The 134,728-nt window shown below is 39.2% G+C and overlaps 2 protein-coding genes across 4 annotated transcripts in view; one reads left to right on the top strand and one right to left on the bottom strand.

The window, feature by feature from the left end:
- The window catches only part of LOC103021107 (protein kish-A-like), a 699-nt gene extending 366 nt beyond the window's left edge, over nt 1-333 (bottom strand). The window contains exon 1 of the mRNA XM_057531172.1: nt 1-333. This exon is cut by the window's left edge and continues 366 nt beyond it. Within this exon, the coding sequence (XP_057387155.1) occupies nt 50-268 (219 nt within the window). The 5' untranslated portion in view covers nt 269-333 and the 3' untranslated portion in view covers nt 1-49.
- Nucleotides 334-60,016: 59,683 nt separating this feature from the next.
- ERO1B (endoplasmic reticulum oxidoreductase 1 beta) lies at nt 60,017-128,165 on the top strand. Of its 3 annotated transcripts, none has more exons than XM_057531129.1 (17): nt 60,017-60,348; nt 72,442-72,561; nt 79,847-79,930; nt 84,962-85,003; nt 86,586-86,668; nt 92,248-92,321; nt 98,436-98,556; nt 98,694-98,740; nt 109,812-109,823; nt 111,707-111,733; nt 115,609-115,701; nt 115,814-116,060; nt 116,880-116,949; nt 119,148-119,234; nt 120,241-120,374; nt 125,216-125,272; nt 126,865-128,165. In XM_057531129.1, the coding sequence occupies exons 1-17, from the start codon at nt 60,247-60,249 to the stop codon at nt 126,905-126,907; spliced, it is 1,443 nt and encodes a 480-aa protein (XP_057387112.1). In that variant the 5' UTR covers nt 60,017-60,246; the 3' UTR covers nt 126,908-128,165. The 3 variants fall into 3 exon arrangements, with proteins under 3 accessions (XP_057387112.1, XP_057387114.1, XP_057387113.1); XM_057531130.1 differs by having other exon boundaries at nt 60,018-60,348; nt 127,833-128,165; XM_057531131.1 differs by lacking the exons at nt 98,436-98,556; nt 98,694-98,740; nt 109,812-109,823.
- The last annotated feature ends 6,563 nt before the right edge of the window (nt 128,166-134,728 follow it).

Raw genomic sequence — 134,728 nt, 5'->3', positions numbered from 1 at the left:
TTTTTCATATTTAAATCTGACTGCAACTGAATTCTGGCATTTTCCCAAGCTACTGTATGAAGAGGATGTTGAAGGCCATCACAATACAGCATACCACAACATAAGGACTCTTCCGTTCACCAATTCTGGCACAGTTCCAAAATATACCCAACAACCCAGTTTTATTTCTGTCCAGGAGGCTGGGTACCAAGGATCGGATATAAGCACAGGTACATATAAGCAGCAAGATTACAGTCAACAGACTCTGAAAATTGAAAATGGCAGACATAGTGAGGCCGGCGAAACCCCAGCCACATCACCCTTCCAGGCCCAGGCAAATATTCTTCTTTGATACCAGATCAGAACTTGTAAAAAGAAGCCTATGTTCAGCAATTAATGTTCCAGTTCTAGTACCTTATTTTAATTGGGAATGACCTAGATATTTAATAAACTTCTACCATTTAGCTTAATTTAGTAAAACTCTTCAAGTTATCAAAATCTGGAGAGATGATTTTTTTTTGGCCACGCTGCGTGGCTTGCAGGATCTTAGTTCCCAGACCAGGGATCGAACCCAGGACCCCAGCAATGAGAGCACTGAGTCTTAACCACTGGACCACCAGGGAATTCCCTGGAAAGACTTTTTTTTTTTTTTAAATTTATTTATTTATTTATTTATTTATTTATGGCTGTGTTGGGTCTTCGTTTCTGTGCGAGGGCTTTCTCCAGTTGCGGCAAGTGGGGGCCACTCTTCATCACGGTGCGCGGGCCTCTCATTATCGCGGCCTCTCTCGTTGCGGAGCACAGGCTCCAGACGCGCAGGCTCAGTAGTTGTGGCTCACGGGCCTAGCTGCTCCGCGGCATGTGGGATCTTCCCAGACCAGGGCTCGAACCCGTGTCCCCTGCATTAGCAGGCAGACTCTCAACCACTGCGCCACCAGGGAAGCCCTGGAAAGACTATTTTTAAGTAGATATTCCTAAAACATAATTATTTGTAAAGGGTTTACCTAAAAGCTTTTATCTCATTTACATTAATTTATTTATAAAAATTTCATGATACCAAGTTATTTTTCTTGCTGACAAATTTTGCAACAGATATAATAAGATCTTATTTGACTTCTAGTAAACCTAGGTACAATAAAAGTATTATACTTAATGCTGATGACTCTAAAGACATGCCTGCATTAATTAAAGCAACAAACAAACTAACTTAAATATCGAATATTAATTTAATGTTGAATATTTCCCAGTCACATGAACCTGAAATTTATTTGGATTAGTTTCTTTTATATTTCTGAGAATTTATATATTCCTTTAAGTCAATTAAATAGTGCTCGTTTATGAATTAATTTTTGTAATACCATCTATAGGTAAAGATATATCATAACTATAATGTATACACAGACACAATAGGAGATCTCATAGCTTCATTTTTAAAACTTAGTCATGGGGCTTCCCTGGTGGCGCAGTGGTTGAGAATCTGCCTGCTAATGCAGGGGACACGGGTTCGAGCCCTGGTCTGGGAAGATCCCACATGCCACGGAGCGGCTGGGCCCGTGAGCCACAATTGCTGAGCCTGCGCGTCTGGAGCCTGTGCCCCGCAACGGGAGGGGCCGCGATGGAGAGAGGCCCGCGCACCGCGATGAAGAGCGGTCCCCGCACCGCGATGAAGAGTGGCCCCCGCTTGCCGCAGCTGGAGAAAGCCCTCGCACGAACCGAAGACCCAATACAGACAAAAATAAATAAATTAATTAATTAAAAAGAAAATCCTTAAAAAAAAAAAAAAAAAAAAAAAAAACTTTAAAAAAAAAAAAAAAAAAACTTAGTCATGAATCAGGTATTACAATATAAAACTCACTAGTTTATAAATAACTTTTAGAATAAGTTAAGTTTATTCACTTGAGTTCCAAAAGGACTCTTTTTCCTTTTTTTCCCTCAGTCTCAGGAATTGGAGATGATAAGATAAGAATTCCTGAGAGCACTGGTGAGAGCACTGGTAGAACATTTACGTCTCAAGGTGCAGGGAGAGAAATGCAAGCTCCTCTAGAAGGACTTGTTCTCTTAGGGTCAGTGTTCTGAAAAACAATGTTTTATAAAGCTAGCTGTCTCTAATCCTAACTGCATATGCAATAAACTGGCGTTGGAATGTCAAAAGAGCCCCATGTTGGCCATTTTCAGGGTGAGATTTTCTTTAATTCCTAATTAAGTAAGTACTTGTAAGTATAAGTTTCATTTATACATAAACCTGGCTGGGGTGTTAGTTGGAGGCTGGTTTTCTGATGTCCCTTGTTAATGAAAGACATTAGGCCAGACACCCACATAATCACCCACTCCACACCTCTCAGTGTCTTTCAATTGAGCAAATCCAAATCTTTCAACCAGGCTCCCCCAGTATTTTTTAACTGGGGGACACTTTTCCCCAGTGTCTTTCAACTGGGTGCCCCCAGTATCTTTCAACTGGGGGGCCAGGTACTTGTAATACACCACCAAATAAAACTCAAGATCATGAACCAATAATCGGGAGATCAGAGAACCAGGAGAGACTCACCCAAATTCATGTGAACTCGCCAAAGAGGGAGATGGACACAAGGGGCCCTGCTGGTACCAAGGCTCCAGAACCTTGTAGAGTTCAGGCAAAGGAGAGAAGTCTGCTCCAGGTCCCTTCATGGTTGCCAAAACTGTCAACTGAAATAAAAATGCACAACATGAGAGCTGTGAGTTTCAGTTTTATTTGGGGACTTACTGAGGACTATAGGCCAGGAGACAGCCTCTCAGATAGCTCTGAGGAACTGCTCCAAAGAGGTAAGGGGGTAGGTCAGTATATGTGTGATTTTGGAGAAGGGGTATGTGCAATTAAACACACATCTTGGTAGAAGGTTACTGCTAGTCATTAAGCACAAATATCTTAGTTAATCATTTTAGTACTTTGTAAGTATAGGAAGATGCAAGAAATTGGGTTTGTAACATTTTCTCTTGAAAGTATCTAACTAACTGAAGCTCTTTACTGCCAGTTTTCCCAGAGCACAGAGTGCCTCATTCCTTATCTCCCTGAACTTCTTTCAGGGTGTGTTGAAGGTCAATGACTGCACTGGCTAATGACCTAATCCCTGTAAAGCTGAACTGTGAGAGACATTCTCTAACTGGCAATATTTTATACTAAATGTATATCATATTGTTTTTCACTTAGTCCTTAAAAAAACTCTATGATTTATTATTATAATTTTATGGATGGAGGAACTAAGGCTTAGAGGGGTTAATTAATTCGTCCAAGGTCACACAGACCAACAAGTGAAGATGCCGGGATTTGACCCTAAGTATGGCCTCCAACATTCTAGCCTTTTCTCTTACTCTGACATTTTCACCTAAAAATCCCTGGGTTTCTCATGGCACTTTAATGTGTGTAAGTCATCTGTGCACAATCCAGGACTTGTTTCCTGGGTAGGCGCTGCAAAACCTACTTGGCATTTGAGGTCAGTACATTAGAGGAATAAACTGTGCTGTATCTAGGCTTTTAAGTATCTAAATGATTAAGAGTTCGTTTTCAAAGGAGAAAAATAACAGCCTTGTAAAACGGGATTACCAACGCAGTGCTTGGTATCTTAGAATCTTTAAGCCTCAGAACACAGAGAGCAGAAGAGAAAAAAAAAACATTTCTAGCTACAAGAGAACTAATGAGCTCCCAAGGAAAGAGCCTGTCTTTTTTTTTTTTTTCTCATATATTCAGAAATGTTTATTCCACAAGTTATGTGTTATGAGTGTGTTTATAAATAATACATATAAAGGTAACATTTAATGTGAACATTCACTTTGATGATGACTTAGTAGCATTGTCTTTCAACAGCTAAAACCTTTATTTTGCTAATGAACATTTATCTTAATGAAGATAGCTGATATCAGTGAGCAAAATTATCCCAGTAATAACAGGTTTACAGGGGAAACATGCTAACAAAGCCTTAGGGCTTTCTATCAGTGTGTTAGTGAGTTTATTTGGCCAAGAAGAGCCTGTCTTTTTGCTAAGCAACACCAAAAGCTGAATATCTGGTGCTTGCTCTCTGGGGAAAAGGCAGAAAAATCAAGGGATGAAAAGATACCACCTCGTTTAACAGACACTTAGAGCATTATTACACATTTCCGCAACTTTACCAAAAATAGTCTCCATTTTAAACACTAACCTTAGTCTAACATCTCTTTGTGTCAGCAAGTGTCTTGTGCATGGTGGGTGCTCAGCAGCCCCACAGTCTCAGAGTGAGAATAATTTTTACCACCACCTAACAAAGCTGTGTACAGATACACATGAGAAAGGAAGGCCAAGAGATGAACAGCTGGCCTGAGGTCACACGCTTCTTTTCAGCAGAGCTCAAACAGAGCCCAGGTCTGTGGTAGGTGGAAGGTAACCACCCTGGGCTCTGCTGCCTCAATTGAGAGCTCAACTCTAACATTTAGTGATAGAGTTACCCGGGCCAGAGAAATTGATCATGCCCAACTCACAGAGTTATAGTGAAGGGTCCTGTGATACTCTGAAGGAAAGACCGGCCATCTGGTACATGAGCGCTCTGTAAATTCACTACCCTTAGTGCCATTATTACTGACCAGCTTCTCTGAGCACCTTCTACCACACAGCCTGCCAGCTCTTTCAATAATCTCTTGAAGGTGACCAGAATAGCCACTCCAAAGTATGACTATTTGGCACATGGATTATTTTGAGCTACAGGGAATTGAGAGCCAACAGATGCAGGAAAAGTTCTTTACCTCCCCTTAACTGACTATAATAGAGTAGAAATTTCCTCTTTTGCAAAGGAAATGTACATTTACAAAGGAAATTTCTGGGACTTCCCTGGCAGTCCAGTGGTTAAGACTCCACACTTCCAATGCAGGGGGTGCAGGTTCCATCCCTGGTCGGGGAACTAAGATCCCACATGCCATGTGGCATGGCCAAAAAATAAAAAAACAAAAACAAAAACAAAAAAAAGGAAATTTCCATTTGTAAAGTTGCCTCAGTGTCAGGAAGATGGCTACACCCAGAGACAACTCTTACAATCTGAGACTATTAGCTGCACAAGACAACCTTAACATATTTCCTCCCCTCAACTTCTTCTAACCTGCCTCAACTCTCCCAGAAGTCCCAAACTTCTTTTCCTTTATTTAGCCTAAGATGATATTTAAGCCTCAATCACCTGGCCACCATCTTGAGTATATTTTCCTTGTGAAAGTCCCACACATCTTCTGTCAGTTGAATTTCCAAGGCCCTCAGCTGGAGAACCTAGTTGGGTAGAAGGAAAAGGTTTTTTTCCTCCCATACACTCTGATTAAAATAAATTATTTATTGGGCTGACACAGGAGAAAGTTCTGGTCTCTTTTTAAATACACCAGCCAAACTTGTAACCAAGCAGGACCCTACGGGGTCTTCCTGGATGAAGACCTCTGCCCCCCGTGTCCTCTGCCTGCCTCTTGTCTGTAGAGAAACTTTAGCCTCTGAGGCCTTCCCCAAGTTCCAAAGAGAAATGAGAAAATGCAGAAAGAAAGGAAAACAGTCAAACAAGACAAAATAATAATAGTTTAGCCATTAAACAAAATCAAGGACCTTTCGTTCCTCCTCAAGGGATATAGATAATATTCTGAGCCATGTCCTTTGAGCTGTTTGGCAGATACTGAACCCGCCCCCCTGCACCCCCTCGCCCGTGGAAGAAGTTAACTGTATGCTGCTCACAAGCACCTAGACCCCAGACCTGTTGGAATCAGAAGGGTGATGATGCTGACTTCCAATAACCTCACCACCAACCAATGAGAAGAATGTCCACGAACTGATCACACACCCCACAAGCCCTCTCCCTCCCCCTGTCTTTAAAAACCTTCCCCTGAAAGCCTCGGGGAGTTCGGGCCTTTTAATCACGAGCCTACCTGGACTCCTTGCTTGGCGCCTGCAATAAACGCTGCACTTCCCTTCACCACCACCAGATGTCAGTAGACTGGCTTTACTGCGCGAGCGCCAGCTAGGGACCCCAAGTTTGGTTCAGTAACAAAATCTGTAGAAAGTTGTCAGCATCCAGCACTTGGGATTGGAATACTTTACCACAACCTAAACTTGAACTGGGTTCATTCAGGGATTTTTATCAAGAGAAGGACTGGAGAAAAGGCAGGCACCTTCTGTGCCCCATCTTCGGAAAGTTCAGGCCAAATTCTGGGCCCTCAGGGCCGTGCAAGTTCAGGGCAGAAGTGCAGTCTTTAGATGCACTAACGAAGGATGTGGGAGCGCGACCAAGGCGAGAGGGATGGAAAGGCGCACCGCTCCGCGCGCCCGCACTTCCTTGTTTTGGAAGCCCGCGCGGTCCCGCCTCATTCGCTGAGGTGGCCCGGGAGGCCGGGGAGGCGGAGCGGCCCCCTCAGCTGTACGTAGTTTGCTCCGTCATCGCTCCCGCCTTCTGGCTCGAGGCGGTCTCGCGGCCACGCGGAACCACAACTCCCACAAGGCCCCGCGATCGGGGGCGCGGCCACGGCGGATGGGCGTGGCCTGAACGGCTGGGCGAGCTGTGATACAAACCGGGTCTTGGTGCTCAGCGTCTCTGCTTCCCCGCCGGGCTTCCTAGAGCTCGAGAGCTTTCTCATCCATGGATTGAGATCTGATCCTCTGACCCCTGGAGTCACTCACCGTCCGGGAGCGTCGCTTCGGACTGGCGCTCGACTGGCAGCGTGTGCCTAAGTGTAGGTTGGGGAGGCGCAGGGTGGGACAGGTTGCACTGAAGCTGCTGGTGGTCCTGGACTTCCTGGGGGAGCCTGTCTGAAGCCCAGGAAGTTACAGGTGCTGGTAGGGGAATCCCGGGGGAAAAACCGGGGCCCAAGCCAGCACTACGGGCCGGAAGCCAGCAATAACTCTGGGGAAAAGCCCAACCTGTAAGATGCTTGAATTTTGGCTATGAAGAAGAGCAGGAAAGATGACAGCCAAATCAATGGGATATCTGTGGACCGGTGCTGAAAATTTTAGATCTGTCCTCCAGATTTTTCTACCTGTCATTCATAGCTTTTATCTTTTTATCCCTTGTGTTGCGTTCTGAGAGAATTCTTTGCCTTGGTATTCCAGCTCTCTGGTTTGATTTTCAGCAGTGATCATTCTGCTATTCAGCCCATCTCTTGAAAGGTTTTATTTCAGTAGGTGTTTGTATTTCCAAGATCTCTGGTTAACTCTTTTCGTAACTGCCTGCTCTCATTTCATGATGTGATACTCTTGCTTATCCCTATGATTATTTTAATTATGCTGGTTTTAATGTCCTGATCACTAAAAGAAGTTTCCTCAGGTGCAAATTCTCTCTCTCTAAAAAAAGGAGAAAGCATATGTTAAAGTTGTTCTTCCTTTATGTTTTGATTTTCCTGAAATGTTTGTGATTGTTGGTCACTCATTTTTTTTGTACCTGAGGTTTCCTGGTTTTTACCCTCTTTGCAGAGGGAAGAGAGATAAGGAGAGGGCACTGTAGGGTTTAATTTTTTTTTTTTTTTTTTAGTGAAAGTGGGAAGAGGCAAGGTTTGTAGCCTAGTGGCTATCTGGGGGACCCCATCCTTCCTGAACCTAGTAATTATCGGGATTTTGCGTGTTTCTCTTGCTGAAGCTCCCATACTCTCTGCTCCCAGCTGGAAGCAGAGATCCCATCTTCTGCTCCCTGAAAGCTTATATTTTGGTGAAGCTTTTTGTTCTGGTATCTCAGCCAGTTACCTTTCCATTTCCCTTGGCTCCCTCTCTCCAGGTTTTCAACCCCCTTTCCTTATGTACCAGTGGGGATGGTAGAAAAGAGTGACCCAAGGAGCCCTCCCCAAATTTTTTTAGTATTTTTTTTTTTTTAGTATCTTTTTTCAGTACTTAGAAGGGAACCAAGCATCCTCAGTAGGACTCTCAAAGATGAATGAAAAACAATGCCAGTAATAACTCTGCTAAAGAAATGACATCAATTCTTTGTATTGCATATAAATATTTTTTGAATTAATGTTATGTTAAGCATAAGAATTTCCTGCAGGTAATCATTTGAAAATTGATGTCTGTACACTTTTATATCTTATTAGAGCAAGATGCTCTACTAAGTGTCAGAGTCATGCTGATCATGCATATTCTGTATAAGAACTCTTGGAGTTCTGTTAAGATAACACCATCCATTTTAAAAAAAATGGTAAAACTGGAACACTGATCAAATGTTAACTCCTATTTGTGCCCTGAAGCTCTGTTATTAGTGGGCATAATTTAAAATTTGATTATTTACCCTTTAAATTAAGAAATTTGAGTGTCTATTGTTTTCAGCACATAAGCACTTCATTGATAGAGGTGTGATTTTCAGCATTCTTTAAGCAGGTAGCAGAAGACACACAAAAAAATACAGATATTGTTTAATCTTGGTTAAAAAAAAAAAGTTAAACGACTATGGCATGTAAAACCTTTAGAGTATCTGGGATGGCATACTGCATCCCCATTTTGAATTACAGCAAATGCAGGTTGAACAAATTTTTTTGCTTCCAGAAATAACATCTTCATCATCCTCACTCTGGGCACCTCTGCATCTGCTCTCACAACAGTAGGCAGGTACCTAAGTTACCAAGCTCCACTAGACTCTGCCCAATAGAGTGTAGAATCAGACTTTATGCATTTCAAAATTTAATCCTTTTGTGCTTTCCATTTCCCCCTTCTCTTTCAACAGGTAAAAAAAACCTTGCTCAGCAAAACTTTTATTTTTGACCAGTTCATTAGAGAGACAATAAAAATACTGAAACCAAGTAATTAGCTATTATTAGTTATTAATTAATAATAATTATAATTAGCTAATACTAATAGCTAGTTATACATAATTTCAAATGTTGGTGGAGACATTGACCATGAAACTTTTTTTTTCGCAGCTAGTTACTAACAGCTAATTATACATAATTTCAAATGTTGGTGGAGACATTGACCATGAAACTTTTTTTTTCACAGCTAGTTACTAACAGCTAGTTATACATAATTTCAAATGTTGGTGGAGACATTGACCATGAAACTTTTTTTTTCACAGCTAGTTGCTAATAGCTAGTTATACATAATTTCAAATGTTGGTGGAGACATTGACCATGAAACTTTTTTTCACAGCCTGGTAGTAGAGTGAGAGCACAAACAGCTCAGCTATGACGAATTCACACACACACACACACACACACACACACACACTACAAATGAGATTAATGGCTGAATTATGTTGGTGGTTTCTTCATACCCAACCCCACCCTTGCTTGGGTACAAGAACTTCAAGCACCTTCATAAATATCAAGTAATTTAAAACCCTGTGTTCCATAGGGCCCCTCTCATCTTGTAACCTATGATGTTAGACTTTTCCAAATACTGTTTTAGGAAAGCCTGAGTTTAGGATTTCATCCTAGCAATTTATTAGCACACTTCCTAGATTGGGGAAGAAAGAAAGCACAAATGGTGATAAGAATGCCTCATCCACAGACAGATCACATTCTACTGTACAGAGGTTGGTAATATAACCCACCATGCACTCCCCCACCCCCAAGCTTCCTCGTCTCTCTAGCTCACAGATATCAAGCAGAAACCCTGATTTTAAATTTTGTTGCATTTTTATTTTCCAGATAATATATCCACATTACCATAAGTCTCAAAAAAGGTAAGATTCCCCTAACATTTCTGCAAACAAATCAAACTCTTGTTTGGGGTAATTGGTGTTTCCTTTCTATATTCCACATGCATATTATATGATTTATGTAGTTTTAATTATGGTTGAATTTGAAAACTGCCCACTAACTTATGCGCTCTTTATTTTTTCAAAAGCTTTGTTGTCAATCTAAGAGTACAAAGTACTTTGCTTTGCATATGAATGTTCTCTTGAAATTATATTACTATTTAAACTAATTACAAGGAATTTGTTCATTAATAGAAAATTAATGAACAATGGGAGAAGAGAAAATGCCATCAAATTTCCCATGCAGATGGAATTTCTTTGAGGTTAGATTATTCTCATGTGAAAGAAAGTAGGACATGAAATAAATTCACTGGAGAGAGGGGAGAGAATAAATGACCAACTTAGGATAAGTTCAAACTTAAATTGGAAAATCAAAAGCCCTTTCTAAATGCCTCTCTTATAAATAATTCTATTAAAATAGCAAAGCCAACAGAGTACAAAATTATTTGTTTCCAAATATATACCCTTGAACTTTTGTTATCATGTAGAAAATTACCCATTTGCCTCTACTGGTTGGTTGGAATTTTGAGAGGAAGCTAGTGTATAGAATAGGAGGGTTTTTAGCGTTGAGTGAAGGCAAGGAAATGGGTGTCTTAACACTGCCTGCACAGTGTAGCAGCAGCTTTTTGAGGTCACAGTCTGATTTTGGATGGCCATCCTTTGCCTCAGGGAGGGAGTGACTGTTTAGCATGAATGTGTATCTTTGAAGGGAGGACTATCCAAGCCTCTGGGGGTGTGCCTGTCTCATGCACTGGTCTGGTGACTTACTGCTTCAGATATTTGCATGATAAACTCTAGTTAAAATCCACCTCCAGCTACTTACAAATTATTACAGGCACTGGACCTTCAGAGGCCTATGCAACCAGGCACCCTGTTAAAAACATAGAACAGGGTGCTATGTAGCATACACGGTGTGAAAAGTTGACATCAGTATTCACTCAGTGGTTTCAGTAAGTTGTCCACTAGATTGTAGAGGTGAGAAACATCTGGAAGGTTCCCAGGAGGTGGTGGATTTTGGGGGGAAAGAAGATGAGGGTGGGATTCCCAGATTTAGGAGGTAACAAATAAAGCATGAGAGGTAGGCCTGGAATCATGAACTTTTGCTGTTGTCTTGGCAGGAGTCGAGGTATTGGGTTGGCCCAAAAGTTTTTTCGGGTTTCCCGTAACATCTTATACTGAGGCTGCGTTGAAGTGGGTCAACCACAGGGAGGTGGTGGTGATTCCACAGGGGAATCATCATTTGGGTTTGGGTATCAAGAAACAACCAAAGTAATTTAGCCAGAGAATCCCACTTGTAGCGTGTGTCTGCGTGTTAACTCTTCATAGCTGAGGATACTGAGCTGGGCGGTTACTGATATCCTATCCAATTCCAGCATTCCTCATGTCTGGACGTCTTTGTTCTGCTTCTAACCAGATGTGAGACCTCGGGCAATTCCTCAACCTCTAATTCTACCCCCATGTGGTGGCGTCATGTGTCCCAAGCCCCAGAGTTTGTTTTCTCCATAACCAGACGCAGGTCCTTCAGTTCCCAATCTCTTAACTGGGCTGACCATTACAGTGGAGAAGGTGCATGACAACCCTGGATGAGAAGTGATGGTTCACTTCCCCTTGAGGAGAGTGGGGAAGTGCTAAGAGAGGGCGGATCACAAGGGGAAATCCTGCCAGCGCCTGGGGGCACGGGGAAGAGGGGAAGAGTGTGCTGACGTCAGACTTCCGGAGGGGGTAGAAGGTGCTGTCACTGGTTGCAGTGCAGTCACAGAACGGGGTCGGGGGCAGGGCGAGGAGGAGTGTGGTAACGGAGCATCAGCAGATGCAGAGAATGACCCGGCTGAGTAATTAGACGGGAAAGGTCTTGTTATCGTTTTGATTTTGTGAATGTGTGTGTGTGTGTGTGTGTGTGTGAGAGAGAATGCGTTACATTTTAAACGAGGGAGATAAGTGATGTTTACTTTTGTTTCTAGTGAGATCTTTTCTGTAATAATAAGAAATTCATATGATTGTAAATGGAGTACTGGTGCTGGACTCCAGGCGCAGGTTCAGAGAGTCGAAGAGCGAGATCTGGGGAGCCATCCTCTTTTTTTTTTTTTTTAATTTAATCTTTTTTAAATTGAAGTATAGTTGATTTACAATGTTGTGTTAGTTTCAGGTGTACAGCAAAGTGATTCAGTTACATATATGTGTGTGTGTATGTATATATATATATATATATATATATACACACATATATATGTGTTCTTTTTCAGATTCTTTTCCCTTATAGGTTTTACAAAATATTGAGTAGAGGTCCCTGTGCTATACAGTAGGTCCTTGTTATTTACCTATTTTACATACAGTAGTGTGTATACGGGGAGCCATCCTCTTAATAAGAGAAGTAAACACTAGTCACAGTAACTTCAGAGGTCCTGCAATACAGCATGGCTGATGTCATCTGGACCCTGTTAAACGTGTTTAATCTAAGATATGATTCTTCATTGTGTTAAGTACACCAGGCCTTCTGCAGAGCAGTGAGGGAGCTGGGGGCAGCTGTGCCACGGGGGCCTTTGTGGAAAGTACTTGGTAGTACGAATAGCAGTAGTTATCAGTTTTGGAGAGCTTACTCTCCTCTGTTCCAGGCACTGTGCTATCATGTAGGTTTATAAGGGTGAGATAAAAGTAGAAATAAAAATAGATGTGGGCTCTGTTCCCATGAAGCTGAAGCCCATCTGTTCCCTTTTACTGTCCATTCCCTTCCTGTCTTCTCTGGGCACCATGCAGCCCTACTAAGCACCTACAGGGTTGAAGTGCCTGATTCTGTAAAAGGACTGCGGTGTCCTGAGCGTGCTCACCGGGCTGGCTCTGCCTTGAACGGTGGAAGAAGACACAGGGCATTTCTTCCTTCTGTTTGCCAGTGATTTTATCATCTGGTGGTGGTTTCTGGTTCCTGAAAGTTAGTGACATTATCTGGCGTGACCAAGTTGTTAAGTATGAGATAAGAGTGGAGGAAGATAGACTGATGTTGTGGAAGAAGAGCGGTCCCTGAGGGGTCCCCTCCCACGCGGGGGGGGGGGGGGTGGGGGAACAAGCAGATTCCAAGAACATGATCAGTGACCTGAGCACGCAGGCGTGCGGCGTGGAGTGGATGGGAGATAAAAGGCAATGTCAACAGCCCAGTTCTGTGAACTGATTTTCTGAATGCTATTATGCCTTATACAGAAGAAGACAGTTTGTGGAACAGAGGGGCAGCCTTACAGAGCAAGTTTTACCAGTCATTGAATTTATTGCATTTTTCCATCCTGGACACAACGCTCATTAGTCCAGTCAATCTGTTGGTTATAAAAATGAGCTTTCCTCTAACTGACATTTGTCACTTTGTAACCTCTTTGAGCAATACGATCATTCTAACTTTATCCCCAAATACCTAATCCTGTCTTGTAAAGAAAACTTGAGAGTTTTATAGCTCCATAAACATTTAAGAAAAACAATGGACTCATTCTAGTTACTTTTTAATCCTGTTGACATGCCAATGAAAGGAATCAGTAAATATCAGCAATCTTATCACCAAGCACAAATTGCAATTTATACCTACGTCAAGATGTCATCAGTAAATAAATCTTCTGCCTCCTCCAAAGCCTTTTACCCACCTTCTAATATCTCTATTATGCCATAAAAATAAAAACAGTTGCCAGTGTCCAACTGTCATTAATCACAATTCAGCTTACTCCGGGGAAGTACAAATAAACTGTTCATTACATTTTTATCCCATTACGTTGACACTGATACAGAATTGCTCATTACCTTATTCCTAAATCAGGAACTACAAAATTTTAATAGAACAACAGTTTCCTTGATGGTATCATGGAAATGTAAATGCCCAGTGCAATTTTCTTAACTTGTACAATTACTCACACATTACAGTAAATGGGTCAAGGCCATTGTCAAGCCTCCATCAAGGAGAGTCATTAACTAGAGGAATTTCCCCTTGTTCTTCAGGATGACAGGTTCTCTGAGCTGACAGGTTCCATTAGCTGGCCACACACATTTGACAACCGTGTAGACTTTTTGATAGCTGAACAGCATATCTGTGTTTAAGGCATTGTGATCCTTTTTCTTAATATAAGAATGCCAGTTTTTTCACCTTTCACACTACTGCCCTCATTAGGAAAGTTCCTGCCTCAGAAGGTTGAACCAGTCTTCCAAGGGGATCACCTGAAATACCTCCAAGATAAAAGTGAAATTCTAAACAACATCCATAATAACTTTATTAATATTGATAAGGAAAGGATTTTCCCCTTGATACTGTAATACATATATACATACATATATGGAAAGATAACTAAAAAAAAAGAGCAGTCTGATAAATGGAAGAAAGAATAAACATAAAAATTCAGAGGAGCGAGGCCACTGATATATGGGCTCCATGAGAGCAAGATTTTTGCCTGTTTTGTTTATTGCTGTGTCACCAGCACCCAGAACAGCGCCTGGCACTGTATCCACTCAAACTTAGGTTGTTTTGAATAAATCACTTTGGCCTTTGATAGTGAGGTAGTTAGTTCACAGTCCTCAGGCAAGGGGTGGGATCTGTGTTGGGATTTCAAGAATGGGAGCAGCCAAATAACAAAATAGAAATGCTAAGCTGTGCAAGGATACACTTTGCTGGATTGGGGTAGGTCGGAATGCATTTCAAACGTGATTCATGTATGACTGTGGTCTGTACACATGTCGATCATTTTCCTTTGAAAATGTGAAGCACGCGGATGTCGTCCACAATGAATTGTTTTGTCCATATACAGAATCACAAAACAAGTCATCCTGACTGGTCTCTGCCCACACACCCCAGGAGTATAAGTATACTTCTCCCCATGGTCTTTCTGATGTCAAGACTAACAAGTTGACCTCTCCTCTGTTCAGTCCTGCTCCCATCAGTTGTACATTACGCCCAGTGTTTGCAGTCTTGGAGTTGCCGTACCGTCTGCCTTTTGGTCATACGACGTCTTTGAAAGCCAGTGTGTATTTTACATTTACAGCATGTCTCAGTGTGAACTAGCCACATTGCAAGGGGTCAGTAGCCACGTGGGGCTACTGGCTGTAGTATTTGTACAGTGCGGGTCTAGAAAGACCATTTTTTTCTACTCAAAAAAAATGTTATGAGTTACTACACTACATCTTATTTCAATAATTAAGTCAAGTGATGGTAGCAACTCAATCATGGAATCAAATCTGATGAGGTAAATTCTTGCACTGCCCCTGTACTTACATTTGCTGTTCTTGTTGTTGTTGTTGTTTTTGTTGTTGTTTTAATGCTTCTCACTCACTGTGTGTTTGATCAAAGAATTAGGGAAATGTGTGACTGCAAAAAATAGGATGGGCCACGACGAAGACTGTCTGCTTGACCAAAGTTGAGTCAAGCTCCTCCGAGTCCTCTTTCTGATGAGGCCCTGATCTTGGGCTCTGTTCTTTAGTCCAGTAGCTCTGCCCATTCAGTCCAGTTTTAGCAAGAATCCTGTTGAGTCGATTTGTCAGAAAATCCCCTACCCTTGATATCTGATCAAATTCCTTATCTCCCACCCTTGGTATTTTATCCCCCTGGCCTGCCTTCAGCAATAATCCTGTCCATTTGATTTAGCCAGAATGCCCCCACCCTTCCCATGATGTTTCAGCCTGCTCTTTGGCTCTAAATCTCCACTTGTCCTTATTGTATTTGGAGTTGAGTCAGATCTCTCTCCTGTACTACAAAACCCCATTGTAGCAGCGCCCCTCTCCCCAAGAATGAAGTCTTCTTTACCATCTTTACCAAGTGTCATGAGTGATTTTTCCTTAACAGTCAAGAAGGTGCTAATAGGGAACCATGACAAAAAAATGTAACCTCCTATAATGGACATGTGTTGGGTTTGCCTGATCAATATCCTTCCCTCTTCCTCTGAGATACTACCCTCCTCAATTCCAGACGGTCTTAGCAGAACTGCCGGCTGAGTTTTTCTTGCTCAGGGGTGGGCAAGTGAGCCAGACTAGGCCAAAATGAAAATTCTGTTGGGAAATTGAACCTTGAGGATTCAAACCAAGGATGAAAATGGATTGATGCTGCATTATTCTGATAGCCCATTCATTCTTGCTTTCTTGGTTTTGGGGTCCACCATAGTTCCGCCTTTCTGAAGATAAGGACCACTTGGGGGAGATCACTGTTCGCAGAGTCCCTCTGCAATGGCCCACGTGGGCCAAGGTTGGGGAGCATAATAGATCTCTGGAAGTTTTTAAAAGATGCCTTTTTCCCTTTTGCATGTGGCCATTCAAGACAAAAGGTCTGGGTAGAGTAGAGGATGATTAGAAAAGGTGAAGTTATAGCTACTCACTGACTTTGTGGTTGATGGAGAAATGGAAACACCCAGGTACAGGGGGGCAGGGGTGGGGGTGAGGTATGGGGAAGGGAGAGGCATTAATAATCTTTGTCTTTCAGAACAGCCCCTGAGACCTTCCTCACAAATGAAAATGCCCCGGTGAGGTTCTCCTAAATTCTGGCAAGTCCCTTATATTGAACTGACTGCTGAGTCTGCCATCCCCATGGCCAGATGATAGCTCTGACCATGATCTGATTGCCGTCCTCTTAACCTGACAGAGGAGGCCACCGGAAACAGCAGGGAATGCCCCCAACTCCTGCACCTCCCACACAAACCAGCTGTCAACACCTATGAACATCTTCCCCACCCCCATTCCTGTAGACATTGCTCAGTCATTCCATGAGGGGCACAAATGCTGCTAGTTGGTGGCATGGACAAAATGAGCAAACTGGGCTTGCAGCAAAGCAAGGACTAGACTCATAATCCAAGCTGAACTAAGAACTCTAGGGCTTACCAGCCTGCCAGGAAATCACTTGGGAGGCACCCAACCTGTGCCCTTCCACTGATTTGGGTCACATTAGGGGGTTTCCAACAATTGTCAACAACATTTTCTTTCTGTTGGATCCATGTGATCTTCTGGGGCCACACTTCTTGAGTAGAAGCCAAGCATTAATTTACCTCCTTTCCCAAACCACATGGACTTCTACTTTAGAGGGGTGGGCCTAAGAGACCCTCAAGAGTTTATGGAAACACCACCAGGAGGTCATGTAGCCCTAAGATGACTGCAGAGATCTCCCCCAAATGAGGCTATTCTTGGTTACTCAGGGGAACCTTCCAGAGGGATAACTGCCTCATTATTTATACTCACGTTGCAGACAGTATTCCCTACAATGGGAGTCATCCAGTTAGAAAAGGTGCTACAAAATTTGTCCTGACCTTAAAGAACTGATCAGCAGTTTGACCCGAGGAGGTCGTCAGGTCAGCCTCGACTCGTGGGCCAGGGTTCTAATGGGTGTCAGAATTGTGGGCCAAGGCAGAGACTGTGCAGTCATTATTACATACTGCTGCACCCAAGGGAATGCCTTGCACCACGTGGAAAGGTCAGTAGAGACCCTTAATGACAACGATGGTTTCTGAGATTTGTTCAGCTGGTTGAGTCCAGGACCCTGGGGGGCATGGTTGAGGTCAATATTATGGGTTGGTCTCATCCCACTGCTTGGGTTCTGTCGATCGTAGCTATAAATGCTGTATGAGACAAAATGAATGAATTTGGTCCCAGCCTCTACTGGTCAGAGTCATCAAAGTGTCTCACTTACGAAAAGATTCCCCAGAAGCCAAGAGAGTATAGAAATAAGGAGTGGATATTGTTGGGAGACAATTTTCTGTGGATCTCTTCATTGCTGCACATCATGTGAGCAGAGGCACTGAAAGCCCTTGTTCCAGACTGTCTGTTCAAAGGTGTTTATGTAGTGAACATCCTTGAAATATAGGAGTGCCTCTTTCCAAAGCAGAGGGGAGGTTTGCTTACTGTCCAGTATAATAAAGATAATGTCTCCATTTAGGGAAAGGTCAGCCAGGCTTATCGTCCATTATAAAAGAGTTGGGGTCCCTATGCTCAGGGCTCCTCAAATGTGATGCAAACCTATTGTGTGCCCAGCATCCACCTGGGCTGCTCCACGTAACCCCCGTGGCACCTGAGGAATGAGGGGAACCGACGGACGTGAACATGAATCTCGCACCACTTGCTGTGTCATGAGTAATAAAGTCCTTTGTTGTTTTGACCTAAATATGCTGTGTTTTCTGACAACAACCGTGAAACTGGCAGGCTAGCTTCTTAGTTTGCAGGTAGGGTAAAATTTCAGACCCTTACAGTTCTTGATAAAAAGTCAAGTAGGCAGTTGAATGTACAAGCATGGAGTTCACAGGAATAGTGTGGAAGGTGTAGGTCCTAGAACATCTCTAATTTGTGGATGAAGAGCCTGACCTTAGAGATGAATGGATTTATCCCTCATTGTGGCAAGGTTACAGCAGAGCTGAAACTAAAGCCGCGTCTGTGTGCTTATTGCTTAAGCCTGGCTGTGAATTCAAGCTGCCTCCAATCTTGGTTTTTTTGCTACTTCTTGTTCTCTGACCCTGTTTCATAATTTAGGAAATGGTGGGAGCAGTAATAACCGTACCTGCCTTAAAAGGTTATCCTTTTTTGTCCTCTTCTTTGGCCGCACAGCATATGGGATCTTAGTTCCCCGACCAGGGATGGAACCTGCAACCCCTGCATTGGGAACATGGAGTCTTAACCACTGGACTGCCAGGGAAGTCCCTAAAGGGTTATTCTAGTTCTGAATGTTTAATCCTTGTCAGACATTTACCACAGTGTTTAGCACACACACAGAAAATGCTTGGCCCTCAAAAAAACTGTGTTCTAATATTAAGACTACTTATCAGTGCACTTTTTACCCACTACCAATTGGCTCTTTTGCCAAGAACTGATTAAAGCAGAATTGTCATGTGAGAGACTTCTAAGCCAAACAGTGAACGCTGTGAGAACGCAGCACCTGGGAGGTTTTGTCTTGGCTGTGCACCCATGATTAGAAGGTGGCAGAACAGGCTTCGGAGATGCAGTTCACCCCTTCAGGACCCAGTCAGTCAGGAACTTTCTCAGAGTGTTAAAGCCTCAAATTCCAAAGATCACCAGGAACAAGCCTGTTGTCTGTTAAAATCAGATTTATTGACTCAATACCATGAGAGAAGATATTTCGCAGGAACCAAAGGCTGCTGACCAAGAGGGTGGAGGAAAGCATCTTTCGGAAGGTCCCTCTGAAGGAGTCTGAGGCAGGTGTAAGAGAAGCAGTTCTGGACTGGTTTCTGAGGTGAAATTAGTAGAAGCAGGGATTAATCAGGATTTGGGTGCTGTCTTAGTTCAGGCTACCATAACAAATAACCTCAGACTGGGTGGCTTTAAACTGTAAACATTTATTATTCACGGTTCTGGAGGCTGGGAAGTTCAAGATCAAGGTGCTGGCAGATCTGAGGTCTGGTGAGGACCCGAATCCTGGTTTGCAGACAACCATCTTCTGGTTCTATCCAGAGAGAACAAGCTTGCATGTCTTTTCTTATAAGGACACGAATCCCATTCATCATGACCTAATCACCCCAAAGGCCATGCCTCCTAATGCCATCACACTGGGGGTTAGGATTTTAACATATGAGTTCAGGCAGAACATAAACGTTCAGTCCCTAACAGGTGCTGTCATGAGGACCACGTGGCTTAGCCGTTGGGTATCCCCAGGGATTTGTTAATTTTGTTGATCCTTTCAAAAAACCAACTCTTGGTTTTGTTAATTTTCTTTATTGTTTTTCTGTTGTCTATTTACCTCAGCTGTAATCTTTATTGTTTCCTTCCCTCTGCTAGCTTTGGGTTAGTTAGTTTGTTCCTTTTCTAGTTGCTTAAGGTGTAAAATTAGGTTGTTGATTTGAGATTGCTCTTCTTTTTTAATATAAGCATCTACAGCTCTAAGTTCTCCTCTTAGCACCGCTTTCAGTGCATCACATAAGTTCTGTCATTAATGTGTTTAATTTTTATTTGTCTCAAGATGTTTTCCAGTTTTCTTTGTGATTTCTTCTTTGATCCATTGGTTAAGAGTGTGTTGTTTAATTTGCACATATTTGTGAATTTTCCTGTTTCCTTCTGCTGTCGATTTCTAGCTTCATTCCATTTAGTCAGAAGATGTACTTTGTATGATTTCAATCATTTTTTAAGACTTGTAGCCTAATATATGGTTTATCCTGGAAATATTCCACGCCACTTGAGAAGAATGTGTATTCTGCCCTTTTTGGGTAGCATGTTCTATATATGTCCGTTTAAGTGTTCTATTTTCTTATGGACCTTCTGTCTAGTTGTTCTATTCATTATCGAAAGTATTGAAGTCTCTGACTATTATTGTAGAACTGTCTATTTCTCTTTTCAATTCTGTCAGTGTTTGCTTCATATATTGAGGAGCTCTGCTGTTTGGTACATAGATTTTATAATTGTTATATCTTTTTGGTGAATTGACCCTTTTATCATTATATAATATCCTTCTTTGTCTCTTGTGACAGTTTTTTATCTAAATTCTATCTTTTATATTGGTATAGCCACCTCTGTTCTCTTCTGGTTACTATTTGAATAGAACTATTCATCAACTCTTTCCTCATCATTAAAATGACAAGTCAACCAAAAGGCAGTCATGGTAGAATGGCAATACATTTGCTAGTGTCATGGAAATGCAAATACTAAGTGCAACTTAATTCACACAATCACTTAACACTACAGTAACCTAACAAGGAGCTCTGAAGCCTCTGTTGTTAAAAAACATCCTTAGCCATTTGAAATAGTGCTTCAGAGAAAACTTCTAGCTGACAGGATTCTATGCATTGGTACTGACATGTAGGATATTCATTTAGACATTTTGTTTCTCTGATGTCCTTTTAATAAGAAGCTATAAATCTCTTGTTAGTGAAAGATCACTTTCCATCTTACTGCCTTTTCAGGAAATGACATATTAAACCACCTAAAAGAAATATTCAAGATACTGGAACAGCAAGATTCACATTTTACAGTTAAAATTCATAAAATGTATTTTTCTGAAACGGGCCTGAGAAAGAATGTTAAGACAAACTGTCTTAGTGCTTTCTACCTAAAAAGTAAATTTATGCTAAATATATACTGGTGAAGTTATAGAACAAAGGTATAAGGTCATAGATGGAAAACTAATCATCATAGTGATGGTGTATACATTAAAGTTTGGGTGAGTAAATTAAATTTCTACAACAAATGAATTTAAAAATTATATTTCCCAATAATAAAAACATCATAAATATAGTATCTTACAAAAACTTGTAACCCTTCACTCAAGGCTTAAATTCCATAAGAGAGGGCAAAAATTTTACACTGAAAAATAGATGATTACAGGACAATGTTTTGCCTTTCACAGAAAAAAATTAGCCAGAAACAACTTCATAATGCTAAAATTTAAAAATTCAGATTACGTTCAGCACTTTACCCCACTTGGCTAATTCTCTTTTCTCTTTGTGTCTTTGTGGTGACTGATAAGTAAATATTTTTCAGGCTTCTCATTTTTCTCCGTCCAAGGATAATGACAAGTTCAGTGTTGCTTTCTCAACAGTGCTTGCGTCATTGATCTTATGCTCTCAAGGAAATTTGATACTGATTTTTTTTTTTTTTGCCTATGGCATCCAATTTAGTAAGAGCTAAATCAAAATATTTAGGGTTTATAATTTTATCTTTCTACAAGAGGCACCAATTCTAGGATGGTCATTTGGGATATCCTTTGAGATCAAAAGGAAATTCAAACAACATCAATGATTCAATCAACAAATGCTTATTGGCAACTGTGTATAGGTACTGTGGTAAAAAATCAGAGAACTATTACATGAGTAAGGAATTCTCTCTTCAAGGATGTTACAGTCTGGATAGGCTATTTTTTAAAAATATTTTTTGTCTGTGCTGGGTTTTAGTTGCGGGATCTTTGGTTGCAGCACGTGGGATCTTTTTAGCTGCAGCATGCGGGATCTAATTCCCTGACCAGGGATCGAACCCGGACCCCTTGCATTGGGAGCGCAGAGTCTTAGCCAGTGGACCACCGTGGAAGTCCCTGGGTAGGCTATGTTACAAACACACACACAAAAGACTAGTCATACAGAGGAGCTAATGAAATAAATGCTATGGACCACAGTTGACATTGGGTCAAAGAGAGAGATTTCTTTGGCCTGTGGTAGTAAGGTTGGCTACCTAGAGGAGGTAAAGAATCAGTGTAGGATGGAGAGAAGGGAACAGCAAATGTTGAAGGAGGAGAAGGGGAGATATCTCCAGAATAAACCGAAATGATCTGCCATGAATTGAAGTATGCTTTAGTAGGTTGGAAATTAGCTTTGAATATATTTCAAATATACTGATCTGTGCATATTTTCACAATATCCCTTTGGAAAGGTGGCGCATATATGGTTGACGCTCTTGGCCCCATCCAATGCCACAGGGTGCTGCCGTGGCCAATTAAATCACCCTACTGCAGGCCTTTCCCTCACCCTTAATCTCTTTCATGTCTTAGACCCTCTTCCATATCCAGTACTTTGCTTCACTGTGGATTAGGATTTATAATCTTACCATCATCAAGTCTTAGAGGTATTTCCCAGCCTTCGTCTATGTAACAATCTTTTAAATTGCAGCACTGCTCAGAATTTTGTCTTCTAACAGTACCTGGATCGATGATCATTTTAACTTCAAAAAATTTCATTAACAGCTGCCAATTAAAGATTTGCAGTTTCAGACTTAACCCATGATTTTTATTCGTCAGGATCAGAATAAAGAGAATATAGGGCTCTGGTTATCTGTTTTAAATATAGCAGTGTGTACATGCCAATCCCAAACTTCAATCTATCCCTCCCCTCTCCCCTCCACCCCCCACCCCGTAACCATAAGTTCGTTCTCTAAGTCTGTGAGTCTGTTTCTGTTTCGTAAATAGGTTCATTTGTATCATTTTATTTCAGATTCCGCATAGAAGCGATATCATATGATATTTGTCTTTAAAATAGGTAACCAACAAGGACCTCTTGTATAGCACAGGGAACTCTGCTCAATATTCTGTAATAACCTAAATGGGAAAAGAATTTGAAAAAGAATAGACACATGTATATGTATAACTGAATCACTTTGCTGTACACCTGAAACTAACACAACATTGTTAATCAACTATATTCCAATATAAAATAAAAACTTTTTTTAAAAGTCATTAAAAAATAAAACAAACAAACAAAAAAGCATACACAGGTCTCCAGAAATAAAATAATCAAATTAAAGAATTCAGGAAAAAATTACACGAATGTCTGCCTGTACACAAACACTCCTCCCTCCCTGCTCATCCATGTGGAGGGCTCAGGAGAAAGACAACGTCTCCCCTCTCACCCCACCCCACTTTGTTAGCCAAAGAGTTGCCTTCCTTACTAGAAAAAACAAATGATCCCCCACTGACTGCATTGCCACTAATTTCTGATGGATTGGGGGCAACTTGCTAAACTTCTTGGTATCTCAGTCCTAACCCCGTGGGGTTGTTGGGAGAATTAAACAGTAACCTGTAAAGTGAAAAGAACACTAGTGAGTGACAGCCGCAGCAACTGGAGTAGTGATAGCTGCTTGCCATATAATCCAGTTTCAACCTCAATATAGCCTTGGTATGATGAGGATAGGAATGGTGCAGAATAGGAAGAAGGAAGAAAGAAACCATAAGAATTCACTACTTTATTTCTTAAAAATTGGTGGAATGTTTGTGGAGTTTGAATTTGAAGGTACTTGATGAAGAGGATCATAATTTCAAATCCAGATAAATGTATTGCTATTGGTATAATCACTACTGTCTGCCTTCAGTATGTTCACCCTATTAGCTAGTTACATTTCAACAGTTTTCTGGGTTTGCTACTGCAAGCTTGGACCTAATGGTGCCCGTGTTAAATTCTATAAATAGATAAGAAATCCTTTGGCATGATGGAGCAGTGGTTCTTAGACAATTTGGCAGTTGTCTACAGACATTTTTGATTGTCACAACGGGGAGGGTCCTCCAGGCTTCTAGTGGGTAGAGGCCAGAGACGCTGCTAACCATCTACAGTGAGCAGGACAGCCCCTCACAACAAAGAATCATCTGGCCCAAAATGACTACCGTGCCAAGGGTGAGAAACCCTGACGTAGGTGAAGCAATACCAAGACGTGGGATGATGGGAATACTGGCTTTGAGCCATATGAATGCTACTCTCATTCATGCCCTCGCTGTGTCACCGAAAGGCCAAGAAAATTACTTATATCCCATTGCAGAGGAAGTTTTTAATTAAGGAGACAAGGCAACCTGTTTTCCTTGCCAGCCCAGTATAATCATGAATACATCATTCTCAGTGGCAGGACTTCAAGTTATGTGAAAGTTCAGTAATATGGACTTTCAATCACCAGAGCTGCCACCGTGCAGTGCCTAATCTGTTCAATTTGCGGGCCACCATAATTCACAATGAACTCGCAATCTGGCAGCCTGATCTGAGACGGCCAGCTAGCTACCTAGTGGTAGGCCGGCAACTTTGGACTCTTTCTTCTCAGAAAGGGCAGCAACTTTTCCTTCACTGGGACAGATGCATTCTGAATTTGGACTTCTTTTCTATCTGTCCTGCCTCTCCCAGCATCATTATCTGTGGATTCTCTTTTGCAACAGGAAGTGATCAAGAATGAATTAACGGGACAAAAAAAATCATTTTGGACTGTAAAATGCAGTAGAACACATGAGAAAGAATAACCAAAATATTTTTAAAAGATCCTAAATCTGATAAAAAAAATTGTTTCATGATGGCTGAAATTTGATTACTCATGGAAAAAGAAATAATATTAAAGCAGGTGTTCAATTAGTATTGAAATGTTAAGTAACAAAAAAATTTCTAACTTTCTTTTGAGTAATTTGGAAAAACAGAATTCTGCTTTGAGCAGTGTGCTTTTAAAATAAATTAGAAATGAGTTGCATGAACATAGGAATACAAATCTAATAAACTTTATTAAATATTTAAGCAACATTGCAGAGAAGACTGCAGACTACCTTCCCTCACAATCACGAGACAGCTGCTAGTAGCTCTTAAGACAGGATACTTCTTCACTTACCCCGTCCCAGTTGTAGAATAAAAGCTCTTCCCATAAGTCTAACTGGACCAGCTTTGGTCACTTACCTATCCCTGAACCAATAATAATTGCCTGATGTTGTCATGTGTTGATTGCTTCTAACTTAGGTTTCTGATTCTATTATTGTGAGGCCAGTGGAATCACCATATTTGAATAGACTAAACAGGACGCCTCTCTGTGGCTGGGAATGGGATTATTACCTCTGAAATCACATGAGTCATAAGGGGAATAAATGGAGGATGGATGGAAATTGGGGTTCTGATGCAAAGGAGGAAAGGAGAAATAGATGCTAGGGAAAGAGTGTCCACAAGGAGTGAAACTCTCTTTCCCTTGTAGAGAGAGTCAAGGTCACATCCCCTCCAACACTTACACCTCCCTTCTCGTCTGTTTTCCTGGTTGTGCAAAAAGCCAAACACAGCCAAATGACAGTGTCAACTTCTGTTTCAGCAACAAACTTACTATGTCTTGGAGATGGGGTGGGAGGGAGGGAGAACATGTCAGTAAAACCTTCAGATCTACAGAGCCAAGAGTCCGGGGAAAGAAAGCAAGTGGTTCATGAGCTGTAATGTCGTGAAGAATCCTCTTATCCATCACTCAGCTCTAGTCTTGGGTTCCTGTATCTGTGCATTCTGCTGTGGGAAATATAATGTATGCCACTAATTCAAAGCATATATTGCATCTGAAAGGCAGCAGCCAATCCCCATTGTGTTGCTTTTGTTAGCACAGATAAAGCTGGCCCACGGAGGAGGGCAGAGCCAAGAGAAGATGTGAGAAATTAAGCAGGACCTTTGATCAAAATGTGCCTGAAACCTAATCTACCTTCTGACTTCATGTTCCTGAGAAAATAAAGTTCATTGGTTTTGATTCAGTTTTTTTTAATTTTATTTTTTTATTGAAGTATAGTTGATTTACAATGTTGTGTTAATTTCTGCTGTACAGCAAAGTGATTCAGTTATATACATATATATATACACTCTTTTTAAAAATATTCCTGTTATGGTTTATCATATGATATTGAATATAGTTCCCTGTGCTATACAGTAGAACTTTGTTGTTTATCCATTCTGTATATAAAAGCTTACATCTGCTAATCCCAGCCTCCCACTCCATCCCTCCCCCATCCCCTCCCCCTTGGCCACCAGTCTGTTCTCTATGTCCCTGATTCTGTTTCTGTTTCCTAGATAGGTTCATTTGTGTCACATTTTAGATTCTACATATAAGTGATACCATATGGTATTTGTCTTTCTCTTTCTGACTTACTTCACTTAGTAGGATAATCTCTAGGTCCACCCATGTTGCTGCACATGGCATTATTTCATTCTTTTTAATGGCTGAGTAATATTCCATTGTACATATGTACCACATCTTCTTTATCCATTCATCTGTCAATGGACATTTAGGTTGTTTCCATGTCTCGGCTATTGTGAATAGTGCTGCTATGAATATAGGTGTGCATGTATCTTTTTGAATTATAGTTTTGTCTGGATATATGCCCAGGAGTGGGATTGCTGGATCATATGTTAACTCTATTTTTAGTTTTCTGAGGAACATCCATACTGTTTTCTACAGTGGCTGCACCAACTTACATTTCCACCAGCAGTATAGGAGGGTTCCCTTTTCTCCACACCCTCTCCAGCATTTGTTATTTGTAGACTTTTTTTTTTTTTTTTTTTTTTTTTTTTTTTTAATTTTTATTATTTATTTATTTGTGGCTGTGTTGGGTCTTCGTTTCTGTGCGAGGGCTTTCTCTAGTTGTGGCAAGTGGGGGCCACTCTTCATCGCGGTGCGCGGGCCTCTCACCATCGCGGCCTCTCTTGTTGCGGAGCACAGGCTCCAGACGCGCAGGCTCAGTAATTGTGGCTCATGGGCCTAGTTGCTCCACGGCATGTGGGATCTTCCCAGACCAGGGTTCGAACCCGTATCCCCTGCATTGGCAGGCAGATTCTCAACCACTGAGCCACCAGGGAAGCCCTGTAGACTTTTTAATGATGGCCATTCTGACCAGTGTGAGGTGATACCTCACTGTAGTTTTGATTTGTATTTCTCTAATAATCAGCGATGTTGAGCGGTTTTGATTCAATTTTAAATGGAGTTTCTGTTATTTGTTTTCCCCCCAAAGCATCCAAATAGATATACTCTGATACAGTGGAGGCCATGAAGAGAGGTTCACTAGGTTCACTAGGTTCACTGAGGTTCACTCTGGGCTCTTCCTTAATTACTATTTCTAATGGCAAAGGTGCATGAAGACCACTCTCCCCCTACACTGGCAGAAGGACCGTGGAATATGGTGGTGCTGGAAGAGAAGTGTGTTTTTTCTGCCCAGCACCCATCATTTGGAGATCTGTCTTCACCTACTCTACATGGTACTTGATATGTTAATCCAGTTTCTTCAAGATTAGATGGCAAGATGGAGTTAAATGTGCAAGAAATTTATTGGGGAAATGCTTATCAGAGAAAATGACGAGGGGGGGCTGGAGAGGCTGGGAACGTGGTCAGACTCGGATGCAGGGCTGATTAAAGAAGAGGGAAGATGGGAAGGAGATGGAGGCGTGTGGGCTCTGTGCTAACCTACGGATGGCCTTCAGAGCACAGTATCAGGGCCCTGCAGTCGGAGATCTGAGAGACGCCTTCCGCTTGGCTGCACAGCCAGTAATAGAAGGGAACATGCTGGACTAGGCACGCCCACTGCAAGGGCAGTGAGACTAGGTCGGGTCAATGACATACCCTTTCAGGAATTTTAATATGAGGGAGAAAACCCACAAAGGACTTAAGGTGTCAGAATCAGACTCACACAGTGGCAGGGCCCACAGGGAAGTTCCTTCTGCTGACGACTTCAGTGCTGCCTTGATTGCATTTCAAGGTTTTATGGTTCAGCATTTTCTTTGCATGGATTGTTCAGTATGATTGCAATACATCCTTTTGTTTTGAATTTCGAGTTGTTTTCTATTGCTTGTAGATGTCAAAGAACCCTAGCTGAGGTGGGAGGAAGGGGTTAGTTTTTAAAGTAAGCAAATGAGGGGGCTTCCCTGGTGGCGCAGTGTTAAGAATCCGCCTGCCAATGCAGGGGACACGGGTTCGAGCCCTGGTCCGGGAAAATCCCACATGCGGCAGAGCAACTAAGCCCGTGCACCACAACTACTGAGCCTGTGCTCTAGAGCCCACAAGCCACAACTACTGAGCCCATGTGCCACAACTACTGAAGCCCACGCACCTAGAGCCCGTGCTCCGCAACAAGAGAAGCCACTGCAATGAGAAGCCCGCACACCGCAACGAAGAGTAGCCCCCGCTCACTGCAACTAGAGAAAGCCCGCGCACAGCAACAAGGACCCAACACAGCCAAAAATAAATAAATAAATAAATTTAAAATAAGTAAATGCTTTTAGAGAAATAAAAGTAGGTATCAGTATTGTTTAAAAATTTTAAAAGTACATACACGATTTTATATTGAGTATGTTCTGGAAAGTTGCTTTTTTGTTTAAAATTATGTCTAAAATTTCATCCATGGCTACAGTTCAGTATGGAATATTCCATTAAATGGATAAGGTTATTCCACTGAAAGATTACAGTATTTTGCAGTTACATAGGTGAATGTATGTGTATGTGTCTTTTGTGTACCTCTGCAAGCATTTCTACAGAATACGTACCTAAGAGTATAATTGCTGTGTCCTGAGGTAACCATTTCTTTAACTATGATCGTATTGCCAATTGTTCTTCATAGTGGTGGTAACAATTTACTCCTCTGTCAGGAATACAGAAGATTTCTCATTGCTTCACATCACTGAAATACTTGGTATCTTTAGATTCTTTATTTTTAAGCAAGAAGTAGATTTATTAATATAGGATGCTCGCTCGTGAAGGTTTCAAGCGGGAAGGCAAGACGGCTCTGCCCTCTAGATTCCTAAGTGTGGTATAGCCATAAAATATTACTTGGCAGTAAGAAACAGTGAAGTACTGATACATACTACAACATGGATGAACCTTGAAAATATGCTAAGGGAAAGATTCCATTTATATAAAATGTCCAGAAGAGGCAAAGCTACAGAGACAGAAAGCAGATTAGTGATTGCCAGGGGCTGAGTGGGCTGGAGGGAAATGCAGGATGAATGCCAATAAGTATACAGTTTCTTTGGGGGGCAATGGAAATTTTCTAAAATTTATTGTGGTGATGGTTTCACAGTTTTGCAAATATGCTAAAGCCATTGAATTGTACACTTTAAATGGGTGAAGTAGATGATATGTAAGTTAGATCTCAATAGAGCTATTGCAAAAAAAAAAAAGTTTGGAGAGTACTGGTCTAAACAGAGTAGAAAATATTAGCAGTAGTTAACAAAGTGGATGATGGAGTAATATGAAGTAAAGAAGCCACAATTTTTGATTGCTTATTGGAGATGGCGTAAAATTAGAGGTGACAGATTACAACCCGGGTAAACTTGCAGACATGTTGTATTATGAACTGAGATGATACCAACATAGAGAGGGTGTAGACAGCACCATGTGTCTCCAACGGCTGTGATTTCAGAGACTGTCAGAGCCTAGTGATGTTGCCGTGGCAGAGAGCTTTGGGGCTCCTATAACATATAATAAGTGCATGGCTGCCTTCTTTCTTTCTGATGTACTGCGATTAAAGTATTATGTGAAAATTAAAGGTAAACAAAGACCATGAGTTGCTATATAAATATTTAAAAAGACAGAAAGTAATTTTAATTGTGTCAGTGTGGTACAGCAAGGACGAGGATTGCACATATAAGACTTCAAACTACCATGTATACTTCTTGTTCTTTCTGGATAGCACACCTGCTTGTCAGCAATGCTTTCTCATTCCCAGTAGAGAAATGATGAATACTTATGTGGTACAGTACATGCCCTAAGAGATGCTAAATATAACATAAATCTGTAATTACTGATTACACTCAATTCTGGCTTCGATGATACTGCTATCTTTGTTCATATCCACTTATATCTAAATGGACTTTCCTTATAGATGGGGCTATAGTTCTAGATTTTCCAGAGATCTTGATTTAGTATGGTTTAACTATTGCCAAGAATAATGAGTTGTGATGTATATCTAAAAATAATCCAGAGTAGGATATACTCTGAGAAAGTATCAAAACATAAAAAAAAAAATCTCAGACCACATATCCCAATGTGGAGGATTGAAAAACTTTTCATAAAGAATTATCATGAAGGCACTTCTGACTCCACGCTTCCACTGCAGGGGGCATGGGTTCGGTCCCTGACCGGGGAGCGAAGATCCCACATGCCACGGGGCACAGCCAATAAACAAACAAACAAATAAATAAAAAGACACCAACCAAAAAAAAAATCACATTAAAAAAAAAGAATTACCATGAAGAAAATTCTCTCTATGAAGGGTTGTCTTATTCACTTATGCATATTCTGTTTCAAGAGTTTTCAAGTAATAGTCCCTTCCTAAGTTAGCTATTACGTTGATCATCATTACAGCTTTCTGCAGGTGTGACATTTGGAGCTAATTATCTATATAATTCTGGCACTTCATTTGTGAAATGAAAACTTAAAAAAAAAACCTGTCTTAAACTGTATATATTTTATGCTCTGAAAATGATTTATCATCAAGCAAGTCCTGACAAAAGGCCATTTGATAAAATGGATTTTCTGCATGTCTGAAATCCTCATTATTAACACCATTCCCTTAATGGCTTCTAAGGAGATGTTTGCATTTTAGCAAGGCTAAGTTTTTGTTTGTTTGTTTTTAACCTGGAAATAGCCCCTAATTGAGTAAATGACCTGAACTGACTTCAACCAGAAAAGTGCTAGGCATCTGGTGAAAGGGGCTGACGTCAGGGAAAAGCCCTAAGAGGCTAGAATAGGGATGGCCACTTTGGTTGCTATTAGGAGTCCGGGAGGTATGAACATTAGTGAAATGGGCTGCTGGGGGTGGAAAGTGGTGTTCAGGTGTGTTCCAATGGCAGCAGCAGCCCCTGAGCTCCAGGTGATGGCTGATTGTGGGATTGTTGTCAGACCTTCAGATTTTTCAATAGGCCAGCAACTTGGATACAACTCTGAACTCTTCTTATTGCTAAATGTTGACAGCTAATTACATAAAAAAAAAAAAAAATCTGTAGGTCAACCATTTGTAAGCCAAAAAGGTTAGTTCTGCGGGCTGTATGAGGCCACAGACCACCAATCTGACATTTTCACAATAGAACATTTGCCAAAGGAAGCTGAGGAATATTGAGGACAAAAGTTGGCCACTTCTCAGTTGAACCTAGAGCTAGCAGCAGCAGGAATTCTCACCTCTGCTCTTTGCACAGTAGGTGTCTCTATGGACGAGGCCAGCTCCCTCCCTGAAGATGGAGTTCAAAGGCAATTCTCAACTCTCTCAACATTTTTAGAACAAGCAGAGGCCCCATCCTTTCCCAGAAGTCACAAGTCAATCTTCTGAGTTGAATAAAATCCTGGGGGATACTGCTGTTACTTCTACCAGGGGTTTAAGAGCATAAAAGTTCTTAGATATTTACCTTACTCCTCATGCCTCCCATATACTGGTTAGTACTTGGCTTCTTAGATGACAAATCACTAGGAGCTTAGAGTATGAAAGTCCGGCCAGGATGTTGGGAGTTGGTGTTCTATACATGACTGAGCCAATCAAGCTTCTGCTATGGTTAAGAGCACGAGTCTGGAGCCAACTGCCTGGTCAAATTCCGACTCTACTACTGACTTAATAACTGAGCTTAACCCATCTGTAAAATGGGGATAATAAAATACCTGTATATGAGGCTGTTGTGAGGATGAAGTACATTGATACTTAGTGCTCTATATAGTTGTTTGCTATTATAGGAAAAATATTATTTTGGAAATTTGGAGGAAACTGAGGCTCCAAGAAGCTAATTGATTTGTCCAAAGTCACACTACTTTTAAAAAAAGTAGGTGCTGGGGCTTCCCTGGTGGCGCAGTGGTTGAGAATCTGCCTGCTAATGCAGGGGACACGGGTTCAAGCCCTGGTCTGGGAAGATCCCACATGCCACGGAGCAACTGGGCCCGTGAGCCACAACTACTGAGCCTGCGCGTCTGGAGCCTGTGCCCCGCAACGGGAGGGGCCACGATAGTGAAAGGCCCGCGCACCGCGATGAAGAGCGGTCCCCGCACCGCGATGAAGAGTGGCCCCCACTTGCCGCAACTAGAGAAAGCCCTCGCACGAACCGAAGACCCAACACAGCCAAAAATAAATAAATAAATAAATAAATAAAGTAGCTATAAAAAAAAAAAAAAAAAAAAAAAAGTAGGTGCTGGGATTTGAACTACAGTCTCTCTAATTCCAAATACAGTATTCTGGTCTATTTAGCCCACCCCAAATTTTCTCAGAATAATGTGGGGTTTGTCTGATTGCTTAATAGAAGTGATTTGTACAAAAGCAGCTTTTGCTGCAAATCCTGGTTGCATTGGAATGCAATATTATAGAAATCAATGGTGGTATTTCTAGGCAAATCGCCTTCTAAATGATTAAGTTTGAGTTCTTCAAAGAGGAAAACAGGTTCAGGCAATAAGAGAAGATTCACAAGGCAAAGCTGGTCCCACAACCAGAGGGCAGTGGAGAAAAGAAGTGTCTCTAGAAATAGTGGACTCCAGATTAAAAGATTTGTCCAAAAGCAGAGAAAACTAAAAATTTATCCTTTGGTGCTTGTTTTGGGACATAGTAGGTCAATTCAGGGTTGAGTAGTAAACTAGGCAGTAAAGCCTAGTGATCAAAAGAGGCCTCCTGAATTAAGTGGCCTTGCAAAATTCACCTATATCCAAAAGTTCATTCAAAAACATTTTTATTAATTCAACATCTATCTCACAAGCAGCTTGATGACCACTGACAGGTAAGGAAAGCAAGGCCTGACTTTAACGAATGACTTACACAAGGTCACATGGGGAGTTGCGGCAGGATTAGAACTAGACTCCAGGAACATGTATGTCGGTGGTGAGGCCAGGACCCTGGACTGACACACAGCCCAGTGCTACACCCACGGCTTTATTGAGCTGAGACAGAAAGGTACTTTCAGACCTTTTCAGCCCTGCCCCGCATCAGCTCACAGCAGCAGAAGCCCCAGGCAACTCACACCTGCTAGATTTTACCAGACCTGAGATGAGTCTTCTCAGAAAACAGGTTCACTCAGGGACCCCGAATCCAACAAAAATCGGTGGCAGGTAGGGTTTCCATTGGGTAGTCAGACTCTGTGGACACGTTAATCTGGGTGCCTTTGGGCTAACATGCTGCAACTCCTCTTGGAGGCTGAGGGGAGAAAAACCAGCCAAGAGGACCACCATTCAGCCTGCACCTTCCCCTTGCTTTGCAGGTCCCTTGACTCCCTCCCTTTTTTGCCCCAGGTCATGGGCTCCCTGTGCTTACTACTCTCACAGCAAATCTCCTGCTCTGCTGTGGGACCCCGAGACCCTGAGAAAAGATGCCAACTGCCCCCGTGCAACTACCCTGGAAAGGCCTGGCTGGGAAAGAAGGGGGAGGCCAGGGCCCCGTGGAGGAAGAAGGGAGGGTGCTGGACTTTACAGCTTTCACCTAGGGCTACTGGAAGCTGGAGGAAGGTTTTTCTGGCCTTTTTGAATGATCGAATCACTGATTCTGCAGTCTCTCATCTTCTGAGACCGACGCTCTAGAAGGAGACAGCCTGGGCCATGGTTGCCAAGAGGCTGCTGGTGGCAGCGAGCTCCCTGGGGAGCTCCTCCGAGGCACCCACTGGGAGGTGCAGGTGAGCACAGGTGTTGCAGTGATTTCTCTGCTAGAGAAGTTGATGAGGAATGATGACATTATATAAAATACATGTGGGTCAATATTAGAACATTTAAATGTATCCACCATGCCTCTTTGGCTGAAATTCTTCATCAGCTGCTATCCTCATTCACCTATGTTACCCAAAGTGATATTTTTTTTTACTGTGGTAAAATATATACAACGTAAAAGTTACCCTTTTAACCATTTTTAAGTATACAATTCAGTGGCTTTAAGTACACAATTCAGTGGCTTTAAGTACATCCATAATGTTGTCTAACCATTATCACTATTCATTTCCAGAACTTTTCATCATCCCAAACAGAAGCCCCACACCCATTAAATGATAACTCCCCATTTCCCCCCTGCCCCAACCCCTGGAAATCTCTATTATACTTTCTGTCTCTATGTAATTGCCTATTCTAGGTACCTCATATAACAGGGGTCATAAAGTATCTGTCTTTTTGTGTCCGGCTTAGTTTACTTAGCATAATGTTCTCAAAGTTCACCCACGTTGTAGCCTGTGTCAGAATTTCATTCCTTTTTAAGGCTGAAAAATATTCCATTGTATGTATATACCACATTCAGTTAATCCATTCATCTGTTGATGGCCCCAAGGAATTTTTAAAGAGCTAGATATTTCATTTCTAGCATCTCCAAAATTTTAAAAATATGTAATAAACTTTCATGTATATGATCTCTTCTTTTAAATGTTTGAAGACATTAATCATACTTTCAAAATATCCCTGCCCTGTAGGCTCTGCTACCTTCGTGTTCTCTCAAGTCAGTAAGTCCCTTTATTTTCTCTCTTCCATAGAGTCAGCTTGCCCCAGGTATCTGGTCATTTTAGATCACAGGCTTATCTTCCTAGATGAGACTCTCTGTAGAATATCTGTTGCCTTTATTTGTACATCTCTCAGGAGAGGGGGAGTGGGAATCCAGATGAGCATCACAGACTTACATCCTGGCCAAATTCTAGTGGGAATAAGGGAGAAGCAGAGTGTATTACCCACCCTCACACCTCCAACCTAGAGGCAGATCCCCTCCCCTCTTAATGCCCCAGGCCAGAAGAGGGACAGGGGAGGGCCCAGGGGACGGGGCTACCTTTGCTTCCGTCTCCCAGCTAATCAGCTTTGCTGTTGTCCCAGGTCCTCCTCCTGTGATGGTTTCTCCCACCTCCATTTCCACCTCTGTAAAATGGGTGTGAAAATAGAAAGAATTATTCTAGTAGATTAACATTAAATTTTTATCCTCTTTTCTTCAATATTTCCATTAGAGAGAATCTTTTCTGGCTATATCAAGGATGAATAATTAACTCTTTTAAAGAACCTACATTACACCTACGCATGTGTGACTCTGTGTGTGTGATTTTAAGTAATGCCATGTAAAAAGGAACCGCGATTTTTAAATTATGTTTTAAATGTGACATTACTTGAAAAAGAGGCATTAAAATATTTCCATAGTGCTAGGGACTGATGGGTCATATTGTAATTTAAACTAACGATAATATGATGATCCATTCTTCTTAGGTAAAAATAATTCTCTTAAGGTGTGTAAAGAAGTTAACACCAGATACTTAACATAAATAAATAAATAAATAAATAAATATGTGTATATATATATATATAGAGAGAGAGAGAGAGAGAGAGAGAGAGAGAGAAAGAACATTGGTCCAATACAATTATCAAATTTGTTCTTATCTGGTACAATCACTATAATTTAAAAATGGAACCAATATCTTTAATAGAGAACTCTTATGTGCATAAAGATTTAATCCTAAGCAAGAAAAGGCAGGCAGAAAAGACAAATATGAAATTTCTAAACCTCATATACAGTCTAATGAAAAATAAAAGTAACTGATGATGGAGGAGAAGGCTACAAACTAACAGGTTTTTAATACTGTATTCCTATTTTAAGTTACCATAATTTGGGGATGAATATAATGTTGTAAGCCATTATAAAGTCCTGGCTGGGGGGGCTTCCCTGGTGGTGCAGTGGTTAAGAATCCGCCTGCCAGTGCAGGGGACACGGGTTCAAGCCCTGGTCGGGGAAGATCCCACATGCCGTGGAGCAACTAAGCCCATGCGCCACAGCTACTGAGGCTGTGCTCTAGAGCCCGCGAGCCACAACTACTGAGCCCACGTGCCACAACTACTGAAGCCCGCATGCCTAGAGCCTGTGCTCCGCAACAAGAGAAGCCACTGCAATGAGAAGCCTGCACACCGCAGCAGAGTAGCCCCTGCTCACCGCAACTAGAGAAAGCCTGCGCGCAGCAACAAAGACCCAACACAGCCCCCCAAAATAAATAAATAAAAAATAAATAAATAAATAAAATAAAAAGTCCTGGCTATTTCCAAACCTGCCCTCAAGAAAGCAGGGATTCCTCAGTTCCCAGGCTCTCTGGCCAGGCTCAGCTCAGTACAACCAACGCCAGGATCAGATTTCGCTCAAATTGTAAAATGTAATCTTTCTCTTTCCTCTTCCCTATTTTCCCTCTTTCTTTTCAGGTGAAGGAAATGTTTGCTCCAAGGATCCTAAGTGTATTTGTCTGGTTCCTAAGATAGAGAGACACAGGACTTTTAACAAAATGACCCAGAAATGACAAAATTTAAATCATTCTAAGGAGGCACATTCAACCCATCCTTTATTATACAACTATATAACCTGGTAAAAAGGATGGTTACTAGAACCAAAACTGAATGAACCACGAACAACAATCCATCCAGCAAACACTCTAAGTTGTACCAAACTACAGTCTACTACCTTCCTAATAAGGTTTGAAGAGCCAGTGATTTCCTTAACTCCATATAACACACCAAGTAATACGTTGCTATTTTGTATAATCTCTAACCGCACTGCTCATATCTACAGTTATACAATGTGTAGGGTTCAAAGTCAAACATAGAATACTGCTTAAGCAAGCAAGTAGAGAGCGTTAGTATACATTTCCCAAATTCCTCTCTCTTTGGCTGCCTTCCATATCAGGTAGAACATTATTGTACTCAGACCCTACATATGGGCAACTTTCTCAGTTGGCTTCTCCAAACAGATAATCACGAGGGCCAATCTTCATGGCCATTTGACTGACCCCTTTTTTTTTTTTTTTCAATTTATTTTTGGCTGCGTTGGGTCTTCGTTGCAGTGCGCGGGCTTTCTCTAGTTGTGGCGAGCAGGGGCTACTCTTCATTGTGGTGTGTAGACTTCTCATTGCGGTGGCTTCTCTTGTTGCGGAGCACGGGCTGTAGGCGCGCGGGCTTCAGTAGTTGTGGCACGCAGGCTTAGTTGCTCCGTGGCATGTGGGATCTTCCCGGACCTGGGATCGAACCTGTGTCCCCTGCATTGGCAGGCAGATTCTTAACCACTACGCCACCAGGGAAGTCCCCTGACTGACTGCTTTTGAATTAGCCTCTTGGCCTGGGGCTGAGCATTTAGTTAGGATCAACACAGACCCCTGTTCCTGCCTTCATGAGGGTTAAAGTTTGATGTCGTTTGGAAAGTTTTGCCATTCTTACTTTTGCAATTCTCATAATCCAAAATATGGTTTTAGTTCTAAGCCCTTGTCTTGTAGTATGAAGTTGGAACCTCCGATGAAGCTTCATTGAAATTAAAGGAAAAGTGCCTGGAGATAGCAAGGAGTCAGCACCAACAAGTCTTATTTGTTATTTCATTTTACTCTTGCAGCAGTCTTATCAGGCTTAAAGTAGGCAGGTATTATTGACCTCACTTTCCAGGTGAGCGTATATGAAGGGAGGTTATAGATGACTTGATCAGAGTCATAAAAGCTACCGGGGGGTAGAAAAAGGGACTGCAACTTTAGTTCCCTGCCAAGCAGGCTACCAGTGAGTGACATTGCTATTCTTTGCTCCTTTTGAGTAAAAACCTCCTTTGTACTTCCTCCAAAGCGTCCAGCTTTGCCTGAAAAAAAAAATTTTTTTTTCGAGTGCATCACATCCCAATGAAAATTAAGCATTATCAGAATTAGTGTTCCTTAAGGCCCCTTTAGTCAGTTGTCTCATCAAATTCCCACTTTAAGACATCTTTTCCAGAGGCTTCACAAGTTCCTGAAACTCTGAACTTAGGGCTGTTTCCTAGAGCTGGTAGTAAAACTTCAAGAACAGAAAAGGGCATATAGATACCTAGAAGTTTACCTAGGTTTGAAAGATCATAATCTTCATAAAAAGATTTGGTCAGACCTACCTACCTGCCCCCATCCAATCTCTCTCTCTAGCCAGTAGACCTTTAGTGTCATCACTAACCTTAATATCTTTACAAATTTATTTCACGTATAAGGTAGCTATATTAACATACATTTAACTAAAAATGTTAAATATACCTACATTCTTGCAAGCATATCAAACTGCTTTCATTTGTCTGTATTTTCTGTCCAGATCTTATCTATGTGCATACAAATGCCATATATAGTTTTTAATCATGGCCCATCTTTTATTTTTTTTAATGGATATAAATAATAATACCCTAGCTGACTTAAAACACTCATTTGATTCACTTAAAAGCTTTTGGATTGTTCTAAAGGAATGAAAATCAAAGACCATCGCTCTATACTTGAACCCTCAACTGAAGAATAAAGTCTTTTTAAGATATTCTTTCCTTCATGGATTAGAGGGAATAGAAGAGAGAGGTGCATCAGTTTTTGCATTTAGCCATGGGAAGTTCTTTAAGGTGAGATTACACGTGGAAGTAGAACAAGAAAAAAAAAAATCCTTGGGGAAGAAAGGGAATAAATGACTCATTAAAAATTATTCTAAAAATTTTTTTAAAAAAGGAAAGATCAATTTAAATGCTCTCTTACAACACAGATAATCTTATAAAAATGACAAATATAGTAGAGCATAATATTATTTTCATCAGAATATATACTTTTGAACATTTGTTGTCTTGTAATAAATTACCTATGTAGCTCCATGATGAAAATAGCCATTTAACAGAAAAAAAAAGTCATGTTTGACACGAAAGGATACCAGAACACAGGGTGCTGATGACTTTTTCACAATCTATTTTTATCCCCTGAGGTTTCTCTCTCCTTTTAGTTGACCATTCTCTCCATTAAGAAACTTAGATAAGATGTAAATTCAAGAAGTAAATACGGTTAGCTCAGTGCTGCCAAAGCATATGTCTTGAATCTTCAGAGCCTAAAACCTTCCCCATAAAATGCCTAACGTAATGGTGAGTAAAAAGAAAAGGCTCGCTGAGCTGTGGATTCTATGCTCGTTCATTATATGTAACTCACTCCCACACTGTAGTCTCAAGTGCGCTAGATTTTAGATTCGTTCCTCTAAAAGACTGCATATGATTAACCTCTGAGGTTCTTCACAGCCCTTCAGGCCACTCCAAAGCACACCTGGTAAAATCAAGAATTGGAAGATTGACTGGGACCTTGCTACTCAAAGTGGAGTCCAGGGACCGCCAGCATCGGTAGCCCCTGAGAGCCTGTTAGAAATGCAACATCTTAGGCTCACTGCTGACCTCCTGAGTCTGAACCTGCATTTTAACAAGATGCCTGGTGACTGATATGCTCATGAGAGTTTGAGAAACATGTGGCTAAAACACATCCCAATGTCTTAGGATTTGCAGATCTGGAACCCGCTTCCACGCTCTGGCTGGAACTATGTAAGTAGTTCCTAGTCCTTATGGAAGGATTCTTCCTTGAGTTTCCCTATTGAATGGAGACAAAGGAGTGAGGGATTTCTTGAGACCTGGTACAATCTCATATTGGTCTGTATTTATAGCAAATTTAGGGGGCTAATGTTTACCTGACTTGACAACAAAGAACAAAATAATAACTGCTATTATAATAATAATTCAGAATTTCTAGGTAACAGCGTTATTAGTCCAACAGTGTGGAGATGACTATTCACCATTCCAAATTTGTCCCTAATTTGTATATTTGCCTGGTGGTTTGTTTTAAGTTTTTGTTGAGCAAGTGACATGGATGGTTTATTTTCAGGAGTAGACGTCTGAACACTTCTGCCCACTGCGTCTTGGTGTGGGAGTTGCCAAGGAAAACAAAATACAGTCAAAGCACCGGATGGAACAACGCTTTACTCACATGAAGGAGACAGAGCAAGATGGGCTTCAGTAGAGGGCGTCGGTCTCCCATGGCCAGTGGTTGCCCCCTGGCAGCCTATGCAGGGCAGTTGGCTCTCATGCCCCGCTCCTGAGCTGTGTACCAGAAGGACCCCATCCCCTTCCCGTACGGGACAGTAGAGCAGTGGGGTTGGCCAACTGCCGTATGACACACATGCTGAAGCAGAACAAAGGAGTACATATTGAGTCTGAAACAGAGAAAGATGTTCCCACACTGGGTGACAAGGCCAGCACAGGCTGTAAGGACTGTACCTCTTTGGAAGGAAGTGTTCCCGGCTTACTGGGGCTGAGCGGGGGTTGAGAAACTGCACCCAAGAGACCCCTTTCCCAACAGTTTTAATTTTAGTATCCCTCCACCTTAGGTTAAGTGTGTATAAAGCTATTTCATGTAACAGTAACCTAAATGGAGAAGGTTCACAAACTGAGATCAATCCCATTTTCCGTCATTACATTGGCCTGGGGATACTATTCCTGTTTCTCTTGAATGCTGACCCAAGAACCACAGCCTTTGAAGATACTTTTTAGGAGATCAGAAAGTGCCATTAATAACTGCCTGAGTACCTACTGTGAGCCTTATGGTGGCACTAACAAGTGAATTACATCATACACATCATTCCTAGATCGACTGTTAGGTTTTTTTTTTTGATCTTTGTTCCACTGAGTGGCTGAGCTAGAAGAGTACATGCTGTTCCTTGGCATCATGAAATATTTTTATAGAATTTCCAGTGAACAGGATCCCAGGGCTCCTGGGCTGTTGCTAAAGAACTGGACCCATGATGGCCTAACCATGTAACCACGGTGGTACTGAATGGCTACACCCTTAGTACACGTGGTCAGGAAAAATAAAAACAAACTGACAATTTGTGATGCTTACATTTAGATGTAACAAATCTTGTCAGATTGCTCTTACTTTTCACACTCTATAGGGACTCTGAGGATAATGTGTTTTGTGATGTACCGCAACTTTGTTGATGGTATCCTTCATTGAACAGAAATCATTAATTTTGTTGTAATAAAATGTATCAGTTAAGTTTGTTTTGAAGTTGTGTTTAATAATTCCTTTTCCAAGGATGTTCCAAAGACGTTCTCCTGTATCATTTTCTATTCACTTTATAGTTTTGCCTTTCAAATTTAGATATTTAATCCATCCAGAGCCCTTTTGTATGGTGTCATGTAGAAATAATTTAATTTTCTTCATATAGTAAATTGTTTTTTTTCTAACAGCCTGTAGTAAGTAATCTGTCCTTTCTCCATTGATTTGTGGTACTACTTTTATGGTATACTTGGTTCCCATCTACACACAAATCTATCTCAAAGCTCTCTCTTCTGCTCCATGGGGCTATTTATCTATTCTTTAGCCACTATCACCATTTTAAAGTTTATTTAAATGACTTTAAATAAAGGTATGAGGTATGTCTTAATATCTGAAACTTTACTGAATAAAGGATGTTCCTTTCCTATTATTAATTTGCTAAGAGTTTTTTCCCCTTAATTATAGTTACTGAGTTTCATATTTTCCTGCATCTTTTGATGATTATATAGATTTTCCTCTTCTGATCTGTTGAATTGTATTAATTGATTGTTTACTGTTATTCCACTCATATTCCTGGTATATAGTCAACTTTGTTGTCTTCTTTGTATGCTGCTGGATTCAGTTTGTTAATATTTGGTTTGATGTTTTTGACATCTTATTCATGAGTAACACTGCCTGTTATTTTCCTTTCCTAAACTGTCTTCATCTGGTTTCACTTTTAAGCTTATACTAGTCTAACAGAATGAATTGGAGACTATTTCCAGCGGAGGTTTTATAAGTTTGAAATGATATATTCCTTTCAAATTCGGTAGAATTTGCTTTTAAATTGGCCCGATGTAGACATTTTTCCTTTCTTTTTTTTTTTTTTTGGCAGCCCCACGTGGCTTGTGGGATCTTAGTTCCCCGACCAGGGATTGAACCTAGGCCCTGGGAGGTGAAAGCACAGAGTCCTAACCACTGGACCACCAGGAAATTCCGACATTTTTCTTTCTTAAATATATATATGTATTTATATATATTTATTTATATATTTCATATATAAATATATTTCAATATTTCATATATATATGAAAATGTATATGTATATATACATATATATGTGTGTATGTTTACTGAACTATAACATACATCCCCAAAAGTGCAAATGACATAAAAGTATACCTTGATTTTCACAAAGTAATTTTACTATGTAATCACTACATTGATCAAAAAATAGAGTACTGGACTTCCCTGGTGGCACAGTGGTTAAGAATCCACCTGCCAGTGCAGGGGACAGGGGTTCAATCCCTGGTCCGGGAAGATCCCACATGTCACGGAGCAACTAAGCCGGTGCGCCACAACTACTGAGCCTGCGCTCTAGAGCCCGCGCGCCACAATTACTGAAGTCCATGCTTTGCAACAAGAGAAGCCACTGCAGTGAGAAGCCCACGCACTGCAACGAAGAGTAGCCCCTGCTCACCACAACTAGAGAAAGCCTGCGCGTGGCAACGAAGACCAACGCAGCCAAAAATATTCACTAATTAATTTTTTTAAAAAGCTTAAAAAAAAAAAAAGAAATAGAGTACTGATCACCCATTTCCAATTTACTTGCTATTACTATCTTTTAAAACTCCTGATTAGACATTAATGGTATTGGTTTTTTTAATGTACAGAATGTATTTATATTAATTTGTATTTAATGTACAGAATGTATTTATATTAATTTGTATTGATTTCTTTACTCATCAACCATTTTTTTTAACTTTTATGGAGTATAGTTGATTTACAATATTGTGTTAGTTTCAGGTGTACAGCTAAGTGAATCAGTTATATATATACATATATCCACTTTTTTTTTTTTTTTAAGATTCTTTTCCCTTATAGGCCATTACAGAGTATTGAGTAGAGTTCCCTGTGCTATACAGCAGGTTCTTATTAGTTATCTATTTTATATATAGTAGTGCATATATGTCAATTCCACTCTCCCAATTTATCCCTCCCCCCGCTTTTCCCCTGGTAACCATAAGTTTGTTTTCTACATCCGTGACTCTACTTCTGTTTTGTAAATAAGTTCACTTTTATCCCATTTTTTAATCGCTTATCCACATATAAGTGATATCATATGATATTTGTCTTTCTGTGTCTGACTTACTCACTCAGTATGACAATCTCCAGGTCCATCCATGTTGCTGCAAATGGCATTATTTTGTTCTTTTTTATGGCTGAGTAATATTCCATTGTCTATTTGTACCACATCTTCCTTATTAATTCCTCTGTTGATGGACATTTAGGTTGCTTCCATGTCTTGGCTCTTGTAAATAGTGCTGCAATGAACATTGGGGTGCATGTATCTTTTTTAATTATGGTTTTCTCCAGGTATATGCCTGGGAGTGGGATTGCTGGGTCATTTGGTAGTTCTATTTTTAGGTTTCTAAGGAACCTCCATACTGTTCACCATAGTGGTGGCACAAATTTACATTCCCACCAACAGTGTAGGAGGGTTCCTCATAAACCAGTTTTATATTTCAGACTTTCATTTTTGGAAGTCTTCTTCTTTTTTTTGAAAGTATATGGTCTATGGATTTTTTTGTTGTTGTTGTTTTAGTATCTGTTACAGATAATCTCTCTGGCTTTAGTTAATATGAAAATGTTTTATTTTGCCCTCATTTTTGAAAGATAAGTTTGATGGTACATAATTCTTAGTTGGCACTTATTTTTCTCTCAGACTTTGAAGTTGTTTATTGTCATCCCTCTTAACATTGTTGCTTTGAGAAGTCTGCAGTATATTTAATTGTCTTTCCTTCAGAAGTGATCTGCCTTTTCTTCATGGTTGCTTTAGAGATTTTTTTCTTTGACTTTCTATTCTGCAATTTCCCTACATGTGGATTTCTTTTTATTCATCCTGCTTGAGATTCACTGTGGTTCTTAAATTTGTAAATAAATGACTTTTATCATTTCTAGAAAATTGTTTCCCATTACCTACTTGAATACTGCCTTTCTTCATTTTCTCTTTTCTCTCCTCTAGGGATTTTGATTCAGTGTCTGTTGTACCTCCTCATTCTAGATTTCATGTCTCTTATTTCTTTGTCATCTTTGGGTTTCTCCATCTTCTAGTTTCTACGCTGAAATCTGGGTAATTTTTTCAGAAATATTTTCCAGTTAACTAATTCTCTCACCTGTGTCTAGTTAACTTCTTAATCTATCTTGAAATGTAGATTGAAATATCCATGATTATATTTTTCATTTTTCAATGTTGTTTCTTTTTTTTTTTTTTTTTAAAGGATTTTCTTATTTATTTATTTATTTATTTATTTATTTTTGGCTGTGTTGGGTCTTCGGTTCGTGCGAGGGCTTTCTCCAGTTGCGGCAAGCGGGGGCCACTCTTCATCGCGGTGCGGGGACCGCTCTTCATCGCGGTGCGCGGGCCTTTCTCTATCGCGGCCCCTCCCGTCGCGGGGCACAGGCTCCAGACGCGCAGGCTCAGCAATTGTGGCTCACGGGCCCAGCTGCTCCGTGGCATGTGGGATCTTCCCAGACCAGGGCTCGAACCCGTGTCCCCTGCATTAGCAGGCAGATTCTCAACCACTGTGCCACCAGGGAAGCCCTCAATGTTGTTTCTTATTCTTTTTTTACATCTACTTTAATACTCCCTTGCTATTTCTTCACTTTTAAAATTTGGCCTTCTTTCAATGTGATCATACTTTAACCATGTCTTACACAGTTATTTTAAACTCAGAATCTGATAATTCCCGTACAGGCATACCTCATTTTATTGTACTTTGCAGATATTGCTTTTTTTACAAATTGAAGGTTTGTGGCAACCCTGCATCCAGCAAGTCTATCAGTGTCATTTTTTCCAACAGCATTTGCTCACTTTGTGTTTCTGTGTCACATTTTGGTAAATTTTGCAATACTTCAAACTTTTTCACTATTATTCTGTTTGTTATGGTGATCTGTGATCTTTTTTTTTTTAATTAATTTATTTTTGGCTGCATCGGGTCTTTATTGCTGCGTGCGGGCTTTCTCTAGTTGCAGTGAGCGGGGGCTACTCTTCGTCACAATGCACGGGCTTCTTATTGTGGTGGCTTCTCTTGTTGCAGAACATGTGCTCTAGGCGTGCGGGCTTCAGTAGTTGTGGCTTGAGTGCTCAGTAGCTGTGGCTTGTGGGCTCTAGAGCGCAGGCTCAGTAGTTGTGGCGCACGGGCTTAGTTGCTCTGCGGCATGCGGGATCCTCCAGGACCAGGGCTCGAACCCGTGTCCCCTGCATTGGCAGGTGGATTCTTAACCACCACGCCACCAGGGAAGTCCCTGATCAGTGATCTTTGATGCTACTACTATGACTTGCTGAAACCTCAGATGATGGCTAGCATTTTTTTAGCAATAAAGTACTATTTAATTAAGGTATATATATTGTTGTTTTTTAGATATAATGCTATTGCACACTTAATGGGCTACAGTATAGTGTAAACATAACTTTTATATGCACTGGGAAACCAAAAAATTTGTGTGACTTGCTTTATTGAGATATTCACTTTATTGTGGTGGTCTGGAACCGAGCTCACAATATCTGGGGTATGCCTGGAGTTGGAATCCTCAGAGGCCTAAATCTGTTATTTACTGTTTCTGCTGACTTTTACTGAACAGGTGATTCCTGTATGCTTAGTGATTTTTTTCAGAATTGTGAGTTCACATTTGACTGAAGTTAACCTGTGGGAATCCAGAGTGCCTAATCTGGAGGGGTTTTTTTTTCCTCCAAGAGAGGGTTTGAGTTTGCTTCTACGAGGAGCAGACAATACTACCAGCAGGAGATCACTTTAGTCTGATTTGAGGGTGTTGGCTACGTGGGAGCCTTAGATTAGACCTCTTCTTTATGCCGAGGGCCACAGGTTTAGCCTAATAATCATAGTAATGTTATTTACAGTTGCCCTAAGGAAAGCACATGTTTTCCTTTGTTTTCTGCTCATCAATCAGCTTTCAGTTCACTAGGCCTTTTAATATCTTTATTTTCCTTGGTTCCTAGTCTACTAGTTGAAATAACTTCTTCACAGTATAAAGCATAGAACTGTTTCCTCTTCCTCACAGGATAAGACCTTGTTTTGTTTTGATTATATCAGAGCTCTCCAACCTTGGATTAAGAGAGGCTACTTTCCCTTTCCTCTGGAGAAGAGAATTGGACTCACCGGGCGATGAAGCCCTGAGGAAAGGTTAATCAAGGCCCTGAAAGTAGCTGTTCGGAATAGGGTACCCTGATAGAAAAATCTCAAAGCGAAATTGATATCAATCAGGGTTCTTGGCCTCCTTAATCAATAGAAATTAGTAAGAGGCCAGACAAGAAATTCAGGCAAGGCTTTACTGGGGCCCCTGCTGCAGCAAGGGGGGAGTAAAAACAAGTAACAGGTTCCCTTGCTCACTCCCCATGGGGAGTGAGCCTAATATGTTCCTTATATGGGGTGAGGGTAGAGGTGTGTCCAGGGGTTGGGCCTGAGGGGTGGCTTAGGTAGTTTGCCCACCCCTTTGGTGGTGCTGTGTGCAGGGGGCGTGCACTGTTCCCTGCTTTTGCTCCCAGCTCCTCAGAAGTGGCAGTTGGGTTTCTGGTCCTTTCGTGTCTTCTTGTCGATAATTTGCCCCACTTTACAGGCAAGCAGTTATTTTTAGTCCCTTATAGTTTCTTTGTATTTTGTTGCTTGAGGAGATGTCTGTCCAGGTGCAAGCATTGCAGCAAAGTGTCCCAGGTCCCAGCCAGTCTCAAAATCTCACAGTGGAGCAAGGCAAAAGTACCTCCACTGATGATAACCTAATTTCTGCTAAGCCTCTTTATAAGCCAAAAAGAAGCAGGTTTGAGAGAAAGATGGAGAGGTGAGGCTACAGCAACATTTACAGTGCTCGTTTCTGGTAGGAGCTGCTGTCTTCCATCAAGTAAAACAACAGTAGGTTGTTTTTGTTACTTTATTTTATTCATTTATTTTTTGCCACGCCACAGGGCTTGCAGGATCTTAGTTCCCTGACCAGGGATCAAATCTGGGCCACGCGGGCCACAGCAGTGAAAGCGCTGAGTCCTAACCACTGGACTGCCAGGGAATTCCCATGTTACTGTTTCTGTTGATGAGTCAAATGTGAGAGGGAAATTAAGCCAAGGGTAATCGCTAATGATATTTGATCTTTTGTTTCAGATGTCTGTTTATTGTGATAAGCATGCATACAAGAATGAAAAGGAAAATCCTATCCCAGACTGCAAACACAGCTTGAAAGAATTTAGAGAGATTGACACCCTAGCCATCTCTGGAGAGACTGACTTGATGGACACAAGAGACTGGTAGTTGACAAGTCTATTTAGGATCATTGAAATATACCAGGGCTTATGTAATACAGATCCTCTTTAGCTATTTATTCATTCTGTTGCAGTGGTCCCAGTAATGTCAAATCCTCCTGGGTATTGTCAGTTGCTACCACTACAACACGTTTTGGTTCTATAACAAGGTCAGAGAAACGAAAATATCTGTGCCCTTTAAGGCTTTTATTGAGGAACTATGCCGTCCTCTCGCTTATGACTCTTTTTTTCCCCCTCCATGTCAGCGGTATCCAATGAGTTTTGTTGAGTCCTTATTGTTAACAGTAACAGCTGACATTAACAGAGTCCTTATCCCAGGCTTGATACGATGAATGGGGATTCAGCAGTGAACAAGCCAAGCACAATCCTTGACTCAAAGTGCTCAAAGTAAAAATGGTTGCCCCAATCTTACCATAAAATACTTAACTACCTTTGAGAAATCAGACTGAACCTTAACTGAGGGGTAAGAGAAAAGTTAGTATGGTAAATATAACACTTTATCATGAATTTCCAAGACACCTAAGTATAGTAGATATCTGCTAGGTTGCCTCAATCAATCTGCACCCACTCCTAGGTATTCTTGCAATGGCCCACTTTCATCTATACAGTTCAAATAGCATACATGCTTATACAAATCTGGTGCTTCTGTCGGGGGGTACCCGGCTCAAGCAGTTTCTGAGAATTTGGAATTGGGACCAAGAGATTATATTCTCGTTCTAGAAAGGAAGAGAAGTAAATCTTAGAGAAAATGGCTGCCATGTTCTGCTTATGTGGACAGATTAGCAGAGAAAGCTGCTATATGCAGTGAAAAGGAAAAGTTGACACCCAGAAACGGCAGAGATGAGATACGCTGAGATTCCTGAGGAATCTGAGCCCCTAATTCCAGTTTATTCCTACAGCTGCAATAGGGAAGAACAAATATGACTCCATATTAGACCTGTTTCTTTTACTTTAACCTGTGCATTCTATTGCTTTTGCTTTGAGTTGAGAATGTTGCCTATAGCCTGAAATATACAGAATAGCCCATTCTCAAGGCTCTGACCTTTAAGGGTGTAACACATTTCCATTCATATAGAGATAAAAAGTTGCAGAACAGAGAGTAACATTTATCCTGTTGTAGGTTTACAGGAACATCATGACCTAACCTACCTGGACAGTTGCAAGAACAAAGGATTCCAACACCAAGAAGTTTGCAGCCACCAACCATGCCCCTCCCTCATCTTTGCCTTTAAAAATGCTTTGCTGAAACCCTTTGGGGAGTTCGGGGTTTTGGAGGCATGAGCCACCTGTTCTCCTTGCATGACCCTGCAATAAACATTTCTCTGCTCCAAACTCTGTCATTTCGGTATCGTTTGGCCTCACCTGTGCATCAAATGCATGAACTTGTGTTCGGTAACACAGCCTGGCTTCTTTCTTGCTCCTGTGGCCCCCGAGTCACTCCTGCATCCTTATAGCACATTGCTCCTTTCTGCTTAAACTAGTCCGGGCGGATTTCTATTAATTTTTCACTAAGTTGTAAATTTGCAATAGATCAGTACAGCTATAGGGAATGTTTTTCTGTTTGCTAAAGGCTGAAAAGAAAGATGAAAACTAGAAACATTTGCTTTTTGATCAACTCTGGGCTTTCTAAGAACCATCAGCAGGGTAAGTAATTTTGTCAAAACTTACTGTGCTTCATGGGTCAATTTGACCTTTGCCACTGTTCCTTTTCTGCCTCAATCCATTTGTATGCCCACCAGATGAGTCCCAATTCTGAGAGAACCTGAAGAAGTGTAGTAGGGAGTCTCTAATCATTTATTGGTTAACAAACGATACACGTTGGGTTAATTATACTTATGCTGTGATTTTACCTTTTACTTCTTAAATCTGAACCAGCAATAGTATAGAATACTTTTCCCTCAGTACTTTCCTGGTACCTGGAGCACCAGAAAAATCATTCATGGGTTACTTTCACTATTTGTCTCTGATACATTGTTTTAATTATGCTGAACAGGAACTATGGTCTTATCCTCAGCCAGGGCAATTGTATTATCCTTACTGCTCACAAGGTTACTTTTGTAACTGAGGATTGTAGGACATTTATTCAGCATGGATTAGAAAGTACTTGACATAAAGTCTACAGTGTTATTCATTCATTCAACAAATATTTATTGAGTGACTACTAGGGGTGCAGAGGATGAATCAAATAAATATTCCCACCCCCATGGAGCTTACAGTCCAGCTGAAAAGGAAAGAAATAAGCAAGATAAGTAAACTAGTATTTTCAAATAGTGCTAAGGAGAAAATAAAACAGAGGAAAGAGAGGAAATACCAGGGAAAGGGGGATTACAATTCTAGATATGGAAAGCTCACCAAGAAGTTGAATTTTGAGTGCAGATCTGGAGAAGGTGAAGGAGTGAGTTACATAGATATTTGGAGGAGAGTATGCCAGGCAGAGACCAACAGTTGCAAAGGCCCTTGGTGGAAGCTTGCTCACTATGTCTGAAGAACAGCAAGGAGGCAAATATGGCTGAGGATGAATGAGCCAAGGAGAAAGTAAGTGGAGATGAGGTTAAAGAAATAATGCAGGCAGATTACATAGGGCCTCATAGGTCACTGTGAAAACTTGGGCTTTTATGAGAAGTGAAAAGGGAGCCATTGAAGGCTGAGGAATGACATGATTGGTGTATGCTTTAACACGAGTGCTACAGTTGTTTTGTTGAGGAAAAAATTAAAGCAGGGCAAGGAAAGAATTAAGAACAATTAAGAGGCTGTTACAGTAATCCACATGAGAAATGATGGTGACTTGAACTTGGGTGGTGTAGTGGAAACGGTGACAAGTGATCAGATTCTGGATGTATTTTGAAGAGAGAGCCAGCAGGATTTGCTACGGGATCAGATTGGAGTGAGAGAGAAAAAGACAATAAGACGCCAAGGATTTTGGCCTGAATGACGGGAAGCAGAGAGTTGCCATTTACTGAGATGGGAACGATGGCAAGAGGAGCATCCCAGGGCAGGGATGCTTGTCAGACACCAAAGTGAATGTGTCAAGTAGGCAGGTGGACATGAGTCTGGAGCTGAATGCAGAGATCCGGGCTGGAGACAGAAATTTGGGAGTCACTGTCATTTGATGGCATGTAAAGTGACGAGGAAATCTCCAAGGGAGTGAAAATGAATAATAAAAAAAGAAGAGCATATTTAGAGGTTGTGGAGATGAGGAAAAACCAGCAAAGGAGACAGAGGGAGGAAAACCAGGGCTGTGGTATTCTGGAAGCCAAGTGAAGAATGTGTTTCAGGGGGAGAGCAATCAGCAGTACTGCTTTAGGTCATGTATGTGAGAACTGAGATGTGACCTCTGGATACAGCAATTTAGAGGTCTGTGGCGAGCTCTGATAAGAGCAGTTTTGGTGGGGTAGTGAGGACAAAAACTTAATGGGTGTGGATCAATGAGAAAATAGAATGAGCAGAATTGGACACAAGTGAATATAGAGAACTATTTCATGAAGCATTCTGTAAAAAGAAAGGTGTGTCAGAAACAGGGTCAAGAAAGTGTTCTTAAAGGCTGGGCGTAATTACAACATGTTTTTATATACTGATGGAGGAAGGCTGCAGGGTGGCAAGTTGACACGCCGGAAACAGAGGAGAGAACTGTTAGGGCAACGCTCTTAAATTGGCCAAAGGAATAGGGCTAGTGTGTAAGGGGAGGGTGGGCAATGAGGAACGGTAGATGCAGGCTGGGTACATGTGGTGGTAGGAGATATATGCTTATCCTTTGGTTTCTGTATGCTTTTTGCAAATGAAACAAAATTTTTGGTTATCATACTTATATATAATGATAGTGATGGGTGACATACTCACTTTGGGATGACAAGATTATCTTTAAAATCTGAAAAGTCTGAATGTTGCTAATGCTGTTGCTGTGAACATTGAGAGAAATGGTCTGCTAATATTCCAAGACAGTCTGGTGTCCTTTCTCCCAAATAGTTCTTTCTGACACGGCTATGTGGATGTTTTAAAGTGTTTCCTTGATAATCAGCTCTATTAAAATAACCCCACGATAATTAGCCCCCTTCATCTAAACACCAGCTATTTTTTTAGTTTGGATCTTTGAGTCATAAGGTTTTTCTTGTTATTTTTTTTTTCCTCAAAGTATCCTACATTCCTGTTTCCTGAGCATTATTATAGGTAGTCTAGTCTTGACATACATACACTACCGAATGTAAAATAGTTAGCTAGTGGGAAGCAGCAGCATAGCACAGGGAGATCAGCTCGGTGCTTTGTGACCACCTAGAGGGGTGGGGTAGGGAGGGAGGTGGGAGGGAGGGAGGCTCAAGAGGGAGGAGATATATGTATACATATGGCTGATTCACTTTGTTGTACAACAGAAACTAACACAGTATTGTGAATCAATTATACTCCAATAAAGATCTATTAAAAAAAAATTAGTAAAATATGGCTGCTGACTGCTCCATTCACTGAATTTGCAACTTACAGCTACTTTCCAGTTCAAACTATTAAATGTGGGTACATGGGATAATGGGTCATTTACTGAGTTGCTGATACTGATGCTCATACTGAAAATCCGAGGGATCATTCTAAAATGTTTAAAATATGTTAGAAGAAGGCTTTTTGTTGGTTAGTTGGTTGGTTGGTTGACAAAAGGCTTGGTAGAGCTCTCTGTTTTCTAGGTGGAATCACTGAGAGTCAAGATTGAAAAACTCTTAAAAATCATCTGGTCCGGGGCTTCCCTGGTGGCGCAGTGGTTGAGAATCTGCCTGCCAATGCAGGGGACACGGGTTCGAGCCCTGGTCTGGGAGGATCCCACATGCCGCGGAGCAACTAGGCCCGTGAGCCACAATTACTGAGCCTGCGCGTCTGGAGCCTGTGCTCCACAACAAGAGAGGCCGCGATAGTGAGAGGCCCGCGCACCGCGATGAAGAGTGGCCCCCACTTGCCGCAACTAGAGAAAGCCCTCGCACAGAAACGAAGACCCAACACAGCCATGAATAAATAAAAATTAAAAAAAAAAAAAAAGGATCTCAGTTCTGTAAGTAAACTAATCAGAACATGTGGTTAAAAAAAAAAAAATCATCTGGTCCAATCATTCATTAGATGCTTAAACTCCCCTATAACACCTCTGCTGAATGTGTGTCGACACTTTCCTGAGCTCTAGTGCCAGGGAACTGACTACTTCACTTCTCTGTGTCATAGAAATTAACAAGCAAGGACACATTTGTAAGTTTCTACTTAAAATGATCATGAAATGTATGAAACTTTTCAGGACAGGCAAGAGATTTTTCAGTTGTTACTCAAAGAATTATAAGTCAGAATTATGCTTTTACATAGATACAAAATGGGGAAATGCAGGTGGCATAAGAACCTTGTGCAACAGGCTGAGCTGCAAAGGATCCCAAGCTAATTCTTGTCTGAAGCACTAGTCGCTTCACAGGTGAGGGTAGAGGGTGATATGGGAAGTCTGAGCTGGAGGCTGCTATCCCAAAGCTATCCTGTATCTTAATTTTCTTCCCTAACCTTGACAGCGTGGCAGACACTTTTCATGTCTCTGACTTAGCTCAGGGTACCTGGTTTTACTGCAAGATTTAAAATCCCACCCTTCTGGTCATCGTTTTGGTCAGAAGATCGAGTTCATAATCATTAATGTTTAATAAGATGACTGGACACAACTATGCATTTTGTTTTCTCTTAAAAGCACATAATGCAGACAGAGTGAAATCATTACAGGTTAATGATTCTGATGTTTCACTTTTGTTTTAATCTACCTATTAGAATTAATTCCAGCTGAAGTAGACTTGTCCATTTTTGACATAAACCTCAGGATAGTAAGTTTACTAAAAAACTGATTTCCCTGGGGAGAGAGGAATGAATAGGTGGAGAATAGGGGATTTTAAGGGCCACCAAATGATGGATACATGTCATTATACATTTATCAAAACTCACAGAATGTTCAACACCGAGTGAAGCCTAATATAAATTATGGACTTTGGGTAATAACGATGTGTCGGTGTTGGTTCATTGATTGTAACAAATGTACCACTGTGGTGGGTGATGTTGACAGCAGGGTGGGCTGTGCTTTTAGGGGGCGGGGGTATAAGGGAACTCTACTTGCTGCTCAGTTTTGCTGTAAACCTAAAACTATTCTAAAAAAATTAAGTCTATTAGAAAATGATTTCACAAAGCCTTCAGGTGTAAACACAAGTTTCTGAATAAGCACAACTACTCATTTCCAAAATGTTCTTTTGTTATTAGAAAACTTGGAACCATTTTTGATAAATTGTTACCCATGGCAATTAAAAAACTACAGTGGGGACTTCCCTGGTGGTCCAGTGGTTAAGACTCCGTGCTTCCACTGCCGGGGACGCAGGTTAGATCCCTGGTTGGGGAGCTAAGATCCCGCATGCAGTGTGGCTCGGCCAAAGAAACAAACAAACAACAAAAAAAAAACACTGACAGTGAAGACATTTACTTCTTTGGTAAATTATTTTGTACAGTGAAGAATCACTCTAATTTAGTTGTATGATAAATCCAGGGATGTCTGAAAAAAGCACCACAGACTACGAGCATCAGATTTTCAGACATTTTTTATTTTTTATTTTTATTTATTTTTATTTTTATTTCTTTATTTATGGCTGTGTTGGGTCTTCGTTTCTGTGCGAGGGCTTTCTCTAGTTGTGGCAAGTGGGGGCCACTCTTCATCGCGGTGCGCGGGCCTCTCATTATCGCGGCCTCTCTTGTTGTGGAGCACAGGCTCCAGACGCGCAGGCTCAGTAACTGTGGCTCACGGGCCCAGTTGCTCCGCGGCATGTGGGATCTTCCCAGACCAGGTGTCGAACCCGTGTCCCCTGCATTGGCAGGCAGATTCTCAACCACTGTGCCACCAGGGAAGCCCTTTCAGACATTTTTTTAAAGCAGAACCTGAAAACTGGGGGGAAAGATTCTCTCAAGTAATTGTAAAGTAATCTCTGAGATAACTGGATATTTTCTCCGGGTTTTCTGATGGTTTTATAATCTGCTGGCAACTGCAGACTGGTAAAAATAGGTAGTATTTTCTAAGAAATAGCTAGTTGATTTTATTGTTTAGCAGAATGGAAAGTGAATCCCTGGGATTATGGAAGAAAAGAGAGGCATAAATGACCTGTTTCATTCTTGGGGTACTGGAAGAATCCCAAGAATGCAGTTTAGTAATGTGGTTCATCCTGCTTCTGTGGGTGACCATGGACAATTGTCACAGACAATAAGAATTCCACTGGGATTCCAATCCTGCGAGATATTAGGTAAGGGGCACTTACAGTGTCTTGCAGAGTATGTGTTCTGCTCATCTTTTTTCCAGAAAAGAGCACAGGATTTTTATGTAACATCTCAGATGCAAAATCATCCTGCTCCAGTAGAAGGAGAAGATCCTTGAAGAATGTGTATCTACGAGAGATTATCAAAAATAAATAAGCTACAAGGACACAGCACTGTACAAACTACATTGTACAGCACAGGGAATGTAGCCAACATTTTACAATAACTTTATTTTTTTAAATAAATAAATTAGTTAATTTTTATTTTTGGCTGCACTGTGGGGCATACGGGATCTTAGCTCCCCAGCCAGGGATCAAACCTGCTCCCCCTGCAGTGGATGCGCAGAGTCTTAACCACTGGACCGCCAGGGAAGTCCCTACAACAACTTTAAATGGAGTATAATCTATAAAAAAAAAAAAAGAATAACTATGTTGTACACCTGAAACTAATACAATATTGTAAATCAACTATACCTCATGAAAAAACAAAAAACAAAAAAATTTCCTAAATAGAACAAAGGAAATAATACGAAGTGGAAACAAGCAAGTATGTGATTCTGCTAAGACCAAATGAAATCTGTATCTGAGTCAAGATGTTGGCAAGTGAGAGAGAATGATGCACAGGTGGTCAGGCTTCTTCCCAACTGATACTGGACAATCAAAACCAGATTCTACTGGGGGAAGGGGTTGGAGAAGGGGGACAGTAGGGCAGTAGTGGGGGAGGAACTGGGAATGTGACCATTGGAGAAGCACAAAGATGAAGCAGCTGACTGAACTCCATATATATATATATAGAGAGAGAGAGAGAGAGAGCAACTGAATTTGGAGAAACTAAACTTCTTGAGGTTCCCAATGGCTGGGGGTACATATTGACAGGAGGGAAGAACTCAGTCATTGCCGACACAGAAACACCTCCAACAGGCATTGAATGACCATCTATGACCTTCTCTGCCTTTCCCTGTCTGCAATCACCATCTCCATGACCTTGTCCCTCTCTACTTCCTGGGATGTTCGTTTTTACGTCATGCAAACATTCTTTCTCGGTGTTAGCCCTCACTGTTGTGTGCCCTGGACCCTTTGTGGAACGGACTGGAGTAGGAAAGTGGATAGAAGTCAGACAGTCCCAATGTGTAGGAAGCAGTGAAAACTTCGTGATTATGTGAAGTCTTTTGCATTCTAGAAATTAGGTAGGAGGATGAAATTGGCAGAATTATGAGTCTAGTTTTTCCAGTTATTTACATTTAATAGGTGTTTCCCTTGATCACATGATATATGAACTTCTAGCACAATACCATAATATGTTTGTTATATAAAATAAAGTTTTATCCAAACTGCATGTATCACCATGTAAACTCCTTTAGAAATGGAAATAATTCTAACTTAAGTTTATCAGCTTTAATGCTGTTAAGTGAAAATACTTGAGTGTCACAGCTGAGTAAATATTCAAGAAAAAACAATGACTACTTTAGGTAGGTAACGAATAACAAGCCACAGGCCAGCCAAGTTCTTTTGTTTTGATTACTTTTCATCCCTATTGTGAAAAGGGGAAGAAATGCCCTCAATAAAATTCAGAAATCCTATCATCAAGCAAAAATTCCCTTTATAACTAAGTTACAGGTAGAAATCCACTTAAAAAAATGCCATGGCCAGTTGTTAACACACCAGTGCTGTCTACAAATACAGTTGTTTAAACACACCAGATTGTCATTACTCAGCAGGTGCATTAATCACAATTCAGCTTGCTATCAGGAGTGAAAATTACTGGTGTTAGCAAATTTCCACCCCATTCCCTTGACTTTTATTTCCAACCATTCATCAACAATTTCCTCCTTCATTAGAAGTCACAAGTTAACCAAGCTAAAAAAAAAAACATCAAAGAAACACAATTTGATGATATCTCGGAAATGTAAATACTTAGGGCAATTTGGTTAATTCACAAAATCTCTTAAGCATTACAGTAATCTACTCAAGAAAATTCTCAAGCCTTTGTTTCAACCCTTAGCTATGGACATATCAAGAAGTGCTTGAGAAAAAACAGAACTCTTGAAGTAGTATATTTCCAGTAATTGGTCTCAACCAGTCCTCTGACAAGTGTGTTACTCCCTCAGTTTTTTTTGCTAATCCCCCAATACACCTCTAAAGAACTGTAATCCGTTGCCTTAAAGAAAGGCTGCTGGTTTCATCTTATTGCCTTCACCAGAAATGTTCCGGCCCAAGGAAGCCAGGTCCCAGCTGCCCATAGGAAATGTTTGGAGGGCACCATACACAGGACTGGTTCTGAGATAGATGTCTTCCAAGATAAATTAAGATCCTAAATAATATTAACCAGTCAATCAACAAATATTTATCAATTACCGTTCATAGGAACTGAGATAGTTATTAAAGAGAATATAGTATAAGAAGAGCTAGTCTTCTACAACTTTACACGCTAGATGTCTATAATACACGTATTCACAGGAAAAGCTAGCTCCTAATACAGAGCAGCAGATTGTTGGTGCTAAACGAATGTGGTGATAGGAACCGCCATAGACTCTGGATGACTCACTCCAGACTACAGGGATGAGATAATTCGGCCATCGACTCAGAGAAGAAGCGAGATGTGGAGTGGAAAGTAGGGGAGGTGAAACAAAGGGACGAGAGATGAGGGAATCATTTGTATTTGAGAGCAAAACGGAATCTGCAATAAATATAAATCTGTTTTTGTGCATGGTGTCAGTGTGACTACATTTCAAATATGACTATTATTAATCTTGACTTAAGCACATTTTGACACTATTCATTCGAAAAGCTGAAGCACACTGAGGTCATCCACGGCTGATTCTGATTTTGGTTCCATTAAGAATCATGGGAAATACAGTCATAGCTGGCCCTAGTGGAATTACTATCTATACTAAGATTGTTCCTCCAGGTTAACCCTCTCCAATAATCTGTCCCAACCAAATCAATTATAAATTGTCATTGTTTGCAATGAGGGAGTTGTACTGATTGACTTCCTAGCCGGCCCTTCTCAGATTAATAGATCTGGAAGGTCTATAAATTCTTCCATTTGAGCAATGTGGTCAATTTTTCTACACCTTAGTTCCAGGTAATTAGGTTCATCTAATCCGGGTGATGTTAAGTAAATCAAAAATTACATAAACTACAGGAGGCATATTATTGCTATTTCTGGGCTGCCAGTGTCCAGAGGTGTGCTTCTTGGTTTTCTGCACTCAGGACATCTGGGACAATTTAATGAATGTGTGAATATATGCTGAAAAGTATATATATGCTGAAAAATATATGCTAAAAAAAGTATGTGCAAAGGGAGTACTCGAATAAAACCATGACTTCCTGAAGGAGACATCTGTCACTTTTGTCTGACCAGCGTCTTTTTCCCTTCTTTTAATGATTGAAGGCAGTAACACTCACTGTTCATCTGTGTAATTACGTCTTGCTCATTTTGTGCAGTATTGTGGGGTTGTCAATCAAAGAGCTTGCTCCCTCCCTTGAAGCTAAACTCTAGAAGAAATCTGAATTTTGATAGGAGGGACAAAGGCTAAAATGATTGGAATTGATCAGTCCAATGGCAGTGTCCTAGGTAAGACTCTCCTTGGAGTCCCTGAATGCTGTCCTGATGGACTTGCATTTCCAGAGATGTGAGTGGTGAAATCTTCCTCAGTACTATAAGCTATTCCACACTTTTAAAATCTGCTATTATTTAAAAAAAAAGATTTTTTTTTTTTTAGCTAGAGCTGATTTTTGTGGGTTGCAACCAAAGGGAATTAGCGCATACACTTTACTTCTGTTAGAACTTCCAACCATAGCATTAGGGATGGAAAGGTTCAAACTGCGCATCCAAGAGAGGACGCAAGAGTAAAGATCCATTCAAGGACCTGAGATTTTATAACAAGTAAATTTATAATCCACTCTTTTTAACAACAACAAAAATTTCCCAGCATTCTTTATAACATCATCCCAGGATGTATGTGTTACCAGTAACATCAAACGCTGAACAGAGACAAGGACTCTTGAGGAAAGTCCACTGGACTTGATAAGAGCAAAGCTTTAGCAGATTGACGGGGACAGAGTACGTTTATATGAGGAAAAGAAGGAAATGGGAGGATAGAAAATATAGGTTTGGCAAAGAAAAGAAGAGGAGGGATGGAAAAGTAGTTGGAAGAATCAAGGAAAAATTCTTTTTGTTTTTAAGCTAGGGATGAACTAGACATGTTTGGAAGCAGGAGAAAGAGGTGCTGAAAAGGAATAGGACAGCGGGGCTGGCTTCTGGGCATGTGACCTGTGCTCAGAAGGGCACTGCCCTTGGCCTTAATGCTCTGCTGTCGCTGTCTTGAAATTCTTACTATTTTTTGAGCCAGGACCCTGCATTTTCATTTTGCACTATGAAAATGCTTCATAAGATATATGTAGGCTGATTAATGCCTCCCAAAGGTGCCCACGCCCTAATCCCCAGATCCTGTAAGTATGTTACCCCATGTGGCGAAAAGGACTTTGCAGATGTGATTATGTTAAGGATTCTGAGTTGGGAAGATTCTTTTGGATTATCTGGTGGGCCCAATGGAATCACAAGGATCTTTACAAGAGGGAGGCAGTAGAGTTAGGTTTAGAAAGAGAAGGCATGTGACAACAGAAGCAGAGGGAGTGAAATGTGACAATGTGATGCACAGGTCATGAGCTAAGGAATGCCTGGCCTCTAGAAGCTGGAAAAGGCAAGAAAACATATTGTCCCCTAGAGAAAGCCTCTAGAAAGAATGTAGCTCTGCTGATCCAATTTGGACTCCTGACCTCCAGAACTGTAAGATGATAAATTTGTTTTAAGCCACTAAATCTGTGGTAATTTGTTATACAAACGATGGGAAACTAATACACACTGCATAAATGTAAGGTGATGTATTACTAGTTTACTAGAAATCAAGGATATTAATAAAGCTAATAGCAGCTATCATTTATTGAACATTTCTTTTATTCTAGGCACCATACTAAGCCCTTTATGTTTATAATCTTATGCAATCCTAGAACAATGTTTCAGGTGGGTATTAGTGTGTTTACTTTATAGACGGACAAACTGAGGCTCAGAGAGGTTAAGTAACTTGTCTAAAGCCACATAACAAACTAGGATGTTTTAGAGGTGGGAGCTGAACCCAGTTATCACTCCAAAATTTTCTGTGTGTTCATCCCCATTCCCAGATTTTATTATGAACTTGGGTTAAGTCCCATCCTTTAACGTGTTTGTAATTATGTATGTAATTATGTATATAATTATGTTTGTACTTGTCAGCATAGGAGTGGGAGCTGGACGAGGCAGAGGACGACATCCACGTCTGGGGCGTGTAAGATGAAGGAGGAGCCGAAGCCATCTCCACAAGTCGCAGGTGGCTCATCCAGGCACCCGCGGTAGATGTGAGGCTACAGAAAAGTGGGTGAGACAAAGAAAGCGCCCGACACTGAAAAGTCGAAGAGCCGGTGTTTCTCATTTGCGTAGATCCTGGGCGAATCCTGGAGCCTCGCGGCCGCGCGGTGTCAACCAGCGATGACACAGGGAGGGGCCCCTTCGCCCCGTTTCCAGGAGCAACTGCCAAGGGAAGGGGCGCGGCCTGCGGCCAGCTGCGGGGTAGGGAGCTCCATCCCACCGGCCCGCACCGCCTCTTGTTTTGGAGGCCCGCGTGGTCCCCCGTCATTGGCCGCCTTGGAGCCCGAGGCCCCGGGGAGGCGGAGCGGTCTCCGCAGCTGTAGTTCCCGGGTTCCCCTGCCGCCGGCCCCGCCTTCCGGCCTGAGGCGCCCTCCCGGCCGCGTGGGACCACAACTCCCACAAGGCCTCGCGGTCGGAGGGGGCGTGGCCGGGCGCAGGGGAGGCCGGGGGCGGGGCCGCCTGGGGGATGAAGTCGGGGGCACTCGGCTCGCCAGCCTCGCTCACAGCTGCTGGGCGCCAGGCAGAGCGTCCCCAGCCTCCGGACGGGCGTGCAGACCTCTGACCCTGGAGTCTCTTGGCCGCCGGGAGTCGTCCGCTTGGGTCGTCGCCCGGGCCGCCCGCCGTTCTCCGGCCCCGAGGGGCCCGGCCGGCAGCTGCGAGGGGAGAGGTCAGCATGAGCCTGGGGGTCCGGCGGGCCGGCGCAGGGCAGGGGGCGGCGGCCGCGGTGCAGCTGCTGGTCACCCTGAGCTTCCTCCCGAGTGTCGTCGAGGTCCAGGTGAGCCCGAGTGATGGCGGCGCGGGGACCCCCGGCCAAAAGCCGGCGGCGGCAGCGGCGGCGACCGGGCCGCGGCTGAGGCGCGGGAGGGCCGGGGCCGGAGCCCGGCGTGGTTTCTGGCGAGCGGAAAAGACTGGGGGGGACGGGGAGGGGGGTTGAAACCGTGATCGTTGAGCCCAGGAAACGCCTGCGAGCCGCTCGCGGCGTGCGGGGATGGCGACACTCCTGGGGTCATGGCAGGAGAAAGAGGAAGATGGTGACGGTCCCCGGAGGTGTTTTCGTTTCTATCTTTCTGATGTTTAAGCGGCTGAGAGTGTGGCGGGAGATGGGACGGGAATGAAAACCTCCGCGGCTGTTATGGGAAGAGAGCACGCGGAGAAATGGGGAAGCCCTCCCCGCGGCGAGCTCAGGGGGACGGCGGGCAGACGGAGAGGAGGTGACAGACCCCGCGGCCCTGCAACAGCCGTGTGGATCGCGAGGGGGACGAGACTTAACTTCCTCGACTTTCGGACTAGAGAGCCCCTCGCATCTTCCCTCGCTCAGGACCGCCGTATTTTTACCCAGCTTGTACTCTGTCTCCTAAGTGGCATCGCCAGGTGAGCCCAAGTCCGAGACCGGGGGTCTGTGTCTGACCTTGTGGCTCCATCAGCAGTGAGGTGCTGGCTGGTAAATTAGGGGTTGGGGGTCGTCTTTGTGAGGCGTATCTTACGGAAGGGTTCTCAGTGTGCTGGAAATCAGAGGGTTAGCTTCCCAGAGCCTTTTGCCTTAAGAAAGGTGTTTGCTTCTTTTTCATACAGGAGAATTTGAATAGACTGCTGCCAGGTGCTCTCTTGCCTGCACCTGCTCCAAAGTGGCAAAACTACTAAAAGCAAAAAAAAAAACACAAAAAGGTGTCTCAGGTGGCCCGATAATGAGGGGAGACGTCGATTGAAGCAATTAATGCTGATTGTTAAGTAAAATTGAAGATAACTGAGGGTAACCGTGTAAACATGTTTTTCTCACTTTTTATTCAGACACTGTTTTTCACAGCGTTATGGTGTTCTGAATCCCGGAATGCCCGAATATTCAGTTTCTGTCCCTGTTTGAAGTTTTTTTTTAAGATTTTTTTTTTTTTTTGGATGTGGACCATTTTTTAAGTCTTTATTGAATTTCTTACAATGGTGCTTCTGTTTTATGTTTTGGTTTTTTGGCTGCGAGGCATGTGGGATCTTAGCTCCCCGACCAGGGATTGAACCCGCACCCCCTGCACTGGAAGGTGAGGTCTTAACCACTGGACCGCCAGGGAAGTCCCTGAATATTTTTTAAATGAATGATTTGATAAAAATAAAAGGGGCAGACTTTTGGTTTGGGTGGGGAGGGGGGGATATTAAAAATGCAGATTCTCTGGGTCCGTTACCAGATGTTCTGACTTAAGGGATCTGGATGTGAACCAGGAATCAGCATTTTAAACCAGCCTTGCAAGTAACTAATGCAGTTACCCTTGTAACTATCTTTTAACCCCATTTGGAAACACTGAAATAGATAGTGGCAATCTGGGCATATCTACCAGACTTAGGAAAAGTATATTTTCCGAATTGTCTTTGGCAAAATTATTTTCTAGTTATTAGTGGGCCGTTTCTTTTTGAGTAGAATTTACATTTAGCTATTTTTTAAATTTTTGATTTTTCTCATTTTCTGTTTATATAGCATATATTAATTGTATACTTTATCACCAATGTAGAAGCTTCGTTTTAGGTTCCTATCACTAATTATGTGTATTAATGCTTTATAATTCCATGTGTACTTTAAATTTTATTATATCCAAGTGAATATATGTAATTTAAATTTCATTATGTCCAAGTGAATATATATAGTTCAATAGTTAAAGATTTGTGCATATTCAAGGTAGCATTGTACCAAGCAGTCCTCAAAAATGAATATATATGGTTTTTGTTTCCAGTGGTACTTTCTAATATAGTGTTAGATCATATTTTAGATAGTACTTTAATCTGTAACATGTTTAAAAATACATTATCTCATTTTATTTGACGTATCTGTGGGCCGATTGAGGTAGCTGACGTTCAGAGAGCTTACATGATAAATATCACACTTGTTAAGTAAGTGAACAAGATTAGACTGGAGCCCCACTAGGCTTCTTTCTGGTTTATACAGTGCATCTCAGTGAGCTTGCTTCTTTGCGGTATAGAAATAGAGCAGGGGGAGACCCAGGAAGATAAAAAGATGGAACCAAGCCAGTTCTTTCTCTTCTCTTTCATACACTAAATTGGAAGAAAACGGTGAAGAATAAAGGGAAGAATTTAGATTTTTTTGAAAAGTACTTCTATTCACAAGAAGTTAGTTAAGGAGACGAATATATTGAATGTTATCTCCTTACATTAAAAGCATAAAATTATTTTTAAGCACATGAAATGATAGGCATTTGTACATCACATACTCCATGTTTTATAAATGAAATGCAAATATGCTTTGTAGTACGGCAAAACATAGGAACTAAAAACGTAGTGCATACAAGTGATATAACAAGTTAATCTTCCTGTAAAGAAATAACTTCAGTCAGATATATTTTTAAATTTTTTAAAATGCATTTCTGAGGTGGCAGGAAATCAAGGAATACATAAAGCCGCCCCGCCCCCCAAGGTGGAAAGCCAGAACCTTGAGACTCAAACAGTGCTGCTTCGGTCCCATTACCTTGAGGACCTCCCCCAAACTCTGAACACCTTGAGCTTCTGCTTTAACAACTACATGGAGTGGAGTGAACAAATAAAGCCTGTGTCTGCCCAAAGAGAGGGAAATAAAAGGAGGCCCCACCATAAAGCTTGGGCTCCACAGAGCTGCATCTTCAATAACAAGGGTAAATGAGAAGTGAAACCCACCACAAGTAAGGGGAAAGTGAAGAACCTTGCTAGGGGAAGGGAAAAAAAAAACTGCCTTGAAAATTTGTAACCATGAGCCAGCCCTTCTACAGGGCAAATTCATGCCACCTGTGCTGGGAAAAGCTTTAAGTGGGAAATTTAATTTGTAGCAGCCTCAGGTTGGTACGCTCCCAGTTTACTGGTAAAAGCAAATATCCATTCCCTCTGGATGGATTTATTTTCAACCCAGGCCCTAAAGAATTCTTGAAGATAAAGTGTCAGGAAGAATAAGCTAATAGTCAGAAATCACAAAACACACAAAGGCACCATGAATGAGATATTAGAAATATAGATTATAGAAATAGACCTGTAATGACCTTAGATTTTGAAAATATCAGACATAATTTAAAATCACTGTGTTTAATGTGTTTAAATAAAAAGACTTGAAAGTATGAAAAGGAACAAGAAATTTTAAAGAATTACCCAAAAGATTAAAACATAATGAAGTAGAAGTTCTAGAAATGAAATTAAGAAATCAATGGATGGATTAAATAGCTGATTATACCCAGCAGAAAACAATGATTATTGCATCAGACAACCATTTTATGTCCTTTTCTTTCTACTTTACCCTCCAACACCTCCTTTTCCACCCTCACTTTTAGCTTCATACTTCACTAACGAACTTGGAGTAATCAGAAGAATCCACATCTGTCCACCTACTAGTCTCTGACACACATATTTTGACTTCCTGTAGATTACCATGGATGAACCCTTTGTGCTCTTATCAAAGGTCAATCCCTCTACTTTTATTTTAGTCCCATTCCTTCTTTCCAATTCAAGGACATGGCTCGAGCAAATCTTCCCTTTCTCCCCTGGATCATTGATTTTTCCTTCTCTAATGGACAGTTACTGTAATCGTAAAACATGCTGTTAATTCTACTATTTTAAATTTCTCTCTTGACCCACCCATCTCTTCTGACTCTGCTCAATTTTTCTATAGAAAAATTCCCCTCTACAGAAAAACTCCTCAAAAGAGTTATCTTTATCTTTCCTATTCCGATCATTCAGCCCATTCCAGCCTGACTTTTGGCTCTACCACTTCTCCAAAACTGCTCTTGTCAAGGTCACTAATGTCTTCTTTGCTGCTAGAGCCAGTAGTTTTGGGAAAGCTAAGATTTAAAAACTATCGGCAGATTTTTTTCACAGCTCACCACTCACTGTCCTTGAAATACGTTTTTTGGTTTTTTATTTTTCTTTTTTTGGTTTCCAGGATAGTATACTTTTCTGATTTCTTTCCTGTCTTTCTTTTTTTTTTTTAAAGGATTTTCTTATTTATTTATTTATTTATTTATTTATTTATTTATTTATTTATTTTTGGCTGTGTTGGGTCTTCGGTTCGTGCGAGGGCTTTCTCCAGTTGCGGCAAGCGGGGGCCACTCTTCATCGCGGTGCGGGGACCGCTCTTCATCGCGGTGCGCGGGCCTTTCTCTATCGCGGCCCCTCCCGTCGCGGGGCACAGGCTCCAGACGCGCAGGCTCAGCAATTGTGGCTCACGGGCCCAGCTGCTCCGTGGCATGTGGGATCTTCCCAGACCAGGGCTCGAACCCGTGTCCCCTGCATTAGCAGGCAGATTCTCAACCACTGCACCACCAGGGAAGCCCCTTTCCTGTCTTTCTGCAGGCCAGTCTTTCTTAGAATCCTTTGCTTGTCCCTCCTCTGTCCCTGACCGCTAATCGGTTGAACCTCAGGGTTCAAATCTTGTACTCTTTCGTCTGTCCACCTTTGTCATCTCATTTAGTCTCTTGGTTTTAAATACCATCTATATAACTGACTCTCAGAATCTCCAGACTAGGATTCTCGGCTCTAGATCCATACATCCAAGTACCTTTTCAGCCTCTCCACTTGGAAAATTAATAGGTATCACAAACTTGATGTATCAGGAACCAAATTCCTGATTTCTTTTCCCTCTCAATCTGTTCTTCCCACAGTCTGCTCCCCCTTAAACCTACGCTGCCGCCAAGCTGACGTCCCTGCTGTTCCTCAAACACGGCAAATGTGTTCTTGCATTGAGACTCTTGGACTAGCAGTTTCCTCTGCCTAGCTAGCACTCTTCTCATGTATTCATGTGGTTCACTCACTCACTTTCTTAGGTTTCTGCTACAGTGTCACCTTGTCTGCCATGTCCACTTACCTAAATTGTCACCTTCCCTGACCGTACAATACAAAAGAGAAACCCTTCATCCTCGCCTTGTACTCCGTGTTCCTTTTAGCCTCTGCTTGAAACTCTTCCGGTGGCTTCCTGCCTCACTCAGTGTGGTGTGATACAGAAACATGTTTGCTCTTTGTCCCCTATTCCTGGCACGAAGCTCCTAAAAGCCTTGGAATTTCCTGAGAAATAGGGGTGCCCCTTTCAGTCGTAGCTGAGTTTATGCTAATGAGGTGACTTAGGTGGGAACCCCTAGAGAGCTTCAGGATGAGCCTGGTGCAGAAAGGCCAAGTGCTTAGAGGATTGGAACTTTCGGCCCTACCCACTGACCTCCAGGTTCGGGTGAGGGGTGCTGTAGATTGAGCTCTGTAAAAACTCTTAGAACAGTGAGATTCGATGAGCTCCCAGGTTGATGAACGCATAGGCTTGCTGGGAGGGTAGCGCAGAGGCACGGAACTTCTGCACGTTGCCCCCTCCACCCATACCCCAATCAGTATCTCTTCCGTTTGGCTGTTCTCTCTTGCCCTGTGCATCTCTTCTGTTTGGCTGTTTCTGAGTTGTACCCTTTGCGGTAAACCAGTAAAAGTAAGTAAAGTCTTTTCCTGAGTTCTCTAGGCCATTCTAGCAAATTATCAAACCTGAGAAGGAAGTTGTGGGAACCCCTCTCTGTAACCAGTCAGCCAGTACAGGTGGCTTGGGGCTGGCATCTTAAGTTGGGGCAGTCCTGTGTGTCTACACCCTTACTCTTTGGGGTCTGCTCTAATTCCGTGTGGTATCAGAATTGAATTGGGCACGCAGTTAATGTTGGAGAGGTGGAGAATTGGTTGGTGTGAGAAAACACCAGACTCAGAAAAGCCAAAATCTTAATAAAGGTCCTCTAATTCTCCTTTTACCTACTACATAGTCTTCCTTATTGTTTCTCTGAGCCGTTGGGCAAGCTTACTGCCTCAGGGCCTTTGTATTTAGTATTCCCAATGCCTGGAATGCTTCTTCCTCTCCCGCCCCCCCTCACCCCCCCAAAAAAAGTATGGTTTGCTCCTTCCCCTCTTTAAGTTTTGCTGAAATTTCAGTTGGACCTTCTATAATTATCCCTCTTTAAAAATTTAGCAGCCCCGATTCTGTAACACCTGTCTCAATTCTCTGGTTTTCCTCCGTATCACTTTATTACTATCTGACAGACTCTATACTTTGGTCATTCCTTTTTTTTTCTCTTCTATGAGAATTCTCTTTCTTCTAATATTGCATTCCCAGTAATTAGAACAGTGCAGGGCTTATGTTAGGCTCTCAATAAATATGTTGGATAAATGAATAAATGAATGGAAGAGAAGTGCAAATAAGTTTTTCATAATGAAGCCCAGAAAGATAACAGGATGGTAAATGTTTAAGAGAGCTTAAGAGACGTGAATAATAGAGTAAGAAGGTCTAATATGATGACTGGAGTTCCAGAAGGTTAAAATAGAATAGGGAAAAAGCAGTATTTTTACTGCATGTCAATATAAAAAAGACAACCCAATAGAAAAATGGACAAAAGATACAAACAGACATTTTACACAAGAAGAAATACAAATGTTTTATAAAACATTAGAACTTTGTACCTCATTAGTGCAAAAAAAAATCAGAGACCCTTTCATGCTTACTAGATTGGCAAAAATGAAAGCACAGATTAATATAAAATATTGGTGAGGGTATGATTCAACAGTAACTCCCATCTGCTGTTGGTAGGGTTGTAAACTGGTACAACTGTTTTGGAAATAAGCCTGTCATTCCCTAGTAAAACTGAACATGTACTTCTAGTAATTCTCCTCCTAAGCATATAACCTGGAGGAAGTCTTACACACATACATATATCAGGAGATATGTACAAAAATGTTTGTATACATTGTTCTTTAGCTGATTCTGGAAATAACCTAAATATGGATTGTATTAGTTTCCTATTGCTGCTGTAACAAATCTACAAACTCGGTGGCTTAAGATAACACAAAGTTATTATCTTATGGTTCTATGGCCAGAAGTCTGAAAATTGGTCTTAAAGGTGTGTTAAAGGTGTGAACAAGGCTGCATTCTTTCTCCCTTTCTCTAGGGGAGAACTGTTCCTTGCCTTTTCCAAGCTTCTAGAAGCTGCTGTGTTCCTTGGCGTGTGGCCTCTTCCTCCATCTTCAAAGCCAGCAGTGTAGAATCTTCCAGTCTTCCTCTGACTCTGACATTCCTGTCTCCCTCTTATAAAGAACTTTGTATTGGTTCCACCTGAATAATCCAGTGTAATCGCACCATCTTAAATTCCTTAACTTAATCACATCTGCTGAGTCCCTTTTAACATAGTCACAGGTTTCAGAAATTAGAGCATGGACATCTTTGGGGGGCCATCTCTGCTTACTGTATATAATAGATCAACAATAGAACAAATAAATTGTGATATTTTCAGATAATGTAACATTTACAGCAGTGAAAATAAATGAGCTACTATAAAATTCATCATTTTGGATAAATGCCAAAGTAAAATGTTAGCAAAAGAAGCACATCACGGAAGAATTCACACATTAGATTACGTTCATGTTAAAGTTCAAAAACAGGAAAGGATAACCTAAGTACATTGTTTAGGGATACTTCATATGTGATGAAATTATAAAGAAAAGAAATAAACAAAAGTAAAATTTTTACCTCTAAGAGGAGGGAGATGGATATAATTAAAAAGGGACTTCAAAGATACTGGTGGTATTCCATTTCTATTTATTTATACATTTTATTTAGATATGATTGACATATAATATTGTATCAATGTTAGATGTACAACATAATGATTTCGTATCTCTAAATATTGTGAAATGATCACCAGAATAAGTCTAGTTAACATCCATCACCATACATTATTAGAAATTTTTGTCTTGTGATGAAAACTTTTAAGATTTACTTTCTTAGGAAGTTTCAGATATATAATACAGTCTTATTAACTGTAGTCACCATGCTGTACATTACATCCCCATGACTTTATAGCTGAAGGCTTATACTTTTTAACCCCCTTCCCACATTTCACTGAACCTCCTACCCCAGCACCTCTGACAGCACTAATCTGTTCTCTGTATGCATGCACTTAGATTTCTTTTTGTTTTTTGTTGTTGTGTTTTGTTTAGACTGCACATGTAAGTGAGACTGTATGGTATTTATCTTTCTCTCTCTCACTTAGTTCAGTATGCATTATGTCCTCAAGTTCCATCCATGTTGCAAATGGCCAGATTTTATTCTTTTTCATGACTGGATATATTGTATATATATATACCACATTTTCTTTATTCATCCATCAATGAATACTTGGGTCGCTTCAGTACTTGGTTATTGTAAATAATGCTGCAGTGAATGTGGAGCTACATATATCTTTTCAGGTTAGTATATTTGTTTTCTTCAGTTAAATACCAAGAAGTGAAATTGCTGGATCATGTGGTAGTTCTATTTTTAATTTTTTTCTGGGCCCTCCATACTGTTCTCCACAGTGGCTGCACCAATTTACATTCCCACCAACAGTGCCCAAGGGCTTTCTTTTCTCCACATCCTCGCCAACACTTGTTACTTCTTGTCTTTTTTAATAATAGCCATGCTGACAGGTGTGACGTGATATCTCATGGTGGTTTTGATTTTCATTTCCCTGATGATTGGTGATATTGAGTACCTTTTCGTGTACCTGTTGGCCATCCATATGTCTTCTTTGGAAAAAGGTCTATTCAGATTCTCTGCTCATATTTTAATCAGATTATTTTTTGCTGTTGAGTTGTGTGAGTTCTTTATATATTTTGGATATTAACCCCTTACTGCATATGATTTGCAAATATTTTCTTCCATTCCATAGGTTGTCTTTTCATTTTGTTAGTGGTTTTGCTTTGCTGTGCAGAAGCTTTTTCGTTTGATGTAGTCCCACTAGTTTGTTTTTACTTTTGTTGCCTTTGCTTTTGGTGTCAAATCCAAAAAATCATCACTAAGACTGATGTCAAGGAGCTTAACACTTGTGTTTTCTTCTAGGAGTTTTATGGTGTCAGATCTTATGTTCAAGTCTTTGATCCACTTGAGTTAATTTTTGTGTATGCTGTAAGATAATGGCCCACTTTTCATTCTTGCGCATGTGGCTGTATGTCTGGTTTTCCCAACATATTGAAGAGACTATCCTTTCCCCATTGTGTATTATTGGCTCTGTTGTCATAAATTAATTGACCATATATTTATGGGTTTCTTTCTGGGCTTTTATTCTGTTTTGTTGATTTGTGTGTTTTTGTTTTTCTAGGTTTGTAATATAGTTTGAAATTGGGGCATATGATGCCTCCAGCTTTGTTTTTTCTCAAGATTGCTTTGGCTGTTCTGGGTCTTTTATGACTCCACACAAATTTTTAGGACTGTTGGTTCTATTTCTGTGAAAAATGCTGCTGGAATTTTGATAGGGATTGTATTGAACCTTTATACTGCTTAGAGTACTATGGACATTTTAACAATATTCTTCTAATCCATGAGTATGGAATAGCCTTCCATTTATTGTGTCGTCTTTAATATTTTTCATCAATATATTATAGTTTCTAGGACTTTCACCTCTTGGTTAAATTTTTTCCTAGGTGTTATTTTATTCTTTTTGTTGCAATGGTGAATGAATTGTTTCTTAATTTCTCTTTCTGATAGTTTGTTATTAGTGTATGGAAGCACTACACATGATTTTTGTGTATTGATTTTGTATCCTGGAACTTGTTTATTAGTTCTAACAGTGTTTAGTCTAAAATTCTTTAGGATTTTCTGTGTATTATATCATATCATCTGCAAATAGTGGAAGTTTTACTTCTTCCTCTCCAACTTGGGTGCCTTTTATTTCTTCTTTTCTAATTTCTATTTTTAAAAATTTGGTTATATACAGTGTTTGTCTTAGTAGTAGCCTTTAAGAGTTGGAAATAAGTTCACGGTAATTTTGTATGCCTTCCTCCAACCCCTACACAATTAACATATTTAAAAATACTGTGGTTTACTAACTAAAAGTTAACAATTTAAGAAGAATTTGTAAGAATGAGCAGTCAGTGGGTAAAATATTTTTAAAGCCTAGAAAGATTTTTGGTGTGTATTTTGTTTCCTCTTTTCCCCCCTTTTATTATTTAGGGGCCTAGAATTTGAAGTTTTGTAAGCAGTAAGCTCAGAGCAATGGAATGAAATTTGGTGGAGTTAGTGACAGAATCTTAGTAAGTGGGATAGCAAAGCATAATAGAACTTCAGAGCCACAATTATTGATAATGATTTCTTTTCTTTATCTCAAGATAATATAGCTCTAACTCTTTATGTTGTAAGGAGTTTGCCGACACATTTATACTCCTAGAGAAAAAGCGTGAGACAGAAACAACTGGGAAGTTTCCATTTTTTGATCATTCTTTGCATATATTCCTCCTGTGGATCACATGAATAACCTTTAACAGGCTGAGTCCCATTTTTGTTTTTAAATTTTAATTTTAATTGCGGTAATTGTAGGTTCCATGCAGTTGTGAGAAATAATACGTAAAAATGTCATTTACCCTTTATCTAGTTTTTTCCAACGGTAACATTTTGTAAACATATAGTGTAATATTATAAATAGGACATTGACATTGATACAGTCATGTGTATCTGTTTTACTTGTTTCATTTGTGTACCTATGGATTAGTTCTGTACTCTTTTTTCACATGTATAGGTTTGTGTGTCCACCACCAGTCAAGATACTGAAAAATTTCATCACTGCAAGGATCCTTTCTGTTGCCCTTTTATAACCACACCTACCTCCTTCCTACCCTACTCCCCCCATCAAGCTCCCATCCCCTACTCCAGTCCCTAAGCGCTGGCAACCAGTGAGCTGTTCTCCATTTCTAAACTTTTGTCATTTCAAAAATGTTGTATCAGGCTTCCCTGATGGCTCAGTGGTTAAGAATCTTCCTGCCAGTGCAGGGGACATCGATTCGAGCCCTGGTCTGGGAAGATCCACATGCCACGGAGCAATTAAGCCCGTGCGCCACAACTACTGAGCCTGCACTCTAGAGCCCGCGAGCCACAACTACTGAGCCCGCATGCCTAGAGCCCATGCTCCGTGACAAGAGAAGCCACCGCAATGAGAAGCCTGCGCACCGCAACGAAGAGTAGCCCCCACTCACCGCAACTAGAGGAAACCCGTGCGTGGCAACGAAGACACAATGCAGCCAAAAATAAAATAAATAAAATAAAATAAAATAAAGTTATTTTTAAAATGTTATATGAATGAAATCATATGGTATGTAACCTTTTGGGATTGGCGCTTTTTCGCTCAGCTTAATTCCATAAAGATTCATCCAAGTTGTGCATGTTAATGAGTCCCAGTTTTAAATTTAGCTGAAGAATGTTTTATGGAATTTTTAGACTCTGAACTCACTTTGTAAATAGCAATTTCTCTTCTTCGATTAATGTATACTTTGAGTAGTGGATAAAAGTATAGATTTTAAAGTGCAATAGACTTGCGACTTAAGTCTCATGTCTACTTTGGAAAAATTATTTTAACCTTGCTAAGCCTTAATTTCCTTACATGTAAAATGAGGATAATGATACCATTTCTTAGGGTATTTAAAGAATAAATGAGTTAACATATGTAGTGGTCTTAGCATCATGCCTGTCACGTAAGTGTTCCATAAATGGCAGTCTAAAAGAAAGACAGAGTTACTACAGCAATATTATTACAGCCTGTGATTTCTAGGTTAATCTTGGAAGAAGTTGCCTTAGCATTCCAATGACTATTTGGATTTTATATATGTTTAGTCAAGGGAGAAAGCATTCAATAGCTTTCTTTTTGACCGCTGAACAAGAATGTTTAGTTCTTCAGAATGGGTATATCTGATCCTTGTATTGCTTTTTGTTTAATTGACCATTGTAAAAAAGTGACTGCTTTAAATGTTATATATCTTAATCAGCAAATACTAGCTAAGTTGAATGCATAATTTGTCTTTTTATGTAATAGTACAGATTTGTTAAGATTGAAACATCAGTAGTTTACATCTCTTCAATTATATACATGTTTCCCCCTAGGTCACCGGTGTCCTGGATGACTGCTTGTGTGATGTTGATAGCATCGATAACTTCAACACCTTCAAAATCTTCCCCAAAATAAAAAAGCTGCAAGAACGAGACTATTTCCGTTATTACAAGGTATGGTTATAATTTCAGATTCCATTGGTACTAAAGATTTTTACATAGCTCTCTACAGGTGCGACTCTTGTGACTCTTTTGGAAACCCATTTCTATTCTTTTTTTTTTTTTAAATTAATTAATTTATTTATTTTTGGCTGTGTTGGATCTTCGTTTCTGTGCGAGGGCTTTCTCCAGTTGCGGTGAGCAGGGGCCACTCTTCATCGCGGTGCGCGGGCCTCTCACTGTCGCGGCCTCTCTTGTTGCGGAGCACAGGCTCCAGACGCGCAGGCTCAGTAGTTGTGGCTCACGGGCCCAGCTGCTCCGCGGCATGTGGGATCTTCCCAGACCGGGGCACGAACTCGTGCCCCCTGCACTGGCAGGTGGATTCCTAACCACTGCGCCACCAGGGAAGCCCCATTTCTATTCTTCTCAGCACTCTGTGTGTACCCTTTATCATTGGAATGTATTAAGTATTGCAGTGAAAACCTGTTAGTCTTTTTGAACCCTAAGAATCTGAACTCCCTTCCTGTGTTTGGGGAATTTCTCATTGTTCAATTTGGGTTTTGAGGCAGAGACTCCTTCCTCTATAGAGGTTGAAAATGCCCAGTACTTATTTTATCAGCCTCCCTTGTAACTTAGGTTCTGTCATCTAGACACACCTACCCAGGCTCCGAGTTGTGCTGATGGCATTGTCGTGTGCTGTCGTTGTGAGTGGTACACGGTTCCACAGCAGCATTTGTTGGGTAGCTCACTGTGACAGGTGGCAAAGCAGCCTGAGGATAGAAGCAGAACACCATCCGTAGTAAGACTGCAGCATTGGTTCTGAAGTCTAACAATAGTCCACTCTAGACCATTTCAAAATAACCAACGGTAGTTTAAAGGCAGTAGCAATAACACAAATTCAAAAGAACAATGGTTTAAAAGCTGCTGTTGTGTTCTTGCTCTCAGTATTTGGTTGGGTTTATAATCTCTTTGATTTTCATTTTTAGTTTATTTTAAAAAGTAAGCATGATTTCCTTTTTTATCCTGTTACTGTATGGTTATCTTAGTCCTTTAAATTTTTTTTTATACATTTATTTATGTATTTATTTTTGGCCGCGTTGGGTCTTCGTTGCTGTGCGCGGGCTTTCTCTAGTTGCTGCAAGCAGGGGCTACTCTTCGTTGTGGTGCACAGGCTTCTTATTGTAGTGGCTTCTCTCTGCAGAGCACGGGCTCTAGGCACACGGGCTTCACTAGTTGCGGTACTCGGGCTCAGTAGTTGTGGCTCACGGGCTCTAGAGCACAGGTTCAGTAGTTGTGGTGCATGGGCTTAGTTGCTCCTCGGCATGTGGGATCTTCCCAGACCAGGGATCAAATCCACGTCCCCTGCATTGGCAGGTGGATTCTTAACCACTGCGCCACCAGGGAAGTCCCCAGTCCTTTAAATATTTTTGAAGGTTAAAAAATAAAACTTCCCAAATAGTGTAAGTTGTGCAGAAAGATAACAAAGTCAAGACCTAAAGATTTGGGAACCCATCCCCTTTTCCCATCAGCACCAAGAATATACAAAAAAGTGAATGTTTCTCCTCTATACAAAATCCTTTAGGAATACAGTTTCCATAAACTTATTTCAAAAAGAAATCTATACCTAAGCAAACTATTGTCTAACATTCTAGACATTTTACATACAAACAACACAGGTTCGAATATCTTCTTCAAATTCCCACTCCTATGTCTATAAGTCTGTCTGCATTTGTAACTGCTTTCTCTTGCTTCCTTTCTACTGCTAGGCTTAACCATTTGAAATTGTTGCTTTTAGAGGTCAGAATGGTTGAATGTTGCCAGTTTCATATGGTTCAGTCTAATACAGTGAAGGAAGTGTTCGTTCTATCAAAGACCATCCCTTCACAGAACGTCCGGATCACATGTCCACTCTTATGTCATGGCCCTCACTCTTTCACTCCTCCCTTTTGGGATTATATCTTCTGTTTCTGTATCCCCATAGGTCTGGTCAATAGTAGGCACTCAAATATTTGAATAAATGAATGAATATCTCATTGAATCTTTACACTGAAAGCCTGTTAGGTCAACATTATCCACATTTTCCAAAGAATAAACAATGGTTTAGGTATCCTAAGGTAGGGTACTTTTGTTGGCTTACAAACAAAACAGAAGTTTTATTAAGAAAAGGTGTGGAGCAGCTCACAAAATTGAAAGATAAGCTGAAGAAGCATATTTCAGAAAAGACAGAAATTGTAGCAGGAACTAATGGCCATTCTCTTCATGATTACCGCCAAAATTTTGATCAAATTAACCATTTTCCCATATTTTAATATTACACAAGAGTCAGATTTCTGGGAGAGAGGGTCTAAATTGGTCTAGGCAGGATCATATAACCCCACCACTTGACCAAAGGACAATTAGGTTAATAGTCCTGTTTGCATTTGCATATTGTTTCTCCAAGGGCAGTTAGGGGATGTTACAGAAGGAGGAAAAATGAAAGTTGAGTAGGCAAAAATAACAATGTGGTCCTTGGCTAGCCAATATACAATTCATTGTCATACATGCAATTTAAAAAATGTTCCAACCAACGTAATGAAATTACTGTGTATGTAACCGGAATATATTCATACCCTTTCCCAAAGGAGGGTGATGCAATGATCTAGTTAATCCAGTTAGCTTCAAGTCTAGGATATGTGGGTGCTATCTACTCTTCTTGTAGTTCTGTCAACCTATGAATTAAAAAAAAAAAAACAAAAAACGGAAATTTGACGTAGAGTACGTTAGTGGTGGAAGACGAAAGCTAAGAGAAGAGGTTAATTTTAAACACACATGATTCAGCAAGCAAGGAAATACAGGTAGAAGTAACAGTCTACCTTTGTCAACTGGTCACTTGGCTGCTGTAGCTTGTATTTATATTTTCTCTCTTCTATCCGTTACATTTCTTTATTTGCCAAGTATTTATCGAATAATTACTTTGTAACAGAGTGTATTCTAGGTGCTGTGGATACAATAGTGAATAAAACAAAGCCTCTCACCTTATGAAACTTTTTATATGATTAGGGAGACAGACAAACAAGTAAACAATAAAATAGCATTTACTTTATAATCATAGGAAATTACATGGGGAAAAATAAAGTTGGAGATAGAGGATAATGGGAATGGGGAAGGTAGGTAGCACTATTTTAAAGAAGGTGGTCAGGAAAGGAAGGCATTCTTGCTGTGCCAGGTGAGCAAAGACCTACCTAATGTGAAAGAGTCAACCATGACAAGATCTAGAGAAAGAACATTCCAGGGAAGGGGAGTTGAACTGCAGGTATGAAGGCGCAGAGTGTTTGAAGACCAGTATAGCTGGAGGAAGGTGAATGAGAGGGAGAGTTGGAGAGGTAGGTAGGGGCCAGATTAAAAAAAAAAAAAAAAAAAGGGAATTCCCTGGTGGTCCAGTGGTTGGGACTCCACGCTCTCCCTGCCAAGGGCTGGGTTTCCCCTGGTCGGGGAGCTAAGATCCCGCAAGCCACTTGGGGTGGCCAAAAACAAACAAACAAAAAAAACCCTATGCTTTCATCTAAGCATTTAAATCAAAATTTGAGAATTAAACAATGACTTAATAAGGCCCTGTAGTTTTTGTGTTTTTTTTTTAACCACAGTAAGGCTGTTGGATCCAAAGTGTGATAAGAAGCTTTTGGAGGAATTTGTACAAAAGAGACTGTATGGGTGTGAGTCAGGAAACAGAGAAAGCACTTCCGAGGCTATTGCAGTAGTCCAGCTGAAAGATGATATGGATTTGGAATAGGCTAGTAGAGTTGGAAAAGGTGAAAAATGATCGAATTAGTGCCATATATGAAAGGTAACACAGCAAGCTCTTCTGATGAATTGAATGTAAGGTGTGAGGGTAAAAGTGAACTCAAAGATGATGCCTGAGTTTTGAGCATGTTACCAAAAATAAAATGTATATATCATGACCAAGTGGATTTCATTCCAAGAATGTAAAGATGAGGCTTTTAGGTCTTCAACAAGATTCAGTACACATTCCTGATTTTTTTAAAACATTGACAAAGTAAGAATGAGGGATACTTCCTTAACATGATAATTTCAACCCTAACATCAGCACTGCCAGCACCTTACTTCTGGGGAAACACTAGAGCAATTCTCCCTTAGGTCAGGAACCATGAGGAGGGGATACCTACTATCTCCTTTACTGTTGGACCATATTGGCCAGTATAGTCAAACAAGGAAAAACAACTAGAGGCATAAAAATTTTAAAAGAATAAATAAAGCTATCTCCATTTATAAATGACAAAGTAGACCTAGAAAACTCTAAATTATTAAATGAACACAAATAATAATAAATGCATTAAGATAGCAGTTTATAAATTTAATATTGAAAAATCAATATCTGCATAAATACAAACAATAACAAGTTAGAAGATATAATGGAGAAGAAATCCCCATTTACATTAGCAAAAAAAGATAAAATATATAGGAATAAATGTATCAAGAAATGTGCAAAATCTAAAGGAAGAACGCTTCAAAACACTCCTGAAAGACATAAAACTAGGCTCGAACAAATGGACAGATGTCTTTCGTAGCATAAAGATGTTAATTCTCCCCCAAGTTAATATATAAATTTAATGTGATCCCAATAAAAATACAAGTAGTTTTTTTCTGGAGCCGGACAAGTTGTCACAGGTTAAGTTCCCTGGGAAGCTGACTCTGAGACAGTGATTAGTGTCCAAGAGGTTAATTAGGGACAACTCTTAATTAGGAACCAACAGCATAGGGAAGGAAAAGGAAGGGAGGACATCAGGACTGGGCAAAGGGAGAAGTAAAGCTGTGATGCAGCCTCAGAGAAACCTCAGGTGACCCTTTGGGGGGTAGTTCTTAAGATGGGATAACCCCCCAGAGCTGTCCCTACTTCAGGGGGATGTCTAGGCCTTTATATCCTCACACCAGTGATTGAATGAAGGGCATTGTAGGAAGGGGTGGGTGCCACCTTGGACAAAGTGGCTCTCTTCAGCTGACGTTGAATGCCTGCAGTGTTTCCAGGGCTGGGGTAAGAGCCTTTCCTTCCTGAAGGGGGACCTGAGTAGTGTGTTGCAGCGTCTATCACAACCCACTCCTTAACACTGTGTATTAGTTAGCTATTGCTACATAACAAAGTAGCCTAAAGTTTAGCAACTTCAGCAAACCGAGAAGGTGGCATTTGAGGAAGACCTAAAGGGAATGAGAAAGCAAGCCATGTGGATATCTGGAGAAAGAACATTCTAGGCAGAGGGAACAGCAAGAGCAAAGGCCCCGAGACCATGGTGTGCCTCATGTATTTGAGGAACAACAGAAGGGGCAGGAAACTAGGGAACCAGCCCACGGAAGGCGTTCTCAGCCATTGAATTGGATTTTGAACTGAGCTGATTTTCAGAGGTATCGTATGTGGGGTGAGAAAGAGAAGAGTCAAGGATGATGCCATGATTTTGGCCTGAAGAACTAGAATAATGGAGTTGCTGTTTACTGAGATGGCAAGAATTACTGGAGGGTAGAGCACAGTTTGGGAGGTGATAATGAGTTTGAGGTGCCTGTGTGTGTCCTGTGGAGATGCCAGGGAGGAGGTGGATTTACAAGCCAGGCGCTCAGGGGAACCTGCAATTCCCAAGCGTGCCAGGCGATCTTAAGCTTCTTTGCCTTCAGACATCCGGATCCCTGTGCCTAGAAATCTCTTCCTCTAGGAAACTTCTAGTCATACCCGTTTTACGTGTTACCAAGGAGGCCTTCCTGAGACCCTGTAGGCACAGTTGACCACTCTCTCCTCATGTTGCCAGTCTATACCTGTTTTTGCCTGTTCCTTGTAATGTGGTTATTATTTACTTCACCTAGCATGTATTTACTGAGGTGTCTATTATGTGTGCTGGGCACTGGGATAAAATAATGAATCAGGCAAAATCCCCATCCTTACAGTCAGGGGTGCAGACAATAAATAATATTCAAGTAGTGATAAGTGCTATAAAAGCATGTAAAACAGCGTGTGGGGTGCGTATCGAGCACTACTTGAGAGAGTCTGGTCAGAAAGGTCTCTCTGCTGAGGTGATATTTGAGAGAACCCTGGAGGAGGTGAGGGCATCGAGCCATAAAAGACCTGGAGGAGCCACCAGCACAGGCACAGAGAACAGCCACCGTAAAGGCCCTGAGACAGGGAGGAGCTTGTTGTGTCCCCAGCAAGGCCATTGTGCCTGGAGGACTTTGGGAGGAGATAGGTCAGACAGGTGGGCAGGAGACCAGGTGATGGAGTGCCTGTGGATTTACTCTAAAGGTGAGAGGAAGCCACGGGATGGTTTTGAGCAGGGATTGGTATGCTCTGAGTTGTGTTTCAAAGAGATGATTATGGCTACTGTGTAGAGAATAGATGGTGGTAGGAGTAGGGAGACTCGCAGTAATTGGGGCAGGGGCAGGTGGCAACAGAAGAGGTGGTGAGAAGCAAGTAATGAATTGTTTGCAGGGGATGAAAAGGAGGAAACAAGAATAAAACTTTGATTTTTGGCTTGGGCAATGCATGTGGATGTCCTATTGAATTACCGTCTTCCTGTTAGGTTTAGAATATGAAAATCCAGAGTTTGTAGCATGGTGAAATGTCCTGCATGATCTTGTCTATCTCTACCCTCATTCCCTGTCACTCTCCGCCTTCCCCACTAAAAGTCAGCTAAACTAAGTCAGCGCCTTGTCACCTTTCCACACACACGCTTCCGCCAGCTAAAACACTACCTCCTCAGAGACCTGCATCCACCAGCCCTGTTATTTTCCATCACAGAACTCTGGATTTTCGTTTGTAGCACTTGCCACAATTTGTAATTAAATCAGCATGCAAATATATAATTCCTGTTCCCTCCAGGAAACTGTAAGTTGCAGGGGAAAAGCGCTTTTTCTGCCTCTTTTTCCCCTAGAGCCTACACAGTGCCTGATGCATAGTGGGTGCTCAGGGCACATCTGTTAAGTGAGTGGGTGCCTGGGAGAACTCAGTCAGTGAGGTGATGGTAAGAGCTGGGAGACATTAGAGTGTCCCGAAATGCTTTCCAGGCTCTGCAGATGAGCAGTGTGCTTGGACTTTATTCCTTTTTGAAGTGTCAGAGGACTAATAGCAGTCATTTATTTTTAAAAATAAGTATTATACCTGGGATGTCTGGAAAACTTCAGTCATTTTAACTTCTGAGCTATATAGATGCCTCAGGATAGGATGCTTTTCCTTCACCACTGGGTCCCTGGAGCCCAGCGGAGTGATACTTAGCACCGCAGGACTGTGACACACACTGACTAACGCTCATTCATTCTTTCTCTCAAGGTCAACCTGAAGCGACCGTGTCCTTTCTGGGCAGAAGATGGCCATTGTTCAATAAAAGACTGTCATGTAGAGCCTTGTCCAGAGGTAAAATCAATTTTTTAAAAATTGAGAAAAGAAATGCTTTCTCTTAGACTTTTAGATAAGCACGAACTGTGCATTTTAGGCTAATGTCAAAGCATTTGGACTTGTCATCCAATTCATATGGTCTCAGCTCTCTTCTTTTTAACCAGATTACAGAAGATTTATTCTGTACTTGCCACCAAAATGGGTTTGAAGACAGTCTTTTATCCAGTGGTGTTGGTGACTGGATGTGGAGATGTCGTCTGATTCTAAAGTGGAGGCTTGTTCTAGGACTGGATCTGCAGTTGGCTCTTATTTCATGCTTTATTGAATCTGCATCTTGTTTCATGGGCAAAGAAAATGCTACTGGACCTTAAGTTTCAAATTTAGAGTGGGAATTAGAGTGCAAAAACTTGGGAAATTCAAGGCTTGGAGTTAGACCTTCCCTTGGTCTTGTTACATTGGGTGGGGGAAAAGGACTGTACTTACTAGTAAGGGAATGCTACATTTTAGACTTTGTTTTTTGACATCTAGCATAATTAATTATATTCCTCTTCAACAGTAATTAGTTATTTCCATTTTACTTTTTGCTTTTCTTACCTAACCAGTAAGTCTAGTTTTTTGCCTTTAAAAACAGGAAAAAAACATCTGAACCAATATTGTTTCTAAACAGAAAATTTTAAAAAAAATTATTTATGTTTTCCTTTAAGAATAAAATGTTTTCAGTTTTTAGTTTGAAATTATTTCAGACGTACAGAAAAGTTGCAAGAATAGTACAAACGATTCCCATATACTTTTTATCCAGATTCCCCAAATGTTAATGTTTATCAAGTTTCTTTTATTATTCCCTCTATATGTATATATTAATATTATTATTTTTTGAACCATTTAGGTATGTAACCAACATGATGATCTTTTACCCCTAAATACTCCAGTGTGTGTTTCTTTAAAAACAAGATTATTAACCACAGCATAATTAGGAAAATCGGGAAATTAACATTTCTGCAATACCAAAGTCTACTCTGTAGACCTTAAGCACACATCGCCAGTTGACTTAATAAGGTGCTTTCAGAGTAGCAGCAGCAGCAACAAACTTTCTGATCCAGAATCATGCCTTGCATTTGGATGTCACGTCTCTTTAGTCTTCTTTTAACCTGGAAGAGTCCCTCAGTATTTCTTTGTCTTTTGTTGTCTTGACTTTAATGAACTCCCTCCCGCCCTTCCTTCCTTTTTTCCTCCCTCCCCTCCTTAAAATACACCAGTTATTTTGTAGAATCCCCCTTATTTGGGGTTTTCCTGGTCTTTCCTAATTATTAGATTAAGGTCATGCACTTTGGGCAGGTGCACCATAGAAGTGATGTGTCCTTCTCAATGCCATATCAGGAGGCACATGATGTCATCTTGATCATGTGGTTATGGTGGTGTTTGCCATACTTCTTCATGGTAAAGTGGGAAAATTTTTTGAGGCTATGAAAATATCCCATCTTTTATCATATTTTTGCCATCATAAGTTTTAGCATCCATTGATGATTCTTGCCTGAATTAATTATTTATATGGTGGTTGTCAAATAGTGATTTTCTGATTCCATTTCTTCTACATTTATTAGTTGGCATTCTACTGCGAGAGCTTTTTCTTTATTTATTGTATGTTTATGTCAATATATATCGTTACCATCATTATGTTTTTTAATAACAGCTTTATTGAGACATAATTCACATACCATAAAATTCACTCATTCTAAAGTGCACAATTCAGTGAGTTTTAGTATATTACAGAATTGTGCAACAATCACCACTATCTAGTTGTAATGCATTTTTTTTTTTTTAATTTATTTATTTATTTATTTAGTTAGTTTTGGCTGTGTTGGGTCTTCGTTTCTGTGCGAGGGCTTTCTCCAGTTGTGGCAAGCGGGGGCCACTCTTCATCGCGGTGCGCGGGGCCTCTCACTATCGTGGCCTCTCTTATTGCGGAGCACAGGCTCCAGAGGCGCAGGCTCAGTAGTTGTGGCTCACGGGCCTAGTTGCTCCACGGCATGTGGGATCTTCCCAGACCAGGGCTCGAACCCGTGTCCCCTGCATTAGCAGGCAGATTCTCAACCACTGCGCCACCAGGGAAGCCCTGTAATGCATTTTCATCACGCCAAAAAGAAACCCCTGCCCATTAGCGGTCACCCTGTTTCCTACTCCCTCCTGCTGGAAACCACTAATCCACTCTCTGTCTCTACGAATTTGCCTATTATGGACACTTCATGTGAATAAAATCATATGATATATGATCATTTGTGACTGGCTTCTTTTGCTTAGCATAATGTCTTGAAGGTCCATCCATGTTGTAGCATGTATCAGTACTTCATTCTATTGCTGAATAATATTCCATTGTATGGCTATACCTCATCTTGTTTATCCATCAGTTGATGGACATTTGGGTTGTTTCCACTTTTTGGCTACTATGAATAATGAATAAATAACCAGGTACAAATATTTGTGTGGACATATGTTTTCAATTCTCAAGTATACTTTGGAGTGAAATTGCTAGATCATATAGTAACTTTAACTCTTGAGGAACTGCCAAACTCTTACCATTGTGCTGTACAATTTTACATTGCCTCTAGCAATGTATGTATGATGGTTCCAGTTTCTCTACATACTTGTCAACACTTATACTGTCTTGTCTTTTATTGTAGCCATGCTTACAAATGGCATCTCATTTTGGTTTTGATTTGCATTTCCCTGATATCAAGCATCTTTTCAGGTGTTTATTGGCCATTTGTATATATTCGTCAGAAAAATGTCTATTCAAATCCTTTGCCCATTTTTAAATTGAGTTGCCTTTTTATTGCTCAGTTGTGAGAGTTACTTGGTTTTGCACAATATGTGTTTCTAAGTTGTTTTTATGTTAAAATAATCAGTTATTTATTGTCTACAGTGGATTATCCTCTGTAGTCTTAAATTTCTAATAAGAATAAATGAAGGTGTTTATTTGCATGTAAATCCCCAACATAAGAAATCTAATATATGTATTTAAAAATTTCTGTCCCCTTCCCAGTGTCATTCTCTTTCCTTTCTTTCCAGAGATAAAAACTATCCCTTTATGTTGGTTCTTTCAACTAATGTGAGGATATTTGTATTTCTCTCTCTGGGGAAAATTCAGTAGGCATTTCACATTGAACCCAAACTTGTCATGATACAGAGTTACAATTTGCATTCTGTAACTTGAAGTCTAATGTAATCGTGAGGCTCACTTAATTTTGTAATTTGCAGATTGCTTCATATTGTTAGTGGCAACAACAAGGTTTATTTCATGATTGATTTTAGTTATTAAGTTTACATTTATCGTTACTTTTTAAAAAATGTTTATTGGCTGCGTCGGGTCTTAGTTGGGGCACGCAGGCTCAGTAGCTGTGGCTTGCGGGCTCTAGAGCGCAGGCTCAGTAGCTGTGGCGCACAGGCTTAGTTGCTCTGTGGCATGTGGGATCTTAGTTCCCTGACCAGGGATCGAACTGGCGTCCTCTGCATTGCAAGGCGGATTCTTAACTATTGGACCAGTAGGGAAGTCCCCTATCATTACTTTTAATAATTCTTTTCTGTGATTTTTATGTTATTCATGATGATCATGTGTGGTGCCTATCCCCATATTTCTCAATAGCCTGTATTAAGATTTGCTTAAGTCAAGTTACTGCATTTACCATCAAACCTTTTAAAAAGCTGCTAGTACTTTGGTTTTAGCATATTTTATGCTTGTTAGAGGACAACAGTAATGAGAGGGCATTTTAATAAGTATTCCATATTTTAAGTTCAGGGTCTGATAACTGTAACTGCTACATTTGACTTGAGTTTTATAGTTTTCCCTCTTCTGCCTTCTGTTAGTGGTGCTAGAAAACACTGAGATGATAAAATATTGGCAGCAAGTAACGTTTTAACTATATGATATTGGGGGGAAATTTCTTATCATTATTCTTATTTACATTCTTCAGCCTGACAGAAAAATATTTATTCTGAATATTTGACTAAATTTTATCTATGAAACATGAAAAAGTTTTAATGTGTAATTTGCAATTAATTTGATAGCCCATAGATTCAAATGTTGGAAATCAGTTCCCTGGGTTGATTAGAGGATCAGCCTGGGATTGCCTGCTTTCAGATATGATTTTTGCTTAAGATTGTGTTTGATAAACCAGTTGTAATAATTCATAGATTTATTTAAGCCTGAAACTAATTATTGGTTTTACAGAAAAGAAAGACCTACGTGAAGTTCTTACATTGGTAAACCCTAGATTACCTAGATTGGTAAGCCCTAGGTTAATCATATGAGCCAAGGAACCTTTTATTTTTAATCTTATTGAAGTGTGCTTGATCTACAATGTTGTTAATTTCTGCTGCGCTGCAAAGTGACTCAGTTATACGTATATATACTTTTTCATATTCTTTTCCATTTTGTTTTTTCGCAGGATATTGAATATAGTTCCCTGTGCTGTACAGTAGGACCTTGTTGTTTATCCATCCTATATATACTAGTTTGCATCTGCTAACCCCAAACTCCCAGTCCATCCCTCCCCCACCCCCCCTTCCCCTAGGCAACCACAGGTCTGTCAAAGAACTTACTCTTGCTTTCTAGTATTAATTCAAAATTATCTAAATTTCAAATGTCAACTTAGAGCAGAAATTTAAATTAAGCATAATATGTTTCAAATAATTTTTAATTTTTAAAAAGCTTCTGTGGAAAGAAAGTTTATGGAAAAAGTGATTTCGCTAGGTTTTTTTTTAAACCTAAAAATTATATAACCTATTAATTACTGCATTGAGAGTTATTAGAGCTGATTTTGACACTCTTTGCTTCAGTTTTCTATACTATGATTTACAAGTCTGTAAATTGGGATAGTTCTTTACCTTTCACCTCAGGAGGTAGTATGAAAACAGAATTTGAATGAATGTATATTTTCTCCTCATGGACTAAAATAGCCTTTGAATTAGAACAGTGGCATTAAAAATTCGTGAAGAAATCTCAAAAAATATAAAGATCATTTTCTAAATTTTTGTTTTTGTTCTTCTTTTAAGAGTAAAATTCCAGTTGGAATTAAAGCTGGGAGTTCTAATAAGGTGAGTCACTTTTCTTCATTAAATATTTCTGCTTTACATAGTGAAACTTGCCCCTTACTGCTTGGTGTAGTTGCTAAAGAGAACCATGATATGGTTAGTTGGGAATGGACACAGTTTTGTCTGAGAATCCCAAATCCTTAATTTTGTAGCAAGCAATGAGGTGTAGTGTATTCTTTACAATTAAACTATATAGCTTCTTTTGAAATACTTTAGTTCTGTTTTTAGAACTTCTAGAATAACTATAAAGTACTGTAGTCAGTGCCAGTTTACCTAATCAACAGGCATTTTGTCAGGCATGTATTTTTACTATTCTGTTTCAGCTGTTTTCAGCTATTTCAGTCATATTCAGGATTATATTGTATAGAGTAAACAATTATCAAGGTATTTTGAGCATAGTACTTTTCAATGGCATTAAAAGGTTATCCTTTTCCTCTTATGGGGTATGTCATAATCTACTTGGCCATTCATATGTTTTTAAATAACAGTGTATTTCTAGTTTTTCACTATCATACATATGTAGTAAAGATCATCCTACCCTCTCTCTCTGCTTCCCTGTGCATCCTCTCTCCATTTTCTTGTGCTCTCTACCTTTGCAGTCTTTCGTTTGCGCTCCCTCTTTTACTTATTTTTGTTTCAGATCTACAATAAATAGTATAAAGACAATTGAAATCCCTTCTGAACTCCTTCCCAATCCCATTATATTTCCTCCCTCCCTAGAGCTAGCCACTTTGCTGAAGTTGATGTCTATCCTTCTGTGATACTTTTTCTTTTTATATTGTATTATACATGTATCCACAAGTAATATATAGATCTGTTATACGAAATTTTAAAAAAATTTTAATATTTTGTATTTCTTCAAGTTAAAAACTTTTTTTTTTACTTTATATTTTTACGTAGTATTGTGCTTTTGAAATTTTGTCTCTGCTAATATATGTAGATTTTGTTAATTTTAATAGCTGTAAAATATTCAGTTGTATAGATATTTGTATAATTGTGTGAATACCCATTCCTCTGTTGATGGACATTTCAATTGTTTTCAGGTTTTTGCTATCACAAACAATGACGCACTGGCATCTTTGTCTTTCATCGAATTGTGCACATATGTAAGAGTTTCTCTAGGTCTATATTTAGAAGTAAGATTGCTGGGCCAAAGGGGATGCCTATCTCAACATTACAAGAGAGTACCAAATAACCTTCTAAAGTGGTTTTTGTTTTTGTTTTTAAATGTTGCTCTGGATATGGATTCAGCAGTGGGACTGCTGGCTCAAGGGTTTATTCATATTTACAGCTCTACATAAATATTGTTAAATTACTTTCCCAAGAGGGTCTTCTCAGTTCACATCATCACCAACATACCAATGCAAATTGCTACGTTTTTAATGTCTTTGCTTATTTATTAGGTGGAAATTTGTGACACATTTTCATTTGCATTTCTTCCCTGTGTTAGGGATTCTGATAATAGGATGTATCTATATTTAGTATACATCATCATTGACAAATTGACTCTTCTGCCAAAGGAACCTGAAATAAAGACAAAGGTAATAATTGTTACTAAACTTACATATTATGAATTTCTTTTCAGTACTTGAAAGTGGCAAACAATACCAGAGAATTAGAAGATTGTGAACAAGCTAGTAAACTGGGAGCAATTAACAGCACATTAAGGTAAATTTCATTTTAGTAGTATTAAGAAAATATTCCCTTGTTTATTTATGTTAGAAATCTTTGGTTTTCCTTGTGATTTTGATTAAACATTAAAGTTTCAACTAATCTTTGAAAGGAAAAAGTTATTCTTTATCCTAAATTTCATGATAGCTTTGCTTCCTCTTAGCTGATTCTTTCTTAAATTTCTAAGTCATCAGTAATGACTATTAAAAAGGAAAAATTTAGGTGATTTCTCATTTAGCAGGGTTTATGGGTCCATTCTTCCTGATTATTATGGGAAAGGGAACTTGAATCTCTTAGTCTTTTTAAAATAGTAATTCAATCTGTATGTTACATTTTGAATGATAAAGGTTTCTGTTAACATAAACTGTTAACGGTTCATAGATTTTTTTTTCTGTTGACTTTTCTTCATTTGCTCTAAGTACAAACCTGCTTTTGAAGGCCAACATGAATAATTTGTAAGTGGTCTCAGATTATGCAGTATAAAATGACTGAGCAGATCTGCAGTTGTGAGTGGGGAAGGGAATATTACAGAAATTCTTTTTAATTTCCCTGTTAAGATTTGTCATTATGTACTATAATTGTTAAAGACAATAAAGTTAGTAGTTTTATGTATCTTATTTATTGACGAAAAATTCTAATATAGAAAAGTAGAAAGGATAATATAATAAACACCCATATATCCTCTACTCCAAATGAATAAATGTTAACATTTTCTACCATGTTTATGAGAAAAGAGAAATGCCAAAGATGAATTTGAAATCCCCTATGTTTATTCCCCAATCCTGTTTTCTTCCCTCTTTCCTTAGAGATAACTGAATTTGGTATGTATCCAAGTCCATGTTTTTGTTTTTAATTTATATATATATAGTTTGTGTATATGATTTTATTTTCCCTTTATGTAAATGATATAATGTGATAATTAACATTCTGCAACTCCCTTTTTACACTGCACATTTTGCTTTCTAGATATATCCATGTTAGAATGAGACAAATCTCTGTTTTTTTAGCCGATAAATGGTTTTCATCATATAAATATGCCATATTTTGCTTATCTGTTCCCCTACTGATGGCCATTTAGGTGGTTTCAAATTTTTTACTTCTACAAATTGTGCCACCTTGAGCATCCTTGATAATGTTTTTTGTATACACTGGATATAAAATTGCTGAACCCTAGGCTTGCCCTCTTGCAGCTGTTCTTCATATTGCCTGATGGCTTTCTAAAACACTTGTGTGGCTATGTATGGCCTCCAGCACTGAGAATTTGCTTTGTTCTCCACATCCTTGCCAAAAATTGGTTATGTTTGATAAGTGCAAAATAGTATCTCGTTTTTGCTTAATTATATTTTGTTGATTATTAGTGAGTTTGGGCATTTTTTCCTCTGTTTATTGGGCATTCCGGTTTCTTATTCATTCAACAAATGAACGCCTACAATATGCCAGGTGCTATTCTAGGATTATAGTGGTGTAAGTGAGAAACAAATTCCAGCCCTCCTGCAGCTTAATCCTAGTCAGAGATGTGCAAGAAACAAATAAAGTTAGTGCTAAGTAATAAAATGATGATGAGTGCCAGGCAGAAAAATAATGCAGGGAAGAGTGAGAGAGAGGGCTAGGGGTGAAGGTGGTTGCACTGTTTTAAATTGTTGGTCCAAGAAGGCCAACAATTTGCCTGTGATAACAGGCAAAGCGCTCATGAAGGCCTGAGTCATAATATGGCTGCCTGGGCAGGTAGGGGGTGGGGAACAGTAGTCCAGGCATGCATAATGGTTAGTAAAAGGCCCTGAGGCTGGAGCTTGCCTAGACTGCTTGAGGAAGCACAAGGCCAGTGTGGCTGGAGTATAGTGAACAAGGACAAAGCAATAGAAGACAAAATCAGAAGATGCTAGGGATGGGATGGGGCAGGAGTAGGGTGGGGTGGAGATCTTGTAGCATCTTGAAGACACTTATTATGAATATTGCTTTTAAAACTGAGTGGAATGAAAAGTCATTGGAGGATTTTTGAGAGAGTGTGTTGGGGAACCAGGTGTTATGTCGTGGAAGCCTGCTTTATGTGGTTATTGTAGTAATCCTTGTAAGACGTGATGGTGGTTTAGTTTAGGCTGGGGTCATAGCAGTGGAAATGATGAGAGGTGGTCAGATTCTGGATAGATTTTGAAGGTAGAGCTGAGAGTATTTGCTGAAGGATTGGATGTAGGGTATGAAAACAGACAGGAGCTAAGAATGATTACAAGATTTGGTTGTAAAAAAAAATGGAGCTGCCATTTACTGAACTGGGGACACCTACCGGAGGAGCAAGTTTGATGGGAAATTTTAGTTCAACCTTGGACTTGTTAAGTTTGAGCTGCCTGTGAAATGTCCAGCAGGCAGTTGGATATACAAGTCTCAATTTCAGGGGAGGGGTCTGGGCTGGTGATAAAATGTGGGAGTCATTCAATGAATGTGTGATATTTAAAAACCATAAACCTGAGTGAGATTACCAAGGAGAGAATATAAATAGAGAAGTGATCCAGGGACTGGGCCTTAAGTTATCATAAGATTTTGAGGTAAATTGCCTGTTAATATTCTTTGCTATCTTTTCCTCCATTGGGGAAGGGGTGCATTTTTAAATTATTCTGCAGGCATTCTTCATATAATCTGATAATAATTCTTTGTTGCCTGTATGGGTTGTTAGAGCTTGTCTTTTAATTTTGCTTATGGATTTTTGTTGTTAAAAGTTTAAAAAATTAATAACTTCAGTTTAAGTTTAACACACACATAATAAAGTATACAAATCTTAAGTATAAAGGCCAATTTAATTTTACAAAGTGAACCAACTCTTTTAGCCACCATCCAGAACAATATACTTGCTACCCAGAAGATCACATTATGTACTTTCCTAGCCATTACCACCTTCCAGAGTTAATCATGAGTTTGAGTTATGTTAGTAAAGATTAGTTTTGCCCATTTATATACATGGAATAATATAGTGTATATTCTTTTGTATCTGGCTTATTTTATGCAACATTATGTTGAATAATATTATGCTGGACGTCTTGGCCATTTCACAAAATATTTAGGTGGATATTTGCTGGTACATTTGGTATGCATTTCTGTGGAGAATATACCTAGGAGTGGAATTAAGAACTGCCAAATGGTTTTCCAAAATGATTGTACCAAAATACATTGCCACTAGTAGTAGTGTACAGGAGTTCCTCATTCCACAACTTCTCCGACAATCGGTAGTGTAATTTGTTTTGTTTTGTTTTTTTTAAGGTAGAGGAATTGGGGACATTGTAAATTTATTTATTTATTTATTTATTTTTGGCTGTGTTGGGTCTTCGTTTCTGTGCGAGGGCTTTCTCCAGTTGCGGCAAGCGGGGGCCACTCTTCATCGCGGTGCGCGGGCCTCTCGCTATCGCGGCCTCTCCTGTTGCGGAGCACAGGCTCTAGACGCGCAGGCTCAGCAGTTGTGGCTCACGGGCCTAGTTGCTCCGTGACGTGTGGGATCTTCCCAGACCAGGGCTCGAACCCGTGTCCCCTGCATTGGCAGGCAGATTCTCAACCACTGCGCCACGAGGGATGCCCTCGGTAGTGTCATTTTTAAACAGCTTTATGGAAGTGTAATTGACACACAATACACTGCACCTATTCAAAGTGTGCAATGTGATGTTTTGCCAGGTGTACATTCACAAAAATCAGCACAATCAAGATGGTTATGTCTGCACTCCCCAGAGTTTTCTCATGCCCCAGTGTAATCCCACCATCCCATCCCTTCCTGTCCCTGTTTCCCACTTCAAAGACGACTGCGTTAACTCACAGCACTGTCTTGATAGAAAGCCCTAGGTTAAGCCCAGGAGATTCTTCTGTAAGTACCGTGGCATCCATCTTCAAACTGACTTTTAGAAAAGCTGGACTAGATGATCTCTAAGGTTCCTTATAACTTGTTTATAAACCAAACTGGGCCAGCTCTATTAGCATTAGATTAACATTCCATATCTTTTCTGCTACCATGGCTTTAGGCAAGGGTTAGATGAAACAATCCAGAAAACTTCATCAAATAAGTGTGCTAAAAGTTCCTCTAAGTTAGTCATATTGCTAATAAGAAAATAGGCATTTATATCAAAATTGCTTTGTTCTTTACTATTTTCAGCAGAAGACTTATCTGATTAAACATAACTGTAGTTACCATTTTAGCTCTAACTAGAACTTAGGCATTCTTGTTTTATGGCATCATATATTTCAACTGAGTCACCTATGATATAAAATTTTCCATTAACTTTTATGAAGTTAATTATATATTCCCATAGGAGAAAAAAAATCCCATGGTAAATTGAATTGGAAATTTTTATTGGTAAAGTTGTTGTAGTGCGACCAGCCTTATATACTTCCTGCAGTCGTTATGCTATGCAGCAGCTTCTCAAATACAAAATAAATTATTGGCTATGACAGTACCACATTTATGAATACCTGATTTATACTTGGTACATCATTTTTTAAATTTTTGCCTCATTTTTTTTCCTTTAGTGTAGGGAATAAAGATGGGTATATATGCTACTATCATGTATTTAAGACAGAGAAGGTCTGAATATAGGTTAAAGTGAATATAGGTCAAAGTTTATTTGAATGAGTGTAGTTGTTCCTTTATCAGTTCTCCAGGTCAGAAATCTTGATCATAGGACTTCCCTGGTGGTGCAGTGGTTAAGCATCTGCCTGCCAATGCAGGGGACACGGGTTTGAGCCCTGGTCTGGGAAGATCCCACATGCCGCGGAGCAACTAAGCCCGTGCGCCACAACTACTGAGCCTGCGCTCTAGAGCCCGTGAGCCACAACTACTGAGCCCGCAAGGCACAACTACTGAAGCCCACGCACCTAGAGCCTGTGCTCTGCAACAAGAGAAACCACCACAATGAGAAGCCCGTGCACCACAACGAAGAGTAGCCCCCGCTTGCCGCAACTAGAGAAAGCCTGCGCACAGCAATGAAGACCCAACGCAGCCAAAAATAAATAAATAAAATAAATAAGTTTATTAAAAAAAGAGAAATCTTGATCATAGATTGTGTTAAATGTGACGTAATGTGTAAAATGAATGATATACTGTGATGAAAGTGACATTGGTGTTACTAGGGAATAGCACATTGGATGGAAGAGCCTAGAAATGCATTTTTTAGTATTTTGGGTTGTATAAGTAGAGAAGCAATATAAATTAAAAGAATTATGAAAGTAAACTTAATTCCTACTTTAGGAAAAAATAATACATAGTTAACTGCAATTTCTAAGTCAACTAAAAAGACCAGCCTGAATTTCGTGTTTAACTACATCTTATATATATTTGTAAATTAGTTTTCTGGTCAAAGTAGTTATCATTGAACTAGGGCTAAAATAGAAGTTAAGAAATATAAATCACTCACAGAAATAAATATCTGTCTTTTGTATAACTTGTTTTAATCATTCCTTCATGTGACTGCTAACTGAATTTGTAACACCATCTAATTAATAAAGACGTGATCTCAGATTATCTATTTTTAGTACACTAGAATACAGTGTTAAAGTTTTCAACTCCAGATTTAATCCTTTTTCTTTTTTATTCCTCCTTCCCATAGTAATCAAAGCAGAGAAGCTTTCATTGACTGGGCAAGATATGATGATTCACAGGATCACTTTTGTGAACTTGATGGTAATAAAAGAAACTATTGTAATTACATTATTTTAACTTTAACCCTTTTAAGACCCTTAAATCAGTGAAGTTACAGTCAGAGTTATAGCTTAAAGACACAGGATGTTGTATGTGGATCTTATTATTCATAATGGTGTTTATTGAGAACCGATGTTCCAGGCCCTGTGCTAAGTGCCTTAAGTACATTATTTCTTAGCTTTACAACTACCCTAATAGGTGTGTATTATTTTATATCTGGGGAAACTGAGTCTCAAAAAGACAAAGTAACTTGCCCAAGATCGCACAGTAGCAAGAGGCTGAGACAGGATTCGATCCCAGATCTGACTGAATCCCAAACCTGTCTTCTTTCCATTGTGACACCCCACCTCCTATGGACCTCTAATTCAAGCCACTTAGTTATGGGTCTGTGACCATGTTATAGAAATGTTCACACTCGAATTAGTTGGAGGTCTCAACAAACTAACATAAAGACATCTTCCGATATCGTGGAGGACTCTAATTTGACTTCCCCACGGCCCTCTTTCCAAGAGTCCCCTGGAATGGAACAAATGGTAGTTCAGTAATAACTACCACTTCTTTTAACAGAAGATAATTGACGTGAGTCAAAATTTTTTATCTATAGGAGAATACTCCCAGTAATTGTGTTGAGTAGGCTTAAGTCATTCATTTGGCCTCTCTTTACCTTTTACCTTGGTATTGTTATTTTGTGATGGTAGAAAAGAATTTGGGGTTCAACCATGCATAACTGAAAACAGGAAGCAGAAGTTCTTCTGAATTTTTAAAGCATCTAGCATGGTTTGCTTTCTAAAGATTTTTAAAAGATTCTTATGTAGAATTGTGTTTTTAATGCAGTCTGTAATGGAATAAATTACAGGTCGCTTCTACAATAGTATGGTAAATTGAGAAGATGCTGGGAGAGGGAGTGTTATTACCATGTTTTATATGGTTTCAGCAAGGAAATTATTAAGACATCTGAACAAAGTTTTTTTCGATATGATAATGGGCAATTCATAAATACCCCTATTATGGTATTTAGAATTGGCAGCGGTTTTTTTGGAGCAAGCCGTTGTACCTGGGTAAGCACTCACATGGCTGACTACTCTTTCATTTGCTTTTTGGTTGTCAATCTAATTATATTTGAGTGTTTAACACTCATAGTCACTTCTTTCCAACTTCTTATGTATTCTTTTATTAAAATATTCTGGATAGTGCTTATTTAACAGGTTTTCAGATTAAAAAATCATTTCTGTGAATATATATTTCTCTTTAGGTATTTAGTAAAAAATACTACTCAATTGTAGAGTTTACTTGCTATGATTAAATTGATGTGTTCTATTACCTGTCATCAGTATAAATAGTCTTAATTAATTTTTCAGTAGTAGCTTCTTAAGTCGTAAAAGTGGAAGAGGTGTCCTATAAAAATTTCCATAAAATCATCCTTTAAAATTTTTAGGATTACATATTAAAATAACTAGTTGTTTTTATATTTTTAAAATTAATTAATTAATTTTTGGCTGCGTTGGGTCTTCGTTGCTGCATGCGGGCTTTCTCTAGTGGCGAGCGGGGGCTACTCTTTGTTGTGGTGTGCAGGCTTCTCACTGTGGTGGCTTCTCTTGTTGCGGAGCATGGGCTCTAGGCGCACGGGCTTCAGTAGTTGTGGCACGTGGGCTCAGTAGTTTTAGCTCATGGGCTGTAGAGCGCAGGCTCAGTAGTTGTGGCGCACGGGCCTAGTTGCTCCGCGGCATGTGAGATCTTCCTGGACCAGGGCTCGAACCCGTGTCCCCTGCACTGGCAGGCGGATTACTAACTGCTGCGCCACGAGGGGAGCCCCTGTTTTTATATTTTATGTAATTCTTAAACACGTGAAACCATGCTACTAGTTGGATTACCACGATTCTCCTGGGTAGTAATGTTCGTGTGTGTCCCAAAGATTTTTACCTACAGTTTAAAAAAAATACTATCAGAGTAGCTTTGGAATCATTGTTTAGTTATTTCAGTATTCTAAAATCATTAGATTAGGGACTTCCCTGGTGGTCCAGTGGCCAGGACTCTGTGCTCCCAGTGCAGGGGGCCTGGGTTCGATCACTGGTCAGGGAACTAGATCCCGCATGCTGCAACTAAGACCCGACGCAGCTAAATAAATAAATAAATATTTAAAAATAAAATAAAATCATTAGATTAAAACAAAAAATCTAAAGAATATTCACCCCAGTTTATTGGAATATAGTCAAACACCCCTGCTCTCTGCTGTTTTTTTTTTTTTTAACAGTCAATTGCCTTTTTTTATTTTATTTTATTTTATTTTATTTATTTATTTATTTATTTATTTATTTATTTATTTATTTATTTATTTATTTATTTATTTATTTATGGCTGTGCTGGGTCTTCGGTTCGTACGAGGGCTTTCTCTAGTTGCGGCAAGTGGGGGCCACTCTTCATCGCGGTGCGGGGACCGCTCTTCATTGCGGTGCGCGGGCCTTTCACTATCGCGGCCCCTCCCGTTGCGGGGCACAGGCTCCAGACGCGCAGGCTCAGCAGCTGTGGCTCACGGGCCCAACTGCTCCGTGGCATGTGGGATCTTCCCAGACCAGGGCTCGAACCCAGGCCCCCGTGTCTCCTGCATTAGCAGGCAGATTCTCAACCACTGCGCCACCAGGGAAGCCCTGCTGTTTTGTTTTTGGTTTTGTCATTATTTGAAAGGAAGATGATCCTCATAGATCAAATAATAGGTTTTTAAATAATTCAGTGGTTTAAGGTAAGCTGCTCTCCCTACCTCTATTTTTTTTTTTTGATATTGTTGTTATGCATGGCTTGCTGCTTCCTTTGCTTCAGGTTTCTGCTCAAATGTCACCTCCTCAGAGAAGCCTGCTGTCATAAAAGAGTAACCTCTTTCACGCTCTATCTCTTTGCACTGCTGCCTGCTCCCAGAGTACTAAGAACTATGTGAGAAACATTATTTAGTTTATCTGTGTGTTGTCTGTCTTCATCTAGATTGTGAGCGACTTGAGAGCAAGGACCGTGTCTTTTTCTTCACAACTGTATCCCTAGTACCTAGAACACTGCCTGGCCATGGTTCATGCCCAGTAAATATTTGCTCAATGAAGTAGTTAGTTCATAAATAACCTGAACAGTGTGATAGATTTTTACTTTTATTTTTCCCCTTAAAACAGGTTCATTAATACATTAAAAATATTGCTTAAAACACTAGTTTCTAAATCTGGCTGTGTATCAGAATTACTTGGATACTTTATAAACTATAGATTCTCCTTGACTGAGGAAATTATGTTTTAATAGTGAGTTAGTAGCAGTTTGGGGTAGCAGTTGGAGATGGAGGCTTGTAGACTCAATCCTGAGTCCGTAACCTAATATTTTTTGTCTGTGTCCATAAGCAAAAAGCTTGCACGCTAAGTTGTCCTATGCAACCATTAGGTATTAAGAGAGATATGGGTTAGAAGGTGGGAAGGATGCCGGGTACCGTAGAGCATGCAGCGTGGCCTCGTAACACTAACACTAAATCCGGACAGTGAAAAGAAAGTCCAACTGGGGAGAAAAGGTGTACTTGAGGAGGAGGAAAAAATATTGTTTCAAGTTGGAATTCCCAGAATTAGGTATTTTGATTCAGTAGAAATTCTTTGAATCCTTAGGTGTTGGTTAGCATGGCCAAAAAGAAAGAATAACTTTGGAGCAGGTTTGTAGAGGGAGGAAAAAGAGAAAACTTTTTGAGGGGAGGACTTAGTGTAGGGATCCAAGAGCATTACCTGAACGTATGATACAGCTGTACAAATGGAAGGAAGTTATCGTTCGGGAACAATTTAATTATGATCATGTCACAGGTGGCCCTGGGACTAAGGATGGGTGTGTGTTTATAGGGAACCTCAGCCTGTGTATGCTTTCTCCCACATACGTTCCTCACTGTGGGTGTCATGAAATTCTTGTCAGTATAGGTCAGGGGTTGACAAACTTTTTCTTCTGTAAATGGGCAGACAGTAAATATTTTAGACTTTGTGAACCATATGGTCTCTCTTGCAACTACTCAACTCTGCCATAATAATGTGAAAGTGGCACATAAGCAAATGAACATGACTTGTGTTGCCATAAAACTTTCTTTACAAAAGTACACAGCAGACCAGACTTGGCCTGTGGGCCATAGTTTGCTGATACGTTCTGTAGGTTAACAAAACACCTTTTTCATGATTTGAAAAAGTATAAAATTTTTTAAAACAACTTTTGATTTGGGAATTAAGGGAATACACACTAAGAACATTAAGAACGTAAGTTTACTTAAGTACTTTAAAAACTGATATAATTGATTTTACTCATGTGACTTTCTACTCCCTTAGAGTATATTTTAAATCCATGTACTTTAATATTTGAATCCAGGGTTTTTTTTTTTCTTTGTTGGTTGTTTAGTTTAATTGGGCGAAGAGGTTGATACTAATTCAGTCTTCACATTCATAAATGACTGTATGTAAGTGTAGGCTTATGTGCGTGCACACATGTTCTTTATACACATGTATATACATGTGTATGTCTGGGTACATATTTAATTAGTATTTCTAAAGCTTATATACATAACTGAGTCAATTTTGCAAGTGAACTTAATTGAGAACAACTCAAAGAAATTTAAAATATATAACAGAAATTAGTGAATTGTAAAACTTAAAATTTTGCTGTAAAATCCATATTTTATTAACTAAATGATTTGAATTTTTATTTTTCAATTAAGATTTTTTAAATTATTGTTTTAAGTCCTGATCAATAAATGTCCTTCGACAGTTTCTGTTCATCCATCTGTAAGTTAACGTTTTCTGTGCTTTAACTTATTTAGTGGAATATCTATGTAATGTTAGTGCTGGAAATAAGAGCCAGGATTCTTCAAAATCATGTTTTCATTGTCTGTAAGTTAGATACCACTCATTTAGTAATGATAAGTTATGATTATCTTTGTACTCTTTATACATCACAAAAGTATCGGGTAGTTTTTGAAAGGCATGGATCAGGATGCTGGTTTTTTTTCCCTTAAGATTATGGATCATCTCAATCTACGGTCATTGAACGGCCAATGAATATTTTTGACTGATAGGTAATGAAAGCGAGAGGGGCCATATTTTAATGACCATGTTTGTCCCTGTTTCAAGTCAGGTGTCTATATACCATTGATTTAATACCGTGACACCAAAAATTAGGAAACATATACATAAAAGAATACATCCATGCCAACATACATAGCATTTCAGCTTATAGGTGGTATTAGCATAGATTTGTGAAGCATAGTCATTATAATTTTTCTGTAGATAGCAAAGCGTGTGCTTCCCTTTTCTACCCAGAATGTGACCATTAAGACCACTTTTCTTTATCTTTTGTATCCCGCAGAGATCTCTATCAAAATGTTGTCCAAATAGTGGAGATCTAGTAAATACTAATTTGAGTTTCAACACAGAAAATGGTTATTTAATTTTAAATGTGTTAATAAATTCTTGAAGTTGTGCCTACTCACCAATATGTTAACCAATTAATATGTTAACCAATATATTAACATTGGTAAAAATAAATTTGTAACTTTTTTTTTTTTAACTACAACATTGTGTAACTCTATGAATGATCGAATTTGAATCACAAAATTACTGCACCATTTATTTCCTAAGTCCAAGCAGAAAGTATCAGGGAAATCTTTTTTTTTTTTTTTTTTAGATACAATATATGCAAACAAAATAAATGTTTCAAGTATGTGTTTAGGTAGATATATACTTAGGGGGGCAATCACGTAAAATATTAAGAACAGGTTATGATTCTGTTAGGTCTTTTCAGTCCTAGTGGTTAAAACTTAAGAAATGATTAATGCCTCTAATAAGGGTAAAGCCTGTTACATTACGTAAGAGGGCATTGAGCGTCCAAAAGAAAGGGAGCAGTTATTTTTCCTCTCTCAAGTTCAAGTTATTATAAGTCCTGGGTCAAGGACAGTCACAAGTGTGCTAACCACTCTACCGTTTAAGTTGGAGATGACTTGAAAGCGTAGCATTTCTCTAACCTTTGGATAGTCCTGTTTGCTTTGTAATGGTAAATTTTAGATAAATAGTGAAATGTGGATGGTTTTATGAATTGTTTCTTGTTCAGATGAGAGATCTCCAGCTGCTCAGTATGTAGACCTTTTGTTGAACCCTGAGCGTTACACTGGCTATAAAGGGTCCTCTGCGTGGAGAGTGTGGAACAGCATCTACGAAGAAAACTGTTTCAAGTAACTGGAGGGGGTAGGGGAAGGAGGAGGATTGACTAGAGGGAGGGTGGAAGAAGGGGAATACTTGTTTCTCTTGGAAAAAATTACATCAAAATGTCAAACCATTTTACGTTTGAGTTTTGTATTTTCTTTTTCAGGCCTCGATCTGTTTATCGTCCTTTAAATCCTCTGGCCCCCAGCCGAGGTGGGTTTTTGGTACATTTTCATGCTTTTAGAAATTGTTTACAAGATGCCTTTGTAATTATATGTTGAGAAAATTTTCAACTATTTTATATTTTTGCTTAATTTGAATGATCGAAAGTATAAGATTAGTTCATAGTTAGGTCTCAAGATTTCCACGTTTTATATAATTACTGTCATTTATTGACTGCCTGATATGTGCCAGGCCCTAAACTAGGAGCTATATATAAAATAAATTAGAATATATGAGTAATCCATATATATTAGAGGTTCCTGGGGAACTGGTAAAAATCTGAATGCCCAGGCCCTGTCCCATACCAGTTGTCACAGTCTTTGGAATTCGGACCCAGGCGTTGGTATTTTTTTTTTTTTTTTTAATTTTATTTATTTATTTATTTATTTATTTATTTTTGGCTGTGCTGGGTCTTCGGTTCGTGCGAGGGCTTTCTCTAGTTGCGGCAAGTGGGGGCCACTCTTCATCGCGGTGCGGGGACCGCTCTTCATCGCGGTGCGCGGGCCTTTCACTATCGCGGCCCCTCCCGTTGCGGGGCACAGGCTCCAGACGCGCAGGCTCAGCAGCTGAGGCGTTGGTATTTTTTAAGCTCTCCAGATGATCCCAGTATGCAGCCACTTTCAGAACCAGTGGCTCATAGCGTGCTTCTCCGACTTCCGTACGCATACAAATCGCCTAGGAGCCTTGTTAAATGCAGGTTCTGATTCTGTAAGTCGTGGGTGAGACTCCCAGGAGATGCCCAAGTGCTGATGGATGCACGGCACTCTGATTCAGAAGGCGGCAGAGAAGTACCAGAAAGTTAGGTTGCCACTTTGCCACGTCAGGCTGTTGAGCGCATGAAATGTGGCTGGTGTGAAACTAAATTTTACATTTTATGTCGTTTTAGTTCATTTCAATTTAAAAACTGAAGCAGTATAAAATATTTTTGCCATTAAACAGAACCTGATTGTTTTGGTAGAACTACTTTAACTCTTGCATCACAGAACAAATTGTTGATGTACTGCAGTGCATGTATACCTTTTACTTTTTAAAATGTGGATATTAGAAAACATTACAAATTTTTATTAGAAAAAAATTTTAGTTACATACATGGCTGTTGTTATAGTTCTACGGCACAGCATTGTCGTACATAGTTGGAGGTTATTCAATATAAAATTATTAGGCATATCCTCAATCGATTCTCAACGAGGACTCAAAGCCTGGGAGCAGCCCTGTGATTGGCGTGCCATTCTAATGCTTTCTTTAGACCAGGATTGATTTAGGAGCTTGAATTTCCTGGTCTAGAGCCATCTCTTTAGGCATTTCTCAGAACCAGAGAGACTTAGGACGTTTGAATGAATGGGCTGCTCTCAGATGTGCACTCACAGTATGGCCGGTAGTCCTCCCAAATTCATCCTGAAACGGCTTGGGCAAGATAATCGGGGTGTGAAGAAGGTGTGCATGGCTTCTTACCCTTTGCCTCTTTTACTACTTTTACCTCATAACTTTTCCATTTTCAACTTAAATGTTTTTATTATACAAGATGTTAGAAAAATTGAAACAATGCAAAAGTTACATAAAGTAAAAAGGGAATGCTGCCCCCACCCCTACCTGCCTCCACACACTTTTTCTTTTCCGTAGTACAGAGTTTGGAAGGTATCCTTTCAGACCTTTTCTATGATCACTTACTCTTTTTTTTTTTTTTTTAACATCTTTTTTTTTTGGCTGTGCTGGGTCACCATTACTGTGCGCGGGCTTTCTCTAGTTGTGGCGAATGGGGGCTACTGTTCGTTGCAGTGTGCAGGCTTCTCACTGTGGTGGCCTCTCGTTGCAGAGCACGGGCTCTAGGCGTGCAGGCTTCAGTAGTTGTGGCTCGCGGGTTCTAGAGCGCAGGCTCAGTAGTTGTGGCACACGGGCTTTGTTGCTCTGCGGCATGTGGGATCTTCCCGACCAGGACTCGAACCCGTGTCCCCTGCATTGGCAGGCGGATTCCTAACCACTGCGTCACCAGGGAAGACCTTTTTTTAACATCTTTATTGGAGTATAATTGCTTTACAATGTTGTGTTAGTTTCTGCTGTATAACGAAGTGAATCATCTATACGTATACTGTATCTCCCCATATCCCCTCCCTCTTGCGTCTCCCTCCCACCCTCCGTATCCCACCCCTCTAGATGGTCACAGAGCACCGAGCTGATCTCCCTGTGCTATGCGGCTGCTTCCCACTAGCTATCTATTTTACATTTAGTAGTGTATATATGTCCAGGCTACTCTCTCACTTCATCCCAGCTTACCTTTCCCCCTCCCCGTGGCCTCAAGTCCATTCTCTATGTCTGCGTCTTTATTCCTGTCCTGCCCCTAGGACAGGACCTTTTTTTTTTTTTAGATTCCATATATATGGATCACTTACTCTTTTTTTTTTTTTTTTCTAAATGACAAAAGACTTAAATATGACCATGGTTAAAGATTTGATGAAAGTTCATAATAATGCAGTTGACAAGAAAATTAGATATTTCTGAGATATACATTTTAACGTAATAACTAAGATTATTACTTATAACATTATACCAGAACATATAAGATTTTTAGAAGTTTCCTGTAATGTCTGAAACACTTATATTAGCATATTTCCATACATATACAAATATAAGATTTTTAGAAATTTCATGTAATGTCTGAAACATTTATATTAACATATTTCCATACGTATTTCCATACAAATACAAATATAAGATTTTTAGAAATTTCATGTAATGTCTGAAACATTTATATTAACATATTTCCATACAAATAACCCAATGAAAGTTTAGTATTAGTTGTTTTGTTTGTTTTTTTATACTGCAGGTTCTTATTAGGCATCAGTTTTATACACATCAGTGTATACATGTCAATCCCAATCGCCCAATTCAGCACACCACCATCCCCACCTCACCGCAGTTTTCCCCCCTTGGTGTCCATATGTCCATTCTCTACATCTGTGTCTCAACTTCTGCCCTGCAAACTGGCTCATCTGTACCATTTTTCTAGGTTCCACATACATGCATTAATATACGATATTTGTTTTTCTCTTTCTGACTTACTTCACTCTGTATGACAGTCTCTAGATCCATCCACGTCTCAACAAATGACTCAATTTCGTTCCTTTTTATGGCTGAGTAATATTCCATTGTATATATGTACCACAACTTCTTTATCCATTCGTCTGTTGATGGGCATTTAGGTTGCTTCCATGACCTGGCTATTGTAAATAGTGCTGCAATGAACATTCGGGTGCATGTGTCTTTTTGAATTACGGTTTTCTCTGGGTATATGCCCAGTAGTGGGATTGCTGGGTCATATGGTAATTCTATTTTTAGTTTTTTAAGGAACCTCCATATTGTTCTCCATAGTGGCTGTATCAATTTACATTCCCACCAACAGTGCAAGAGGGTTCCCTTTTCTCCACACCCTCTCCAGCATTTGTTGTTTGTAGATTTTCTGATGATGCCCATTCTAACAGGAGTGAGGTGATACCTCATTGTAGTTTTGATTTGCATTTCTCTAATAATTAGTGATGTTGAGCATCTTTTCATGTGCTTCGTGGCCGTCTGTATGCCTTCTTTGGAGAAATGTCTATTTAGGTCTTCTGCCCATTTTTGGATTGGGGTGTTTGTTTCTTTGATATTGAGCTGAATGAGCTGTTTATATATTTTGGAGATTAATCCTTTGTCCATTGATTCATTTGCAAATATTTTCTCCCATTCTGAGGGTTGTCTTTTCGTCTTGTTTATGGTTTCCTTTGCTGTGCAAAAGCTTTGAAGTTTCATTAGGTCCCACTTGTTTATTTTTGTTTTTATTTCCATTACTCTAGGAGGCGGATCAAAAAAGATCTTGCTGTGATATACGTCAAAGAGTGTTCTTCCTGTGTTTTCCTCTAAGAGTTTTATAGTGTCCAGTCTTATATTTAGGTCTCTAATCCATTTTGAGTTTATTTTTGTGTATGGTGTTAGGGAGTATTCTAATTTCATTCTTTTACATGTAGCTGTCCAGTTTTCCCAGCACCACTTATTGAAGAGACTGTCTTTTCTCCATTGTATATCTTTGCCTCCTTTGTCATAGATTAGTTGACCATAGGTGCGTGGGTTAATCTCTGGGCTTTCTATCTTGTTCCATTGATCTATGTTTCTGTTTTTGTGCCAGTACCATATTGTCTTGATTACTGTAGCTTTGTAGTATAGTCTGAAGTCAGGGAGTCTGATTCCTCCAGCTCCATTTTTTTGCCTCAAGACTGCTTTGGCTATTCGGGGTCTTTTGTGTTTCCATACAAATTTTAAGATGATTTGTTCTAGCTCTGTAAAAAATGCCATTGGTAATTTGATAGGGATTGCATTGAATCTGTAGATTGCTTTGGGTAGTATACTCATTTTCACAATGTTGATTCTTCCAATCCAAGAACATGGTATATCTCTCCATCTGTTGGTATCATCTTTAATTTCTTTCATCAGTGTCTTATAGTTTTCTGTATACAGGTCTTTTGTCTCCCTAGGTAGGTTTATTCCTAGGTATTTTATTCTTTTTGTTGCAATGGTAAATGGGAGTGTTTCCATAATTTCTCTTTCAGATTTTTCATCATTAGTGTATAGGAATGCAAGAGATTTCTGTGCATTAATTTTGTAACCTGCAACTTTACCATATTCATTAATTAGCTCTAGCAGTTTTCTGGTGGCAGTTTTAGGATTCTCTATGTATAGTATCATGTCATCCGCAAACAGTGACAGTTTTACTTCTTCTTTTGCAATTTGTATTCCTTTTATTTCTTTTTCTTCTCTGATTGCCGTGGCTAGGACTTCCAGAACTATGTTGAATAATAGTGGTGAGAGTGGACATCCTTGTCTCGTTCCTGATCTTAGAGGAAAGGCTTTCAGTTTTTCACCATTGAGAATGATGTTTGCTGTGGGTTTGTCATATATGGCCTTTATTATGTTGAGGTAGGTTCCCTCTATGCCCATTTTCTGGAGAGTTTTTATCATAAATGGGTGTTGAATTTTGTCAAAAGCTTTTTCTGCATCTATTGAGATGATCATATGGTTTTTATTCTTCAATTTGTTAATATGGTGTATCACATTGATTGATTTGCGTATATTGAAGAATCCTTGCATCCCTGGGATAAATCCCACTTGATCGTGGTGTATGATCCTTTTAATGTGTTGTTGGATTCTGTTTGCTAGTATTTTGTTGAGGATTTTTGCATCTATATTCATCAGTGATATTGGTCTGTAATTTTCTTTTTTTGTAGTGTCTTTGTCTGGTTTTGGTATCAGGGTGATGGTGGCCTCATAGAATGAGTTTGGGAGTGTTCCTTCCTCTGCAATTTTTTGGAAGAGTTTGAGAAGGATGGGTGTTGGCTCTTCTCTAAATGTTTGATAGAATTCACCTGTGAAGCCATCTGGTCCTGGACTTTTGTTTGTTGGAAGATTTTTAATCACAGTTTCAATTTCATTACTTGTGATTGGTCTGTTCATATTTTCTGTTTCTTCCTGATTCAGTCTTGGAAGGTTATACCTTTCTAAGAATTTGTCCATTTCTTCCAGGTTGTCCATTTTATTGGCATAAAGTTGCTTGTAGTAGTCTCTTAGGATGTTTTGTATTTCTGCGGTGTCTGTTGTAACTTCTCCTTTTTCATTTCTGATTTTATTGATTTGAGTCCTCTCCCTCTTTTTCTTGATGAGTCTGGCTAATGGCTTATCAATTTTGTTTATCTTCTCAAAGAACCAACTTTTAGTTTTATTGATCTTTGCTATTGTTTTCTTAGTTTCTATTTCATTTATTTCTGCTCTGATCTTTATGATTTCTTTCTTTCTGCTAACTTTGGGTTTTGTTTGTTCTTCTTTCTCTAGTTTCTTTAGGTGTAAGGTTAGATTGTTTACTTGAGATTTTTCTTATTTCCTTAGGTAGGCTTGTATAGCTATAAACTTCCCTCTTAGAACCGCTTTTGCTGCATCCCATAGGTTTGGATCACTTACTCTTAAAGCAGAAAATATAATTGTTCATTTAATAAAAGCATGAAGTCCTAAGAAATACTTCACTTCCATATTATGATAAACTAGAGACATGAGGCTGTAGGAAAGATGGAGAGAGGAAGGAAAGTGAATAGAGTAAAGGATAGAGGGAGGAAAGAGGAGCAGAGAAAAAACAAGTGTAGAAGAGGGAGACAAAAGACTAGGTAAGGGAGAGAATGGGTCCTGGGTGATAAGTGGGTTCCCCAGGAAGTAATGCAATAGCTCTCGCTAATGCTGTTTATATGCTTTCTCCACTGAAACTGCCAATTGTTGATTAATGGCTGTTTACTATTTTTCTTTGAATTTTATTTTTCTATACAGCAGGTTCTTATTAGTCATCCATTTTATACACATCAGTGTATGCATGTCAATCCCAATCTCCCAATTCATCACACCACCACCACCACCACCACCCGCCGCTGCTTTCCCCCCTTGGTGTCCATACGTTTGTTCTCTACATCTGTGTCTCACTTTCTGCCCTGCAAACCGGTTCATCTGTACCATTTTTCTAGGTTCCACATATATGCGTTAATATACGATATTTGTTTCTTTCTTTCTGACTTACTTCGCTCTGTATGACAGTCTCTAGATCCATCCACGTCTCTACAAATGACCCAGTTTCGTTCCTTTTTATGGCTGAGTAATACTCCATTGTATATATGTACCACAACTTCTTTATCCATTCGTCTGTCGACGGGCATTTAGGTTGCTTCCATGAACTGGCTATCGTAAATAGTGCTGCAATGAACATTGGGGTGCATGTGTCTTTTTGAATTATGGTTTTCTCTGGGTATATGCCCAGTAGTGAGATTGCTGGGTCATATGGTGATTCTATTTTTAGTATTTTAAGGAACCTCCATACTGTTCTCCATAGTGGCTGTATCAATTTACATTCCCACCAACAGTGCAAGAGGGTTCCCTTTTCTCCACACCCTCTCCAGCATTTGTTGTTTGTAGATTTTCTGATGATGCCCATTCTAACTGGTGTGAGGTGATACCTCATTGTAGTTTTGATTTGCATTTCTCTAATAATTAGTGATGTTGAGCAGCTTTAATGTGCTTCTTGGCCATCTGTATGTCTTCTTTGGAGAAATGTCTGTTTAGGTCTTCTGCCCATTTTTGGATTGGGTTGTTTGTTCTTTTAATATTGAGCTGCATGAGCTGTTTATATATTTCGGAGATTAATCCTTTGTCCATTGATTCATTTGCAAATATTTTCTCCCATTCTGAGGGTTGTCTTTTCGTCTTGTTTATGGTTTCCTTTGCTGTGCAAAAGCTTTGAAGTTTCATTAGATCCCATTTGTTTATTTTTGTTTTTATTTCCATTACTCTAGGAGGCGGATCAAAAAAGATCTTGCTGTGATATACGTCAAAGAGTGTTCTTCCTGTGTTTTCCTCTAAGAGTTTTATAGTGTCCAGTCTTACATTTAGGTCTCAAATCCATTTTGAGTTTATTTTTGTGTATGGTGTTAGGGAGTGTTCTAATTTCATTCTTTTACATGTAGCTGTCCAGTTTTCCCAGCACCACTTACTGAAGAGGCTGTCTTTTCTCCACTTATTGAAGAGACTGTCTTTTCTCCATTGTATATCCTTGCCTCCTTTGTCATAGATTAGTTGACCATAGGTGCGTGGGTTTATCTCTGGGCTTTCTATCTTGTTCCATTGATCTATATTTCTGTTTTTGTGCTGGTACCATATTGTCTTGATTACTGTAGCTTTGTAGTATAGTCTGGAGTCAGGGAGTCTGATTCCTCCAGCTCCACTTATTTCCCTCAAGACTGCTTTGGCTATTCGGGGTCTTTTGTGTCTCCATACAAATTTTAAGATTTTTTGTTCTGGTTCTGTACAAAATGCCATTGGTAATTTGATAGGGATTGCATTGAATCTGTAGATTGCTTTGGGTAGTATAGTCGTTTTCACAACATTGATTCTTCCAATCCAAGAACATGGTATATCTCTCCATCTGTTTGTATCCTCTTTAATTTCCTTCATCAGTGTCTTATAGTTTTCTGCATACAGGTCTTTTATCTCCTTAGGTAGGTTTATTCCTAGGTATTTTATTCTTTGTGTTGCAGTGGTAAATGGGAGTGTTTCCTTAATTTCTCTTTCAGAATTTTCATCATTAGCATATAGGAATGCAAGAGATTTCTGTGCATTAATTTTGTATCCTGCAACTTTACCAAATTCATTGATTAGCTCTAGTAGTTTTCTGGTGGCATCTTTAGGATTCTCTATGTGTAGTATCATGTCATCTGCAAACAGTGACAGTTTTACTTCTTTTCCAATTTGTATTCCTTTTATTTCTTTTTCTTCTCTGATTGCCGTGTCTAGGACTTCCAAAACTATGTTAAATAATAGTGGTGAGAGTGGACATCCTTGTCTTGTTCCTGATCTTAGAGGAAATGCTTTCAGGTTTTCACTGTTGAGAATGATGTTCGCTGTGGGTTTGTCGTATATGGCCTTTATTATGTTGAGGTAGGTTCCCTCTATTCTCACTTTCGGGAGATTTTTTATCATAAAACGGTGTTGAATTTTGTCAGAAGCTTTTTCTGCATCTGTTGAGATGATCATATGGTTTTTATTCTTCAATGTGTTAATATGGTGTATCACAATGATTGATTTGCGTATATTGAAGAATCCTTGCATCCCTGGGATAAATCCCACTTGATCATGGTGTATGATCCTTTTAATGTGTTGTTTTATTCTGTTATTTTTGTTGAGGATTTTTGCGTCTATATTCGTCAGTGATACTGGTCTGTAATTTTCTTTTTTTGTAGACTCTTTGTCTGGTTTTGGTATCAGGGTGATGGTGGCCTTGTAGAATGAGTTTGGGAGTGTTCCTTCCTCTGCAAGTTTTTGGAAGAGTTTGAGAAGGATGGGTGTTAGCTCTTCTCTAAATGTTTGATAGAATTCACTTGTGAAGCCATCTGGTCCTGGACTTTTGTTTGTTGGAAGATTCTTAATCACAGTTTCAATTTTATTACTTGTGATTGGTCTGTTCATATTTTCTGTTTCTTCCTGGTTCAGTCTTGGAAGGTTATACCTTTCTAAGAATTTGTCCATTTCTTCCAGGTTGTCCATTTTACTGGCATAGAGTTGCTTGTAGTAGTCTCTTAGGATGCTTTGTATTTCTGCGGTGCCTGTTGTAACTTCTCCTTTTTCATTTCTAATTTTATTGATTTGAGTCCTCTCCCTCTTTTTCTTGATGAGTCTGGCTAATGGCTTATCAATTTTGTTTATCTTCTCAAAGAACCAGCTTTTAGTTTTATTGATCTTTGCTATTGTTTTCTTTGTTTCTATTTCATTGATTTCTGCTCTGATCTTTATGATTTCCTTCCTTCTGCTAACTTAGGGTTTTGTTTGTTCTTCTTTCTCTAGTTCCTTTAGGTGTAAGGTTAGATTGTTTATTGGAGATTTTTCTTGTTTCTTGAGGTAGGCTTGTATAGCTATAAACTTCCCTCTTAGAACTGCTTTTGCTGCATCCCATAGGTTTTGGATCATCGTGTTTTCATTGTCGTTTGTCTCTAGGTATTTTTTGATTTCCTCTTTGATTTCTGCAGTGATCTCTTGGTTATTTAGTAACATATTGTTTAGCCTCCATGTGTTTGTGTTTTTTACGTTTTTTTCCCTGTAATTCATTTCTAATCTCATAGCGTTGTGGTCAGAAAAGATGCTTGATATGATTTCAGTTTTCTTAAATTTACTGAGGCTTGATTTGTGACCCAAGATGTGATCTATCCTGGAGAATGTTCTGTGCACACTTGAGAAGAAAGTGTAATCTGCTGTTTTTGGATGGAATGTCCTATAAATATCAATTAAATCTATCTGGTCTATTGTGTCATTTAAAACTTGTGTTTCCTTATTAATTTTCTTTTTGGAAGATCTGTCCATTGGTGTAAGTGAGGTGTTAAAGTCCCCCACTATTATTGTGTTACTGTTGATTTCCTCTTTTATAGCTGTTAGCAGTTGCCTTATTTATTGAGGTGCTCCTATGTTGGGTGCATAAATATTTACAATTGTTATATCTTCTTCTTGGATTGATCCCTTGATCATTATGTAATGTCCTTCCTTGTCTCTTGTAACATTCTTTATTTTAAAGTCTATTTTATCTGAGTATTGCTACTTCAGCTTTCTTTTGATTTCCATTTGCATGGAATATCTTTTTCTTTCCTCTCACTTTCAGTCTGTATGTGTCCCTAGGTCTGAAGTGGGTCTCTTGTAGACAGCATGTATCTGGGTCTTGTTTTTGTGTCCAGTCAGCAAGCCTGTGTCTTTTGGTTGGAACATTTAATCCATTCACGTTTAAGGTAATTATCAGTATGTATGTTCCTAGTACCATTTTCTTAATTGTTTTGGGTTTGTTTTTGTAGGTCCTTTTCTGTGTTTCCCACTTAGAGAAGTTCCTTTAGCATTTGTTGTAGAGCTGGTTTGGTGGTTCATATTCTTAACTGTGTTTCTTCCACACTATTCCTGGCTTCCACAGCTAGCTTTCCAACATCTTTTTTCCAAAAATGAAATTTTCTGTCAGAACTCCACATGTAAAGCTAATCAAGACAGGGCTGCTGTGGAGCCTGAAAGCCCAGCCTTCTGGCCTCTTCCCCACGTCTAGGCAGCCCCATAGACCCTGCGGGGATGCTTGCACTGACTAGAGTTTGGGAAGTGCTTTTATTAAGGTGAATATGTGCTGAGGAGCAGTAACTTAAAAAAGAAAAGTACTCCAGTCTGGAAACACATGTTCAGAGAGTTGTGTGCATAATGACTAACGGAGTGACTGTATATTTGTTAATTATTGAAACTAGTGGTCTTTATGATTGTTTAGTTCCTCTCTGATACTATTTATTGCATAAAACGTGTGAAAAATCTTGTACTCTTTGGCCTATATTCTGATTAAGAAGTCTTATTTGCAGGGTAACTACACACTGAGCAAGGTTCATGGTATAATTAATAGTTTAACACAGAGTAAGTTTTAATCCCATAAATAAATAGGATTGGAATCTGAACTGTGTAAGACATTTTCTAAAATCCTGTCTATTATTTTCTCTTTTAGGAGAAGATGATGGTAAGTTAAAAGTCTCATTTTATGTTTGCTTCAAATGTAGAAGAAATGCCTTTAATGATCAAAATTTGATTTTTTCTTGTTTTTAATTCAAAAGAAAGTATCCTTTTTTTTTTTTTTTCAGAAAATAGCTACCAATCAATGGTGACCAAAAAAATAAGAGTGTTTTTTATAATTTAAAGTTACCCTATGTATATAGGGACTTCCCTGGTGGCACAGTGGTTAAGAATCTGCCTGCCAGTGCAGGGGACACAGGTTCGATCCCTGGTCCGCGAAGATCCCACATGCCACGGAGCAGCTAAGCCCGCACCACAACTACTGAGCCCGTGCTCTAGAGCCCACAAGGCACAACTACTGAAGCCCACGTGCCTGGAGCCCGTGCTCCACAAGAGAAGCCACTGCAGTGAGAAGCCCGTGTACTGCAACAAAGAGTAGGCCCCGCTCGCTGCAACTAGAGAAAGCCTGCACACAGCAACCAAGACCCAACACAGTCAAAAATAAATAAATAAATAAATAAATTTATTTTAAAAAATAAATAATGTTACCCTATGTGTCAAGGGCCCTGTGATGGGCATTGTAAAGGATAGAAAGATGTATAAAACATGCCTTCCCTCTAGGAGCTAAAAATATGTATAGTAGGAATGATAAGCACTGTACATAAGTGATAATAAAGAAGTATTACATACATAGTACAACAGTAGGTGGTGTAGCTCTTCAGAGGTAGAACAGATCCTGCCTCACTGGGAAAATTTACTGGAGGAGGTGGCATTTGAGATGGACTTGAATGATGGACTGATTTAAAGCCAGTAGAATTGGATAGTGTGTGCTACTTGGATGACAGCATGGACCAAGGGGTTGAGAAAGGCAAAGGCATGTTTGGGGAGAGTAGGAAAGACTTCATATATGGGGTAATTTAAAATTAGAAAGATGAGTAGAAGCCAGATTATTGAGGACCTTAGGAGCTAGACTTTTCCTGTTAGCAGTTGGGGCTTTTTGAGTAAACAAGTGAGATAATGAATGATGTTTTGTGTAAGAGTATGTTGAATGAATGATTCTCTAGGAAGATGTTTGTGTTGTTTTGCTAAGGGTGAAGACTTTCAGGAGGCAAAGTAATTCCCCACCATTTAATTTATCCCCTAGACTCCTTGCTCAGCTCACCTATGTGTTGAGTTTTTATCATCATGCTTTGCTTTTCCCAATTCAAATAAAATAAGGATGAGTAAATTAGGAAGTTTGTTAACTGTTTTTATCTTTATTGACTGTCACTTTTGTTTTCACTCAGAACAATATTGGGCTAGAAATAGTTCTTTTAGCGTAGTACACAAGGAAGGCCCCTTCATATTCTGGTCGTTAACTTTTCTGAAGAATTATTTTGAAAATTAGGGAACTTTTTTATTATCTCTTAAAACTTAGTAGTTTTAGATAATTGAGGAAATATACTTAGGTTTATTGCTCAGGAAAAATGGAATTAATTTGATTTTCATATTAATTATAATTCACTTTTTTTCTGAAAGTTTTGAATAATGCTATGGTTATCATCAAAAGCAAATTTAAGATTGTTTCTCCTAATACTTATGGATATTTAAGCCTTCAAGTGAATAAGGTTTACATAATATTTTGACTGGAAGTTTTCTCAAAAATTTTACAAGTCAAAATGTCATTTATAAGAACTTCTTCCCAAAACTACTTCAGTTACCTTTGGACTTTATTTTCTAGAACCATATGCCTGTTTTTCCATTACACGTGAGCAGTGGACATATTCCTTAATCTGTCATGAGAAATATTTTATAGACTAAATTTATTCTTATTTATGAATGACCATTTAAACATTTTAACCCAATTCTGTGTGTGTGTATAATTTTGATTGTTTTTGTTTTGTGTTTTAGGAGAATCGTTCTACACGTGGCTAGAAGGTAAATTTAATGTCTGCATTTTAAATTTATTGGCACCTTGCAAAAAATGAATTGATTTATTTAATATATACTTGTAAGTTTTAGGATTCATTAAATCTTGACAGTGTTTGAAAGAAAATAACATGTGTTAGGTTATTATAGTTTAGGATAAAATTATTTGAAAATTTTGAGGATATTGGTCAGCTAAAAACCAGTGTTATGGACATATACAGGGCAGATGCGGTCATCAGGGTTCCAGAACTGGTTCCCAGTCTTATTTCCATTCTGTATGTAATACTCATCCAAACTACTTTTCTAGTAACCACTATGCAGGTCTGTTTTTTTAAGTAGAGGCATTCTTTTTGGAAGGAAGTACTTTTTTTTATATATGAAATTAAGGGAAGATGAATTTGAATTCAGAATATTTTAAACGTGTCTACACATGTAGTCTAAACTTGTCTAACTAAAGGATAAAGTAATATAGATCCCAATATATCAGATACCTTCGCATTCTTATATTTTCTAGTGTTGAAGTTATGAAACGTTATTAATGGAAAGCTGAAACATTCTAGGATTTTAACAACTTTGGTTAATAACTGGATATATGATGCTTTTTAAAAATTTAGCAAATTGCCATTAATTTATGAAACCAAAAGTTCAAATATATTAATGAAAGATAAGCAAGTTGAATGACACTGGAAAATGGATATTTCATAGCCATAACCTTATAGGAACTCTACTGAGTTAAACTAAGCACTTAATTCCATTTTATCTTTGTTAATCAGTCGTGTTAACTTATGAATGTGATTTCTCTTTATTTTTTAATGAACTTTTTTTGTTTTTGTTTTTGTTTTTGTTTTTTTTTTGGCTGTATTGGGCCTTCGTTGCTACACATGGGCTTTCTCTAGTTGCAGCGAGCAGGGGCTACTCTTTGTTGCGGTGCGCGGGCTTCTCATTGCGGTGGCTTCTCTTGTGGAGCACGGGCTCTAGGCATGCGGGCTTCAGTAGTTGTGCACGCGGGCTCAGTAGTTGTGGCTTGCGGGCTCTAGAGCTCAGGCTCAGTAGTTGTGGCACATGGGCTTAGTTGCTCCGTGACATGTGGGATTTTCCCAGACCAGGGATCGAACCTGTGTCCCCCACATTGGCAGGCAGATTCTTATCTACTGCGCCACCAAGGAAGCCCAATGAACTATTTTTGATGTGCAAATACTGCTAGGAATTATATTGATAAATGGCCAGTGTGGGAAGAGATGATCATCTTTGTTTAATTAGCTTTATTTTAAGAGCACAAATTGTGAAAAGTAGTATTTAGGTTAAAAGAGGTGGTCAGAGACTCTGCATATTGATAATGGAGGATGAGAATGAAATTTATGGGCAGTATCGGATTCTAGGGTATACATCAACCACTCTCCTAGTATCCTATTGATGGGAGTCCCTGAATACTGATAGATGGTCCAGCGAGCACTCCTATTTATAGGCAACTGGCTCAACTTTTCTGAGATTGAGTTTCCTGATCTGGGGCACGAGAGTGGCACTAGCCATACAGCTTACCTACACTGTGAGTGTAGATGATGCCTGTGAAAACTGCTTTGAAAATCACTAAACAATGTACAAATGCCAAATAATAGTGTTACAGTGTATCTAGCCCTTTTGTGAGAGAAAAAGTTATATATTGGTGTCCTGTAATTCAGTTGATGAAAATGAATTTGAATGAAATTAAATCCAAAAGAGGAAGAGGAGAACCACTTTCTAAATTGAATAGTTGGATTTGCCAGGCATTAGGGCTGGCAGCAGACCGCAGGCGGGGAGCACCTCTCCAGCACTTTCTGCTAAGAGTGTTGTGTGTCTTTCTGGTGCATTCACTTGGCTCATCTTTTGTTATTAAGATTTTGCTTGAAGTTACCTAATTTTCACAGTTTACAGGAGTACATATCTACTCCTTCCTTCCCCCTTACCACCCATCCCCTTTTAGGTAAGGGGCTTTGTGGGCTTTGCAAATTAGAATTCCCTCCTAGTTTTCATGTTCTCATTTTTAGGCATATGAATTTTCATGAGCTTTGCTTTGTCTATTTTCCCTTCTCTTGTCTTTAGATATTTTACTGCTTAGAGAAGTAGGTTGGAAGGAAGAGAAAGTGAACTTCAACTCTGATCATTTTGGTGCTTGATAACAGATTTGATTAAAAGTTTTACTAGAGAAGTTAATACCTAATGTTCTATCAAAGTTATTCATATTGTTTATATCCCTTGTTACCATAAACATTCAAATTTGGCCATATACTTTTATGAAGAAGCCACAAAGTAGAACTGAATTTCTACCTTTTGGTCTCTATCCATGATGATGAGAATATTCTAGGAAAAATTCTGAATTAGGGAATGAGATCTCAAAATAATTATTTTTTCCTATTAGAAGCTACTTGCTTCAGAGCCATCTATGGTAGAACATAAAGGGAGAGTAAGTTAAGATCTAAAAGATCCTGAAAGGATGCGAAGTAAGCTACATACATACTCTTAACATTTTAAAAATCCTTCAGCATATAAATGAGATTATTTCTTAGTTTCCACTGTTGAAGCCCATTTTTCCCCATAGAGTAAAAAAGTAAAAAAACCAAAAAGCAAAAAAGACAAAAACAAACTCTGTTGGGTGGTAGGAAAGGGGAAAAGCTAATTGTTCTGCATCTAGTGTGGATTCTTAAAACTTTTTGCATTTTTATTTATTTTTAAATTTTTCTATAAAGAATATTTTCTAGGGGACTTCCCTGGTGGCACAGTGGTTGAGAATCTGCCTGCCAATGCAGGGGACACAGGTTCAAGCCCTGGTCTGGGAAGATCCCACATGCCGCGGAGCAACTAGGCCCGTGAGCCACAATTACTGAGCCTGCGCGTCTGGAGCCTGTGCTCCGCAACAAGAGAGGCCGCGATAGTGAGAGGCCCGCGCACCGCGATGAAGAGTGGCCCCCGCTCGCCGCAACTGGAGAAAGCCCTCGCACAGAAACGAAGACCCAACACAACCAAAAATAAAATAAATAAATTAATTAATTAATTTTTAAAAAAAGAATATTTTCTAAAAATGTTTCTCTTTTTTCACTGTGGTAAAATATACACAGTATAAAATTTACCTTCTTAAGCATTTCAAAATTTATTGAATAGCATTAAGTTCATTCACAATGTGTATTACTCTTATAATAAGAGAAAATATTTTTAAATGGAGGCGGGGGTTGGATAGGATGGCGAAATTATCTTGACCTCTGTTTTGAGCAAAAGCCTGTATGGCTTAAGAAGGCTACATAAAATAAATTTCCATCATATTCCTGAACTCCATCTTGATATGGTTTTTCCAAGTTTTGGCTCCTTACCTGTGGAACATACAGTTAAGTAGAATTAGAGAATTCCAGGGCAAAGGATTAGTAAGACACACTAAAGAATCTGGAGGAAGGAGAGAAATAGAATTCAGTCTCTTCTTCCTCCACTAACAAGTAGGTTGAAATAAAGAACATCTATAGGGAAGGGAAAAGGAGAAACAGCTATTGTTACATCAAAGCAGTGACTTTATATCTGCTTTAGTTTAGCCTGAACACAAAAAATCTGTGCTGTTGCCCTCTGGGTAACATGAGGGCTTTTCCAAGTGCATCCATAGTGTTTGGACCTCCAGTAGCCCAGACATTTATATCTTATTCTGCACTAAGTTATCATACTCAGTTAACTCCATTCTGAAGTCAGAATCTTATTTTATCTTCTAGTGACAGTATCTCAATCTAATTATTTTATATTAGTCCTTGATTTGTTTTTAATGTCTCGAATCTTAACTTTAAAAATAAGCCTGTGTACCTAATCCTCTTGATTCAGTATTTTTGTTATCTAAATGGATGTGATTTCTTTTTCACTATTTTTCTGAATAGGTTTGTGTTTGGAGAAAAGAGTCTTCTATAAGCTTATATCGGGACTTCATGCTAGTATCAATTTACATCTATGTGCAAATTATCTTTTGGAAGGTAATCAGATTTTTTCTATTAGTATAAAAATTGTTGGGGAAAAATACATATTCTCTATAGAGCAAAAATCCTGTTTATTAAGAGTGTGTAATATATTTCTCTTTCTCTTTAGAAACCTGGGGTAAACCTACCTGGGGACCTAATATGAAAGAATTTAAACGCCGCTTCGACCCTGTGGAAACCAAGGGAGAAGGCCCAAGAAGGCTAAAGAATCTGTACTTTTTATATTTAATTGAGCTTCGAGCTTTATCAAAGGTGGCCCCGTACTTTGAGCGCTCAATTGTCGATCTTTACACTGGAAATGTAAAAGAGGATGCCGACACAAAAACCCTTCTACTGAATATCTTTCAAGATACAAAGTAAGAATTGAATTGTCAGTGATCTGAAATTCTCCACTCTGTAGTTGATTGAGGTAGTTCTTGAAATATTGATACAACAAAAACTGACTCCTGAAAGTGAGTTAGGAAAAGGGAGAATTAGAACTGAGAAGGAAAGTGTTCCATAGAATGGCAGCATTTTAAAAGTATTTCTAAAAATGTTGACTGAAAAGCGTCTATAAAGCTTTGTTGCATAAACTTTCACACTTGAGACTAGGCTGTATTTTTAAATATAACTTTAAATTTTATGTACTACCAAAATTTAATGCTACTTTAATGTTCTTTCTACCAATTTTGTATTCTTCCAGTTGCTACTTAAATTCAGATGGTAATATGTGCTAGCATAAGGATAGATTACCTAAGAGGACATTAGCCTTACGTTCTACAATGTAACCTTAAAAAAAAAATCCTGGGTGTATAAAACTGCACTTTACTGATTGTTAAAAATGAGCACAGAGGAGAGTTGGGTTAAGAAGTGTCTAAGGTAAATTATGCATTAAATTTTTAAAAATGTTTTAAAATGTTTAGAGTTTTGTACATTTTTTCACACAAATTGTTTTTAGTTAATTTTTTAGGTTATTTTTGTCACGTAATGTCTTCAAAACATTACGCTCTCATAAATTACAAAGCCCTCTTTATCTTGCTTTACTCTGATTGAATAGTTTAAACTGTTTGCCACCTTCCCACATTACCAAACCTTACACATGAGTAAATTCTGAATTTTAAATATTTGTAGGGATAGAAAATTCTACCAGAGCTTGAATTTTCCATCTGTAGCTTATAATATTTTCATTTCATCAGGTCCTTTCCCATGCACTTTGATGAGAAATCCATGTTTGCAGGTGACAAAAAGGGGGCCAAATCGTTAAAGGTAAAAAGTTCTTGACTGGGGGACTGGGTGGGGAACAGTTTACTGGTTGTGTTTTAATCCTGTTCATCTAAACTTTCTTTCTCAGTTCTCCATCTTGTTGGTCTGATTGGATTTTACTATAAATGATACAAAAAGCTCTTTCTCAATTCCTTTCTCCTTTCTAGTTTGCCCAACTGCTTAGTGAATCCTCAGTCATACCTCTTATGACACCTTTGTAAATGTCTTTTCAAAAGGCATCATTTTGAAAGTTTTCTTTCTTTTCTTTCATTTTCTTATTGCTGTTTTGATGCGTCTTAAAAAAAATCATGCACTGTTAGCCACTTTGAAGGCAGTAAATAGTATATTTTCTAATGTTTATTTTACAAAATGTTACAGTTTTGAAACTATTATGTTTTTGTCCTAATGGACTAACATATAAGGCAAAAATTACCTGTTGACCTGTGATGTCAGAAGGAGACTATATTTTAGGAACATTATGCAACTTCATGTTACAAGCACTTGGTTCTCATTTGCTTACAGTAATTAAGGAATACACTGTACCCTTACAGTGATCATAAAAGTATTTGAAATTGATTGGCAAATAGTCTTCTACCACAGCTCCACAATTTTTTATATGCGATTCTGAAATCCAAAAAGCTCCAAAAACTGGAACATTTTTCTTATGTTTGGTACAAATTAATTTGTTAGCAAAACCTAACCTGAACTGGTGTAAGGATATTTGTAGTGTTTTTTAAAAAATTCTGCTTTGTATGAATATTCTTACATTTTGTTGCAAAAACAATCATGTATTTGATTACAGGGTGTTGCCATACACTCTGGTGGGGTGTTTCATAATATATAGTGTATGTACTACATTACTAAAATCTCAAAACTTCTGAATTCTGAAACACATTTGGCCCCGAGATGTTTTAGATGTGGATATGCTGCAAGAATGAATACATTAGTAAGGGTTCCTTGGTATTTCTGAAATGAAGTAATTTAGCCACAACTATATTTTAGTTTTGGAAGGTTGTTTTGTTTTATGGTTGTTTTAGAGGTATATTAGTATTACAGTATTTAACATAATGCTAATTCATTTTTGTAATGCTTCCTATTTTCTTAGTGTTTATACAAATATTATACTTCTGATCAAGACAACTATAATTACGTATCTTTTTATAGATGAGGAAGGTAAGACTGAGAACAGAGTAAGGTTTCACAGCTAGCTTTCAAGTTATAAAATGCTGGAAGTTTGGTTTCCTATTTTTCAAAGGTGTAGAAAGGAGAATATAAGTCCGTTTTTCCATCTGCTCCAAAGAACATGAATTACATGAGAATGGAGAGCAAAGGAGTTTTTGTGTTCTATTTATGTTGTCTTTCGTTTGGCCAAGGTATTGATTCCTCCAAACGCTTTAAGTTTTCAGGTGACTCACTCCAGCTCTTTGCAATAAACTGTTTACCTCGGTGCAATAAAATGATTTTTATTTTCTATGTTTGCCCTGTGAAAAAGATGAGGGAACTTTCTCTTAGCTAGTTTTGTCCTCAGAGAAGGTGAGACTCACCTTAGAGTCACAGAAACCCATGCACAGATGCCCATCTAACTGTGTGGGAAACTAATACAGCAAAAGTCGAGGATCCAGTAAGCAAGCATCCCTGGAGAAGTTGCCTTAGCAAATGTGGGGGACTGTGAGATCACAGAGCCCTTGTATAGCCCTGTGATCATCGGTGCTGATGGAGTACATGTTATAAACATGGTGTGGTCCTAAGGAGGGAGATGGACACTGATTATTGTTCTAGGACCAGCTTTCTGATTTAGACTCACACAAAGCAATGCATCAAAAATAAATGAAACATAATATAGATGTATTTACCACTGGTTGTACACAGATATCAAATGGAAGCAGCAGTTAAGCTCCTTCAAAGTAAAAACCGTGTATTATTTACTTTGGTGTCCCCTGTAGGGTACGTGTTGGTGCTTTGCGTGGAGTGGCCCCTCAATCAAAAGTTTGTTGAATTAATATGTAGAATGAATTTTATAAACTGCCATTAATGTTAGCTGTTTTATGTGCCATGTTGTGCTATACAAATTCAAATACTTCTCTTCTTCATTGTTGAAAAACACAACTCATTCATAAGCTTCAAAACTTTTATTATAATTCAGACAAATGCAGTTTAATTTTAAATGTCTAATTAGAATGAACGTATTTTCTGCTTGTTAGGAGGAATTCCGGTTACATTTCAAGAATATCTCCCGTATAATGGACTGTGTTGGATGTGACAAATGCAGGTTATGGGGGAAATTACAGGTTTGTGTGTTGTCTTCTGTTTTGAAACTATTACTAACCTTAAGTTTCTCCACTGAGAAGTTGAAAGTTTTTACTAAAATGTCCTCATTGTTCATTGATTTAGAGATCCAAAGTGTGGTTTTTCTGTTTAATTTATAAAAACAATTAATATTAGACTCTCTGTTATATGTGTATGTATTAGGATGTTTTTCCTATTATTGTAGGTTAATGATTTTAGTTTTATTGTATCTGTTTCTGTAGGTACAATCTCAGATTCATTTTTGAAGTTGCTGGTTACAAATAGAGTGTATTGATATTTTATATACCTATATAAAAGGTAAAATATAATTATATAAGAAATTTAATTACAAATTTTGGTCACTGAATTCGTATCAATGATCAAAAGAAGGAGGTCCCCTAGTCACAAAATAGGAAAGTTCTGCCCAGCAGGCCCATTTCCCTAAATATTTCAGTGTAAAAAGGATTGTGTGATAATTTTCTCTTATCTTTTTACAAAGATGATATTAAGTCATAGAAAGTCAAGAGACAGAATTTTTTTAATGGAGGATACAATGAAATCAGATTTTTCTTTTTCTCTGTTGCTAATAATTGAGAAATTATTAAGTGTAGGTATCACTATACCTATAAACTTATACTGATTCTAAGTTTTGAATTGCTATGGGCTATAAAGAATACTTTCAAAGTTACATATTGAACACTGTAATCCTAATGTGATATTGTCTACGTTATAAAAAAAAAAAAGGCATTTAAGTAATTTGGAATAGTAGGATATGTATCCAAAAAGTGTTAAACTATTCAGATTTCCTTAACAGCTTAGATAAATTTATCATATGCATAATCTGTGAGGAAGTAGAAACTGTATTTTACATAGTTGAACATTTTGGTGAAAAGTTCAGTTCATATGAATTTCCTGACTTCTCATCACAGGGACTGAGTATTCCTTTAAACCTTTATAGCAGTTATTATTATATGAATTTAATTGAAAGTTTATCACTATTTTCTTTAGACTCAGGGTTTAGGAACTGCCCTGAAGATATTATTCTCAGAAAAAGAAATCCAAAAGCTTCCAGAGAACAGCCCATCTAAAGGCTTCCAACTCACTCGACAGGAAATAGTTGCTCTTTTAAATGCTTTTGGAAGGTAAGAACTGTTTTCATAGTGAAGACTTTTGATTCCCCTGCTGGTTTCAACAAACTGCAAAGATCATCTTCTTTGCTAAAGTAGTCTGTTTTGTTTTGTTTTGTTGACAAAGAGGGAGCATTATTGTCATATAGCATCGCACCTGCACTCACAAGCCAGTTTCTCTACAGGTTACAGGAAAAAGTAATAGTTTCAAATTGCCAGCATTTCCCAGTTTGCCTTCTCAATTTTGTGGGGAAATATTCTCCTAATAAAATTCTCTTTAGCTGGTTTTAACTTGTTCAAGTACAATAGCAGGAGTAAGGAGAGTTTGGCTCAGAAGGTGAGGAAAGAAAAAGACATTAAACCTTTCAGCTGCTCTGTGTCTTAATCTGAGGAGGCATTTTTCTTTCACTCATTTTTCCCCCATTGTTTTCTGTGTACATACATACAGTTTGCTTTTTGTTTATACCACAGATGGTTTCAAAAATAATTTGAATTTGCCTATAGAGATACATGCAGTACTAACTAAGTGAAGAATACAGAAGAGAAGGAAAAGAATCAGAGAAAATCAGAGAAAACAATACTATACTGCCCTGGGAAAAAAGGCAAAGTCAAATCAAGGAAGAATTAAAAAAATAATAATAAATAAAGAACAAAGTAATACAGAGATTCATATGTTTTCTTAACATGCATTTTTAAGTTAAAAAGAGGCAGTTAAATTAAAAATAAATTAATTGCCCCTTCCCCATCTTAATAGCAAAGATTTCATCTGTTGCTCCCCTGTATTTAAAGATGACCATGTAGGTTGAGATTTCAAACACAAGATAGACATAGGATGTCCACTGGTAATTGGTATTTCATGAAAAATTCAGTACACTCACTTATGAGGCCTGTAGTAAGATAAAATAGGAGAAGCTGAATTAAATTTAAATTATTTGAAATTTAAATGAAACGATTTTAATCAATTTAAACACTTTTAATTGAAGAATAGTTGATGTACAGTGTTATATGTTACAGGTGTACAGTATAGTGATTCACAGTTTTTAAAGGTTATACTCCTTTTATAGTTATTATAAAATGTTGGCTATATCCCCTGTGTTGTACAATGTAATGTATCCTTGTAGCTTATTTTATACATAGTAGTTTGTACCTCTTAACCCCCTACCCCTATGTTGCCTCTCCCCAGTGGTAACCACTAGTTCTCTATATCTGGGAATCTGCTTCTTAAAACGTATTTAAATCTAAATAAAATTAAATTGAGGAAGAAGCAGATGTTAACTTCCTCAAAATTTCTCTGTGTCTCACAAGGAATTATTCACAAATGCAACCCTTCCAGCTCAGTTCTCTAGCTAGAGCCTGCTATTACCTTTTATTGCTCTCTAGAGAGTACTGGACTCAGAATCAGGTCCTAGCGTTCTGGAATCCTGGCCCTGCCATTTACTGGCAGCATGAGCTCAGGTACATCACTCCTTTCTCCCAGCTTGTTTCCTTTCCCTGTATAATGAAGAGGAGTAAAAACCTTTCTCACAGAGTCAACATGAAGATAAAACGAGGTCCTGTGTGACACTTTTAAATCACAAGACACTACCTGAAGTCCATGGCAATGGTGGGCGTGGGGATGGTGATTTACAAACACCATTGGGTGTTTAGTGCCCTAATATTTTCAGTGCTTAAAAAATTGTCTTATTGTTTTTATGGCTAGACTAGATGTGAGAAACCTTTCTTTTCTTAAGGGTAATGACACTCAGGGTGGGATGGTTACACAAACAAGGTACAGCCTAATTTAATCTCTCTTTTCCTCCCCACGGAAAACAAATAGCAGCCATCTGCTTTTAAAATCTCTTTTAAAATATTCATCTTTCTTTCCCCCTAATTATTAAAGTAATTCATGGTCATTATAGAAAATCTGGAAAAACATGTGAAAGTGTAATTTAGAAAATAAATTTAAAAATCGCTCATATCCCTACCACCTAGGACGATTTCAACATTTGGCGTATTTTTAATGTGTATTTTCCCACTACTTATATGTAAAAAATTTACGTACGTGTGTGTGTACATATTTACAGAGTTGAAACCATACATTTTGTATGCTTTCTTATCCTGTTTTACTTGGCATTACATTGTAATCATTTCCCAATATTATTAAAATTTTTTTCATAAGTTATTTTTTTCTTTTTTATTGAGGTATAATTGACATACAGCATTGTATTAGTTTCAGGTGTCCAACATAATGATTCAATATTTGTATATGTTGCAAAATGATCACCACAGTAAGTCTAGGTAACATCCATCACCACACGTAGTTACAGAGTTTTTCTTCTTGTGATGAGAACTTTTGAGATTTACTCTTTTAGCAACTTTTAAATACATAAGCACTATTTTTAATATAGGCCAACATTCTATTACATGGACATAGCACAATTTAGTCATTCTTTTATTTCTTAGTTGAGTTTAACTGTTTCCTTCATATGTGTTCTATACATTTCTTACTTTTTCCTTAAAAAATATTACAGTTGTTCTTAATAATTGTTAGTGAGATCTGTTCATTGTATCTTCCACCTGATTATCAGTCCATTTAAATAGTAAATGATTTTGGCTGCACTAACACACAAAATTATCATGTTACACTTTGGGAGGGTTTGTGCATTCGTTCGTGTTAAGTGAATTGGTAGTTTTCTTGGTCTGACAACCTATATAATACAATTCTGCCTCAATTAGGGCAGCCAGGACAGCATTGCTTCGTCATGTGATGCTAGTGGGCGGAGACATACAGTGAGCGTCGTCTTGGTTCTGGCCAAGGAAGGCTGGGAAATGTGGTTTCTTTATCTTGAATACTCTGCAAATGTCTTTCCTACACTAACAGCCATTTTTTGATAGTTTCAACATTTATATCAAATGGTTTATTTTCCAGGGAACAAATTAATATACCTGTTGGCTATTAAAATATATTTTAGTATCCCTGTAAAAGTACCGGTAAAGCAGTAGGTAAATGCAGGTACGCTCTGTGCCTTCCTGTGTCTGTCTGAGAATAATAATAGGGAATGTGGAAAATCTCTCGTGTAATAAATTGTGAGGTCTGGAATGCATCTTCACAGAGACTCTCGTCCCATATAGTGCTGGCGAGTTTGTACTCCCCGCGTAAAAGGTAACCTACAGTTAGTTTGTATGATAACCTTCAAGTTTTCTGACCCTCTCCCTTTTGTATCTGAGTCAGACTTTGAGCGTACTTTTTTCATTGTTTTTTTCAGCTGCTGCTCTTTACGAAGCTCTCTCTTCTTTAGTTATGGACCTTGGTTTCTACTATATCTTCCTATGTATTTTGATAGGTTTTTTTTAAAACAGGTACTTTGAGGTACAGCATATGATTTTACACATTTATTTTGTTTAATAATCGTATTTTTTCATAATAAGTAAACACTGTTTCGGTCCTCTAATACTCTGAGGATTAGAGTAAGAATTCATTTTCTGTTAATCCTACAACTTGTAAGAATATAAAGAAAATGTTTTTGAGACCATAAAGGACATAGATTTTTTTGAGAGGACATATGGTCTTGGGGTCTGATGATCTGGTTAGAACCCACCTACTCTACTAGCTGAGCAACTCTGGGAAAATTACTTGATTTATTTGAGCCTCAGTTTTCCTAAAATGTAAAATCAGGGTTAATTTTATCTACCTTGTGGAATTTTTTTTTAAACAATTAATGATATTATATCTGTGATGAGCTTAGAACATTGCCTACCATACTTTAAGCTCTCAATATAAGAAAAGCTCTTAAGTTCTTAAAGAAATGAGCTCAGGGGGCTTCCCTGGTGGCGCAGTGGTTGAGAATCTGCCTGCTAATGCAGGGGACACGGGTTCGAGCCCTGGTCTGGGAAGAGCCCACATGCCGCGGAGCAACTAAGCCCGTGAGCCACAATTACTGAGCCTGCGCATCTGGAGCCTGTGCTCCGCAACAAGAGAGGCCGCAATAGTGAGAGGCCCGCGCACCACGATGAAGAGTGGCCCCCACTCGCCACAACTAGAGAAAGCCCTCGCACGGAAACGAAGACCCAACACAGCCATAAATAAATAAATAAATAAAGTGGAACCTTTAAAAAACAAAAACAAAAACCATGAGGCACCATTTAAAAAAAAAAAAAAAGAAAAGAAATGAGCTCAGTACTGCATTCTACATTATCTTAAGCTATAGAAAGAAAAACATTAGATTTCTATTGTATCAACCCTGAATTGTACCTAAGGATAGTTGAGCTTGCAGAATTTTTTTTTTTATGATTTCCATTCTAGAGTTTTACTTCTGGGTCTGGGCTCAGAAGCATTTCATTCATTTATTCACTCAATAATAATTTATTGAACACTATAAATATGGGTGGATGGGGAGGGCACAGGGATTCATCCATAGACAGAATAAATAGAATCTGTATCTTTGTGTTAAAACAAATTAGTGTTTGGGTTAAAACAAATGCATGTTTGGGGAACAACAAGACAGAAGCGGATTTGGAGAGTAGTGTGCAAAATGAATTTATAAGGCCAAATGTAAATGATTTGAGATTCTTTATTGCAATGAATTATCATACCACTGTTCCCATCATTAATCTAGAATCTGTTGATAATACGAAGTAACTGGCTTCCTTTGCCCCTTCTAAACCAAGACTAACAAACTACAGCTCTGCGTTTTGTCAGTCTTTAATAATTCTAGTATACGCATTTAAAAATGGAAGCTTCACTGCCCAGTGTTGTTTACGTCATGTTATTTTCGAGTTTGCTTTCAAATTGTAGCCCATATAACAGCATCAATAATTTGAAATGTGTACACATCATATTAGCTGTGCTAATATGCTTTTTTTTTTCTCTCTTGTAGGCTTTCTACAAGTATAAAAGAGTTACAGAATTTCAAAGTCTTATTACAACACAGTAGGTAATAGAGGCTTTTATATGTCTAATTAGAGACATAAAGTGACTGTGTGAAGGCTTTTTAGTCTTGGACATTTCAGCAGAAGGAGACTAATCTTCAGACTTCAAGAATTCTGAACTCTTAAAGAGAAAATTCAAATGTTCACTTGAATATTTATGCTTCTTAATAGATTATCAATTAGAGATATTTGTAAATGAAATATACTTTTAAAACATGTAAACTGCACTAATTCTGTATTTAATTCCACGTGTTTCCATCTGTTGAATATTCTGCTCTTCCATTTGTTTAGAATTGGCTTTGTGCTTATTCTGTTCTTTATTTCCAGCTGTCAAACTTAAATGACTATGTCTCCATCTGATTAATACTGTTAACTAGTCTGTTATGGAAAAGGAGAGCAAATGTTGCTTAGGGCAGGTATCAGTGACAAAAATTTGTCAATTTTACATTTAAAAAAATGTATTTTTAGCTTTGCCTAGTTCTGTGTGTCACCTTCTGTAATATGGAAGTGTCAGCGTAATCAATGACCCTTTCAATGTATAGTTATAGTAGTTACTTAAGAATCCCCAAGACTTCAGTTTCATTGGCTTTTATTGAAGATTTTAGGTTGTTGTTGTTGTTGTGTTTTGCTTTGGTCTAAAGGACCTGCTTCGGCAAAGGTGAATAAGTAATATCCCCTATGCTACCCAGCCAGATTTCATGTGCCTGCAGTGGGCTGGCTCAAGAGGATTCTTTACTTAGAACCTGTAAATCAGTTTCTATTGATTGTGTGTTTCTTTGCCCCTACTCCAATTTTAGAAATTTTTGTTTAAGAAAACAAACCAAAAAAAATTGCATAAATACTTATTTAACAGTTTCCATCTTATAAAATTTGAATGGAATTATATGGATTTATAACACCAAATGAAAACATTATATACACAAAACTTACTGTTTTGAAGTAAGCATTTTTAAAGGATTTTATTTCACAATACAGTCTATGCAATCCTCTCTCAATCTGATTTTCTTTGGTAGGGTATTTAAGTAGATAAATTAGTTCATACCTTCTCTAAGCTTCCCCTTTCCCCACCTTTTCTTTTTTAGTTCTTTGTATATAAATGGTACTTCATGTGACTTGTACCAACAGATGACTTCATATGTCCTAAACTGTCATTTTCTAAACCTGGGATTTAAATATCCTTAATATTTAAAATGTTGATTATTTTAAAAGGTGTTAGTATATATAATGTGATTAATTTGGAAGGTTGCATCTGTGTAGAAGTAATGCGGGTATCAGTCTTTCATGAAGTAAATAAGTGCTCTTAAACCCATATCTTATCCTGCCAAAGTCTGAACGTGTTCATTGATGATTTTTAGTGGCATATTTTAACTTGTATTTAGTTGGCTTATCCCTCTTTTAAAAATACTTAGCTGTCCCTTGGAGGGCTATGGTTTGAGGGAGTAAGATCTCACTATTTAATTATTTTCTTACCCCATTTCTAACCTTTATAGACCTAGAGTTTTCATGTTGTTGTTGATAGTGGTGGTATTTTTTTTTAAGTTGAATAAAACAGGCTGACTTGGTTGGAGCCTCCTCCACTTTTTCTTTTCATTTTTAGGGATACAAGTATTGTCTGGTGGGAGAGGGGGACCTTCAGGTAAATTTGTCTAAAAAGTGAATATCTAAGTAATCTTGCTGGTAAATTAATAAGAATTATTCTTAGTGTTTTTCAGAGTCTAAGAAAATGTGAATGTTTTGCACTTTGTCTATTATTACTGTAAGTTTAAAAATCTTTTTGGTAGTGTTAGTTCACCGTTCCCTCAGTTAAAGATAAAGGCTATTATTTAAGCTCTATTTCCTGGAGAAAATCTTTGGTCGTTTCCATTTAAAAAGTTCTTTTAAAGGTTTTAACAGATCTTTCACTACCAAGAAAATAAACAAATGAAGTATTCTTAAGCTGAAATCTATTTGATTAACTTTATTTTACCATAAATTAGATTGTGGTGGGCAGCCTACATTTTCGTGTATGTGTGTGCTTTTTAAATGAATGTGTAAGTGATAGGAATCTTTGTTTTGTGAGCCTGGTGATGTTTTATGGTCCTTGTGATACAAACTTTTTTCCAACTCACATACCTTTTTGTTGTCAAGTGATACTAGAGTACCGACTGCATTGTGAAAATGCTTGCCTGGCAATAATACCTCTTGGCATTTTGTCTTTATCTCATCACCTAATTTAAAAGTCCAACACTTGATAATATAACTTGACAGAAATGATTGTACCAGCTGATAAAGTAATGAAAATGCAGAAAAGGAAAATGTTCCTTCCTTCAATGGCATGAGTTTATTTTTTTTTCTTAAGTGGCATCTATGTACGTTAGAAATACTGTATATTAAAACTGGTAAATTTAAAGGTTTCTCTTGTGTTGATTCTTAGATTATGAGGAGGATCAGACAAAATATTAGTAATGGTTTTTACAGTTTTGAAATCCGATAAATCCAACGTTTTATTTTGACATTTTAACATTGTGAATTACTCAGTACTTGTGATCTCTGTACGTATGTGAAACACTGTACCATGTTTTCCAGCTCTATCTAGGCGCCACTGTATATAAGAAGGGACAGCTCTTTTGATCTCTGTCAGCATTGCCTTCATCTGGAAACTTGGGAACAGTTCACAGTAAACCTCTCAGCAGTTTGCACACTGAAGTACCTGCAGAAACCATAGCTATTCACCAAAATACAGACTGGGTGCGTGGAACCATGGAAATTACTTGGTAAAACAAAACAACATAGACACACACCAAATTTATGTGTACTCTATTTTAAGTAACATCTATGGGTGCAGCTTTGATTTTGAACAGAATTCCAAATAATTTGCTGTTGTACCCACCAGATTATAGAAAATGTGAATTAAATGTTTCTGCCATCTTCCTATCTTGTTCTTTTTTTTCTTTAACCCCCTTTCAAATGTTTCCTCTTATGAGATGAAAACTTGGTTATAATTTGTGGCGAAGGGAGAAACTAAGTAGTCTGTGGTTGTTTCTTTTTAAAATCATCATTGCATTCATTGGCAGCCACTGTTGAAGGACTTTGCATGGATTATTTGTCTTCTCAGCAACCCTAGCAGGTAAGTACAATTACTTCTCTGTTTTTAAATACGAAAACTGAGGATAAGAGAGGCTAAGTAACTTATCCATAGTCACAAATTCTAGGCTGTGGGACTAGAATTTGAAACTAGAAAGCCTGGCTCTGTGGAGTCTCGGCTCAGGAGGTGGTGTATTTGTGTTGGTTTATAAATTGGCTAATTACCATTCAACTAAAAACTGGGGACTTCTGGCATCTTTTGATTGGTATTGAGTCATAAAGCTTTTTAAATATATTTTATTTTTTGAAAAGGTAATAACATTCATATGGTTCAAAAACCAAAAAATATACAAAGCTCTACAGTGGAACGTCGTCTTTCTTGGGCCCAACCTTCTGTACTGGGCATCCTTCCCCTGCCCTCACCATCAGTAACCTCTGCGCTTGGTTTCTTATGTTTCCGTCCATACATCTTTAAGGCATATACCAACAAATACAAAAAGTCTTATTTTTTTCTCTCATTTTTACCCAAAGAGTGGCATCATATACATACTGTTTGCTTTTTTTTCCCCCCACTTAGTTTTTCTTGGCAGTCTTCCCATGTCAATAGATAGCTTAATCACTTTCTTTTTTTTTTTTTTTAGTAACTGCTTGGTATCCCATTATATGACTATGCAATCGTTTAATTAGCCAATCTCCTATTAATGGGCATTTGGATTGTTTCCAGACATTGTATTTATGCCATTCTTGTAGTATAAATTCCCCCAAATGGAATTTTTGGGTCAAAGACCATGTGCATTCATAATTTTGAAAGATATTAGAATATTGCTCTCCACAGGGGACAGCTGCCAATTCACACGCCCACCTTCAGTTGAAGGCAGTATCTGCTCCTCCACAGCCTTAACCAATACTGGTGTTTTTCGTTTTTTTAAAAAATATACTTATTTTATTTATTTTATTTTTTGGCTGCATTGAGTCTTTGTTGCTGCACGCGGGCTTTCTCTAGTTGCGAGAGGGGGCTACTCTTTGTTGCGGTGCGCGAGCTTCTCATTGCGGTGGCTTCTCTTGTGGAGCACGGGCTCTAGGCGCGTGGGCTTCAGTTGTAGCACGTGGGCTCAGTACTTGTGGCTCGCGGGCTCTAGAGCGCAGGCTCAGTAGTTGTGGCTCACGGGCTTAGTTGCTCCGCGGCATGTAGGATCTTCCCTGACCAGGGCTCGAACCCGTGTCCCCTGCATCGGCAGGCGGATTCTTAACCACTGTGCCGCCAGGGAAGCCCCTACTGGTGTTATTAAAAAGCTGGATATTTGCTATTCTGATAAGGTGCAAAATTATGTATCAATGTATTTTAGTTTGTATTTTTCTTATCATGAGTAAGGCTGACTACCTTTAATATGCTCAAGAGCCATATTTCCTTTTGTGTTCGTAACTTTTACCCATCTTTCTACTGCACTGTTGATCTTATCAATTTCTAGGAGTGCTTTATTTATTAGAGATGTTCATACTTTGACTGTAATAAGCTGTACTTTTTTTTTCCCAGTCTTTTTTTTTTTTTAATTGTTTATTTTTATTTATTTATTTATTTATGGCTCTGCTGGGTCTTCGTTTCTGTGTGAGGGCCTTCTCCAGTTGCAGCAAGCGGGGGCCACTTTTCATTGCGGTGCACGGGCCTCTCACTATTGCGGCCTCTCTTGTTGCGGAGCACAGGCTCCAGACGCGCAGGCTCAGTAATTGTGGCTCACGGGCCTAGCTGCTCTGCGGCATGTGGGATCTTCCCAGACCAGGGCTCGAACCCGTGTCCCCTGCATTGGCAGGCAGATTCTCAACCACTGCGCCACCAGGGAGGTCCTCCAGTCTGTCTTTTGACTTTGCTCATGGTGGTTTAGCCATGGAGATTTGTCTTTATACAGTCTAATGTATTAATGTTTTAGTGGCTTCTGGACTTTAAGTGATAATTAAGAAGGCCCTCTTCACTCCACAGCAATAATTCACCTCTATTTTCTTCTAGAATTTTTATGACTTTATTTTTTTAGATCTAAATTGTGACCCCTTGGAGTGTACCCTGGCATAAAGTGCAAGTTCAGGACCCAGGCTGATTTCTTCCCAGATGACGACCCAGTGACTCCAGTACCATTTATCGAGCAGTTCATCTTCTTTCCTCAGTAGTTTGAGATGCTGCATGTATCTCATCTCAGATCCTGGCTTCTCTATTTCATGGATCTGTTCAGTCCTGTACCTGTACCACAGTTTTAACTACTCAGGGCCAATGTTTTAATACCTGGTACATTGGCCCCCTCTTATCTCCCCTGCCCCCTTTCAAAATTTTAAAATGATTTTTTTAGCTGTTCTTGTTTGTTCCATAGGAGCTTTAAGAAAAAATCCTTTAACAAATGAATCATGCTAAAAACTCGGCCCACCTCAGTGTTTTCTCTGGAGGGTTGCCCTTTTAACCACATGTGTCACTGTTCTTTTAATTTGATACTTCACCTGATAAAAATCTACTTTTTATTATCTGTTGTGTTAATCATTTCAGTATTCTAGTTGCCAGCGCCCAAACAGGTGAGAGCAAAGAGACAGAACGTGAGGTGCCTGTGTAGACAGAATTTCATCTCAGTGCTTCTGTTTAAGACTTAGTTCTCAAATCATTCTTAGAAGCTATCTTGCTATACAATCCTTATTTCCTTTTTTACTCCATTATGGATCCTTTGTCCAAAAGTTGGATGTCTGTCAAAGATTCATAACAAAATAGGCAGGGGCCCTTAAATGAGTATTAATCTTCTAAAATTAATATGCAGTGGATAAAAGTGCAAGTGCAAGAAGTCACCTTAAAAAAGCCCCGGCAATATCTACCAGAAGAAACTGGATTTGAGTATTCACTCACTGCTCTAGGAGCTGAGCATATAGCAGCAAACAAAACAGACAGATATCCCTGCCATCGCGTAACTTATGAATTCTATAACCTCACTAGGTTATATCTAGTTGATAGCGAGAATGCACCCAGAGGAAGAATACAGTTGACCCTTGAACAACATGGGTTTGAACTGCACGGGTCTACTTAACATGCAGATTTTCTTCAATATATATATACGTATTATAGTACTACGCGATGTGTGGTTGGTTGAATCTGCAGATTTAGAACCGGAGATACGGAGAGCTGATTATAAAGTTCTATGTGGATTTCTGACTACTTGGGGGTCAGCCCCCCTAACTTTCACGATGTTCAGTAATCAACTGTGTATCAGTCGCAGAGGAATAGGTAACACAGAAACCTGTCTAGTGGAGAAGGTCCCCTCGATGTGAATGAATCTTAGTTGTCTGCTTGACAGTGCCATCAAGTTGTCACAGGCCGATTAAAATCAATTAAAATCATCTACCTACCACCACTTGGTCAGGGCAGAGTCTGCATTCACCATGCATCATTCTGATATCATTTAACCTTTCGTGCGGATTTCCTTCACAGAATATATCTCCAAATGGGTTAAGTGTTCTGCTGTCCTTTAACAGGTTTTCAGGCTGCAGACCCGAAGCCCAGACTCTGGGCTAGTGAATGCACCAAGGGGATAGCACACCAAGGGTATACAGTAGCACAAATTGAATGGCGCTGGTAAAGCATTATTTGGTTATCCTAAACTCACCCTTTCTATACCTCAATCAGTGCCTTCAAGGAGCACGTATGACTTGGGACTGCAAAGAAACGGGAGGGACTGTTGTAGGTTAGCAAGGGTCCTGGGAAATTGAGGGTCAGAGTCAAGAAAGGTCAGAGTGACAGGGGTCAGCAGAGAAGAGAGAGGGATTCTGAAGCTCACACAGGCTGAGAAGAAACAGGTCATGGGTCCAGCTGGAGAGCAGGCAGCTCATCTCTAGTTCTGACTAGGCTCTTAAAGTTCAGAGACAGAAAGCATATTCTGGAGATAAAAGACTCTAATATTCTGAGTGGTAGGGCACCAAGCTCCAAAAGGACAGATAAGGTTTGGAGGCTAAAGAATGAATGCTGGCAAGGTATGATTAGTCTCTAGGAAAATAGCGGGTGGGTCCCAGCGACAGGTCAAGGGATAGAGATAGAGGTATGGAATCCAGCTTTAGAGGAACCAGGTAGATACCATTAGGAGCTGCTGAGTCAACGGGTTTGGACCTGAGGACTTTGAAACCCCTACTTGATGACCTGGCAGCCAGTCTCAGAACCCCACACTGAATGAACCCACATCAGTGCCCAGGCCCAGAGGAGCTGAGCGACAGGTACGGGGAATGAACACAGAGATCTAGGTTGGAGGCACACAAACATCAGCTGACTTTTAAGGTATTCTGACCCTTTGGTGCGAGGGCTCTTCATAAATACATACCTGCTAAGCGCCAAGAGTAGGGTTAATGTAAGGGTGGTGCTGTGTCCACAGACTGGGTCCACAGACACAAGTACTGAGCCCAGGGTCTAGCACATAGTAGGTGCTCAATAAACACTGACTGAATTCCACTTCCTTATCCTCATGGTCCCTTTAAAAAAATGTTTCCTCACTTTAATCAGTTTGTTTATAGTCTTTGAGAAGAATTCCACTACTTAGCTTGATTCTTTCCAAAAGCTCCTCCATCTGGACTATGAAGTCTTAAGTAGCATTATGCATAGTTAGAAGTGCTTCCAATTAAAAAGAATTCTCACCTATATGGAATAAAAATTAAAAATGCATATTAGATGTGTCTTTGATCAGCCCTATACTTTATCATGCAGTAATCTAAAGACACGAGAGCAAGTTGTTTTTTTTAAAAAAAAACAAAGTTTCTTTATTTGGAAATCTTGATAGTTTCAAATATTTAGACCCATTTAGTATATAAGTTCATCTTTATGGTTAAAAAGTAAAAGCAATATTCTTGTAATACTATGTAAACGTAAATGAGGACCTTTTTCTCAAAGCACTTCTCACGCTCTAGGGTTTACTAACGCTTATTCCTTTCCTCTTAATAGGGGTTAATTGTTCAAGGCCAACAAAGAGCAGTTCTTCTGGATTTTGGTAAGGGAGAAAATTGGGGGATGCATTAGCAAGTGTGCCTGATGTAAGCAGCTAAACACAATAACCAGCATCGTCATTAGCAATGTGCCCGACACATTCAGGAAGGAACTGGCATAGCTCAATGTGACTGGGGTGTGTATACTGTAAGAATCAAAACCTCCTAGAGTCCACAGCTCTGTGTGTTACACTCCGGATGTTTTAATCATCAGCTCAATTAAATGGGTTAATTGTAGAAAGGAAAAGGAGCCACTGAAGGATATCTTACAGGCAGACCTTATTTTACTGTGCTTCACTTTATTGTGCTTCAGATGCTGCATTTTCTACAAATTGAAGGTCTGAGGCAACCCTGCATTGCACAAGTCTATCGGCGCCATTTTTTCAACAGCATTTGCTCACTTTGTGACTCTGTGTCACATTTTGGTAATTCTCCCAATATTTCAAACTTTTTTCATTATTACTATATTTGTTAAGGTGATCCATGATCTTTGATGTTACTATGACTTGCTGAAGGCTCAGATAATGGTTGACATTTTTTAGCAATATTTTTAAATTAAGGTACGTACATTGCTTTTTAAGATACAGTGCTACTGCACACTTAATAGACTACAGTGTAGTGGAAACATAACTTTTATATGCACTGGGAAACCAAAAAAATTCCTGTGATTCACTTTATTGCAATGTTTTGCTTTATTGAAGTGATCTGGAACCAAACTGCAGTTATCTCCAAGGTCTGCCTGTACACAAATCAGTTGGAATTCTTTAGACAATTAACTCCATAATTAACTCTGTTATGCATATTTCCAGTGGATGCACAGGAACATTCACATGCAGCCTTTTAGTGTTGAAACAGACTTCGCTAAATGATGGTACAAAATTTTCAGTGATATTGCCATACTTCCCCATACTTTAACATTCGAATTATGGGAGTTTTAATTTCATCATGTTGCCTTAAAACAAGAGGACAGTTGGGTATATTAGAACCAGTAATCACCATCCCTTGCCTTCTCTTGGCCTTTAGTATTTCACCTAGGAGTAGCTTTGTTAGTGTACTTGGCAACACAAGTGAATTAGGAAGTTAAAGGAAATTTTAATTTTCCTTTCCACACCATACACGCAACATTTCAGAGTATACGTGATCATTTACTATGAGAGAGAGTTTGTTACAATCATAGTTTTTCATATTCTAGATGTGTTTACATTACTTGTACTTAAAGGCATTACTTTTCAAAAAGGGAAGAAGAGAAAAATAGGCACTTAGAACATTTTTATCCTTTCTGATAAAAAATAATAGTTCAAATAATACTAGCAGCTTAATCATAAAAATAGATTACGGTTTTTATCAGTTAATGCTGAGTATTTCAATTTTCTTGCCAATAATAAAAGAATAATAAGATATGTGTATGT

This window comes from Balaenoptera acutorostrata, chromosome 16 (genome assembly GCF_949987535.1).
Source record: "Balaenoptera acutorostrata chromosome 16, mBalAcu1.1, whole genome shotgun sequence".
NCBI lineage: Eukaryota > Metazoa > Chordata > Mammalia > Artiodactyla > Balaenopteridae > Balaenoptera > Balaenoptera acutorostrata.
This window is presented reverse-complemented; position numbering and strand designations above follow the sequence as displayed.

Coding starts and splice junctions, on each gene's coding strand:
- ERO1B (XM_057531129.1), top strand. CDS start 60,247: ATGAGCCTGGGGGTCCGGCGGGCCGGCGCAGGGCAGGGGGCGGCGGCC. Junction 116,950..119,147: donor AGGGGGCCAAATCGTTAAAG/GTAAAAAGTTCT, acceptor TCTGCTTGTTAG/GAGGAATTCCGGTTACATTT. Junction 119,235..120,240: donor GGTTATGGGGGAAATTACAG/GTTTGTGTGTTG, acceptor TATTTTCTTTAG/ACTCAGGGTTTAGGAACTGC.